Below are 118246 nucleotides of genomic sequence, written 5' to 3'. Positions count from 1 at the left end.
CTATGTACTCGTCCACCTTCGCAGCATTTCTTAGATCCTACTCCCACAATGAGGGGAGCAAGGGATGCACATATTGCGATTGATATCATAATTAGAAACATTGTTGTTAATAATGCCTCTAGAAAATCTTTTCATTATCAGTTGCGATAGTTGATGAATGTCTACACATCTAACATCCAAACTAAGTGGAAGCAAATATAGTTTTCTTTCAAATCTTTATTCAAAATTGAGATTTTTTTTCTTCAAAGAAACGTAAATTCTACTAATGCTTGAAAAGCCATACAACCAGCTTGCAAAAGGAGCTGTCGATGAAAACAAGAAAAAGAGAAGGCTATTGAGCTACAAGGCAGAACAACCACTTTTGGATCTCAAGGCACCTCGCCTATATAGGAACAACAACCAGAAGAAATAAGACAGAGCCAAAGGACATCTGTCTCACTGAATGGGAGAGCTGAAAGATCTCGCCTGTATGGCCTTCGATGATCATCTAGCTGGAGCTGCCTGCATATAGAGCTGAGACCCCTCTTATCGACCTCTCTAAAAAGCCAAGTCTCAGCATAGTCCCCTCCAAGAAGGACCACTCAACTCTGTCATAGGCCTTCTCAAAATGAAGGAGAAGGATAGCAAGAGGTTGTGCCTCCTCCCTGGCCCAATCAACTGCCTCCCATAAGGTGAAGATATTATCCACAGGATGTTGCGCTCTTGGACAAAGCTGGTTCGCATCTCGGGCATGATATCCAGGGGTCTCAAAAGTAGACTCAAGACCTTAGCCAAGATCTTGTAAGCTATGTCCAGAAGGGTGATCGGTCTCCACTGCCAAATATATGCTCTATCTCCCCCCTTTGGAATCAAACATATTCAACCTCTACTTAGGAAATGAGGAAGAAGTCTTGAGCCAAAGATCTCCTGATAGACTAACTCAAGTGGGGTGGAGATGTGCTCCCAAAAGCAGTGAAAGAAAGTCGGGGTGAAACTATCCTCTCTGGGCAGGCTGGAAGAGCCTGTAGGGCCTCCCATAACTCCTCATTCGTGAAAGGCTCCTCCAGGCGTCTGTCTAGGCTTTGTGAAACAATTGTGGAGACATGCTCCCAAACTGCCAGAAGAGTTGTGACTGAGGCCTCCTTCAATTGAGAAAGATGGCTATAGAAGGATGTAGTCATCTCAAGGATCTCCTGTGGGTCTGAGTGCATCTGTCCCTGGGAGTCCCTAAGACGCTGTAGCTAGATCCCTGTTGACCATGGTCCTGTGGTCTAGAAGAACTGGCGGGTCATCTTGTCCCCCTGTTGGACCCATCTGGCCCTAGAGGAATGGTAACAAAACTCTACTCTGCGGACCTCCAAGTATGGTAGCTTTGAACATGCACACTCCAGGCGGTTCGAAGCCACGGGGACCCTCGGTTCCTACTCCCTAAGTCTCTCAATGGATGCAAGATGTCGATGCACAGCTTGCTCCCGCTCTTAAAGAGTAGCTCGCCATCTTAGTGTTGGGATATCTCAAGGTGTATGCCTCAGGCACACCTTGGTTTCTATGTGTGAGTGCTAGAGGCACAGTTAGGTGCCCATAAGCACAGTTAGGTGCCCATAAGCACAGTTAGGTGGTAGTAAGCCACATAGGATGATTGAGAGAATGAGCAGATTGAGGAGATGATTGTGGAGCTCTGAAGTCATCAGTGATGTCAGTGAGCATGTAAGAGGTGCCTACATAAGGACCTCACTCTTCTTCATTCTATATGCAAGAATTCTCAGTTTGTGTTCACTCTACTCTTTCCTTTCAGTTTACCAACATGGTATCAGAGCCATTTGATCCCCCTTGATTCCATTTCTGCCACATCATCATCTTCTTCTCCATCTTCTTCTTCACCATCTCTTCCTCTTCTTCCCAAAACTTTCTTAAGCCTATTCTCCTTCGTTTCTCTGCCATTCTCCATGCCCTTCCTGCTGGAGATACATCTCGAAGGGGCAAACCCTTGGCTACAAGGAATTGACGAATCTTCGCCTCTGCTCGTCGCCATTTCACGCAGATCGTCGACTCTTCTTCCCGCGTTTTCTCTGAGACTGCTCCATGCTTCTCTAATTCCTTTCAGAGGGAGCTTCTCCATACCTTGAGCTATCCTGTGCTGAAATCTGAGCAGCAATGGCTGCATATTCAAGCTTAAAACAGAGAAAAACCAGTTGAAAATGGAGAGGCAAGCTATGGCGCCCTGACGCGAATTTGTGCCCCTTCTCCTCAGTGGACCTTCTGTGGTATATAAGCTTTCTTTTGCCTCAGAAACCCCTTTTTTTCTTTGCTCTGGAGAGTGAGATTCAAGCCCTCCAAGTTTAGTCTTTTGATTTTGACAGTTTTGACAAGTTTTTGAAAGTGATGCTACATAAGATGCTACTCTAGCATTTCTGAGTTTTTGAAGTTTTCAATAACATTAGTACAACTGTGGCTTTAGCTTTGCTTTGAGTTGCTATACCTGGTTTTGATTGGAAAGATTTCATTTAGCTACCTCTGTGAAGCATGTAAGAAAAAGCATCATTGATTGAAATTTGGTCACAAGACTTTGCTACATTAAATGCTTATATTTTGAAGCATTTCAGTTGTAAGAGAGAAGACACTGCCCAATACTTGGGTTAGACCCTCTCATGGCTTGCTTATGCAAAATATGTGAAAAAAACATAAAGCAATGTCTTGTTATGCTACAAAGGAAGAAAATGCCAACATGGCTTCCTTGTTGAAGATTGCCAAGACAATGGTTGCCAAAAAGGAAGCAACTTCAAAGACAGAAAATGCCAATCTACTTTCAGTTGATGTGTCTCCACAAGATGAGGCATTCTTTGAAGATTATGCATTTTAAATCATCTCTATGTATGCTCCAGATCTCTCTTTTTATGTTGAGTCAAGGTACTCATCCTGGATAGTCCTCTAAAATGAATGAAATAAACTATTGTGTTTTGTGTGTTTTGTAAACACCTCTGGTCACCTTATGATGTAGGCCATGTGTATGCGTTTTGCTCCATGGTACCTCCTGCAGACATTGTGTGCATGTACATGCAGGGGAGATAACCATTGGAAGGTCTTTTTGTATCCCTTTTGTTTACCTTACACCCATGGGAACCCTTGCTAGCTTGAGATCCTAGCCATTGATAGATCCATGACCACCATGAGATGGCATGAGACACCTTGTGCTAGCTGTATCCTTGACATAGCCTGAGGCATTCCCTTGAGGGGGGGCTTGTTGGGATATCTCAAGGTGTATGCCTCAGGCACACCTTGGTTTCTATGTGTGAGTGCTAGAGGCACAGTTAGGTGCCCATAAGCATAGTTAGGTGGTGGTAAGCCACATAGGATGATTGAGAGAATCTAGGAGCAGATTGAGGAGATGATTGTGGAGCTCTGAAGTCATCAGTGATGTCAGTGAGCATGTAAGAGGTGCCTACATAAGGACCTCACTCTTCTTCATTCTATATGCAAGAATTCTCAGTTTGTGTTCACTCTACTCTTTCCTTTCAGTTTACCGACACTTAGTGCCTGGCTCTGTAGCTCCTAACTGCTCTATTGTATCCACTCAGCCACCCATGCCAGCCACCCCGGACTGTCCACGGGCTAACTCCAGATCTCTACCAATACCTGTTGGACGTCCTCCTCCTGTAAGAGAGCATCGCGTATGCGGACCCCCTTTTGGGGGAGTCCATGACGGGGTTGCTCCATATGAAGAATTGCATCATGCTGTCTCTGGCCAAAGGAAAAGCGCAAGCTACCTAGAAGTCTAGTAAACTCTAGCTCACACCAAGGATCCTTGCCACTAATCGCAAAAATGAACTACTCCCAAGTACTCCTCTCCCTCGTTCGCATCTCTGCGAAAGACGCTCCTCTCTGCTTGTCCTCCATGAACTCAAGGTTATTGAGCTCTCCCAAAACAATCCATGAGTCCACCTCAAGGAGGCAATCTGTGAGCCACCTGCCAAAGAAAGTCGGATGGTGTTGCCTGCAACCAGGTGCGTACACATTCAGGATACCAATCCGGGCCTCTCTTGCCCCATCCAAATTGCATGGCTTGAGATGAGCTCACCTTGTGTGAAGATCTTTGGGGCCAGCACTTGAGATACGGAAATGCAAACCCCACCGCTCCTACCAACTATTGGGGACCAAATCTTCGGGGTCTCTCACAGGGAGGAGGCAGACTAGAGAGTGGTGCAATTCCTGGCATAAAATCAAGTACTATGGCTGGCTGTGCACACGGTCATGAAGCCCGTGCACATTCCAACTCACCACCATCAAACTCATAGAGATGGGACGGTAGTGAACAAGGCTTGCCTGTGTGTGGAAGCCTGCTCTAGGAAGACGGATTTTAGTGACTTTTCCGTGCGTTTAAAGTGTGATTAATTGGTATTTGTGCACCGACGAACCACTGTCGCCACTGGCTCAATCCCCACTCTCCGAGATCAATACTGTGTGAAAGAAATATCTACGTCAAATAGGTCAGCGCATTGCTGGAGCATCCAAATAGTGAAGATGTGAAAAAACTCTCTACAGGTAGGTGGATCACAGCTACAACCAAGCTTGATCTAGGCTTTACTGGGGAAAATCTAAGCTCAAAATATGTAAAGATACCATGGGCCAATGAAAGATTCATACCCTGAGGTCCCATCCACTCGTCCATCATCTGGTATACCTGATGTTCCATCATCACATCAAAAAGCTCTGGGGTCCACTTCTCTTTCTCTGTGGAGGCAAAACAGAGGATCCGAACTAGATGGCTAGGGGCACCCACCGTGCTAATGCCCCCTTTTAGGGGTTGCAGGGTCAAAATGGTCAGGGTACATAGGGTATGTATCTAGGATCTCCAAATAATTCCAAGGACCGAGTTGCCAAAACTCCCTCAACAACGGCCGATCCGCTTGCATGTGAAGGTCTGAGGGCACAGTCTCGAAGCCCCTCTCCCCAAACGTGTGAGAAGAAGCTGCATCCTTACTGGAGTGTAGCTTGGGAGAGGTCGGCATTGAAGCTGGCTCCTTCCCCTTACCCCCAAAAGAAGACTCCATCACCAAGCCTGGCGGGTTGCTCAAGGAGGAAGCCCTGGGTGAGGTTGCTGCTGTCTGTAGGGAGGGAGAGGGATAGACGGGGGAGGTCGGGTGATGAGGGTAACCACTAGAGGAGGGGCTGAAGGAGAAGGTTGAGGTGGGGAAGGCATAGAAGGGGTGGCGGAGAGGGGGCAGGTGGCTCTTGGGGGTGTGGGAAAGGCAGCTGGGTGGGGTCAGTTGCGGTCATAGTAGGAGGCTTAGAAGGTTGCTACAGTGGTGGTACTTGCAGCCCCTATGACATCCTCTCCAGTCTCTGAGGGGGGGCCAAGGGGGCTAGGAGTATTAGTGCTCTGGGGGTCTCTGATTCCCACTCTTGATGCTATTGTGGGTACTATGGCAGGCGAGGAGTCTCTCCTCCAAAGGGGCCCAAAGAATGTCTCTAAGTCGAATGCACTCTCTCTGGGTCACGTGATACTCCTGTTTGCAGGTCACCATCCTGATCTCTCTATGCCTATGCTCTCCTCTTGCAGTTGGCATGATGCCTTTGATTCTTTTTGGCCCATTTTCTCATCTTCCCTTTCCTTGCCTTGGTCCATCTTTCCTTTGAGGGCTCCACCCAAGGAGTTTGGGACTCCACCTACTGTCGCTCAAATCGTTGATGTGCCTGCCTGGGTGGACTGCGAGTCCCTCCCTCTCTCGTGTCACTATGCTAGCCCCATGTCTCCTGTGAGAAGGATGCACCCTGCTCAGTCCTCTCTTACAATCTATCCCTTCTATCTACACCGCAAACACTGCCCTCGTAGATCAGAGACCTCCACATGCTGATGAAGCGTATGTCCCTCCAAGTTCTCTAGAAGGATCACCTTTGGAAGTGTGTCCGAGCTCTCTACAACCAGCTTGAGTCAAGGGAATCCATCATCCGTCACCACTACCAACTCTATCTTTGAGGGGTACTCTAAAACTATGCCAAAGGCGTGCCCTATGGAAGGGAGGATGGACCTGTATTCCCTTGGAAGCCCTGGGAAGTGGAGCGTCATGGGAAAATGAGGGACATGGTCAGCCGAGTCCATGTCCTCCACCATGAATCCATGGTACCAAGGGACGAGGTACACCAAGTGAGGGCCCAGGAGAATAGCTCCTCTCCACGAGAGCCAGAGCAGTATTTGGGGAGCCAAGCTATAGGAGGAAAACTCCACATCCATAGATAGTGACCTCCTAAATGTGGTCACCATCTAGTGCCAGGCTGGTCTAGATCCAATCCTTGTTTTATCTCCTTGAAGGAGTGAGGCCAACGATCTTGCCTATATAGCACTGCCCTGTCCTGAAGAAGATTCACTGCTTGCTGTACTTGTTGCTTATCTGCCGCCAATGGTGAAAGAAGAGCTTTGATAGTTGTGGGGATTGAGGGTGCTACCATGGAGTCCCTCTAACTAGACCAAGGGTCGCTATCAAAGAGCTGTGTCACTAGGATAAGCAATAAACCGCACCTCCCGTTGGAAGATGGGCACTAGGAATGAGAGGGTGAAAGGAGGGGGCAAGAAGTGCCCATGAGGAAAGGAAGAAGGAGAGAAAAACTCGTGAGAAAAGCCCTCCAAGAGTGCCACAAATGCGTCACCACCCAAAAAGGGCCTCTAGCTGAACCTTTGGAGAGGAGAAGCTCGAAGCAGAGAAAGGAAGAAGGAGAGAAAAGCCCTCCAAGGAGGAAGAAGGAGAAAAGCGCGTGAGAAAAGCCCTCCAAGAGTGCCACAAACACGTCAACACCTAGAAAGGGCCTCTAGTTGAACCTTTGGATAGGAGAAGCTTGAAAGTGATTCACTTGAGGAAGAATGAATGGGAACCCAATCGAGGTGCTTGTACAAGCAAGCTCATAGTCAAGGATGGGAAAGGAGTATTGAAAGGAGCTGCTGATCCACTTGGGGAACTTACTTCAATAACTGAGCTAAGCTTGATGGGACTGGCATTGTGTTAAAAAAGGATTGGTTGGCTAGATGCTTCTCGCGCTGTCACAGCTATACTGGAACGAGTCACGAACAAGCAGGTGGCTAGAGCATGGCACTAAGTTGATTAGCGAGGATTAGGTGCTATCACGCGTCTACAACCCTCAAGTTGTGTTGAGTACAAGGGGTTTTTGGATACCAGGCCACAGCCCATGAGCTGTGGCACAACTAGTAGCACATCGAGCAGCAACAAAGGGCCGCGAGTTTTGCTGGCTCCCATGCAGGACAGACGTGTAACGAGTGGGCCTTCTTTCTAGTCATAGTGACATGCACAGATCAAAGGGGCTAGATAGGGAGGGGAGTGGGTGTAGTTCGCAGGGAGAGGCTTAAATTTGAGATATATCACGATAATTATTAGTTTACATATTTGTTTTAAAGGGTTTGTAGGAAACAACATTTAGAAAGTAAAAAGTTATTCATTGCTCAAGTAGAGGAGGAATTTGGAGTAGCCGTGTTACTCTTCTCTTGGAAATATAGTGACAAAATATGAAGAGGGGAGAGGAGAAGAGTGGAGATGAGGAGAGAGCGCACAGCTAGAGAGCACACCACAAATGACTAACTGTACACTAGAATTAGTTGAAAAAATAGAATATATACAAACCCTTTTAGGGTTAGGGTTAGGGGATCTAACCCTTTCCTTTATAGCACTCTATAAGGTTAGTGCTATGCACATATGATCACGTGATGGTGCTATGCACACATGATCACATGATGTTGAGCGTGAACTCTCAACACCTTCCCTCAAGATCAACAGCATGAAGTAGGCCTTCCCTCAAGATGATGATTCTGGGGAATCGAAGAAGGACTGAGCATTACATTCCATCACACCCTTTAATGGGAATGTCCTTCCTCTACATCAAACCAAGAGCTAGTCAGTGTTTCTCGAATAGCTCTTTACCGAGTGGTTTGGTAAAGATGTCTGCAACATTTTCTTTGCTATCACAATGCTGCAGTGTGATGTCACCAAGTAACACTCTTTCTCTGATGAAGTGCTCTCTGACATCAATGTGCTTTGTTCTGGAGTGATATACTGGATTTTTCGCCAATGCTTGAGCCGATTGATTATCACAGTATATTGTTGTTGGCTTTGACTCATCAAAGTAATCTGTTTCTGACAATAGTCTTCTGAGCCATATAGCCTCACATGCACCTGTAGTGAGTGCTCTATATTCTACTTCAGTCGAAGACAAAGAAACAGTTGGCTGTTTGTTTGACAACCATGATATAGCACCTTGACCAAGGAAAAATGCATATCCCTGTGTCGATCTCCTGGTCTCATGATCTCCAGCATAGTCACTGTCACAGTATCCATGCAACCGTGGATGACTTCCTCTGTATTCTATCCCAAATTGTCTTGTACCTCTGATGTATCTCAAGACTCTTTTGGCTGCATTCCAGTGAGACTGTTTTGGATTTGCCATAAACTGTGCTAGTGAGCTTACTGCATAACAAATATCTGGCCGTGTGATTGTCAGATATATAAGAGATCCAATGAGTTGCCTGTAGTATCTGTCATTGACTGTAGGCTTTTCTGAATCTTTAGTAAGTTTCAAACTCTGTTCCATGGGAGTGGCTGCAATCTTGCAATCTGCCATATGAAACTTCTTCAGGAGACTGTCAACATATTTGAGCTGACTCATGAATGTGCTATCTGAATCTCTCCAGAACTCAATTCCAAGACAATAGTGCATAAGTCCAAGATCTTTCATGTCGAACTCTGCAGATAAGTCTTGTTTTAATTTTCTGATGAAGCTATCCTTGCTTCCTGTCACAATCAGATCATCTACGTACAAAAGTGCAATACTAATATCTTCCCCTTGAACTTTGTAGTAGAGAGTATGATCTGCATTGGACTTCATGTATCCCAGATCAGCAAAATACTTGTCAATTCTGCTGTACCAACTTCTGGGTGCTTGTTTTAAGCCATAGAGACTTTTCTTGAGATGGCAAACCTTGTTTTCCTTTCCTGGTTCAACATAGCCGGCTGGTTGTTGCATGTAGACTTCCTCGTCTAGATAACCATTGAGAAATGCATTCTTGACATCGAGTTGATACACATTCCATTTACTGAGTGTCGCTAGTGATATCAAGAACCGTATGGAATCCATCTTTGCTACTGGAGCATAAGTCTCATCATAATCTTGGCCATATTGTTGTGCAAATCCTTTTGCAACTAATCTGGCTTTGTATCTCTGAATACTGCCATCTGGATTGTACTTCACTTTGTATACCCATTTGTTGGCTATGGCCTTCTTTCCTGGTGGAAGGTCGCATAACTCCCAAGTGTTATTTTTATACAAAGCTTCCATTTCTTCATTCATAGCAGTTTGCCATTCTGGCTTGTCTACTGTGTCTTCGAAGTACACTGGCTCTTCTGTAGCCATGATGGTAGTCATAAGAGCATAGTTGGTGGTTTCCACCTGAATTGCTTTGCCTTTCTGAGCATATGTCAATCTTGCTAGTGGTCTGCTTTCCCTAGTAGACCGTCTGAGCTGCTGTGGCGTTGCTTGGGGTGTTGCTGGCAATTCTTGCTCTTCTTCATCAACCTGTTCTGTAGATGACTGTGAAGTCGATGCTTCTATCTCCTGTGTAGGTGAGGTTTTCCATTCTGATTCCTCATCGAAGATTACATCTCTGGAGATAATGACTTTGCGGTTGATGGGATCATACAATTTGTATGCTTTGCTTTCTTCACTGTAGCCAACCATGATGCATTTGCGTGACTTCGCATCCAATTTCCTGCGATGATCATCATGTATGTGGGCATATGCTATGCAACCAAATATGCGGAGATGCCCAATGCGTGGCTTGTGTCCAGTGAATGCTTCATAAGGAGTCATTCCTTGTATCGGTTCGGTAGGAAGCCGATTAAGCAAATAGTTAGCTGTAGCTATTGCTTCTGCCCAATACTGATTCGGAAGATGCTTTTCACTAAGCATTGCTCTAGCACTGTCTGCTAAAGTCCCATTCTTCCTTTCAGCTCTTGCATTTTGCTGAGGAGTATCTGCACATGTGAATTGTCTTCGAATGCCGTGATTTTTGCAAAAGTTCATGAATGCTGAAGACATGTATTCACCTCCTCTGTCTGATCTCATGACCTTGATCTTTCTGCTTGTTTGGTTTTCTACCATGGCTTTGAATTCTTGAAATCTGGCAAACACTTCAGATTTCTCTTTCAGAAAGTAGACCCAACAATATCTACTATAGTCGTCGATGAAGGTCAAGTAATAAAGTGAACCATTGATGCTGCGGGTCTGGGCATAACCCCATACATCTGTATGAATCAAATCAAGAATACCTCGTGCACGAGAGGTACTTCTGACAAAGTTGGTTCGCTTTTGTTTGCCGAAGCAGCATGCTTCACAAACCTTTCCAAGAAACTGTAGCTTCGGAATCCCAATTGCCATATTCTGATTCCTTAGATCTAACAAGTACTTGAAGTTGACATGACCATATCTCTTGTGCCATTTTGCAGATAGTGGCATCTGTTGCATTTGAGCTGACATGGCATGCTTATCTGGTACTGTAGCTAGCATCCTGTATAAGCGTCCTTCCTTGACACCTTTTGCTACTAGCTGACCTCTTTTGGATTTGTCTCTGATAGTGCATTCATCACCGTCGAAGATGACTTTGTAGTTGTGTTCCGTCATTTGACCTACTGACAAAAGGTTCTTGCTGAGCTTCGGAACATAGAGCACATCTTTGACTAATCCTTTTGTACCAGTGAAATTGTTCATAGGGATAACACCTGTCCCTTGAATCGGATTCGGTGTATTGTCTGCTGAGTGTCTGCTGTGTAGATGACATTCTTTTGACCTTCTAATGGCTTCATTTCTGTGAACCATTCCTGATGATTTGTCATATGAGATGATGCACCGCTGTCGATATACCAAGGATCCTGTTCCACTTGGTCGACTTGATAGCTGAAATCCTCTTTGGGATTGAAATCAGTGTCTAGGTGCATTGTATCAGTCTGATGCAATTCCTCACTTGCAAGAAACATATTGCCATGTTCATTTGCAAAATGATTGTGACTAGAGTGTCCACCACGATGATTTCCTCTTCCTTGGGAATTCCCTCGATTACTGTTGGATTGACCGCCTTGGTCATACTGCTTCTTGCGGCAATCTCTTTCATAGTGTCCAAACTTGTGACAGTAGTTGCACTGGATGTTTGACACATTGGTGGATGCATTCCCTCGTCCTTGGAATCTTCCTCGGTTGGAATGATTTCCTCTTTGCTGATTTTGATGTTGCTGATGCTGATGCTGATTCTGACTTTGATTTTGTTGATGATGACCACTTTTCTGGTATGATCTACCTCTGTTTCTGCCTTTGCCTCTGCTTCTGTCTGAAGCTGTGAATGCCTGATCATTAGAATGACCTTTACGTGCTTGAATGGCCTGAGTCCTGAGTTCTTCACCAAGTAGAACTGACTGAAGTTCTTCCAGTGTTGGAATTTGCCGTTGGATGGCAATACTCTGGACTAGATTCTCATATCCTTCTCCTAGTCCATTCAGGATTACTTGAACCATTTCTGCGGGATTCATAGTCTCTCCTGCTGCTGCAAGTTGATTGTTGTAGTCTTTGATGCGGAGTACATAAGCATGACCGGTTTCATTGCTATTGCGAAAACTCTGGTTGATCTGGTTTCTCAGGGTGAGAATCCTGGTTGTGTTCTTGGACTCGTAGAGAGCTGCGAACATATCCCATGCTTCTTTTGATGTCTTGACTGTGTTGAGCTGTCCTAGCATGACATCTTGCACATTCTGCTTGATCAGGTGATAGGCATACTTGTCTTTCTTATCCCATTCTGCTTGAGCTCGGGCAATGGCAGGATCTGCTACTGGTGCGAAAACTGTTTGTGTAGATGTAGATCCCGATGTAGATCCCGTTGCTGGTGCTGTGACAACAGATGGAGTAGAGCTACTGGTGGCTGGATCGGCCAATGGTCTAGGTATAGATCCATCGACGTACTCCCATTTGTCCTGAAGCACAAGAATGGTCTCCATTCGGTATTTCCATGTACCGTAATTGGAGTTGTCTAACTTAGCAGATGCCTCCAGATTGAGGTTGCTAGTCGACATGGTGCAAACAATGTACTCAAAAGTGTCCTGAAAAAAAACTCTGTATGAATCAACTGCAAATACACTGAAGATGCCAAGTGAAATCTTTGTACCGTCGGTGAAGATAGAATTGCAGTATATAAGATCTGATCTGTATTACAAGGCTTGTGGTAATGATGCCGGGAATAGCCAAGAGGCTTTACAAGGCTGAAAAATGATGTGCACGATGCCGTGAGATAGCCAAATAGGCTTTACAATGGTGGCATGTGTGTGTGAAATCAAGTGTTATCTGCCCACTAAATCAATCTGCAATGCCTCTGAACTCTGAAGTCTGCTCACTGAACTGATGAACGTAAGGTTTCAGGTAATGTAATGATGTGAAATCGGATGTGAGCGTATGGACTGACTCCGAGTAGGTACTAGTCGGGAATTTCGGGCATGGCTTAGATTGGCAACTTGGGGAATTCAAAGCATCCCCTCTATGGCGATCTAGTCTACTCTGATCTAGATCTAAACCAACCGTCGATCGATGAAAGAGCAGCAAATAATTCCTTTTCTTTTGTTCTTTTTAAGTGCTGGGTTAGATGCGTCGATGTAGAGGCAAATGTGCGTGAAGGAAGTGGTTTTGTCGGCGAGGCTCAAATGTGAGTGTAACTTGTGCCAAAATGTGCGCATGATGTAACGAGCGCGTAGAGCACAAAAAATCGAGCGACTTTCCTTTTTGGAGCACCCTCAAATTCTTCCTGGATCAAGAGATATGACTTGATCTAGGTGGAGGGGCTAAAGGAGTGCAAATGGTGCTCAATGATGATGTGTCACTATGAGTCACATGCAGTGATGATGTGGCACTGTGCTTAGCAAGAGGTGTGCCAGTGAAGCTCTGTGCTGAGGTGGCAGGAGTGTGCACATGCAGTGTGTGCACAGTGTGCCTGGCAAGGGACTGTGCCTGCAGGGGTTAGTGCTGACTGGACTGCTGAGGTGGCAGTGCTGAGGTGGCACAGATGATGTCAGCAGGGTGATGTGGCAATGCTGACGTGGCACTAATGATGTGTCTTGGTGATGTGGCACTGATGATGTGGCCTGATGACGTGGCACTGATGACGTGGGCTGGTGACATGGCCTGGTGACGTGGCACTGATGATGTGGCACTGATGATGTGGGCTGGTGACGTGGCCTGGTGATGTGGCACTGATGATGTGTCAGGTGATGTGGCTGATGACATGTCACTGATGATGTGGCATTGTGGATAGGCTGATGACATGGCAGTCGGTGACGTGTCAGCTGACGTGGCAGATAAGATGACGTTGCCACGTGGCACAATTGTGATCAAACCACCTAACTAGGGGTTGACTGAACCTAACCCTGGTTAGGTCCTATCTGCCATGTGTCAAGCGACTGACCACTGGTGGCTAACCAAACCTAGGTTGCTAACCAACCCTATCTGCCACGTGTTGCTTCATGGGCAGTCGGAATCTTTTGAAGATTCTGACGGAATCTTCGGGATTCCGTCCGCCTGCAGATTTCCGTCGATGTCGTGTAGAAGGAGTCGTTGGCGGAGGTCGCTGTTGCTTTCGCTCGTTGTCGAGGGAGATCGTAGAAGATGGACCAAAGTCTCTGACTTTGGTCTCTCCAAGGAGCCGTTGACAGTGTGGCTGGGAGCTGTCGGTCGGGCTATGAGAGCTTCATCCAATTGGATGAGGCTATGGCGAGCTGGCTGTAGGAGGCGTTACCTCGTAGAAGCTTACAAGGGCGGTTGCAGCAAAAGAGCAGTGAGCGGCTTGCAGTCCGAGAAGGAGTCCGAGGAGGTGCCGTCAGCTTTTCTTACCTGCGATATTGTTTGAAGAGTAGATGGCAGCTGGCTGCCCGTGTCAAATCCGTTGATGGAGTTGTGGGTCATTGTTCGTTGTTGATGGAGCGCAGGCCAGCGATGGAGCCTTAGCTTTGATGTGGGTGGCGTTTGCCATGGAGCTAGAAGCTAGAGCCGCGAAAGAAGGTTGCCCATCCATTGTAGGCAGTGTAGAAGATGCTTTGCAGGAGGCTAGGTACGTCGGTTGGAGTCCCCTGTCGATAGCGCAGCTTGAGGAGACTAGCTTGAGGAGACTGCGGGTTCAGGGCACCGATTGCCATGAGCACGGAGGCGGCTCCCAACGGCTGACTGTTGAAGGCCTTGTGTAGAAGACCTTTGAGGCTGCCTTTGAAGCGGTCATTTGACGAGGAAGCTTGTGCATGGGCATTCGTTGGAGAGGTATTAGCTTGCAAAGAAGCAAGCTAACCTTCTCTCAAAACAAGAGGCTCTCCCTCAAAGGCTCAAAAGTACTCAGAGAAAGTACACATCTCTTTTTCGAAATTCTCTCAAAGAGATCTCTTTCTCTCAAGATTTTTCTTTCTCACAAATCTCAAAGCTCTCTCTCACTCAATGGACGGAAATTCCTCTCAAATGGACGGAAATTTCTCTCAACAGAAGTGAAGGGAAGGATCTCACAATCACTCAAGAGAACTCTCAATCTCACAATCTCTCTCACACTCTCAAGAAACTCAATGTCTCAGCGGAAGACAAGGAAGCTCTGATACCATGACAAAATATGAAGAGGGGAGAGGAGAAGAGTGGAGATGAGGAGAGAGGGCACAGCTAGAGAGCACACCACAAATGACTAACTGTACACTAGAATTAGTTGAAAAAATAGAATATATACAAACCCTTTTAGGGTTAGGGTTAGGGGATCTAACCCTTTCCTTTATAGCACTCTATAAGGTTAGTGCTATGCACATATGATCACGTGATGGTGCTATGCACACATGATCACATGATGTTGAGCGTGAACTCTCAACATATAGGAGTTCTTAAAGTAAAGGCATGGCAATGCTAACAATTTGTTAGATTTAATATATTTTTGGAGGAAAGTTGGTAACCCATTTCCAGGGTTAACATATTGGTCATCCATGTTAGATTCCAGCTAGGCATATGTGCACATTTTGCACTATATTTGTATTACCTTTAGGTGTCCATATATCATATGGTTTTCATCGTAGGGTAGGAGGATTGGATCCACCTCCACATCCTATTGGTTGCAATCCATTTAGCCTATACGTGACACAGGGGCTAGCCTCTTCTATCTATATATTGAGAGCATGGTGGGATGAGTCATCATCCTTTGGTCCTAGTTTGGAATCCACTCATGTGTGTTCCCCTTGAGTGCTTGTCTCCTTCTTCTTATGAGTCTTGTGTATGTGAGTTTCTTTGAGTGTGAGAGACTTGAGTTGCTTGCATGCATTAAGCTGTGGTTGAGGATCCTCTCGTGATGCAATACATTCTTGTGTGTGGGTTAGAGTAGAAGAGTGTCTTGTGATCACTAAAGTTCTTCTTATCTTAGAGGTTCTTCTTGTGTGGCACTGCACGTGGGTGGCATATTTCAATTTCCCCCTTCTCATCAAGAGACTTGATTTACCCCATTTTGTACATACTTGCATGGCTAGAGCTTTGTGTGGTTAGGATGGGAGAACCCCATGATGATGCCCATGCCTTGTGTGTGGTTAGAGTGAAAAATGATGTGCTCAAAATGGGAGGTTGAGTTGAGAGAAAGAGTTGTACTTTTCCTTCATTTCCTATTTGTTGTTTTTGTTATGTTAGGTTAGGTTAGGTCTTAGGCTGTTTTCCGTTATAGGATATATATATTTTTACTAGATTGGCTTGCTGCTTTTGGGTTTCTGGTTTTCAAGTTTAGTCTTGGCTTCCTACGTGACTTCCATCATCACACGGACACCCAAGAGTACTGGTGATTTCTAGGCTTCACATTTTTTGTTCCATTGTCGAGACTAGTTTGTAAGGAGCCAAGCAAGGACATTTTGCATTCTACACAATAGTGAAGAAAAGAGAACTAGTGTGTAGCGAGGAGGCTTGAAGCAACTGCTACAGGAATCATATTACAAGGAGGCTACCATGAGAGAAGACCCAGCTTGGAAGAAGGCAATCAGCTAACAAGTATTGACACTTCAGAAAGTCTCCAACTTTTGAATGTTGCTAAAGATCAATAGAAACTTTTCATAGTCTTTATGCAAGTTTTAAAAAGATCTTGCTTCATAAAAGCAGAAGATGTGGGAGTAATTTTTTGGTTAAAATAATTTTCTGCAAGAAGATTGACGTAGTAACAGTTTGAGATCTTGTGTAAGTGGGGGGTTTTGTAAAATCTCAGCAAAGTGTGTAAAGGAAAAGAGGAAAGATAGAAACAGATGAAAGAAAATTCCATTTGCTCACAACAAGCTCGATGTGGACTAGCAGTTCTATGATTTGTTGAAAATCAACATTCGAAAAGCACTAGTTGCTTAGGTTGCAAATGTTTCATGCATTAGTCAAATTTATTTAGCTTCTTGGCATTGAATGGTGTGAAAAGGAAAAAAATGCTCAACACTCCCACCCAGTGTCGACATAGCCTAACAAGATGAAGCAAGACGTCTAACTATCTACAGCGTGACACTCAATCACCGTGTAGTTACTTTGATGTCTACAAAGACAAAGGTGATGTCTGGTTTCATCTCTCAAGGTGGAGGTTTGACGTGGGATTTTGCTCGTTGTGTTCTTTAGCCTCAAGAGTCTAGTGAAGGACATACTTCAGAGAATTTTGTATGACATGCAAGTTGAGCATAGGAATTGAGATCCTATCATTCCTCTCAAAGGTTGCAATGGTTAAAGCCTCTACATCAACACGCAACTCAGCAACAACGAAGATAACGGATGACAGCCAAGCTCTTCAACTTGTTATCAGCTTGCCTCAAGTTGTGGTCAAGTAGGCTCAAAAGTAGTACATCATTTAGTCAAGCATCTCATATGACGTTGTGGCAGCTCTCAAAAATATGATTGTGCACAAAAAAGTTGTCAACCCCCAGTCAACCACAAGTGCATATGGGAACATCGCACATCACAAGTTGTCAAAATAGCACATGCCATGGTGAATTCAATAGTGTAGCCAGCCAAGTAAGTTCAACATATGCCACTACGAAGTGAAATAGAGAGCACACAACCAACAAAACACAAACATTACTAAAGAAGTCCACCCAACAACCAAACTACAACCTAGTTGTCACCCAAAGCTCTACTGCAGTGTGTTTTTGTTGTGTATTCAAAATCCTACAATAGTGTCATCCTTCAAACCAGGAAGTTGTGAGAGACTTGACAGAATAGAGAAAGATGACAAAATCGAGAGCAAAAGGCGAGAGTGGCTCATCAGGTGAGCAGCAACCAGCATGAAGCAAGTAATGAGAATGCAAAGGAGGGAGGAGGGAGGTGACACAAAGCTTACAAATTGAAGGCGAGTTTGTCAATGGAGGTGTTAAGGGAAGCTTTGAAGGCAACACGGGTACGAGGAGGGAGCATATCTTGGATTTAAACCCAACCTTTCCCCCCCTAAACCTAACCCTAATGACCTATCTCACATTATCCCCACACACTCCCCCATTTGCCACAACCCCACCTACCCCCCTCCTTGTACACCTTGCACCACCACCACACAGACCCTTATCCCTCCTTCCCTTTTTTTCTCTCACCCGTTCACCTTACAACCCCCCCACCCCCCCTTCCACCCCCTCCCCTTCCACCTTCCACCTCCCTCCCTTCTCTTACCCCCCCTTTTTTCATGCTTTGTCCTTACTCTATTCTTTCTTTCTCCTCTCTGTTTATCCCCCTCCCTTTTCCTTTTCTTTACTTCGTACTACACATATTCCTTGTACTTTTGAGCAATTGTATTGATCACATGAATCTCTATGCATGGAGATGTAGCACCTCATGCACGATATTCTTCATCTTCCCCCTCCCATCATTGATGTATGCATCTACATTCCACCTCCACCATGGGATAGTGGCATCATTAGCTACATGTTGATGGTTCTTGGTAGCTATAGGGATTTGTGGGACTCTATATCATTTCTTGAGTATGCATGGGATGAGATCTGTGACTCACTTCTAGGACCTTGGACTGCACATCATGATTGCATTTTTTGAAAGTAACTTACTTGTGCTAGCACTTCAAAGATTGCCACGCTTCTTGCCACTGTTACAAGATCATCTTGACTTTCTTTTTTCATCCAGAGCTTTAGTGGGTTGTCATGCAGTATGATCCTTCACTTATTCCACCTAGTGAGGCACCCCATGTTTTATCCTCATCATCGAGTACCCCTTCGAGCCTTCATGGTGCTTCCTTGATCGATACTCCATCATGTTGTAGAGAATTTTTCTCCTATGATTGCCACATCATATGAGGAGAAGTCTCTTCATTCATAAGCACTTCATTGACAGATCTAGCTCCCTCATCCCCACTTCTCGGCCTTGTGTCCTTTGAGCTATGCTTGTCATTGGCCATTGTGAGAGCATCTCTCTTAGCATTCTTTATGTGGGATTCAGGCATGTACCTGAGAGGTTCCACTTTTGCTTCATCGATGCCATCTACATTGACTTGTGCTTCATTGTCATCACCTTCAGTGACCTCTTAGAGTTGTGCACCTTCACTTGGGGAGCCATTAGACTTCCCTATTTTCATTTGGGACCTAGGTGGAGTAGTGTGTACTTTAGAGGTGGGGGAGCATTCCTTATCTCACTCATCATTAACATGGATTGTGCGCTTCATCAGCATATCCTCATCAGCTAACATTTCCCCCTTGAGTCATATTTTTCTATTCCCTGTATTTTTCACTTGCATTGATGTACTTTTCACCTCACATTTTGAGGACAGAATGTGGTTTAGAGGTGCGGGTAGGTTAATCCATTTTCAAGGTTAACATATTGGCCATCCCTACCAGATTCCAGCTAGGCATATGTGAACATTTTGAGCTTCAGGAGCATCTTCTAACCAATCAATGGTGTGCATTTAGTTGGCATGTTTTATAAGTCCGGGGGATACTTCTTACCTCTATTGGCCCTTTGCCAAGATTTTCTATCCTTCTCTCTTTTAGCTCTTTCTTCTCATACTGTTGAGCCATTTCTCCATTTCTTCACAATTGTAAAGACAAAAGGTGTTCACTTTTGGTTGCAAGGCAATACTTATTTTCTTCTGCTTTCCCTTCCCTTGTCCGATCTCTCCTACACGTGGGCCATTTCCATCTTCCCATAAGTTTGGTGTAATCATTTGTCCTCACTATCACTCACTAGGGAACTCTACACATGAGTTTTACTTTATACACTTGACAACCATAATGAGAACAATGGCATCTCAAAAGAGTGCTAAAAATGCAAGGGCAAAACTTCAAAAGAGTTTAGCATATCCAAAGATGATTTCAATTCCTCACATTTGAGAAGGATAGCATAACCAAAGTTGCAATGCAAAGACAAATTATTGAATCTAGATCATTGAAGCTATCATGTAGGATATAAGAAAAATGAATCAATGTTTCCAATTTGAGGAAAATTGGACAAAATCTCATAGAGGGGTTTGCATGATGAAAATCCGAGGGATTGCCAAGTTCAACCTACCTTCCTTTTGTGATATGTTGTATATGTGAAAACCCCTATCTAGAGGATTTCATATGATTTGAGACTCCATATTCTAAGAGTCAAAAACATAATGGAACCTCCCCCTCACTAAGAAGGGACATCCCCGATAGGTATATCACTGTTGATGTCTTAAGCATTAATTTTGTGAAGGAAACTCAAGAGACTAAGTCATTCTCATTTCATTGAGTCATATCTCTAGACACTGAACAATTCTCATGCTATTGAGCCTTATTCCTAGAGAAAAGCTCCCTATTGATCTCCTTACAAGTTCTCCATAACCGCCATAATGTCCATGCATTGATTATAAAGCTTCTCAATTCTTATTTGTATACATATAAGGTTAGATAAATAATACTGATGCTGCTAGCATCATGTATTTGCATTGATCTTGACAATATTCAAATGGCATTGTTTAGTAATGTAGGCTTCTTTTTTATAATTAAAAAACTCCCAAACTTAATGCCTTTCTAAGTGCTTTTATTATACTTCATCATGACAGGCATCGATGGAGACTTCACAAATAAATAATCAAGGAGACTCATAATTAGGTGCACAAATTAGGTGCCATTATAATCAAGATTAGTCTATTGAATTTTAGACACTAGATGGTTGAGGTAGGCTATCGCAATGGAGAATCTGGTGGAGGACCAACGACCATGGTTGAGGAACAACCAATGTAGTGGAGGGTACATCATGAATCAAGATTTAGACGACACAACATATGAGTTGGGCCATCAGGGTGGAGGATTTGGTGGAGGACCCCGACCAGGTGTTAGGGGATTTGGTGGTGGAGTAGTCATAGTGGAGGATTCAAGGACCACCGACCAGTATGGGGGAGGATGTGGACACCATGCTAATTTTAAATCATCATAATCAAACTCCGACTATATAGATTGGCATGGGAGATTGGTCAGAATTGAATTCCACCATCAACCTTTCAAAATTCATGGTGGAAACTCTTTAAGAGTACTCGATGAAATTTCTCACCATTTACCTCGATGATTTTTGTGTGCTCATCCTAGAGAAGCTGTAGGGCAACAAACAAAAGAGTGGTGATGTGGAAGCACACCTTTGCATGATTGCAAAAGCAATGAATGAATTTGAAATTATCAATCAATCAGTCAATCAATTTTTCCATCCATCCATTTATCCATCTATCTATCTATCTACCTACCTCGCTCCCTCTCTTTGTGTTGTGTGTGTGTGTGTGTGTGTGTGTGTGGGGTGTGTGTGTGTGCACGCGCACGTGCACATGCACACACATGCGTGCACACACAAAACACACATGAGAGAGAGAGAGGAGAGAGAGAGAGAGAGAGAGAGAGAGAGAGAGAGAGAGAGAGAGAGAGAGAGAGAGAGAGGCACACATACTTATTACTATATCTCCCCCTTCTTGCAATGCCTTTTCACACACATCGGTTTTACCTTCTCTCTTGTATAACCCCTTTCACCTCTTTTTCTCTCTCATTCATCCTATTAACCACCACAGTGAATAGTTATGCAAGTTTCCTTTTCCAGCATCATGGCACGCCATGGTTAACAGTTATGCAAGTTTTCATTTCTAGCATCATGGCATCAAGCTCTCCAAATAGTTCAAGGTTTTCAAGATATTTTACAAGATAAAGTGGAGAAGAGGGAAAGGATGAGAGGAACACAATGAAATTCCGCCTTGGAGCCATATGGGCCCAAGTGTAAAAAGAGAAAATAGAGAGAGTGGTAGGAGGGTTAGGGTTGGCCCTCCCTTCAAAAGGTGCTATGTATAAAAAGCTAAAAGTTTGGCTTTGGTCTTCCTAGTTGTGTGCACGAGCTTGGAGTACAAGCTCTCTTTCTCTCCAAGAGTGTTTCGAGTAATCTCTTTCTCTCCAAGAGTGTTTCGAGTGTTCTCTTGTTTCCTTTATAGCGCCTTTGTGTTTGCCACTCCATCCCCCTTCATTCCCTCCACTTCCCCCCTTCCTTCTCTTCCGCTCCCTTCTCCCCTCTCATGAAAACACATTGCAACAATATGGGAGTCTCAAGAGTGAAAATTGAGGATGCTTGCGTTACTCCCACAAGAAGTAGTTAGGAGGAGATGGCTCGTGCTTGCATTACTCCCACAAGAAGTAGCTAGGAGGAGAGGTTTCCTAGGCATTCCTTTAAGATCCCCACAATGCTTGAGTCACTGCAAGACTACACAATTTTGGCAATGCATAAGATTTCTCTCATTATCTTCCCATTGGTCAATGCATTCTAGCTTAACAAAGAGTGTTAGTTTTGGAGAATAGGAAGGGGTTGAGAGGAAGAGGAAAGAAGAAAAGATGTCTTTTCCTACTTTTCAAGCATTTGAAGTGGTTGGGAGTTATCTTTTGGTGTTTCTTGTTTTTAAATCTTATAAGAAGCTAGCTTACAGGATTGCTAAGGTGCTTCTACAATCAAATCCAAAGAACAATGCTATGAAATGGGTCAACGTTTGCTTGGGTGTAGCCAATCATGAAACTATTTTCGGGGCCATTTTAAGGCCGCGACCCGATGCGCTCCTGGGGGAATATTTGAATTTTGTGTGGACCCATGCTCTTGCCAAAAATTTTCCTGACGTCATGAAGGTACACTGGCATAATAATGAGATGCAATCTATTTGTTTAGAACACCACATAGCTCGACACATGGCATCTCTACACTACTTCACACAGCGCAATCTCTGGCCTATGCCGCTTGATCAGTTATCATCGTGCAACCTTTTGTTGTAGCTTTGCCACCTGTCACTGGGCACACACCCATGCAGATCATTAAAATTGAAGGTTGTCTTCGAGAGACCACCATGCTGGTTCTTGGCATGATAATTAGATGCAATCTATCATTCTGAACATTGCCACAGCATAATCTCTGGCCTGACCACCTATCATCATGCAGCCTTTTGCTGCATCTTTGCCCGTAGCCCATGCAAATCATAGGTTGGTTTGGAGAGACCACCACACTGGTTTTTGGTGCAATAATGAGATGCCATCTATCATTTTGAGCATCGTCACCTCAGCATAGTCTCTAGTGTGAGGACTTGTCATCGCCCATAATTCAAGGTTGTCTTGGAGAGACCACCGCACTGGTTCTTGGAGTTATAGCTCCGTTACCTATTTTTATGTATTATAGGAGGAGGTCTATGACGACCAACACGCTGGCAAATAGAAGGAGATCTATGAAAGCCACCGTGCTACTTCTTGGAGTTATATATTTGTGTACCAAGGAAAATGTATTCCGTTGTGCAACCAAGCAAAATGCAATTCATGATATGGCCCTTGAGGGGTCCCCTCTAGGGGCAAGGGCCATATCGACATGCCATTTCTGTCCAATGGCATCTTGGATATTGTATAATGCACGTCGATATGGCCCTTGCCCCTAGAGGGGACCCCTTAAGGGCCATATCGTCAATTGCATTTTCTAAAAGTTTAATTGTATTTTGCTAGATGTATCTCCATGCAACCACAACGGTGGGGTCGTTGGAGTTATTTTAGCGCTATTTTGGTCATAAACCAAGGAAATTGTAATCCTTCTTTCCTGGTATTTTAGTCCTTGTTGCAGTAAATATAAATGAGGGCAAAAGTACAATTTATCAAGTGAAAATGGAGCAAAAGAGATTACAATGTACATCTACATCCAATAATAGGTTATATAAAAATTATCAACTTATACCAAGCAAAAATTGAACAGAGGATCTTACATTTATAAAAACTCGGCAATTTCTGAGAGCCTTAAAGGTTAAAAGATTACAGGTAGCGGCCATAACCATTCAAATACAAATATAAAAGTTAACAACAGTGCATACTAAGAGCCTCAAATTGAACAAAAAGAGATTACATAAATGCCTTAGAGACCAAAACATTACATCCAGTGAGCCAAAAGATCATTGAGAGTGCAAAAGATTACATCTAGCCATTACTGATAGCCTCGTTTGAGCAAGAGGGAATTTGTACAACTCAATTTTCTGCCAGTCTAGCTGTTGCATTAAAATTTTTTAGGGAGCCAAAGGAGGATACGATGGAGAGGCTGAAGACCATGCACATTGCAAGGACTCAGATTACAGACCCCCCAGCAAGTCAAGAGTACTCTACTCTGAAAATACTGAGGCCTTTGTCGATACCTAGGGGGAACCCATACAGCACAGCCATGAAGAGGCCCTCTGTGAGCATGTCATCTAAGTTGATGACATTCAGATGTGTGGGGAATTGTCTATGGGAATGAAGGGTCTCCACTAGTGCTAGCATTTCTACTCCAGGTGAGGGCAATGCAATTACCTTATATGAGAAGGCAGATATTATTTGCGATCATAGAGCATCGAGGGGGGGTGGTAGTAGGCATGCTAAAGATGAGTAGGTGAGCAGTAGATGAGCAGGGAAGCAGATGTAGTGACGAGAGTTGGAGGAGGGAGTGTGGAGCAAAGTAAAGCAAGGGCGAAAAAGAGCTAGAGGAGGGGTGTGGAGCAAAGTAGCAGAGTATGGGTGGATTATTAGAGCAACGTAGTAAAATGCCAAATGCCACAAATCTTATATATATTATAAAGTTTGAGCCACTGCGGTGGCTAGAGCTCGGGGCTCCATCCATATTAATTGTAGGCCGAAATCCCCCAAACAAGCTAGTAATCATGAAGAAGATGCCATGTAGTGCCACTCCGGTGGTTGGTACCACCGGGCAGTAATTCCCACAAAGGTAAATCATGAAGCTCTAATCACTCATTACCATGTCTAATCACTCATTGCCATGCACTCTAGTTCTCTACTGAGCATGCAATCCTAGTGACTTGTAATTTTTACTGCACTCGTATTGATCATGCATGCTAAAGCGCGGTGGTGGGTGAGCAGTGGCACGGTGGAATCATAGCCATGTTAGATGTGGCTGATGACAACCACCACCATTGGGCAGTAATTTCCACAAAAATAAGTCATGAAGCCTAATCACCTCTAATCCCATTACCATGCACTCTAGGACTCTCTTGAGCATGCAAGCCCGGTGACTGGTAATTTACTGCACTCGTAGTAATCATGCATGCAAGCCCAATGGTGGTAACTAGAAGCTGAGTAATTGCGGGCCACTGTGGTGGCTGGTAATTAACTGTCAACCCGATAGCCACCACCATAGACGTGGCTGGGAATCTTAAATGCCACCACCTCTAATCATTTATTACCATGCAAGTCAGTACTGCCGCCTTGAATTATTCAAAATTTGGGCCAACCACCATGGTGGCTCTCACCTTGACAGCAGTTGGGTGACAACCACCGTGGTGGCTCTCACCTTGACAGTTTAGTCGGGCTACAAACCACTATTCCATTTCCTTCACTGCTTCATCTTCTATCCCTCTCAACCATTTGTTTCTCCCTTGCAATCAGACTTCACTATTCAATTTCCTTCACTGTTTCATCTTCTATCCCTCTTGACCATTTCTATCTCCCTTGCACTCTTCCTGCAACTTCTATCCCCTCTCATAATGGACCCTACACAGTCTGGGAGCTCCTCACACAATCTTTCCTCCCCCTCTGCAGCACAGTGCGAGAGCCCCTCCTCTCTTGATCTTGAAATCGTGACATATGGGAGCTCCTCTCTCGCTCTTCAAAAGCCTAATTTGGATGCTCTCCAAAACTTCACCAGGTTGGTATAGGAGGTGAACGTGAAGGAGGGGCAACTAGTTTGTCAAGGTCAGAAGATTACCATCAATGAAAGCGTGATTGAAAATGCTCTAGGAATTTCTGAAGGCAGTTTGCAAGCACAATTTTTTCGAGAAGAAATGGAAGAGAGAGGATATTCTAGATGTATACCCCAACGTTCAGATTAGTAAAGATGGTGGAGTCAAGATATCGAGCTTGCCAACATGGCAGGTTCAAGTAGCAGTAGAGCAACTGAAAGGACGTGATGTATCTTTCTCAAGGGCGACCTCCAAGAGCATGTTAACCAACCTGAAGAATTGCATGGATGGCAAATCCCAATTGTCATCTGATTACGCTGGAGTTGCAATGCACCTGATGGCATCTACCCTCAAAGGGATTTTTGAGTAATACGATAAGCAGATGTCTCAGAAGGTGACTTTTCTACAAGAGAAAGCCACCAATGCAGCAAAGGCAGTGCAAAGTCTCAGGGAAGGTGCAGAACCTGACAAAACATGCATGCCTCAGGATCTATGGAGCACTCTAAGGTGGATGGAACCTATGTGGAGACATGATGAAGAGAGTGATCATGACATGTACCTCAAGTCAATTAGGTTCCAAGATAGATTAGCTTGGACTCATAAAGAGAATCTTGAGATAGTGCAAAGTGCTTGATTGATATTACTTCAAATGAACCTCCCTTTTATAGGTGAGGGTACTTACATCCATTTGCTTGCTCACATGTGGGATATCTCCTCCATGCCATGTGGCAGCTTACCCTTTGCTCATACCTTTGCTCTACATGTGCTCATGGCACCACAACTCTCAACACCTCCCCTTGGTGCCATAATCCTTTGGCTACTGCAAGGTGGTCAGATGTGAGTTACATTCCATCACCTCCCCTTAGTGCTTGCATTGCTACTTAAGGTGGTCAAGTGTGGCTTTTACATGTCAATACCTCCCCTGGGTGCTTTCATAGCTACTCTCAGGTGGTCAGGTTTGATTACAAAATATAGGCAAGGTTGGCAAGGTTTTTACTTTTCAATACATTCCATTGATGTCACCTTTTGGCTCATGGCTTGATGACGATCTTGTTGTCTTCTTCGCTTGATGCATGATGCTTTGTTTTTCCATGTGCCTTGATGCTTTGTGTGTGGATGCCATGCTTTCTGCTATGGTCATCTCATGCACTTGTGCTTTTGGCATGCTTTCTGCATTCATGCGTTGCTTTTTCATTTGTTGCAAAGGTCTTACCAATTGATTTCTTTCAATATTGGCAGTGTCTAATTGCATACAATGATTCTGACTTGACAGATGCGTAGAGCTTGAAAAGACGATCATTTTTCCTTTTTGGAGCGTGTGCAAATTCTTCCTGGATTGCAAGTTACGCCTTGTTGAAGTTTTGATTTTAAAAAAGGGCTATTGATGATGTGGCACTGGGGTTCATATGCTGCACTCACACTGTGCTTAGCAAGGGGCTCTATGTGCTTAGTTGGCACTTATGATGATGTGGCATTTTTACCTAACCAAACTTAGCTAACTAAAGGCTAAACAAACTTAATCATGGTAGATTTTAATTTACCTTTGTTAGATTTTAATCTACCTTGGTTAAAAATCTAACCTAGGATTTAGAGCTTTGTAGGCTAAGGTTGCCGTGAGGCGGCATCGACAAAAATGGGGATGGAGATAACTTCGGGGCTTGCTTTCTGTCTGTGTGCATTTGCCTTCTTGCGATTTGGAGAGGTCGGTCCGTTGGCGTTTGAGAGGCCCATTAAGGAGGTTGCTCGTTGCTGCTATAAGCCGTCCATTGCGGCTGTTGATAGGCGTTCACAGGAGCTCATTGATGCTATTGCTTGTGCCATTTTGCTGTAGAAGAGCTGTAGTTTCTCTGCTTTCTCAGAGTCGATGTTGGAAGGCAGATTTTGACTGTGGCAAGGATGGAGCAAATGGTTCACTTATGATTTTGGTTTTTGCGTACTCAATCCTACACCATCGATGTCCTATCATCCTTCGCTTCTGTGTTGTCAATCTTTTGGGATTGTTGCTTCTCTAACTTGTTGAAACTTGCGCGATTGAGGTGAAGCAGTTGGAGTTTTGTTGGTGCCCTGCTGTGGTCGCTGGAGCAGCCAAGCGCTCGACTGGCTGTGTGGAGGACGGCGGGCCTTATTCGCCAACTACAATAGAGGCAGCTCGTGGCAACCGTTTAGATCTATAGCAGCAGCGAGATGAGGCGTTGTTGGCCAGCGTGCATGAAGGCTGAGGCTGCCTGGGCTTAGAGCCATGATAGAGTTATAGGAGCTTGTAGATCACAATTCGTCGTGGCCTTGGAGCTAGCCCGTAGCTAAGTGCAGTCCGTCATGGGAGGAGAGGCAAGGCTTGTTCTAGTGATTGCTGTTGTCGGTGGAGAGCCAGTTATAGCAAGGCGCTAGCATTAAGAGTCTCGATCATCTTGTGCTCTTGCTGCTCTCTCACCTTCCGTCCCCTTTCCATGCGCTCCTTCATAGCACCATTCAATTGCAAGACACACAATTCAGCTGCAAACTTACAGACATCCGCAATGGAGGGAAATTTCCATTGGCAGCCTGATGGTGCGAGTTCACACAAGCAGCCACTATGGTGGATGGAATCCGCATAGAAGTCACCAATCGATTGGAGTCCAAGCTTGTAGATGGAGAGCTTGATGCAAGGCTCTAAGGAGATTGCTCTTACTCAGAGGAGAAACTGAAATCCTCTGAAACTGAAAAACATGCACAGTATACCAAAGAGACTCGCCCTTGACTCTCTCTCTCTCAAAGAACAGAGTTAAGCAGCTATCAAACTCTCAATGAGTGGAACTTCCCCAAAACAAATTGAAATTATCCCCGCCATGGAAGATAACTCTCAATCTAAAACCAGAACTAACCTAGGAGAAAACATAAGCTTCCTAAGGTGTGCCTACAATGGATCTAGGAGACTAGACCTAAGCTCTGATACCATGACAAAACATGCGTGCCTCAGGATCTATGGAGCACTCTAAGGTGGATGGAACCTATGTGGAGACATGATGAAGAGAGTGCTCATGACATGTACCTCAAGTCAATTAGGTTCCAAGATAGATTAGCTTGGACTCATAAAGAGAATCTTGAGATAGTGCAAAGTGCTTGATTGATATTACTTCAAATGAACCTCCCTTTTATAGGTGAGGTTACTTACATCCATTTGCTTGCTCACATGTGGGATATCTCCTCCATGCCATGTGGCAGCTTACCCTTTGCTCATACCTTTGCTCTACATGTGCTCATGGCACCACAACTCTCAATAGAACCCAAGGTAGAGGAGGCACAAGCGAGGGTCTTGTAGGAACAAGAGCAAGCTGAGGCTGCTACAAAGTCGGTTGACATGGAAAGGCATAGAAGAGAAGAAGCAAAGAAGCACATGAAGGAGCTCCGAGATAGGCTTGAAGAAGTGAGAAATGACAGGGACATGGCGGACAAAGGCCTAGAAAAGATGCAAAAGGATCTTGAAGATCAGAGAGCCGAAAAGAAGAGTCTTTACAAATGGCTCTTCAACATGCAGAATGAACATTGAAAAACACGAGATGATGGAGGAGCTGAAAAGGGAGAATGCAAAAACCAGAAAGGTGATGCAGGAACTATAAGAGAGCTTCAAGGCCAGGAAGGATGGGGCAGAGAGCAACCGGGGTGGAGAAGACAACGAGATAGCTCCCCAGGCTAGGAAGTATGCAGAGAGCAGCCACAGTGGAGCAAGTTCCAGCCACCACGGTGGAGCAAGTTCTAGCCACCGCGGTGGAGCAAGTTCTAACCACCGCGGTGGAGCAATTTGCAGTATCCACGGTGACGGTAGTTTTTTCAAAACACTGTTGGAAGTCCAAAGAGCAAGCTACAAGACCCTGCAAGAAGATCATGATGGATGTTTGCACGAGCTTTCCGTGGCTTTCGTCCTGAGAGATTTCCAAACTAGAGTGGAAGTCTTGGAAATGGCCCATGCAGATGTTTTTCAGCAATTTAAGTAGCTTCAACAGATGCTAAGGGACTCAGATGAAGCTTTTGGACAGAGTGAGCAAAAAGTGGAGGAGATGAAGGAGAACATCTGCAGCCTTAGGATGAGGGAGGAAGGAATCAAGAAGCAACTTCGTCATGTACAGAGCAAGGCTGTGGTATTGACAACCGTAATAGTTAAATCAGATGCCTATCTTGCTATGCAGGAGGGTCTAAAATGCATGGTCTACCATACTGCATCATAGATGATTGCTGTATCCGATGGCTTGCATGCTACCACCCTATGCACGTTTTTTGCTTTTGAGTGTTTGTGCATATAAAATCTCTATGTAGAGAATGTCATTTGCCATTGCCCAGGTCATGGACAGATCAAATGTGCCTGCCTGCTACAGCTATCTACGATAAGAAAGTAGATGTTGTAGCTCAATTTGCCATTTGGGCAAAAGATCTTAAAGACAAGGAGCTCAAATTGAAGAAGGCCAAGCCTGACTACAAGAAAAAGGAGCCTGAAGGGAGGAACCAGGCCCCTTCAAGAAAGGAGCAAGAAGGGCCGAGCCTGCAACCAAGAAGCTCAAATCAAGGAAAGAGGAAGCGGCATGAAGGGAAGGGCCGGCTGCAGAAAGGAACCAACCCCATTCTGGAAAGGAGCAAGGAGGGCTGAGCCTGCAATCAGGTAGCTCAACAAGGAGACCTTGAGATGTAATCTAAAGTAAAGGAGTCTTTGAGATTGTAATCTATGTAATCTGTGTGTAATCTATTGAATTGTTGATCTTCTCTAGATTTTACTTAGGCAATGTTTTCTCAGCTATGTGACTAGATAGCATCCTTTGATCCATGCCAACACGGTGATAATAATGAGACGAAAGATTTCAATTTGACAAGTAATGTGAGACATTTAAGATTTCGATTAGATCACTAATGTGAGATTGAAAGATTTCGTTTAGTGAACTAATGTGAGACGAAGATGAAAGATTTCGATTAGACAACTAATTGCTACAACTCTCATCAAAATAAGCCCCCCTAGAGAGTTTGGACAAAGAGAGGGAAATTTTTCTTCTCTCTATGTTGAAATAGTAATTTTTAAACCACCTCACTATGATCTGGCCTCCATGGCCTTGGCCTCCTAATATGACAGTCTCTACAGATCAATTGGTTGATGTTGCGAAACTTACCTTGTTGCATTGCAGCCACGCATCAGTTTGTGGCCCTCCATGCCTTGCCGCATTGCAGCCATGCATCAATGTGTGGTCCTTCATGCAATGGATAAGCCTCAATGTCCATGTAGATCAATCACTATGCTACAGTGATTAAAGACAACTCTATGCCTTCGGTAAAGCTAGCCAACCAAAGCTCCAAGAACTTCAGCCAAGTAATTCCCCCCCATGAGGGCTTTAGCCAACAAGATCAAGCATAAGGAAACTGACAAGGATGCCTCACATGGCTATAATGACACTAAAAGAAAATAATATCTATTGAGACAAATTGCTCTCTTTGATTTTACTATTTCTATAATGAAGCATTCTATTTCAAGATAAAAATTAATATATGGTGACCAATCTCAAAAAAAATTGTGTTTGTTTATAGGATGAGAGCTCTAATGAGGAGGAGGAAAGTTTTCCAAATTATTCCAATGCAGAACCAAGTGTATATTTCTTTTTTTCTTATGTATTATGATTATGATGTGTTAAACCACATTCTGCCTACATTCTCCTCTGCATTCTCATTCTTTTTGAAGTTAATTTCTTTAATCTCACCTTATATTTGTCCACATCTTCTTTCTTCTTTTTCAAAATTGACATTTAATTCTCAATAATATCCCAAGTGGAGCAAGCGATCATAGGTATATTAGGGTGGGTTGCTGACCCATAAAGAGCTTGTGAAGAGTGCAAGCAAAAACATGAACCATTGACACAATATGGGAAAGAGATTTCTCCTCATAAGCACTAGGAAAGGGAAGAGCTCTAGAGAATAAAAGGTTGTCTTATAGAAGAGCTAAACATGTTGGCTGAAGTAGAATAGAGCGATAAACTTTTCTTAGTACAATTTTTGCTACTAGCACCTATTTTAGGCCGGCCATATCCTCATGATAACTAGAAACCATTATACAAAGAAAAATAATTTTACAAATAATATTCTCTTTTTCAATGATAAGACAATTTTGACCATACCAAGAACTCAAAATTCACCCAAGGGCATCATTTGGGTCATTGTTTGCTTCGGTATAGCCATTTTTGGTGAAGTTCAAGGACTTTTATGTATATAGCTACCTTGCATGACCCATAACTTATGCATTGCTTTATGGAATTTGGTAAACTTTGTCTTCAAGTTGTAGTACATATTTCAAACTTGAAAATGAGAGCAAAAAGTTATGGAATAAGGATTTGGAATGAGTTATTTTGCACTAATTCATGCAATTTTCAACTATATTTTACTTTGCACCAACCGATTTCTACTTTCCTTGCTTGCACTTGGTTTTAGATCCATGCATTTACATGCTTTATTGAGTCAGCTTCTATACTATTCTTTAAAGAGAGGAACCATGTGGAGGATTTATGGAGGTTCGGGATGTGCAAAAGCTAGCTTTGCGGGAGGTTCAGACGGGAGGTACCATGGAAGGAGGAGCGTGTTGTCGCGCCACGTGTCCCGCGTAGGTCTGAGACAAAACAGGTCTGCGCAGGTCTGTTTGCGTAAATCTGGAGTAGTAGGAGCAACTCAGCTAGCAGTCAGGTCCTATCAGAGCACAAGACGATACATGGTGTGCGTGCGAATTCTGACACATCTCTGTTTCAATGTTTAACACATGTCATGTTCTCCGTAAGGCCACGTAGCTCAGCGATCTTGCCACTTGTTGCATGCTAGACTTATAGCCATGAGAGAGCGAGCATGCTGACACATGGAGAGAGAGAGGGGGTAGAGAGAGGAAAGAGAGCAGAGGAAGGAGAGAGAGAGAGAGAGAGAGAGAGAGAGAGAGAGAGAGAGAGAGAGAGAGCGAGGAGAGGAGAGAGAGAGAGAGAGAGAGAGAGAGAGAGAGAGAGAGAGAGAGGAGGGGGGCAAGCGAGGGGGGGGAGAGAGAGAGAGAGAGAGAGAGAGAGAGAGAGAGAGAGAGAGGGGGGGGGGGGGGAGAGAGAGGGAGATGAACGGAGAGGGAGAGGGAGAGAGTGGAGAGAAGGTATGAGCGAAGAGTTGAGGGTGGCTGAGGGAGTGGAGATGTGAGTGGAGGGAGGGATGAGTGGAGGAGAGGTGTGAGTGGAGGCAAGGGAGAGGGGGAGGGGAGGGCTGAGGGAGGGAGGCTGAGATTAAATTAATGGGAATATACTTTAGGTTAATCGAATCGAGAGATGATGATGAATTGATTAATAGATTTTGGAGGAGAAGTAAATGGGGACCCCCACATCTTGCGAATAGACCCAAGATTTCCCTTTCCTTCTGGACAAGATCATGGATGTAAACATCAATAAGGTCATATTTAAAGAGCGAATAGACACTATTATGTATCAATTATATGTTATATTCAATCCCCACATCTTGCCAATAAGCCTAAGATTTCCCTTTCCTTGATACAAGTATGTCCCCCCATACATTGAAAATAAAAAATTCCCATTAATTAGTTGTGGAGAAGAGAAGAGGGGGTGAAAAGGAAAAGGGAAAGGGTATGATTAAACTAAGGATAAAGGGGGGAGGGAGGAGTTTCAATTAAGAGGGACCACTTAAGAAGGGGGCATTAAAGAAGAAGGCAAGTGCTAAAGGAGGAGCCGTACTAGGGACCATTTGAGGGGCTTTAAAGAAGAACTCACTTACTAAAGGGGGAGGGGCCATTTATAATATTTTAGTTAGCCCTAGGTATGCTCTTCCACTCTATAGCTTAGTGGTAGGGCTCACATGTGGGTAAGACAACATTGTGGGTTAGAATCCTACGCTCTTGATAATGTGCACTCCTATTAAGCATAGCTTAAATAAATAAATAAACCCAAATATATTAATTAATCCATGGACCAACATAACTTAATTAGTCTTCATGGTCCAAAGCATAAACATAGTAAGGTCATATTTAAAGAGCGAGAGCAAATCCTCTATATGTAATATTCATATCGTAGACTTTATTAAACAACAATTTAGACTCTAAGTAATCGGCGACTTCAAAGTAGGATGAAGAACAAGGTTCTACCTTTGAAAGGGTGTGAAAGCACGACTTAGAGTTGTTTTCTCTCTACATGATTCCAATACATTCTTTGTACTATCTGTCACTTTAGTCAAGCGAGTAGAACGTCTCTCAATTTGTTTTTGGCATTTCGTATACGGACCAAATATTTTTATCAGGTCGTGGCCACAGACTGTTGATGTACAGCTGTTTGTGTGAGGGATAGTCGCCTCGCTTTGAAATGGCTGAAGGAAAAGGGTAGCTCGCTGTGGATGTGTCTGTCAAGGATCACATAAGCTAGGATAGAGACGATACAGAAACTTGCTGCTAGAGAAAATAGGACGAGGAAGAGAGCGCAGGGTAAGAAGGAGTCGCTCACGGAGGTGCAGGCAGGAGCGTACAAGTGAATACCATCAGGCTTGTAGAAGGCCATCCTGTAGATGAGTATGATACCCGCTACATCCATCATCAAATGAGCCATAGCAGAGGAGACCAGTGCAACATGGAAGCTGCTTCGTCCCTGTCGTGATCTGAGATACGCATCCCTGGTCAAAGGGTACAACGGACCTAAAGAAAGGCTTACATGCCCAAACGCGCATGCGTGAAGAATCGTCTTCCAATGCCAGCAAGACTTTTCCGTCGTTGTACTAGCTGATCCAAGCTTGGTAGGCTTTGTAAAGGCCCAAAACAGAAGGAACGGGACCAGGTAGATGATGCACGCGTAGGTGATGTAGTATGAACGCGGAGTGCCCGTTACGAAGAAGCTGAACGTGAAGCTTCTTACCACCAACGCACACAACGTATACACCCCTGATAAATTCAAAAAAACATCGTAATCGTGTTAGCGCTTTTGATCTCGAACTCATATCTATAAACTTCCCGCAATCAGATACACAATATCCCCTAATTGTAATGCGCTTATCCGACTGTAGCTCCATTTGCATACCTGATGCGATGCCGATTCCTAATCTCGTTGAAAAGCCTGCCTGGCCTTCCATGGGTACGATAGCACCTCCTCCATTGTACGCTCCCGATATTAATGATCCGATTATGGAAATGAGAAGTGTTTTGGGTATCTTACAATTGGAGTCCGACCTGCAGTATGAAGTTGAACCCACTGCGTGCAAGACCGTGTATTGGATCATGAGTTGCGGGCCGGTTTCTAACGCAGCCGCTAGGATGCTGTAAAGGCTAGTGGATTCAGGGGACGTTACGTCCTTGAAACTGCGCACAAAACAAGAGTTTCAGCACATTCAGCGAAAAGAGGAGACTGAGAATTCACCCCAACCAAGACAAACCCCCAAAAAAGTTTCTTCTCCTGGCACAATCATCCAAAGCACAAGCCTTAATCGCAACTTTGTGAAAGGCGATCTGTTGTGGGCACACTGTATCAACCACAGAACAGAACCCCTGAACTGTTGCAAGAATAAACACGCCAAATTCGAAGAATTTCATCCGAGTGCATAGATGCAATGACGCTGACCACAAAAATATGTCATCGATCCTTTCCAGACTTATAAATGAAGTTTGGACCAACATTTCGCAAATCCGCAAACACCTGTGTATGATACCTAGCGGAGGGATGATCAAAGTATACCCATTAATGGAGCCAGTGCGACGAACTACTCCTACCAATCGCTTGAGATGGACCAAAGGCAGGAAATACGCAGATCTCACAGGGCGATCGTTGGGCTGGAGGGAGAGGTAGAAGATAACAGCGTTGGAGATATGCGCCACAACCATGAGAGCGATGATGATGATGAAGACTCGGAAGGTATTATGGATGGAGCTACCGATTTGATCAAGGGAATGAGAGCCTTTTTTTTTCTGTTTGGAGTAGTGGTAATACTGAAAAGCAGTGGCAGAGGTGCTGCCCACATCGAACAAGTAAGTGGCTGCAGAGAGGAGGACGTTGAGAGCAGTCCATGTATCACTGCTAATTCCCAATCGCTGCATAATTCCCATTGGCACTTCGCGTGGTGTACAAGGAGTGGCATTTGCCATGGTCTCTAACGGCGTTTAAACTTTAGCTAGCCTTCACGTTTTAAAGTCCACCTAGCCTTCAAGTTTTCCTCTAACTTTAGCGTACTACCCGCCCTCCACCTCGGACAACTCGTCCCCTCCCCTTTTACCAACCTCATGATGTTGAATATATAGTTTCCACAAGGGAGAATGTCCAAAAAGTCTTGTATGTCGCAGCCCAAGCTTGTTTTCAAATCATTCGCGTGAAAGATAAGGCCGCCCATGTCATAATAGATTACAGACTGGGCAGAAGCCCTGCCCAAACGCTCATTTTCTAATTCTGGACATTCATATGACAACACAATCACAACATTTCCTTCCCTGACCAGGTAAACACCTTAACTATATTACCTCTATGAATTCTTTGTGCTTTGCTGTTTTATTGTCCTTCTGGCCAAGCTTATTGCACTCATTTCACCTTTTTTGGAGACACATCACACTCCACAACATATGAGGTTGTGTGAATCCAACACATTCATTTTGACTTAACTTTTTTTTAAAACACAAAGGGGTCACATACTGCCATCCAAATGTGTGAAAAGGTTTTTGCATTCTTTATAAACAAGGTGGTACTATGTCGCTTTCTATCCGAAGACATCAACACAATGGAGGACTCATGGGAGTTCTTGCAATCAAGGGAGGTAGGGAAAGAGGAAGCAAGGTAAAGTGAATTAAAGTGCAAAGGGAAGTAAGGAAGGTATGAATAAGGTAACATGAATAAGGAGGAGACATAAAAATAGAAGGTAAGTAAATGAAGTGGGAAGTGGGGGCTTACCTTTACCACAAAATGAAAAATGCACTTTTAAAATAGAATGATCCCTTCAACCTTAGCAAAGTCAAAAAGTTTTTCTTTCGGTCAAAAATGGGAAGATAGGTAACATGAATAAAGGAGGAAATGTAAACATGTAAGTGGGGGCTTAACTTTCCCACCAAATGAAAAGTGCGCTTTGAAAATAATATGATCTCTTTAACCCTAGCAAGGTCAAAAAGTTTTTCTTTTGGTCAACATTGGGAAGATAGGTAACATGAACAAAGGAGGAAATGTCAAAAAGTTTTTCTTTTGGTGGTTTCTTTTGGTCAACAATGGGAAGATAGGTAACATAAATAAAGGAGGAAATGTAAAAATAGAAGGCAAGTAAATGAGGTGGGAAGTAGGGAATTTAACTTTAAAAAATGTGCTTTGAAAATAGAATGATCCCTTCAACTCCCACGAATGAAAAATGCGCTTTGAAAATAGAATGATCTCTTCAACCCTAGTAGGGTCAAAAAGCTGAAAAGCCCCTACTTCCCACCTCATTACTTGCCTTCTACTTTTACATTCCCTCCTTTATTCGTGTTACCTTCCTTCATTTAGGGAGTGATGGTAGCGAGGTGACATTTGTGCACAAGTGACATGCATTTATAGCATGGAGGGGGTGGTGAGGAGTGCTTGAAGCCATCTTGACGGGGCCATGACAATTCTTTGCTTCAAACTTCACACAGGGGAGGCTATGAGTGAGGGAGGTGATCAAGTAGAGGTTCCCTTGAAGGATGCTAGAGAGAATGGTGAGAATTATTCCAGGGACGAGGGGGGAAGATCAAGGATTCCTCGTCGTATGCGGATGTGCTGAAAAAAAAAACTGCAAAGCGAGCTTACCTCATTGCTAGAAGAAGAAGCTAAGAGTATCCTCCACCCGGAGTTTGCTAGACGAGCCAAGAAGGCAAAACAAAGATCTGGCACAAGATAAGTAGAAGGCATGTTGCAACCTGTGAGCTATAGGTAGAGGACGTCACGTTGGAGCTAGAAAAGGTGGCCAAGGGTGGCATATACCTATTCTTTATAGGCCGAGTTCCAATGTTGGAGGAACTCCAATAGTTTATGCTTTACGAGTGTGATCTAGCTTGAAACTACTACATAGCTAGATTCTTGTGGAAGGGCTTCTTCTTGGTCTAATGTCCTAGACTTTGTGGATATCAGGTTTTGTTGATGGTCTCTCTCTTTTAAATTTGGTCCATTTTTGGATTCATGTTATGTTTGCAAGAGGCTCAAGTATTTTGCTAGAAGCTGTCCTCACAAGGTGGTGAATACTGCCCTGGTGCTGGGGGAAAAGCCCAAAAACATGGTTGATTAGACAAGGCAAGGAACAAATGATACAACACATGAGTAGGATTTGCATGAGGTGAGCCATCCACTTGTCGCCTTGGTTGACAAACCTCAAAAGAGACTCAAGATGCCCCATAGCCATCATCCCCAAAAGGTCAATGGAAGGTGGTGCGAAAGAAGGGTAAGTTAGCTCTCGAGAAAGATGATGTGTTGAAGACCACCACACATGCTAAAGATTGTCTTACAAAGGATTTAGTTGGAGAGATCCAAATCAATGAGAGCTTACCCAAGAAGTGGTGGAATTGGAAGTTCTGCCATGCATGCAGGATGATGCTAAACTATTGCATGGCAAGAGCAAGGAAGAGTAGATGCCAGATGCAAACCACTGAAAGAGAGGCTTTGAGAGGAAGAATAAGGATAGAGCCTTGGCAGGAACGACAGTGGGCAAAGGTTCTATGTAGCATCTACATGCTTGTCCAAGCATATCATGGAAGTGGCACATAGAGTAGACTCCAACAAGGACAACAGATTCAACTTATTCAAAGATGCGTATAAGGCCCTTATGTACTGATCAGAGCCAAGGCTAGGGAAGGGGGAATTTGAGCATTTCGATGTTGTAATGGAACATTAGGGGGTTTGTAGTAAAGTCAAAATAGAGGATGTCTTTCAATAATCCGTATGCTAAAACCCTCTGTAGTCTTGCTTTAAGAGTTAAAATGTGGGTGTGAAGATGGTATTTGGTTTACCTTCTACCAATTGGGATATGAAGTGTATGCCAATTGCCCAAGTAGAGGTCGAGAAGGTATAGTTGTGTTGACTTTAGACACCCTAAAACCAAGGAATTTGTTTAATGATGAGGAGGCCTAGATTCTAGGTGCTACCACATGCAAGGAAGGTTTGGAGTTCAGGGTGGTTAGTGTTTAAGTGCCTAACTTAGATTAGGATAGGGGGACATGCTAGAGAAACTTGAAAGACATAATGGAAAGGGAGCACTAGATAGTGGAAAGAGATTGATCATTGGAATTTCACGGAGAGGGATAGCGATGGAACCCATCACGGAGTTTCACTATGGAGGGCTAAGTAGTTTGCATGGGAAGAGTTCTACCTTACATTGGGACTGGTTGACTCATTGCTCTTACATCTAGAAGTGGGGGGGGGGTTACTTGGTCTAATAGGAGAAAGGATAATGAAGTCTAGGTAGGGAGGCTCGACAGATTTTACATTTCATATGAGGGATGGTGGATGTAGGTCCCTATGAGTGGTGAGATGGTTGCTTCTAAGTGTATTTGAGATCATACACTGATTATCTAGCGGTTTTGTGTTCCTAGATGCATTAGCAAATCAATGGATGTGCCGTTCAAGTTTACCAAGCAGTTTTTTGAATCTTAAAGGTTTTGCAGTGGGATTAGGAAGGCCTGGTGGGAAGAAGGTATGGTATCCCAAGACCCCTGTTGGAGATGGGATGCCACAATCTGCAGGGTGATGACAAAAGTGGAGGCCGACCAAGTCTATAGACTGGATAGGAAGGCAAGGATGGAGGCACTGATGATGGTCTTTGCAACAAGCAGCGACAATTAATGCTCTAGTCAAACCCACATTGACTACATCGTCTAGTAGAGATTGAGGTGGTAATGCAAGACTTGCAAGTGGAAGAGGCGAAGGCTTCTTAGGCCAATAGTTGTCAGACTTGGTTGGCAGTGATTATAGAATTTTGGCATCCATCATAAGTTTTTGCCAAGAATTAATTGCTATTGTAGGGGAGGGTGCCATTCAAGACGTTGAATTGTATAATAATTACTGTTTAATGGTAACAGTAAATTACTGGCAAGTATTTGGAAGGTATGTAATTGATATTTTTTCCTTTATCTTTTTTTGTAGACCATTGCTTTTATAATTGTAAGTTTTGCACACTCAACAAAATATCGAGGAGTTTGTGGGTCTAGTCTTTGTTTTTTCAGAGTTTGTGGAATGGAGATTACTCTCCCACCTCTACTATAATTGCCTTTTGGTCATTTTGAATGGAATATGTTATTGTTTAATGGTAACAGTAGTGCACAAATACACTACAAAATGGGTGTTTTTGAACACCACATTTTCTTGATAAGGGACAACAGCTTGTTGGTGCACGTTCGAATAACACACGTTAGAGCGTGTTTTTTGACGTTTGTGTATAAGACTTAGTGAAAAACGAGGTTTGTGGTGACTTTGACCATCAAAGCATATCCGATGGGCATGCACTTGGCACACACCTATTTTACATGCATACAGAGTATCGTGGCCTTTGGGTATGTGCGCTTTCGAATAACACACCTCAGAGTATGTGTCTTTATGGCTGTGCATAACACCCAGTGAAAAACGGGGTTTATGGCGACTTCGACCATCCAAAGCATATCCGATGGGCATGCTACTTGGTACTTGACTCAACATAGATGGGATTCATTCATGTGCAATGTATCGTGTCTATCGGGTATGTGAGCTTTTGAATAACACACCTCAGAGTGTGTTTTAATGTTTGTGCATAACACTTGGTGAAAAATGGGGTTTGTGGCAACTTCAACCATCTAAAGCATATCCAATGGGCAAGATACTTGACACAATGAGCTAGAGGAAGCACTAGATGCTTTAGTAAAAGATAATCACTCCGGTTGGATGGATTAAATGATGAATTTTATTTGGTTTGCTGGGATGTCAGATGGGCAAGGACTTAATGGTGGTGATGCCTAACGAAGCAGTAGAAAGGGGTGCCCTCTCAAAAGATGTCAACATAGGACATGTTCCCTAAGAGGCCCAGCATGCTCAAGGTAAGTGATTGGTAGTTGACTACGATTGTAAACACATCATACAAAAGTATTACAAAGGCCCTAGCCTGGTGGATTAGACATGCGTGCATAGAGGGTTGATTGGGAGCAAAATGGCTTTGTGAAAGGCTGAGAATTTTTAATAACATTTTGAATATTGCCATAGTATTGGATCATGCAAATGCCACGGAGCAAAGAATTCTATTGTTCGGGTTAGACCTAGTAAAAGGCATAGGACATAATTAGGTGGACTATCTATTAGTAGTGATGAAAAATTTGGGGTTTGGGCAAGGATTCACAGCCAAGGTGGCGTGCTTATTTCATAATGCATCAGCGGTCTTGTGTATCAATGGGGGGACTATTGGGAGGTTTGATCTTAGGGGGTCCATACGCTAGTCCCCCTACTATTCAACTTAGGAACAATCCCTCTCAAACATGGGCTAAAGAAGACCATAGGAGTGGGAGCGTTCAAGGGTGTTGCACTACCGTTCGTAGAAGTGGTTAAGTTGTGGATGACATGGTAGCTTTCTCACAAGAACATAGGGAAAATGTTGAGTGTCTGCTCAAAGTGCTTAAGGGATTCTGCAATGTGTTGGGTTCAAAGTGCAGTTGGGAGAAGACCTCCCTCATAAGAACAAAATCTGGCCCATGAAGGTGCAAGTGATTCAAGAGGAGAAATAGTTTCCTATCTAGGCGCTCCCATCAGCCTAGGGATAACAATGCATCAATGTTTTGAGTGGTTCCAAAAAAAAATCTACTCAAAACTGAGAGCATGCAGTGGCATTAGTTTAGGATGGAATGCATCGCTTCTAGTCATCCAGCACATATTTTAACAACCATGACATATGTGGCATCTCTCTAGCACTTTGATAAAGTACAGTGGTAGAAAATTGAAGCTTTATTTCATGGATTTCTATTGGTGAAGGAGGGGGGCAGGAGGAAATGCATCACATACCATGGGAACTCCTGAAAGTGCAAAAAATGCAAGGAGGACTAGGGCAACTCGATATCAGGCTAAGAATTGTTGCATTGATGACCAAGTGGCTCCTAAGATTGTTTGAAGGGAATGCATCGTGGGTGGAGATAGTGCAAATTCTCATTGAGAAAGCCAAAGGCCATGGGGCTAGCTCGTGGAAGGGGCTATCGTGGAACCACATCATGTGTTCTGACTCCTCGGTGAAAGTACTAGGGTCCAAAATGGTAGCAGGGTTGATTTGGGTCTAGAAGGAATGCATTCCCCTAATGTCGTGGAAAGAGAGGGATGGTTGGTGATGAGCAGACACAAGCCTTCTAGAGGATATTTGGTGGATGCAATCCTTCTAGAGGATATTTGGAAAGGGAGGCCGAGGAGTTTGCAAGACACAACTAAGAAAGTGTGGGTAGACATTTGGGATACAAGACGCACGAATTGGTAGAAAATAGAGCAGCTGCGAGCTAGTCTCTTTGATTGAGGGCATAGAAGATCTTCTTCAGGCTATGTTGGAGTGGATCCTTGATTCATGGGCCAATGAATTGCATCGCTTCACTAGATTGGAGACCTAATCACTGGGTGATTGGGGAGGACTCCCTTGCATAAGCTCTCGGCAAGGGTTGTGTAGTATTGTAGGCTAGTGCATACGCAAGCCTTATTCATGGATCTTAATAGGAAGCGGTTCCTAAGGCACATCATAGCATGGTGGAAGGCCAGATTTTGGGGCATCTGGAATGGGTGTTCCATGGGAAAGGCTAATTTTTTTATGTGGAAAATGATCAATCAATGGCTTCCTATGAGGAATAAGCTGGCAAAACACATTTCAATCGACCTGGTTTGTCCACTATGTGGGGCGATGGAGATGCTTAGGCATTTGGTTTGGAACTGCATGGTTTTAGGTGAAGTGTGGCACCAACTGGAAGTAGCCATTAGAGGCTTCCAAGGCTGATGGCAAAATTTTACAGTAGATCACAATGGAAAATTCCAATCCTAGGTGATACCTTTGGTCTCCCGTCCACCCTGGTGGCGACTTGGCCATATCTTTGAGGAGCTATCTTGTTAGTGATATGGGAAATTCACAAATGGGTTGGCCTTTCAACATTCAATGAAGACAGGTTACAGAGAATCGGTCAGAATGGCTACTGTCAAAGTATATATATGAGATTTTAGTTGGATAGTGGATCCTTCTAATCTAGTAGTAAGTCATACCCTCATAGCTATAGGAGCCAATCTACCCTAGAGTAGGTCTTTTTTGTTGGTTTCTTGTAGCGTATGCCAAGGGTGGTGTGCCTCATGATTGGCCAATTTTTGTAATAGATCTGTTTTTTGGGGGACCGACCACCCACTAATACAGTTAGCATGTTTGACCCATTTTTGGTCTTAAGAACAATGGAATAATTTGGAAACTAGTAATGACTAACCACCTTGTTACTCTTGTTTAGGTGGAGAGAAAAAATTCAAACTCTACATCTTCCTCTTCATCCCAAGATTTGAATTGTTTAACATTTTACTTCTCCACACTTCCACATACCATATCCTAGAATACCTATGCCAATTATCGTACCACCTTTTCATCGAAAGTACACTTTTTTAGTCTCGACCTCTTTCACCTACTTCGTTATTATTGTTCTCACTAAAATAAAACAAGCAATATAATCCAGATTATGGGTCATGCAAGCACGATGCAAAACAGAAATTTAGGGTCGAGTGGGAGAGGAGAGACTAGGAGGAAATCCAGGGTTAAGAGGACCCTAACAGAGATGTGGAGAGGAGTAATTCAAGTAAAAGAAGAGAGTTCCATTAGTTAGGGAGAGTGGAAGTGGATTAATAAATGGAAGTTGGAACCCCTTATCATACGTTCAAATACCACTTGTCAAAAATTTTTTAAAAATGGCCCACCCAATAAGACAACTTTAGGAATTTTGAGATTGTTGTATGCGAGTCTCATTTTTTTTGTGCAATCATTGTTTTTTATATTTTGGTGACATTTGCATTCGTATTGCACTGAAAATCCATGGCTCTTTGTTAAGCATTGTTATGCTAATCTCTACTTCATGTGACAATATGTTCTCAATTGAATTGTTTTCTTTTGTAGTACTTCAAAAATTTTGGATGTATGTTTACAATTTACTTTTAATTTTCATTATAGCATTATGCTTTATCCCTTTTGACTTTATTACTGGTGCTAAGTTTGTTTGTCTCTTAACTACAAATTAGCAAGAAATACAATGACAAATAAAAAACCAACATTTGAAATTCACTCCCATGTTTTCTTTGAGAACACAATCATGTATAGATGATATTATCAAGCTTGTTTACTTAGAGACATGCCATACAATTTTGATTACTTTCAAAAAAGAAAAGCAATATATGTTCCACTATATTCACATCAAAATTGTAGTTAATTTTGGTACAAGAAGTAATTTTTGTAGCACTAGAGTCATACTCAAAATTAACGCATACTTGTATATTCAAAGTGGTCATGAAGATGCTCAAAGACATCTCCTTCCCTTTCCAAATATCAATCCTACATCTTGTTTAAGCCTCACATCTTGTTTAATTAGTCCCACGTATTTCAATCACTCCTATATCTTGTTTGATCAATCCAATGTGAGACCTTGCTCGACCAAACCAACTTCTTCTTCGATGACTCCTACATCTGGTTTGATTGGTGCAATATCTTGTTTGATCAATTTAAATGCACATTTGACCAATCCAACATCTTATTTAACCAATTGAACATGCTTGAACACTCCATTAGGGCCAAAAACGCTTAAAAAGGGCCCTTTCTTAATCTCTTTATTAAGGAACCAGCAAATAGCGAGATGCCACGTGCACACAGATATGACATTATTGTCTCCTGTATTTTAGAATTTTAGGTTGAAGTTTCTCCAATACCATTCATCTTTAACTAATTTGGCCAAGATACAATGACATCTATAACTAATTTGGCCAAGATACAATGAAAATGAGGTAAAATCTATCCAAAAATACGCTAAAAACAAGGTGTATTTATTATCGTTTTTGGGTTCAAAATTTTTTTGAACTGAACTTGCCTCTCTCTCAATCGCTTTTCCCTCCTTGCCTTGTTATCAATCCTCCTTGCCTCGGTATTCTTTCCTCATTCTCTCTCTTGCCTCTTGCAAATCTTCCTTATGTTATAATCCCTTGCTCTCAAGCACTATTTTTGCTATTCTTGTTTTTTGGTTCCTCTCTTACCTTTTGGAAATCTTCCCCGCCTTATAATCCCCTCGGTGGTCAAGCACTGTTTAGGTTATTCTTCTTTTTTTGTTAAGCGTCAATGTCTTCTTCCCATCACAATCCTCATAGCATTACTTCACATATTTCATACCACGGCCCCTACACCTGACTAGTGCATGGTTGACACTAGGTGAAAACTTTTAGTAAGGTGTATGGTGAGGCAATTCATGAGGTCATGGCTACTACAAAGTTTGTGAGTTGCATTGGTTTCAGTCTTTTTGTCCATCTCCTTGTTGTAATGAGAGTCGGTCTCACTAAAGCCAAATGAGGAGTTAGTGCTTAAGCAATGTTGGCACACTCATAGTCAGCAAAAAAACATGTTTCATAAGGTCGAAACTTGATGCAACGTGTCTATGATGCAAAACGTGGCACTTCTAGATGAAACGTCATTTTTTAATAATGGATTTTTGGGGGGGACTTTTTCCCCTTTTTTTTTAAATTAAAAAAAAAAAAAGGGTTGCCTTTGTTTTAAGAGGGGGGGGGGGGCTGGTTTTTTGTTTCTTGCATATGTGTGTGTATTTTTTGTATGTGTATGTGCTTTGGGTTTGTTTGTGTGTGTGTGTGTATGTGTGTGTGTGCGCGCGTGCACGCGCATGTGTGTGTGCACTGTGCACTATAGTCTATGTGTGTATTGTGTGTATGGTACTGTAGTCTGTTGTGTGTGTGTGTGTGTGTGAGTGAGAGAGAGAGAGAGAGAGAGAGAGAGAGGCCCCTTTGTCAAAGCTATTTTCTTAAAAAAAGAAAAAGAACAAAAGCAGATTTCTTAAATGTTGGTTTTGCGTACATCACACTTTTTGTATATGGGATCGACTTGTGCCATATGGTTTTGTGCCTCGTAGGCAAATCATGGAAAATATCGCAAATGCTTATATTGGATAGAATATGCCAAATGCCTGGGCTACAAAAGCTGTTCCACACGTTACATTATTGGAAGCTATCTACTTGGCCACTACATGTTCGCCTTCTAATTGTTCAGTCTGTTCTCATGGCTTGTGTAGTTTTATTTTCCCCTTTTTCTTAGTCTTCTTAGGATATTCAAAATTTTCTCACTAAGATTATGGAATGCTTTTGGCACACCAAGCATGATCGTAAGGCAGCTCGCCTTCTCAAAAGCAATTATGTATGTTCGCCCAGGGTCCATGGGGGTTTGAACATTCTTGATCTTTACACTCATTTGCTGGCCCACAAGGCTATGCTCATGCCCAACTTTTCGGGGCATCGTCAACCATGGACTCTTATGTTGTCTTGTTTACTCACCTCTTTACATACAGATGCTTTTGGCCATTGGGTCCTGGCTATTCTGATGCGATATTTGGTCACTTTTTTGTCGTATTTCGGGTTGTACTTTCTCTTCTCGATTGATTCAAGAATTGGCAACAACTTGTGGATTATCTCCACTGGTTTGGTAGACTCTAGATCCTACGAACACATTTTGATTGCACAATCTTCACTAGAGTTAGATCTTTCATTTTGCTTTAGCTCACTCACAACCTCGCAAGGTGTTTTTCTTGCATCGGTTGGGGGTTTCTGCAGTGGCAGATGTTGTGGATGATCAATATTACACACTTGCTAGAAGATAGTACTGCTTAGGGCTGCATCACAGATCTATTTGGCGTATTATTACTACCTTGTTGCAACCTCTTCAGCCTGTCCATCACCTATTTTATTGAAGGTTTGATCGTGAGACTCTAAGTTAACCACTCTTCCTTTTCAATTGCCTATCTTTCTGCCAAGAAGGCATATCAGTTATTGCTTCCACGGCCTTGGATTCCAGGACCATGGAAATCACTTTTGGCATTTGAATAAGTCTCTTTCTTGGTGGAGAACTCTTTGGCGCATTTGGAGCAATAAGCTACCTCTCAAGCAAAGGGTCTTCCTATGGCGTCGTTTGGTTGGGGCTTTACCAATGGGATCTTTCTTGGTTGCCTATCGCATTGCTTCTTCGTCCTGTCCCACTTGTTCTCATCCACGAGAGACACTCTTACATCTATTTTGGACTTGTCCTTTGGCCCTGGAGCAATTTCTATCAAACCTCCGAACCCCTAATCATATAATCATTGAATAGGGTGTGATTTCTTTTTCAAATTGATGCTTTGAGATCGTTTTCCCTCCACTTCATTTGGCAAGCAGTTTTGGTTGTTTGGGAGACATGCTCCCATCCCGGAGTACAATCAATTCTTCTCCTGGTGTCTCTATTGGACTAATTGGTCATTGTATCATGCTTTTACCATTGTGTGTGTGTGTGAGGAACGATGGCGAGCTCAGTCACTCCCTCTCCCTTGCCCGTCTCCGTACCTTGCCTGCAGCCTGCTGTTGCTGCTCCGCCTGCATCCGTACCCCTCTATCAACCTCTGTACACCCTCCGTCTGATCTGTACCAGGCCCGCTGCTGCCCATACCTTCTGCGCAGCAGCCTCTGCACAGGCCGCCTCCATCCGTACCATTCTTCTCTATCCCCTCAACGCTCTCGTTTGCTTCTGCTCCTTCCTTTGCCCCTGCGCAGGCCGTACCTGCTGTACAGTCGTCCATACAGGCCCCACCCTCTGTACAGCATTTTGCTCCTCTCATGCTAGGTTCTGTACAGTCTCTTCCTGTTGTCTCTTCCTCCCCTCTTCCTGCTCCTCCGACATATGGCTCTTTCGTTTTCTCTGCTCATGTGTGAGAGAGAGAGAGAGAGATTTCCTCTTCATGAAAGAGGGTGCGACTTGCTGTCACAACAGCCCATGTAATTCCAATTCCTGAATTCTCTTGGGGAGAATGACCATTTGAAGATGAACCATTCCATGGGCATTGGACAGGGCTAATCAAATTTGGTGTTTGCATCGTCCGGTCAAATGGTGGAGAAAAAGATTGAAATAGATTTGGCTTTCCAAGGTCCCTCTATGACAACAGGTCTTTCTATGGTGTGTTTTGTTGGGGCTGTTCCATCTGGACATCTTTTATCACGCAGACATATTGCTTCGCCTATTTGTTGTAGGTGTTTAGCTCCAAGAGAATCTGTATCTCATATTTTTTGGCACTCCCCCGAGACACGGAGCTTCTTGGGCATCCTTCGGCAGAGATTGAGATTGAGATTTCCTCACGCTTCTTTTGGCCTCACGCTTCTTTTGGCAAGCTTTTCTTGTTGTTTGGGATCTATCCTTGACGGTTGGATTTTGAGTTATTCTTTACTTGGGTTCACTACTAGGCACTCTAGACTCTCTGGAAAGATAGAAACCACAGAGTCTTTAGTGATCCAGTTCTTTCTACTTTTGATTTCTTCCATTGTTCTTTGCAGCAATCACTCTTCTATTGTCTGCAAACTCACTACACAAATCATGATGTATACTTGTCCTACATGGAAATTTTCTCTTGATGTAATCTTTTGGCTTACCAGTTTTTTTGGGATAGCTATCTTGTAATATAAAGCCTTCAAAGTTTTCACTATAAAAAAATAACATGTGTGTGTGTATTTTCACCACAAAAAAATGTGTGTGTGACTTCGAGGGGACCCTTGTCCCACGTTTTTTGGCACTGCTGACTTTTTACTCTTTCTTGAGCAGCGTCTCGAAGCACGACTTCCTACTGCTTGCTTTGGCAAGCATTATTGGGTATTCGGATCTGTCCATGTTGACATGGTTTCTACCTTCTCTTCACATGGGTTTGTTATTGGGGACTTTGAAGTCTTATATAAATAATCATAAAGACACTCCCTCTGTGTGTGTGTGTGTGTGTCTCTCTCTCTCTCTCTCTCACACACACACACACACACACACACACACATTTTTTGTATGAAAACCATGTATATTATATTACCTTTAACTGTCCCCTAAGAAAAGGAGGGGACCAAAAATTACAAAATCCATGTAACTTTATATTACAATAAGGAGTTCCTAGAAAAGGAACATGCAATTACATCGGAATGGCATAAGACAAGTAAGCAAGAGAATCTATCTGACGAGCGCATAGACAATCATAAAATGATTGTTGTTATCCCTTGCCCCACTGACTCTACACTCTTAATCACCTCCTAATTGAAGCAAGCCATTAAAAAGATTCATAATGGCAAAGCCAAGGATCATGAAAGACTTCAAGTAGAGCTCCTGATTCATGGTTGGGAAATACTTGCAGCTATTCCGGCTAAGCTTGCTTTCTGTAAAGGCTTCTCCATAGCCTGGAACTTCAACACTATATAAAAATTCACAAAGCAAGAGACCCCATGGATACTGAAAACTAATGGATGATCAAATGCTAGACTCATTTGATGGCCAAGTTATATGGTTCAGTTCTTGAGTACATATCAATGAGCACGTTGAGATGATAGATTAGTTTATGGCCATACCATCGACGAGCATGCTAAGCATATTTGGATCTGTCTTAGAGATATTTAGACGAGAGAAGCCATATGAACACCTTCAGGTCTCCCATTTTTCTTTGCACTGTCTATCTTTTGTCTACAAAATGAAATGACACAACGACAGCAAAGTAGTTCGTGTAAGTTGTAGAATGTTTTGCCTGCTCTTAGGCTTGATCAGGAACAAGATTGGAAAGACTATTGACATCCAGGGTTCCATCCTTTTCACCATTTACAATCTCAAAAGTGGCATTTGGAGTGCACTTTCCTGCTACACAGGCTATTGCTACAGTTGCTACGTCCTGCCTTGTAATCATCCCACTGCCTTTGTCACCTGTATTCAACAGACGGCATTGAGGAGTCATAGTAAACAGGTGTGCATAGTAAAAGGTTTCTCAAAAGATCCTTAAGAAGCTGTTCTTTTAACTTTCTCCCTCTATGCTTAAAATTGTCATCAGCCAGATTTTTGCAACTTTCAATAGAAGATATAAACACATCCCAAAGACGAAATCGAGGCTCATGCTGATTTCTACTTTCTACGTTAGTTCCACATTCCAAAGGATCATCAAACACAGATTTTAATCTTCTTTTTTGCACCATCTCAAAAAATTCAACAACTTTTTACCCTGCTCAATGATTATTTCACGTTTGCCCCCCTCTTTGTTTGTCAGACCACCAGGACGTACAATGTTGTAAGATATATCCTTTTGTTTGATATAAGCTTCTCGAAGACAATTCTCACCCTGTCACATAAAAGAAATAGTGCAGCACAATTCAGTACCTTTGCATGAAGGGAAAGACACCCATGAACTTAATATATTGCAAGGAGTCCATAGAACAGAACAATCCTGAATGGAAGTCTAGAAAAGAAGATCAAATATATAAAATTCCTGCTGAGCAACCTTCCACCTCTACATCCATATGACTGTATGCAGGTAATATCACGCTACTTAAATAGTACACTGCCTATACCAGAGTACAAAATAGAGAACAAGCAGATATGAAGCATGCCCATTAACATCTTCATGTGACATTCCTTCCACTGAAACTGAAACAATCCAGACTAACTACATAGCCTCCTTCCGACTGCAAGGGGTTGGCTTTGAGCAGGGTTCTCACAGCCTCTGGAGAATAAAAAACAACGTGGAAGAAACCACATCCCAACAAACGAACGTCTTTAAGATGAGGGGCGAGGTTCAAGGGTATAGCCGCAAGCATCCAAACTCTGGTCTGTATCTTGGAGGGGTGAGATCCAAAGATGCGTGTGAAAAGTGAGGTAGAGCTCTCAAGCTCTACGTCCTGCTGAAGCTGTTGCAACTCATCTTCTAGAAATTCTAGAGGCCGGTGGATTGACCAAATGAGGATCCATTCATCAATTGATGGTGAGAAGGCTGACTCGAAAACCAGTAAAATCTTTCCGCTAGTCTCCCTATTGCGTGAGGCTAAAAGAACTTTTCAAAAAGAAAATTTTAAAAAAATGGGGGGAGGGGGCTGAAACAGCCCGGGGAGGGAGCCAGGATCAAGCAAGAAGAAGGGGAGGAGGAGAGGAGGGCAGAGCGGGGGAGGGTGGAACGGGAGGAAGATGTAGAAGGGGAAGGGGAAGGGGAAGGAGAGACCGGGACTTAAGCTTATTCTTCTTTGGTGAATCTTACTGCCGTTATTATTATTCGTCTTCGGCTTGGACTTGGCCTGGAGGGGAAGGGGAGACCGGGACTTAAGCTTATTCTTCTTTGGTGAATCTTGCCTCATCATCACTGCTGTTATTATTATTTGTCTTCAGCTTGGACTTGGCCTCACCACTTCTCTCCAAGGCCACAGTACGATTAAGCAAGTCTTCATAAGTCTTAGTAGGATTAACAATTTCTAGGGACCGGATGTCTACCCAGGTATAGCAGGTCACAAGTCAGAACGAAATATTGACTGGAGTTGCCTTCCCTTTGCTTGAGTTCGCTCAATTTAGTGTGAACATCCTCTTCATTAATTTCCTGTAGGAAGCGCTTCAAAAATGCTTTGGTCTTGTGTTCCCAATCCCGAAAATAGCCAATCGGAAATTGGTTATACCACCTTTGAGCTGTTTTAACCATTGTGCAGGGAAAGTAGTTCATGTACTCCTCCTTGGTCTTGGCCCCATTAATGTGACAAACTAGCAGAAAACTTTGCAAGTGATTGTACGGGTCGGGTCCTTTATAATTCTGAAATTTCACCTTCATTGGGGGTCACCTTGGGCTTTACAACTGGTGGCTTCAGTTCTGGTTCTGGTTCCTCGGGAGGCTCTTTGTCCTCTTCTTGTTTGCTGAGTGGGTGAACCTCCATGCTGTGTATAAGCATGCCCTAGAACTGGTGGAGTCAAAATTTCTGGTCGAGCCCGCCTCCCATGCACAGGTACCTTTGGTGCAACTAGTTTCGGTCCTCCACGTACTGGCACTTTAGGTGCGAGTAGGCTTGGCCCTTGTAGTGGTCTTCCAGCTCAGACATGCACTTGAGGGGTAGTAGTTTTTGGAGTACTTTGCTTCAATGTGGTCAGGCATCCTAGTAAGACCGGGCTTGGAATACTTGTCTTCGATACCAAACCTTGGGATGGTACTCGGCTTGCTTGGCCTTGACCGCTCATTTCTTGGTCAGAAACCCGCCTATTGGTGCGACCACGTTCTTGTTGTGTCTCTGACTCACGGATAGAATCTTGTTGTCATACTTGATTGGAAGCATGTCTTGGCTTTGATCCGGATGCTCACCCAGTCCTTGGCCATTGACTCCGCTTGAGTATGGGGCTCGTTCTTCAACATGGAAACTTTCTGTGAATGACCGCTCAAAATCCTTCATCCACTGCCTAAAGGTTGTTTCCTGATTGAAGATTTCAGGTCATTATAGACAGCTTCCCCTAACCGGTTCACTATCGGTGTTGGTGCAGTAGTCGAATGCCACACCACTTGGACCACGACCCGTGGTTCTTCGAGATTGTTCATGCCATTGCTAGGGGTTTGTAGCGACATCATGTGGATTCACCAATCATCCGTACTCGGTTCGGAATTCATTGTAGCCTCTCTGTCTCCTAAATCTTGCCACCCTCTCTCCTAGCTTCATTCTGAACGTGAATGAGACATCTTCAATTGCCTAGATGATATGAAGGGTTGCCCTTAGTCTAGACAGTAGTCTTCGATCAGGCCTATAAGATTCCAAAATCAATAGCAGACACTTGGAGATATTTTTTGAAATATTACACTCGATCGAGTAACAATCGCAACTCGTCACTAGTCAGCATAAACTGTTGCTTGTTGATTCTATCTGTGCACTCGGAGCTAAGTCTCCTACTCTCAACCCACTTAATTTCCCCACTCAAACCTTTCAACACATATCCTTCCCCAGCACGATCGCCAAATGTTGACGCTTGGTTCCACTCACCTCTCAGGTCACACAATGCACAATGCCTGGTTGGAAGATGCCCTCTCTTGCACTCCTCAATAACTGGCTCAACGTTCATACTGGTGCTTGGTTGCAGAATAAGGGGGCTGTGTTGTGTGGAAGAAAAATGTATGAAGAGGGGTGGAGAGAGAAGCAACATAGGTACACAAGCGTAATGAATAAAAAATGACAGCTGAGTGCAATACTTGTATTAATCAAGAGGCTCTCGGCCAGTACAAACAACCAGGGGCCGCATAGACTCATGCCTCGAACCACTCCTTGCAACAGGACTCTAGACTCACTTAGACTTGCCTCTCATACAAGACGCCAAGAAACCTGTTTTACCATAACAATAAGACTCTTAAAGACTTGTTCCCATCTGTCAGGTGGTTCTAGCAACCGCAATGCTAAATTCCTAACCGGGACCCTTACTCGACTGCCGCTGACTATCATTGGACAGCTTTGGTGTCGACATGTTGCTTGTCACTTGCCGCTCGAGACTCCACCAATTGACATTTGGCTACTTGTTGGGTTAACCAGGTAGTCTGGTTGCTCGGCGCTTGATCTAGTTCTTGTCGTCCATGTACTTGATGCACCAGAGACCACCTCTAACTTGGATTTCAAAGGATGAGGTCCCCTCAATCCTTGTTCTTTCTTCAAGTTGTTAGATTTCTTCCAACAACTCGAGGTGATGTCATTTTGATGATCCCACCTCTCTTGGAAGCTTGGTGGTAGAGAGTTGTGGTTCTCTACCACCAAGCTTCCAAGAGAGGTGGGATCATAAGAATGGCATAACCTCAAGGAGTTTTCCAAGGGGGAAGTCTTCCAATGGGTAAGTCATTCTGACGATCTTTATGGCTTCACTCAGGAAGTCTTGCAAGAAGGCATGCTCCAGAAGTTTGTCAACAACTTTATTGCAATGGTGGGGGGTAATGCCTTCAAGAACCAACATCATTTAGGTGGGGCTGACACCTCGGCAGCCAGGACCCTTATACCAGTGTATAATTCAAAGATGATCTCTCTTGGCTTCATCGTGTCTATGGACAACTCTTGGATAATTATATGCTCAAACATTTCCAGCTTGAAACTCTGCGAAATTCCTCTTTGAGGTCTGACCAAGTTAGAAAATAATCAAGGGGAAATTGACTGTACCAGTGCCAGCTGCATCTTCAAGGATGACGGAAAGATGTGTAAAAAGGCATGCTCACTCTCCACACCTTTGGCTTTACGTGCTATGAGGAATTTTCTCACGCAAGGTTTTGCATCCTCACGTTGAACTTCTGAGTTTTCACATGAGCTTTGTTGAGTAATTCTAGAAATCTTCCTCTCTCTGTAGAACTGAGAAACGCCATGGCTGATGCAACACCTCTACCCACTCCAGGGCTTGAAGTAGTTGAAAAAGTGAAGGGCCTCTTGATTGAAACAGGAGTAATTGTAGGTGCCATGGGGGCATATGGTTGCGAGAGGCCATGGATGAGGCAAGGACCCCTAGGGAAGACCATAGTGTGAAGTCACAACTGCTGTAGCCATAGATAAGAGTACATAGAAGGTACGAAGCTAGAGGTATTGAAGGTGTTGAAATGCAAATGCAGATGGAGAAAACACATGAAATTCATTGCAGATGCAAGAGCATTGGGAAAGAGAGAGATGGAATAGAAGCATGTCTGATGGGTAAGCAGCAGGAAAGGACATAGATAGTGGGAAATGTAATGTAGATGAGAGAGGAGGTGGAACATTCATGGATGGTGCTAGGGACATGATCGAAGCAAAATACTGTAGTCAAATTCAACAAATTTTAATAACAAAACTTGACCAGATTAAACAGCGCCCTTGCCACAACGTTGAGACTTCCACTACAAGAAACAGCAGCCTCAACTTGAGGCATGAAACCAGATCTTAAAGAGATCCTTATGATCCTATTGCTGCTGGGGATAGATATTTGAATCCCGTGCTGCATGGTTACTGAAGGGCAGCTCCAAAGTATCATACCACATAAAGTTGAACAAAACACTACCAGAGTTGTTAGAGATAGAACAAGTCATGTGAGGTAAGGCCAACAGGGATATTATCAGCAAGAGTTCATCTTCCTTAAAAGGAGATCAATGATATCTTTACAGCCTGCACCATGAATCCTGGTCATGAAACGCCCTGCTCAACCAGCCAGAAGTTTAATACTCAATAGAGAATAGAGCAACATAAATATGAGGGGTACTAGGTCTCGAAGGAGTGTCAGCCTCAATGAAGGCAGCTAGCTAGGCCACTGAACAGGCACACAAAAATAGCCGAGCTGTTGCAAAGAGTTGTCCAGCAGCAGGAAAGAGGAAATACCTCGAAAATAGAAAGGAGGCAGCAAACAAGAGGGCAACAATAGCTTGAATGAGGATATCAGCCCACAGCATGAAGTCCATGGACCAACAAAAAATTGTCGCTCTAGATATGATCATCCATCTAAAGTGCATCACAGGAGACACCTTGGAAGTGTCTTCCTTCACATGCTTTGAGCAACATACTAACAGAGTTCAGAGGAAGAGAGCATAGGCCCCCCCCCCCCCAAAAAAAAAGAGGCTGTCATAATAAATCCCGAGAGTGGAAGTTCCATGAAGGCCCTGTGCGTATATATATGGAGAATAAACCACATGATCCCACTCTCTTCTGAAAAAAGATATGCAGCACGTGACGAGCCTTGAATCTTGCCCCAAGTGGCCATTAGGGTGTGTGTCATATCCTACCAGATTCTGAAAGCCACTGAAAGGAAAAGGCCTAAGTTCCATATAAGGCCTCTATGCATCTAGTCGCCAAATCTGCTACGTAGTAAGACTGGCAATGATCTCCCAAGTTGAGTCCATAGAAGGAGACTTAGGTTTATGCAAAGAATAGACACTGCACCTAGAGTGATAAGATCAGGGACTCTGACAATGACAATGGCCTCGTCTGAATCTTCTCCCTCATAGAAAAGCCAAGGACCTAACTATGTGAGCCGGGCCACATATCCCCAATTGATGTAACAAGTAACTCTCCTCATCAAGTGTGCAATCGACTCTTAATGCAATATTGAATGGACTCTGGGGCTGTGACAGAGTGTGGCCATTTGGGATCTGCACCGAAATTCTGTCTCCAGATATTGACCAGGAGCAAACCATGCTGGAAGAGCCATAAAAACAAATCAACCAAACGCATATACATATGATAATATCATGCCGATGTACAATTTTTTTACAATGCATGGAAAACATTGTAGAAAGAATAAAGCAAGTTTATTAGTGTCTATGAAAGACCAAAGGGTCTATGAGACTGAAAAAAACCCAGATACAATGAAACCTAGCGGTGGGGCGGCACCCCTACCCAACGCTGATGTTTGTGATGAGAAAAAAGTAATACGTCATGGTATCACTGTGAGAGAGACACCAAAAGCGGAAGCAAATGCCAAGGAGAATCCTTGGCCGTCTATCAATCGGTCAAACCGTCCATCTCAGCAGTGGCTGGACCTGTGTATGCTGTCTATGGGACCAAAACCACTAGGCGGCTAAGGAGTGACAAGAGGAGCTCGTCTGGCCGTGGCTCAGGATGGGGCGAGGGCTGGCGTCGCGGAAGAAAGCTGCTGTCTAACAAGTGCTATCGTCACTTTAGTGGTCTATCTACCCACGTTGAACAGAGAGGATATGTCTACAATCCTCATGAGAGTGTCCACCTAGGGTTGGGTTTGTCGAGTTGTGTCGTCTAGCTCAGGCTTTCCTATCACATTAGATGGATGAGGTGATTCGATCTATTGGAAGAGGTGATTCCACCTTTGCTTGGAGGCTCCTGTATGAGGGCAAGTCACCTATTTCCATCACAGATCCTAATGTGTGGCACACCTATGTGACATCCCTCTATGAGGCCCTGTCTCAGACACCACCTGATATGTCTGCCCTCTCCAGACCCACCACATGCAGGTTGTTCACAACATGGAATGTGCGAGCCGCATTACGCTAGCTCCGCAACCGGAGAGTCAATTTGCTTGGAGGCTCTTGTCTAAGGGGAAGTCACCTATTGCCATCAATGATCCTGATGTGTGGCACACTTATGCGACATCCCTCTATGAGGTCTTGTCTTAGACACCACCTGACATTTGCCTGGAGGCTCTTGTCTGAGGGGAAGTCACCTATTGCCATCAATGATCCTGATGTGTGGCACACTTATGCGACATCCCTCTATGAGGTCCTGTCTCACACACCACCTGACATGTCTGCCCTCTCCAGACGCACCACATGTAGGTTGTTCACAACACAAAATGCGCGAGCCGCATTATGCCGGCTCCGCAACCGGAGAGTCCAGGACCATGAGGGACTACACATTGAGCACTTCGCACATGGACATGCCCGTTCAATCATGCTGTGTGCCACGGTTTCCCCCCTGCTTGGAGTACCACTGCTATTGTGCCATGGATATTGGGGACTACCACACTCTCATGATTGGTCATACAGTGGCCAAGATATATAATGGGAATTTCAACACCCCCATGATTGGTCATACACTGGCTAAGATATATTGATTTGTACTAGAGAGAGATCATTTTCCTACACAAAAGCACAAGGGCAGCGGGCACTGGGGCAGGCTGAGTTTCAGAGATAGCATTCCACCCTTGATCACATCTTCACCTTGTAGGCAGTCATCGAGAAGGCGAGGTTGAGATCCCAAAAAGTCTATGCATGTTTTGTAGACTTTCGGAAGCCTTATGATACAGTCCCACGATTTTGCATGATCAAGTGACTTCAGGAGATGGAGATCCCAGCAGATGTGAAATGGGAAGTGATGAGCTTATACGAGTCAGTCAGAGGGAGAGTACACGCTCCTAGAGACCTGTCAGACTGAATCAAGAGCACGATAGGGATGAAGCATGCTTGCCCTCTCTGATTGACATTATTTGGGCTATACATTGATGAGATCACAACCTTCATTGACCGTCTAGGGGGTGAGGAATCATTGTTGACTGATCTGATGATACGGATATTTCTGTATGTAGATGACAAAGTCCTCCCATCTTCCTCAGTAGCAGGTCTATAGAGGCACCTAGAGACTGATCTGATGATGCAGATGTTGCTGTCCAGATGACATAATCCTCCTATCTTCCTGCAATCTCCCTGCTGTTTTTCTACCTTCCTTTACTCTCTCTCTCTCTAGCTCTCTCTTTCACTCTCTCACTCTACACAGTACTAGGGCCCAGGACAACAGTCGGGCTGGACCCCCCCGAAGGATTTTATTACTTGAGAGAAGAAGGAATACATAGTTCAGCGTAGAGCTATCTGTTCACTCTCTCTCTCTCTCTCTAGCTCTCTCTTTCACTCTCTCACTCTACTCAGTACTAGGGCCCACGACAACAGTCGGGCTGGACCCCCCCGAAGGATTTTATTACTTGAGAGAAGAAGGAATACGTAGTTCAGCGTAGAGCTATCTTTTACAAATTTAAATGTGAGTCCATTTTTACAAGAGCTTCAAGCTCATTTCAAAATGGCAACATGCCACTTGTCAAAAAACTAGACTAAATCCTATTACATGCCTCTAAGGGCAATTTCTGGGGTCTTCGTAGCACTTGGTCATGCGGGTGGCCTCCGAAATACTTGCTACGCTCCAAATTCCTTGGGTCTTTGGCTCTTCATACTACCTGCAATAATTAATTAAAGCGCACCACCATGGCACCCATCAATTGTTAACGCTTTGCATGCAAATAATAAATTGTGGACTAATCCTAGTCACAGGTGGGCGTCCCCACTGAACAAACATGTGAACAAAACATAGAACACAATTCTTGGTCGACCGAAGTCAACCCTCTTGGTCGTAATTAAATAGCTTTAACCAATGGTCATGGCGCCTTAATTATGGCCAAGTCTCTCCAACTGAAGCTGGCACATCTCTCCAACCGAAGTTGGCACAACTTGGTTAACTGTAGTTAACCCTCTTGGCGCATGCCAAGTCCCGTTGATCGAAGTCAACACTCTTTGACCGTAGTCAGCTCTGTGGTTCTCTGGTTAACTGCAGTTAACCCTCTTGGTGATAAACCAAGTCTCCCCGATCGAAGTCAGGCTTACTTGACCAAAGTCAAGTATCTTTGACCGTAGTCAATTCTTTGATCATTAAAAGAACTCTGTGACCATAATTAACACAAATGAAAACTCTTTAATTATGATCAGATAAATGGTCAATTGTACTTTGACTTAGGATATTTACATTGTGGTGACATCCCCTTGTCCGATCATCCACAGCTTTTGGATGTTTACAAGGAAGCTTTTCAGTTGAGGTCAACTAAATAGTCCATCCACTTGGCATCCAATGCCGTATAATTCTTGAATTTTACAAAATACCTGTAAAATTCCATGCCCTGAGGGCCTTTGCGTACAGTATAATACACAATCTGCTTTGGCTAAAGGACCTCCTCCAGCTCATCCACTTCTAGTGGATCCTCTGATATTGGCTATGTAGGCTTTGGCCCCTAGAATTTCTTTAGAAGACTCACATGGAAAGCATTGTGAATCCTCCAATGCTCTGGCAATGCTAACCTGTATGCAACCTCATTTATTCTTTCTATAACCCTGAAAGGGCCATAGTACCTGGAAGATAACTTTGCATACACTTTCTGTTTGCTTTCTCGAACTTCAAAAGTACCCAATCCCCTTCCGTGAGATCTAACTGTCTCCTATGCTTATCTGCAGCTCTTTTATGCTTTTCTTGAGACCTTTCAATTGCAGTCCGGACTTGTCTGAAAGCTGTCTGGAGGTCTCTCACAAACTGATCAGCTGCAAATATTTCATCTTTGGTCCTTAGGATAGGTGGCAAAATCACCTTCCCATAGATGACCTCAAAGGGGGCTTTTCCTATAGAGCTGTGTACTGTATTATTGTAAGCGAACTCTACCAATGGTAGGTACTTTTCCCAGTCTGAACCTTGGTCACCTGCGTAGCATTTCAGCATATCCAATGCTGTAGAATTTGCTACTTCACTTTGACCATCTGTCTAGGGATGGAAAGAAGAAGAAAAATTCAGATTCGTCCCCATATTATCAAATAAAGCTCTCCAGAATAGACTGGTCATTTTGGGATCTCGATCATTGACAATGGACTTAGGCATACCATGGTGCTTAAAGATCTGTGCCATGAAAAGCTTAGCCATATGATCTGCCTTTATGGTTTTGCGACCCGGAATGAAATGAGTTTGTTTGCTGAATCTATCAATGATAGTCCAAATCCCATCATTCCCTGACTTTGATCTTGGCAAATCAAAAATGAAATCCATTGCAATACTTTCCCATGGTGCCTGAGGCATGGGAAGAGGCATAAGTAGGCCAAGTGCCTTCCGTCTATACTTCACTTTCTGACATGTAAGGCATTCAGTAACAAACTGATGTATATCTTTCCGCATCCCTGGCCAAAAGAAATACCTCTAGTGCTTGAGTTGTTGCTATGATTCCTCTATGCCCAGCATAGGGAGGTGCATGGCATTCCTCCAAAATCTTTTTCCTCATCTCTTGAGTGATGCATAGGCATTCATCTTTCATTAGATACCCATCTTTCAAGGAATAGTGATTGGTGGACTGCCCCTCTTGCATTTGCTGTAAAATTTCACCAAAATCTGCATTAGTATATTGCTCTCTCATATCTTCTAGGCCCTGATGATGAGCAATAGTCACATTGTTGACCTGGGGTCTTCGGGACAAGGCATCTGCCACTCTGTTCCGAACTCACGTAGTATGGACAATCTGAAAATGATACATTGACAACATATTTGCCCATTTCATATGCAGGTGTATTGTGTTCCTTTCCCGGCAACCGCCATCCTGCTGTCGCTCCAACTGTACACACAATTGCATCCACACCCTTGCAAGCTGGAACTAGAGTTTCCATCTTGGTTATATCCCCACGAATGAAATTCACCCTGACAGCTTCCTCACCTACTCAACAATCAGTTTAAAAAAAGACAGAGGTCCATCACTGCTTCCACCTTTCATTCTGCTGGACAGTTAACCAGGACCTCAAAATTTTTTTAATCAAACGTAGCACAGTGCAAAGTATAGTCACCGATGGATATGGCTAGCTTTTCGCATCAACTTCAAACATATCTTCATCCAGAAAGAACAGGGTCCAGAAATATCCGATGATCCAATGAGTCCAGACCACATAAATAATATGGTAAAACAACAAAAGTGAAATAGCATAAGGTGATGCAACTACTGACTTAATCCTTCATTAGTTCCTGCGATACAGAGTGAATAAGAGAGTGAATGAGGTAGGCGAGATGATAAATGATACAAATTAGAGTGCTGATGAGAAAAAGCAGCATGATTATTCATTATAAAATTCTAATTCCGTGTAACACTTGTAAAATAAGACTTAATCCTGCAATGTCTTCGATAGAGAGGGCTGCCAAGACAGGATGGACAGCTTATCAGATCTTCTGACATGCACCTGGGCTCTGAACTATAACCAGGGATTTCATGTTATTTAACCACAAGATTTTTGATGTGATTATGAACACATACAAGATTTCTGCACATTCACAGACACAATAATGTATGTGCAGTATCCAATCACGCTAACTTTGATACCAGCATATACGGCAGGTAATTGGCATAACATTTTGCTAGTACTATGCCTATTCTTTTTTTAAAACTGAGAAAGGAACTCTCTATTAATGCTCAGAAAAATCAACCATGCAAGTCAGCTGTCCCTAAGGTGCTGAAAATGTATGCAGGCCAAGACTTGCAGAAACGCTCCTGCCTTTCGGCGGTCGCTCTAGAATTTGACATCCATGCACCCAAGTGGCACGTAGGGTGTAGATGATATCCTGCCAGATGGTGACCAAAGTGGTAGTGGGTAGAACTTGGTGCTCGCCCATAACTAGGCTGCATCGTGCAACATAGATGTTCCACACCGTGACGCTGGCTATTGTCTCCCACACTCCATCCTCTGGAGAGGAAAGAGGACGATGCTGGGTAGGAGAGGTCGCCTCATGAAGATCAATCTTGTGAATGCTTTTTCCAAGTATCCTACAGGCTGGGGAGACCTCATCAATGTGGAAGGTGTAGCCCCCCTCTGTCAGCCATGTAGCCATGCCCCAAGTGAAGCCCCCACAATCCAAAGGGATCACAGCCAGATCCTCTAAGAGCTGAGACAGCTCCATAAGCAGTGCGGGATCATCTCCAGAACTCTGTCCATGCAGCGGTGGCATCGCCCGTCCACCCGCTTCTACTCCAGCCACAGGCCTATGGAAAACCCCCCGTGTATCAGGTTAAAGGCCAAAGTGCCCCTCCCAAAAAATCCTTATTCAAACTTCAAACTGTACAGAAATAGGTCATTGAAAGTTGGAACATGGCCTTTTTCTCTACAGATTCTTGCTCTCAGGGATGGCAAAATGTTGTGTTAAGTGTGCAAACAATTTTAAAAGAAGCCAAAAAAAGCATAGCTGCCATTAGGGCTAGGAGAATGGAAGCCCTCGCTTTAAGGATGAGAAACAAGATGAATAATTGGATTCTTCAGGAACAGAAAGGGCTTATCAAAGACAGGCATCTGTTAGAGGCAATTATAAATCTTTGGGAGGGGTGCACACATGTAGAAGAAACCAAGCAAGATGTATGCTTTATAAAAATTGATTTTGATAAGGTTTATGACAGGATGAACTGGGATTTTCTCTTGCAATCCCTCAGGAATTTGGGGCTAGGGGAAAAGTTTACTTCTTATGTTGCTTTGCTGCTTTCCAATGCCTCAGCAAAAGTCTGTGTAAATGAAGCGATGAGTCAAAATTTCTCCTTGAAGAGATCAATAAGACAAGGGTGCCCTTTGGTCCCTTTGTTATTTGCTATTGCAGCTGATGCTTTGGGGTGGTTAATAAAAGATCAAGTGCCCATGAACTTAGTTAGAGGAATTGAGCTTCCCTCGGGAAAACATTTAGTTAATCAACAATTTGCAAATGATACAACATTAACTATTAGAAACACAGATGTAGACATTCAAGGAGCAATGGAGTGTATGGATCTATTTTGCTTGGCATCAGGATCTAGTTAAATCATACCAAAATAGGTTATGCCCTGCTCTCAGGTGGCTCTCAGATACTTTTGGACCAGATGGGATGCAAAAAAATCCAACATAGACAAATTTCAGATTGCTGGGCATTCCTATGGGATTCAAATTTAAAATGAAGGACAGATGGGAGTGGTTTTAGACAGGTTCACGAAGAGAATAAATAGACTCAGAGGGCTCCAGGCCAACCGAGCAGGGAGAAGAGTTGTCTTAAATCATTGTATCTACCCAATTTCCATTTTATACCTCTCTTGTTGGTGTCCTTCTAAAACAGGATTAGAAAAATTCATCAGAATCTGCAGGTCTTTCCTTTGGGGGGGGAATTGATACAAAAAGGAGAATTTCAAAGGTCAGATGGTTCTTTTGCACCAGACCTAGAAAGGAACGAGCTTTGGGAGTAGTCAATATTCAACTGGCTGCTTACAAACTTGCTGCCACTTGGATTATAAAAGCTATCACCTCTCCAGACAATGATTGGGCCAACCTTTTGCTTAGAATTTTAAATTTGTTAGACCTTACACGGTCCCCAGGTGGAAAAATTTCCCTCTTCTCTCTGCTATTGGCAATCTTGAGCCTTGTATGACTAAGGGAAGCCAACTTTGGAAAACTTTGTGGGGTGCTTTTGAGCAGATCAAGAGCCACATAGTCCTTTCTAGCAAAGGGAGCTTCATGGCTTTGGACTCAATCAGGGTGTCTGTATTTTTCACTAAGCATCAGTTATGTGATGAGGATTTCCTAAGAGCCTCGCACTTATCAAAGAAAGGATTAAACAATTGGGGGGATCTGTGGGACAAGAACAACTTTAAATGGAAGTCATGGTTGGATATTTGAAGGGAATTCAGGCTAAATAATGCTGATCAAGAGCTGGTTATGAATAGAATTCAACTGTGGGATGGTGACACTACTTGGAAAGGGGGCAGTGTTTTAATCAACACCATGGAATTTAGTTGGGTTGGTAGCTCTTCCTTCTTACCCATACCCACTCCATCTCAGGGCATAGAGGAGGTGGCATCCATTCCCAACTCTAGATGGAAACTCTTTGATAATGAGAAGAAATGGGATGTAAGGTTCTCTTTGATCTGGGAAAGAAAGATTCAAGAAAAAATGTCCACTCTCTTGTGGTTAATCCTCCATACAGCTGTCTGGACCAACTGTAGGAGGTTGAGTATTGGTAAGGGAGATGAAACTTGCAAAGCTTGTCTTGGGATAAAAGAAGACATTTTTCACTTATTTATTTCTTGCCCTAGAGCTAGGAAAGTTTGGAAAGTGATCTAGTTAGTACTAGGGGAACCGATCAATTGGAAATCACTTTTACTGGGAGATGCACTCAAGTTACCTTATGCCACATGGGTCAGCATCAGAGCACATGCACTTTGGTTCATTTGGATTGCCATAAATGCCTTTCAGTTTAATGATGAGTACATATATGTGCTGAACAGTTATTCATAAATTGATACGGAAAGAACGCAATTGTACTTGCCAACTGATTCTCATCTTCTATGGACCAGGCCAAATACTTGTTGGATCAAGACATCCATAACTTTAATGACCAGATTTCTCCGTTACATGTTGAACTGAAAGAGCACATCAAAGCTGTTGGGAGATGTACTAACTCCAGCCAGAACCTGCAAACCCAGATCATACCTTCTCTCTTTCCAGTTAAGGACGAACCAGAAAACTAACTGTTGTACACTGAGCCTTTCTCTATCTATCCAGGAGATGCAAGAAACCTTTCTTGTCAACAAATGGAGCAGAGCATGCTATTAAAGCACTACTGATCATATCAGTGAATCTGATTTTTTGTTTCTGTCCTCTGAGCTTGGAGTTTTTGTCTTCATACTAGATCTTCCTCTTTAGAGGAGAACATTTTGTTTAGTTGGGACTTCATTGTACAAATCATATGATTATAATATAATCAAATATTTCTTTGCCCAAAAAATAAATAAATCATCCATGTACATTCCTTTCACCAAACAAGATGCTTAGAAAATCTTGCATAGTTGGTACATTTTGTATTGGTCTTGCTAGGCGAGCCAATTCCAACTAGGTACCTTTTCAACAAGTTACGTATCACATGAGTGTAGGTTTCTAAAAGTGTTGATGATGACAACTCCCATCTATTGACTCCCATAAGCATGGCCATAAAAAATAAAGTGGTCTATTGGAGCTATGAACCATTTCCTTGTCAAGCAAGAGAGAGAAGACGGCAAGCATACTCAACCACATCCTTATACCCGAGCTATCTAAGTAATCAACTAGACCTACGAGTGCATGAGCACTAGCCCTTCAACACTTGGTTCCACGATGATCTTCTTCTCACCTTTCTCGTTGGGGTTCGGCCTAGTGGAGGACAAACGAATCAATTCAATGTTATCATGTTCTTCAAACTTCCATGGGTCTACCATCGGCCTTGGTCATGATTGGAGCCTTTTTTGGTTTGGTCACAAAGGTCACACCTCTCCTTGGTATGCCTTCTTCCGCAAGAGATGCAGCTAGGGATGACAAGGACTTAAGAGTCAGGATCATTGTTGCAAACCCTAATGTCTCCAATGATCACATCATGCTTCAACGATCGGATGGCTCTCTTTCTCGGCGGATAGTTGAGATTGCAAGTTGACAAAGATTAGTGTCAGATTTGTAGGCTCTTCAGACATTTTTTCTAGATATTGCCTAAGAAGAAGACACAGCATAAGAATTCTTCAGTTCCTCATCCACAACATGCTCCAATAGGCCCTAGCACTCGGTGACACATTGCTCCAAAGGTCCCCCCTTGCCCCTTGATAGAGATAGGTTATGGTCAGAGATAGCCATTTTTCATATTCAATTATTGCAGATTAGGAGGCTCCTTGGATCTTGCCCCCCCATCTCGTACCGAGCAGCTCCTCTCTCTCTTAGCTCAGTATGTCCTCCCTCTTAGTGGGGCACCCAGTGTGAATCCCTATGCGCTACAAGTGGGGCTCCCCCATATGGACACCCCCTCTAGGAATCGCTCCTTTGAGCTATGTTACCACCCCCTTGTTTGCAAGCAAGGATTTTGCGGACTTCCGCTCTGTTTCAGCTCGTTCAAAGTAATGTTAAAGTTAGCATTTTTACAGAGTCGACTTCCACTAGTGTGGGGACCCTTTCCCCATACCATTTTCCTCCTCCACTATTCCAGAAACATTCTTTGCAAGGGGGAGTTGCTTCCGCTACTCGGTTGGGGAAGTAGTTTCAGCCTACTTCCTCCCGTCAATGAGGATCATACTCGGAACATATTTGGTGGTGTTCCTCATCACCACTAAATGAATCTGATTCGTAATCAGCTTCGTCCAAGTGTTACTTGGGATTGTATTGAATTATTTTATCCAGGAACACAAGTTGGATTGTAGAGATTCATGCCACACTTTTTGGTCTCTTGCTACGGTAATAGGCAAGGGACTTGTGTTTCAGCTTTAGATTCTACTCTCCCCCTAGAGATTGGATAGGGCATCATCACTCTTTATAGAGAACAATGGATTTTACTTTTGATTGGCGGATGTAAGGTTGGTCTTCTCAACATATACGCCCCTAATAATCAATGGAGCTTGTCTTGTTTTGGAAGAACTGCTAACCTGGGCCCCCATTGCTAACTCTTTGAAACCTCTCAGTGCTCTCTTAAAGGGAAAGGAGAAAGATTGCATTGTTTAACATTGTGTAATATTTCTTTACTTTAGAGATTTAAATGAACATAAATTGAAATGTACAATCTTGCTCGAGTAAAAATGAGCATGAGATTAAGGGGCCAAGATGCCTGCTCCCCCTCCCCTTTTTCCCAAATCCTTGTCCAGGCTCTTTATTACAATGAGATACAAGATCAAGGTGTTGAAGTAAATCTTATCAACACGTTCCAAACATGAGACCAACTGAGAAGGACTCAGACTATAGCATGAACTATGTACAAGACATGAAATGAAGCTCATGAGTGAGCAGCAAGGCTATATACATAAATAGTGGCTCAAAAGATCGCCTAGCTGGGAGCACTCAATTTTCCAAGGACACTACAATATTGAGGGAAGATGCCTATACAATTGCCACTGCTTCCACATCAGTAAGGAGATTTTGATTTGTGCTTCTAGTTACCTGATTCAACTTCAATAGATATGCAGAAAACAATGTAAAATTTGTACAAATTGCCTCAAAATTTGAGTATATCTGTTGAGAGAGGGTTAGGAGCTGTATAAGCGACTCCATGAAGAAGAAGCTGCAGGGGGGGCTGCTTCAGTATGAAGGGCTGCTGCAGGAGAAGCTGCTGTAAGAAGAGAGGCTGCTGCAGGAGGGCTATTGCATGAAGAGCTGCTGCAAGAGGAGAGTGTGCACCAACAAGAGGGAGAGAGTCTGCACAATGAAGAGAGTGGGTCTCCTTTTATAGATGAAAGAGGAGGGGCAGCATGAGCACAGGATTTTGGGCCCAAAAGGGCATGGATCGGATGGAAAAGCCTTAGATAGAATGAGACCTTTCCTCCCCCTTAGAAGTGGTGGTGGTCCCTTCGAACATGATGGGTTTACATGGAGACTGAGTCCATGCTGTGACAAGTGGTGCCATGGGTGGCTCTGTCATATGTCCTATGCCATCTCACAGGCTGCTGTCCTATGCCTCCTCAAAAGCTGCCAAGCATGCCACGTCCATGTGCCACATGTCATATGCTATAATTATGGACTAAGGTTGTTTCAACCACACTTATTTGCCTGACTATTAAATTCAGTTTGGGTGGTTGATTCTGTCCAATTTTACTTTGGTTTTCATCCTTAGGTTTTTTGGCAGTTAGTTCTATTCAAAGGGCTAGTCTAGGATTAGTTGAATTTTGGTTGGCCTTCTCACATAACCTTTTAGGCCTATTTACTTTGTTGTCATGTCTTTGATGTCTTTGACTCTTTCACGTTCATAGGCCCACACCAAGGCTACTGCAAACATTCTCTTCTCCACTAATTTCTCCATTGATTTCTCAATCAGCATCTCTCAATTACACCACACTCCTAGATTCACTCCATCACAACCTACTAGCTGACACATCATCAGTCACACCTAACTTAGGCACACCTACACACACACGTGTTCACACACTCACTCATGTGATCACACTCACAACCACAGACCTTGTAATCCTTGGTAATGACCCCAATACATCAACTTGTCCCATCATACCCCCCCACAAATTGATGACCTCAACCCTAGTAGTAGTCCATGGGAAACTTCATGGCTTGCCCGCCTCTAGTGACAACACTCATGATCCCAACCTGGCACTCACTCTAGTTGCATCAACAGAGACTCATTTGGGCATCTTCACCCCAACGTGATCTCACTCTGACTTTGGTCTCTTGGTTTACAATTATAAGAATCAACAATGACTCATGGGTTTAACAAGGTAATACTCAAACATAAGACTAACAATCATTTAAGGGGGACATCGTAGGGCAGAGAACCCTTATTGACTACACAAAAAATTATAAGTTGAAGATGTGGGGAAATTCTCCCCCTTGATGGTAATCTTTTTCTGGCGTCATTTCCAAGCCACCATTGTACCAGACTCATAAACTTGCTTGTACATTGCATTGTACTTGTGTCGATGAAGCAAAGCTTTCCTTCTAGGCAAGCTTTTACCACATGGGTAGTGTCTAATGCCTTACAAGGTTTGACAAATAGACTCAAGCAAGTGATACTTGAGAACATACTCTTCGAGAGCACTTCATCACCATATAGATGCAAAGAAGTTGCATACATCATTAAGTGATCTTCACAAATGCAAAGTACAATGACAGCTATGAGTTCCATAACTGAGTACTAAACCTCAAGAAGAGTCAATATATTGAAAAATTTAGTCAAGGTCAAAAACCCCAATTTTTAGCTGACTTGGTCAACCATAAGACCAAACTGTCAAAGTCCAAAGATATGAAGGAAAGGCTTACAGACTGAAGCTAGAGGATGAAATTCGACCAGTAGCAAGCAGCTTTGAGAGGGCTTTCTAGGGCCAATGAAAGCCTAATTTGTGGGCAAGATCCAATAGCAAAGAAGGTGAAATAGATGCGCAGGTCGACAAAGAGAACGGCAGCAATCTAGCCGAAAATTCATCAAATGTGCATTGAATACTGAAGCATATGAGCTTATATTTGAATTGGAGGTAGCTCTAGGTGTCGCCCAGCCTCCCCCCTGAGAGGAATCGGAGAGATTTGTCTCCAGCAGGTTGCATTTGGTGAAATGGCGTGGACTGAGTATTGTGTCGGCACAGAAAGATGAAGAGAGCATTTGTTGATTCCTCCTAGCCAGAGATTTGCCCTACCATGGAGATGGTTGAGCTCAAAGGGCATCAACAATGGCTTACACACAGAAGAGAACAAGCTTAAGGGAAAAACGTGGGAAGAGAGGGAAGAAATCCTTCATTTGGGAAGAAGATGATGACATAGCTCTGAAAATAAGGCTCAAGAAGGGTGAAGTGGCTTTGATACCACATGTTGGATCATGGCCAAGCAGCAAGATGGGAGTGGAGCAACCAAAATAACTCTTGTTCTTTATTCATGAGAGAAGGCCAATATATAAGCACTTGATACATACATGTGAGCCAAGCTCCACTAATTTCTCCATTAATTTCTCAATCAGCATCTCTCAATCACACCACACTCCTAGATTTACTCAATCACAACCTATTGACTAACACATCATCAGTCACTCCTAACTTAGACACACCTACACAACTTTGCAGGAGCCAAGAGGGGATTGGAACCACAGTCGCCAAGCTGCCAAAAAGCCGTTCAAACTGCCTAGTGCCTTTGCAAATGCCATGCATAGCCAGCCAGCTGAACACGAACAAAGGCTTCACGTGTCCTTTTCATGTGACCTATCTCCTGCCATAGCTCCACCATCGACGAGCCAATCTTCACCCCCATGCATACATCAAATGGACCAATAGGCTCTAAGCAATTTCAACGTTTCTGAACCATTCATAAGTTCCCCCCCATAAAGGTGTATCACAACTTAAATTCTGCCTTTGCATAAAGGTGGTTCGAAATCCCAAAAGACCTAGCTGGGTGCCCAAGCGATGTGTGTCCGCTGCCCGGTCCCAAACCTCTAGATGCCAAATGAGTGGCTCCCTCTCAAACTCTTCTGAGCAGGTGGGAGAGGCCTAAATGAGTATCTCCTATGCAGGGGGCGTTTCTGAGAAGCCCTCGCTGAAGCAAGCACTTATAGGGCTCAAAGACATGTACCACTAGCTTACCCAAAAGCGTTTTGCCCTGCATTGCAAGATCAATAATGCCAAGTCCTCCCTGGCATGACCACCGTCTGCCAAGCAACCTTGGCTCTATTGTTCTTTATATCGTTCGAACCTGCACAAGAGAAGTTGCACACTAGGTGCCTAAGATGACCCATGCAGCTTTTGTGAGAGCACTAGCAAAAGGCTATATACCAAGCCATCGCCAGAAGGACTTGACTGGCCATTAGGGCCTTGCTTGCTAGAGAGAGTTTGGCCGAAGTCCAATACAAAAGCTTGCCTCACACTCTCATCGTGGCCCCTTAGGCCAAATAGTAGGTCTCTAGGGGCCCTCTAAGATTTCTACGGTGCTCTCCACAAAAAGCTCCATGTCGTGTCTGGCTCAAGGAAGGAGCTGTTGCTGCTCCCTGCCTACGGTGCTTCCCTCTGCCTCCCTTCCTCGCCCCTCTCTTGCCTCCCTCAGCCCCCTCCCTGCCTCTCTATCCCCGCCCCTTTCGTGGCCTTCACCCTCGCCTATCCCCGCCCCTACCCCCGCCTTTCCCCGCTCCTACCCCACCTCTACTCTGCCCTCCACAGCCCCCTCTCTCAGCACCTACCCCCGCCTACCCTATCCTCTACCCTCAGCCCCTTCTCCTCTCCCCTATCTCCGCCCCCTTCAGCCCCTCTTCCACTTCCTTTTCCCCGCCCCTATCCTCACCCCTCCACGCCTCCTTCAGCCCCTCTCCTCCCCTCAGCCTCTCCTTGCCTACCTTAGCTCCCTTCCCTCGCCCCTCTCTAGCCTCTCTCCTCCTCTCCCCTCTCCTCTCTCTCTTAGCCTCTCCCCCCCTCCTCCTCTCTTTTTCAATCCTAGTCTCCCTCCCCTCAGCCTTCTCCCTCTCCTTCCTAGCAGCATTTTAGTTGGACGGAGTTCAACTGTGTTCGTGTCGGCATTTCCACCTCGATTGATGATGGCTCAGCCTTCAGCCAATCCTCGCCCGCTCCCATCGGCCGCGAAAACCATCACATTCTCAAAGATGAGTTGCAGCAGCTTAGAAAAAATACAGAGCAGGAGAGCTCGACATCGCTCTTTGCTCGCATTCATGGGTCCCACCCTTCCAAATTACAGGCCAAGGAATGGATACTCGCCACTTTATCTGGAGACCTTGCAGGGCGACTCACATATGTTCGTCAGCTTGGTCAAGGTTTCTTTCAGGTTGTTTTTGATTCCCCGGATGCAGTAGGTACAGTGCTTTAGGCCAGTTCTTTGGCACTGAGCTCCAGGAGGATCTTCTTGACACCTTTCTCATTGGGCTTTGACCCTGTGGAGGAGGATAACCGGACATTTAAACTCTTTCTAAGATTCCTTGGCCTCCCTTAGGTGTACCATCGACACTTATCTTCCATTGGAGCCGCTTTCGGGATGGTCACCGAGATTCCCCCCCCTTCCTAGGATGCCTTCTTCGACAGCAGAGGCAGTCAGATCAGACGGGGTACCACGTGTTAGGGTCGTTGTCTTTGACTCTAACCTTACGGATGACCACATCATGCTCCAGCGTCCAGATGGCTCCTTCTTCAAGCAGAGAGTCGAGATCACTGGGAGATAGGATCAATGTAGGATTTGCAAGACCCCTGAGCACTTTGCCAGAGGATGAAAACCGATCCGCTAGAGAATTTAAGGAAGGAGAAAAGTTTTTCTCAGAGTTCCTTTGCACTCGTCTTTGACTGCAGGAGAGTGTGCTAAGTTATCACCTCGATATTGTGGGCCATGGTTAATTCTAAAAAGAATAGGCAAGGTAGCCTATAAATTAGAATTACCACCGGGGTGTAAGGTGCACCCAGTGTTTCATGTTTCTCGTTTAAAGAAATTTTTGCACACTGGTAACTCACTAATCGAAGGTGTTGTTTTGTTTCAGGAGATAGAGGATAATGCAAGACACAAACCAACAAGAATCCTGGACCGAGGAACAATGCAAGTGCGCAATCGGAAGATACCCACGGTGTTGGTTGCATGGCATGGTCTACCTCTATCGGAAGCTACCTGGGAATCCGTATACCAATTACGGAGAGTGTTACCAGATTTCATCATCGAGGACGCTGTTGCTTGAAGAGGAAAGGAATGTTATGCTCTAGCCGTGTTTTGTTTCAGGAGATAGAGGATAATGCAAGACACAAACCAACAAGAATCCTGGACCGAGGAACAATGCAAGTGCACAATCGGAAGATACCCACGGTGTTGGTTGCATGGCATGGTCTACCTCTATCGGAAGCTACCTGGGAATCCGTATACCAATTACGGAGAGTGTTACCAGATTTCATCATCGAGGACGCTGTTGCTTGAAGAGGAAAGGAATGTTATGCTCTAGCCGAGATAGCATGACCTCGGAAAGATCGGTGGGCATTTTCTCTTAGATGACCGACTTCTGTAATATTTCGTGTGTGTAAATTAAATGGTCAAGGGAAGTAACTGCCAAGGTCCTAGGTGAGGGTGTATTGGCATCGACTAGGTGATTCTGAGTGCTCAGGCCTAGGTGCACCTAAATGTGTAAGAATGCCAAGGGGCAAATGTTTTAATTGTGCCCCAAGAGAGGGGTAAATGGTGTGCCAAGCTAAAGGTCTAAAATGATGACATGTGGCAGGGGGAACCATCTAGGGAATTGAGGGCTTGTGGATAGGCATGAAGAAAATGAAATTACGTATCTTTTGTATGCGTGCCATCCATGAGATAGGTTGGGAGGCAAAATACGATGCCAGCGCCTGTGAATTTGCCTTGCCTGTGAATTGATGAAAAACCAAGAGAGAGAATTAGAAAGAGAACATTTCATCATACTTCCTTCTAGGGCTCAGTGGGTCATTCTTCTTATTGGAGGACGTAAGGTTGGCTTCTTAAACCTTTATGCCCCAAATTCAAGAGGGGATCGTGTCCTTTTCTGGAAGGAGCTGCTTTCTTGCTCATGCAATGCAGAGTGGGGGTGATTTCAACATGGTTGAAATGCCCACAGACAAAAGAGGTGGTAGGAAAGGTGGCTTACATTCCTAGAGAGAGCAGCCTGGGATGCCTTTCTTTTTCAATACAGTGGCAGAGATGCTTGGCATGATGATGTTTTTCACACTCAGGCACAATCAATCCTGTTTTCTTGGTCGAACAGGAGATTGCAAATGCATATCCATGCACGGATTGACATATTTTATGTGGATGATTGGGCTCTATACAGAGGTGGGACAGTATGCATTACACATGGAGTGTCCACTTCAGATCACTTTCCAGTTGTTCTGTATGTTTCAGATCCTCATGTGAGGAGCCGCTTTGCCAGTATCAGGATTCCAGATGCATTCTACGCAGAGGAGGGTTTCACAGAGGCAGTGTTGCAGACTTGGGTATCTCACATGCACAATGGGCTGCTTTACCCATCAGATATAGCAGCAGCCCTCTCAGATATTAGCTACTTTTATCACTCAGTTGCTTGGTTCAGGAGAGGTGAGATCCTTAGGCGAGAGATAGGTATCTGCCAACAGTTGGCTACTCTTCAGAGGGAAGAGCAAAAGAGGCCTACATATGCTTGGGTTCAGAAGCGCCTTGCTGCAACAGCAAGGGCTTAGCAGCAGTCATTGTTGGATCAAAGAGCAGAGTATGCCTTTCATGCTAGGGAGTCAACAAGCAATTCTTCTCTACTCTTGGCCCCAGACATAGTAGGGAGAGCATTTCATAGCTTGTTGACTCAGACTGAGTTTTAGAAACACATCCAGATACCGTCTTGGAGGTAGCTATAGATTTCTATGCCTCCCTTCTTACATCAGATCTTGACACTCAGGCCAGAGATGATGCTCGATTTATTATTTGGCAGCACTTACCTATGTTGGTGAGTGGAGATATGATAGGCTCACTGGATGCACCATTCACCAACATAGAGTTCAAGACTGCCCTTCACAAGGGCAAGTGCCTTGGTTCATATGGCCTTACACCCTCTGTCTTTATTTCATTTTGGGATCAGATTGAGGATCACATTACCTTAGCTTGCAGGGCGTTTGGGACTCGGGTGAGATGCCAGACTCACTTATTGAGGGCCTCATTCATCTTATCCCTAAAGGGGGTTGCAGGAATTTAGTATCGTAATGAAGACCGATCACTTTGTTGGGCACTTTGTACAAAATCCTAGCAAAAGCAATCAGCCTACGTAGCAGCCCTTTCTTCCAGATCTTATACATGATACGCAAAGGGGTTTTGTGCATGGCATGTATGTAGACCAACATGTGGGATTTATGTTGTCTTGGTAATATTCCAGCTTTACCTTCTTTTCACTTGTCAGCCAGTGAGTTTGCAAAGTGCTCAGTAAAGACAGTTGAAACTCTTGCATGGTGACCTTTTCAGGCGGCATGGTCAAATATGCTTCCACTTTCCATCTGCTGAACCATTTTCTTATGTCGGTTGCCCATTCTATACAGATGATCTTACTTTTGTGGTTCTTTTGAAGCTTTGTGCTAGCATTCCATGCTTTATGAGGCAACCTATCAGATTGCATTTGCTGCACCTCTATTAGGTATTGCATAACTCTGATCAGTGCATGAAATTCAATCGGCCTCCTTCTGGAGTAGTGGGTTTGACACCAAGGTGTCGCCGTAAGAAAGCCTTTTGCATTTTCTCAATATCATTCCATGTAGAGGCTGAAATACTGCCTCCCCATACTTCCACTCCATATAATACTGTCTGTACTACATATGCATCAAACAATACATTTCAAATTTTCCCATTCCTAGTGTCAGTGTGCCTGCAATCATTCTCAAACTGGTAGTACTTCCCCCAGCTAGTGTCCATCCTTCTATGTATACATTGCCACCATCTGTGATCTGCCGGGATATCAACCCCTAAGTATTTGAAGGTATCTGTCCATCAAAGGTGATCTCAGGGGGATGTTTTGGCTGATTGGTACAGACTGCCATCATCTTTGTTTTTCCGACATTCACTTGCAGCCCACTTTCCCTACAGAAAGTCTTGAGCACTTGTAAAAGTTTGTGCATAGAGTCCGGATCATACGCAAAAAGAACTACATCATCTGCGTATAGCAACAATAGCATTGTCCATAGTCCCAATTGCGGTCCTTGCAACCCTTCCTCTGTTGCAAATTCATTGATGAGTTCCTCCAGTTGATCAATGCATATTCCAAATAAGGTAGGTGATAGAGGGAAGCCTTGCTTCACTCCCATATTACTCTCAAATACATCTGACATACCCTGTGCTTGTTTGAGTCGGCATAATAACTTTTCATAGATACGAGAGATGCCCACTCTCAAGGCCACAAAGCAACAAAATAAAGTACATCCTCTCAATCTGCACTCATCCATGAGAACTCTCAAGGTAATAAGGTGGTCGTGTAAGAGATTACAAAGATATGGTGTTGTAGGCATAAAGTCAACCCTATGGTTGACCATTAGTACTTGGGTACTATATATACCAAGTACTTGTATTGTTTCATTTTGAACATTTCTATTGGAGCTTTCTTGTGTGTGCACTCTTGCTCACTTGTGTTCACAACCTGTCTCCACTTTGTTCCAACATTTGGTATCAGAGCGCTTCCGTCTCTAGAGCCCATTCCCGCGCTTGCTTCCAAACTCCCGTAAGCTTGGTGCTCTAGTCCGCGTTCCTGGTTCTCACATTTAGCTCTCCAGCTTTCGTTTGAGGTAGCTCCAACAGTCCAACGGCTGTTTTTTGACCTTTTGAGGTCTGATTTCGACATTTTTCGAAATTTTTGAGCTGCTCGCATACAAACAAATCTGTCCCGCACCATTTCAGGCAATTTTTTTCCCATCCGTACAGTCCGTATGGATCTGTCCGTACAGTTGCACAACGGTGCCGCGAGTCCGTATGACTTGTCAAAACCTGATTTCGAGCCCGTACAACTTGTTAGAAGGTGATTCGAGCAAATTTTTGACTGTTTTTCGGCGTTTTTGCTCAGATTTGGACCTTTTTAAGCTCCAACCTCTCCCACGTGTGTTCCAACAGCTCCATGTGTCTCTATACTTCTCCAAGCTCTTCTCTACACGTGCATTGTGTTCAAAAGTACTCCCGACAGCTTCATTCAGCTCCAAACAGCTCACTTTAGCTCCTTTGTCATCTCCAACTTGCCCACACAGTCAGTGGACTGTTTTGCAGGTGTTTCGGGCCAAGGTGCACTTTCAGTAAGTGTTTTGAGCTGTGTATTTTGCTTCGGGACTGTTTTTGCAGCCCATACTCTTGCACTCATAGGTGCATTTGCAGATACTCTGCATTGTTGGGCGCATTTACAGTTACTTTACAGTTGTGGATGCTTTTGAGTTCCATTGGATGCATTTGAGCACTCGTGGGTGCGCTCTTTCAGATTTGGGTTGTGCATTTTCAGTTTGGGATTGCACTTCAGATTGCAGCAGAGTGTAGTGATTGGTTGATGCCATTTTTGCAGTGATTGCATTGTGCAGTCAGTGGCATTTCAAAGCAAGCAGTCGAACTTTGCATTTGCAGCCAGTATTAGTTTGGGATTTGCAGGCACATTTGCAGCCAGTTGCACTTTTGGGACTTGTAGTTCTTTTTGCAGGTACATTTGCAGCTTGTGGGTATCCCATTTTGCATCATGTCGACTCTTTCAGACAGTTTTGGTAATTTGTCCAAGGGTGACAAGCTGGATGGACCAAACTATGCCTTGTGGTCATTCATGCTTAAGAACATCTTGGTTGGTAAGGGCTTGTGGGATATTGTTGGTGGGGATGAGGTGAGGCCAGTCGGCTCATCTACATCCAGCACAGCTTTTTTTGGTCAGACTACAGGCAGACAACAGACTGCTACAGCCCCTCTTGCTAGTCCTATAGCATTGACGAAGGAGCAAAAGAAGTTTGACTGCAGCAGTGCCCAAGCGATGTTTTTGATTGCCACAAATGTGAAGAGGCACATTATGACGACTATCAAGTTGTGCAAGGATGCAAAGGCAGCATGGGAGAGATTGGCAAACATGTATCATGTTCAGAATGAGGCAAGGGCCATTGCCTTGACAAATCAGCTCAAGGATCTCGAGATGCAGGAAGGCCAGACCATCACTGATCATATTTTTAGGATCATTGATCTACGTGATCAGCTCACAAGTATTGATGAGGAAATAGAAGACAAGACTCTCGTCTCTATTACTCTCAATAGCTTGACGCCCTCATATGGCACATCGTCACTTCATTGACCATTGTTCTCAGGGCAGCCCTACTCTCGTTCGATGAGTTAGTTGGGCTTTTGTTGCAAGAAGAGGAGAGATGCTCAAATTTTGCCAAAGCCTCTCGTCAAGGTGAGCAAGCGCGGGTGGAAAAGGTAAATTTCAGAAAAAGTTTGAGCCAAAACACAGCCATACAACTCAGCCTAAGGAGGGGAATGCAAGCAGTTCAAGCAAAAATAAGAAAAAGGGCAAATGCAATTATTGCAAGAAGCCAGGACATTACATCGCAGAGTGTCAGAAAAGGATTGCCAATGAAAAGAAAAGGCAAAGGGACAGCTGTAGCAGTAATTTTGTTGCCCCCACTGAAACTCATGCTTTAGATGCACATGGTGAAGCTCATCTTGCCCAAGGTGATAGAGATTTTGTGTTTGCTGCATTTAATGAGAAGATGGATGCCAGGGGGGATTTCAATGCTGAAAATCAATCAGGGGATGCTTCCCTTGTTGCAAGTGATACATGGTATATCGGTAGTGGTGCTACTAAGCACATGACTCCTCGCCAGGAGTGGTTTGAGAGCATCACACTTGTTCATGGCAGACAGGTTACGTGTGCCAATGATGCTTCTCAAGACATCATGGGAGTTGGGCACATTCCCATTCAGCTTGATAATGGGAAAGTTAAGTATATCCGAGATGTTTGGTATGTTCCAGATTTGAGGCAAAATCTGATTTCAGTTTCAAACATTGCCCATGATCAACATATGTTGGTCGAATTTCGGGATAACCAATGCAGGATCAAGGATCCAAAGAAAGGGTATGAGGTTGTAGCAACAGGCACATATGACAGAGGCTTATACAAGCTTGATGCTCAGCCTTATGATCAGAAGGTATTGGCTGTAGCAAACACTTCCCAGGCTGATTTATGGCAAGCCAGGTTTGGACATGTCCATCACAGGGCATTATCCTACTTGTACAACAATAATATGACTCAGGGAATGCCAAAATTACAGCAACTAGCAAATGAAGTGTGTGAGGGGTGTACACTTGGCAAATTGCATCGCTTGCCATTCAGTGAACAAGGCAAGAATTGGGTTAAGGCAATTGCAGATAGTGCACAGTGATGTATGTGGCCCCAATGCCCATGACTATTCCCACGCATAGAGGAGTAAGGTACTTTGTGACCTTTATAGATGACTTCTCCAAGTTCACATGGCTTTTTCTCATGAAGGAAAAATCTGAGGTGTTCTATTGGTTTCAGGAGTTCAAAGCTATGGCTGAGAACCAAACCAATTCTAGAATTGGAACACTCAACTTGGATAGAGGGGGAGAGTACATGTCACATGCATTCACATGCATTCCAGAGATTTTTGAAGCAGCATGGGATTAAACATCACTTGACATGCCCTTACACACCACAACAGAATCCACTCCCTGAGAGGAAGAATCGTACTCTCATGGAAATGACGAGATGCATGCTGAAATTCAAGAGAGTCTCAAAGGCTTTTTGGGGAGAAGCAGTTGTGACAGCCACTTATATTCAGAACAGATGCCCTACCAAAGCTTTGGTTGATGTGATTCCATTTGAGGCTTTGTATGGCTTTAAGCCAAAGGTTAGTCATTTCAGAATTTTTGGCTCAGTGACATATGCTTTGGTTCCAAATGCATATCGGACAAAGCTTGATGACAAGAGTGTCAAATGCATTTTCGTGGGATATAGCACTGAAAGCAGGGGATTTAGGCTTTATAATCCCGCTACCAGGAAGGTAATAATCAGCAAAGATGTTCTCTTTGCTGAGAATGAGTGCATGCAGCCCGCTAGTGCAGACTTGCCACCATACGATGACACCTCTTTGGACATCATCCAGATTGAGGATGATGAGACGGAGTCTCCTGATGCTTCCCCTTCTACTTCTCATAGTTCAGATGGTTTGCCACATGTTGAGGATGGCTCTCCCTCAAATGTTTCAGATTTGCAGCCAATTAATGAGAATAGACAGCCTCATGTTTGGAGGCATTATCAACGTCGTGAGGCCACTAAAGATGTTGATGCAGCCCCGAGTGGTACAGTAGAGAAATCTATTCCATGTTGGGTAAGGTTGACCATTCAAGATGCTAAGGATCAGCCTACTTTGGGGAAAACCAGGGCCAGCACTCAGAAAAATAAGAAAAAGGTCAATTTTGCTTTGATGACCTCAGTGATGGAAGCTGAAAATGAGCCTCAGAGCTTCAAGGATGCTCAGCATAATCCAGCATGGCAGAAAGCTATGGAAGCTGAGATTAAATCCATTGAGAAGAATGCCACATGGGACTTGGTTGATGCACCCATTGGGAAAAATGTGGTTGGCAAGAAATGGATTTATAAGGTGAAATACCATTCAGATGGCACAGTTGAGAAATACAAAGCCCGTTTGGTTGCCAAGGGGTATGCACAAGAGGAGGGGATAGATTATGAGGAGACATTTGCTCCAGTGGCCAAGATGACCACCATTCGTTCTGTCATCTCTCTTGCTGCGTTTTATGGTTGCTCAATGTACCAGATGGATGTCAAGACCGCTTTCGTCAATGGAGATCTTAAAGAGGTCTATGTACATCAGCCCCGAGGTTTTGAGGTGAAGGGACAAGAGCATAAGGTATGCAAGCTCAGGAAGGCTCTATATGGGCTGAAGCAAGCACCTCGTGCGTGGTATCAGAAGATACATCAGTTTTTGCTGTTCTAGGGATTCGTAAACACTCATACAGAGCCAAATCTGTATGTTCTCCAGCAAAAATCAGAATTGGTCACGTTGGTACTATATGTGGATGACATTATACTCATTGGTAGTGATTTGCAGCAAATTACAGCAGTGCAGTCCGCTTTATGTCACAACTTTGACATGACAGATTTGGGCATATTGCACTATTGTCTTTGCAGACCCATGATGGGATTTCTTTGTCACAGACAAAGTATTCGAAGGGGTTGTTGCAGAAATTTAAAATGGAGAATTGTAAGCCTATGGCTACTCCATTGGAAAAGGGACTCAAGCTGAGTAAGCATGATACTGCTGAAAAGTTTGATGGCACTTTGTATAGGCAGTTGGTTGGCAGTTTGATATATCTATGCTCCACACGGCCTGATATTGCCTACGCCACAGGGCTTTTGAGCTAGTTCATGCATTGTCCCACGATCACACATTGAAATGCAGCAAAGAGGGTTCTCAGATATGTCCATGGCACTCTCTCTCTTGGCTTGCATTATGCTTCAGATTGTGATCTAAAGCTGAGTGGTTTCACCGACTCAGATTGGTCAGGGGACATTGACGACAGACGGTCCACTACTAGCTATCGCTTCTCATTGGGTTCAACCTGTATCTCATGGCTCAATAAGAAGCAAGAGCGAGTCTCTCTTTCCTCCAGTGAAGCAGAGTACAAAGCTGCAAATTCAGCCACTACGGAGTTAATGTGGTTAAGGAAGCTTTTGCATGACTTGCATCATGTACAGGATGGCGAAGTAAACTCTATCTTCTGTGACAACCGGAGTTGCATTGCCATAGCCAACAATCCTGTCTTTCACGCTCACATGAAACACATTGAAAATCATTATCACTATGTACAGGATTGTATTTATGATGGCTTCACCGATCTCATCTATTGTCCATCTGAGGACAATGTGGCGGATATCTTCACCAAAGCCCTGTCAACATATCTTTTCTTACAACATCGACATGGCTTGGGGATCAGAGACATTCTCACAATGTCAAGGGGGGTTGTGAAGTGATTCACAATGACATTGTTTTCATGTACTCCCATAGGTTGCATATCCATCTGGATGAATTTGTGCAACCATGGTACTTTAGGTACTGTAGGGTACGCCTGAGATATTTCCAGGGCATATCTTTGAGGGGGGATTTGTAATAGATTACAAAGATGTGGTGTTGTAGACATAAAGTCAACCCTATGGTTGACCAGTAGTACTTGGGTACTATATATACCAAGTATTTGAATTGTTTCATTTTGAACATTTCTATTGGAGCTTTCTTGTGTGTGCACTCTTGCTCACTTGTGTTCACAACCTGTCTCCACTTTGTTTCTACAGGTCGACTGTCCTGTGCTCCTTGCGAAAGCATGCTTGTCTAGTGGCCCTTTTCTGGGCCTCTTCTGCCCATGAGCTGATTTTCATTTCAAGCACCGTATTGAAGAGCTTGGCCAATGTAGAGTTGACCATTATAGTTCTGTAATTTGTGACTGAATTTTTGTCTCCACCCTTGTGTAAAGGCTGGACCCAATTTTCTTGCCATTCCTCAGGAAAACCATGGTGTAGAGCATGTGTTAGGATGTGTGAGAGCCATGTTCTTGCTCGGTCTCCTGTCCATTTCACAAATTCAGCCTGTATCTTCATGTGATCTGAGGCTTTGCCATTAGCCATCTTCTTTAGTCCAGCTTCAATGTCTTCAAAAGCAAAAAGGACTAGTACATGTGACCGACAGATCCTCCTTCCCCATTTCAGTGGCATGTGCATGATTGTACAACTTGGTAACATAATCAAGCATGGTTGCATCTGATATATCCCTTGTTACCTGTTTCTGTCTGCCTTTCACTTGTTTCCAGCCCTTTCTTGGATTTTATATGAAAGTAATCAAATCAGATTTCTCTCTTTCTAGAATATATTTTCTTTTCTTTTTCCTTGTGAGGGCATTGTATGTCTTCTCCAATTGTTTATGCCTGTTTGCATCCAGTATGTATTTCAGCTCTTTGCGCAGTTGTTTACATTCCTTGGCATACCATTTCTTGTGTGGTAACCCTTTGACCTGTTTCTTTTTTCTTGTAGATGCTGCTCCAAATGTTTGTGTCTGAGGCAAGTATTGCTTCCTGCAAGGCTGTCCATCTAGGGTTGGTCATTGTTCTCAGCTTTGCATCCAAAGTGTTTGCATAATCTTGGTGTTTGTCTGGGTCTACTTTGAAACCTCCTGCATGTGCTGAAAATTTCTGCTTCCTATGTTCAATGTGTATGCCAAGATCCAACCATATTGGGAGATGGTCCGATTCTGGATATTTCATCCCTATGTTGAAGCTTTTGATAACAGGTATAGTGTCCACATGTACCAAGGTATAATCTAGCACACTTTGTCCTCTGCTAGCTGAGATACACGTCATCTTGTGGGTGTTGGGGAATAATTGCATTCCATTTAAGACTGGCATGTGCAGCCCATTAATCATGCATCTGAGTGCTCTGCCTTGTGTGTTGATGGTGTCATCCTCAGATGTTCTCTGCCACATGGTGTCCACTTCTATGACTGATTCTTTATCCATTTCATCATGTGTGATGGGCTGAAACTGTAGGTGACCAATTCTTGCATTAAGGTCTCCCATCACTATGACTTGACCCTTTTCTCTGAGTTCAGCCACATCAAGACATAGTGCTTCAAACGCATCACTAGGGTCCACTCCGTGTCTGCTGTAAAAGGGTTACTCATGGTGAGGTATGTAGCAGCCTGCAAGAAAGATAGGGCATTTACCAAGCTCTATTTTCAGCCTCATGTACGGAGGCGATGGAGGGTTTACAGGTCCACCCTTCCCATTCCATGGCCAGTATATGGACTAATACTATACACATGCTGATGGCCATCTGGGTGAGCATGCAAGGATCCTCCAAAGTAGCTACAGCCAGGAAAGAGATTTTTTTCAGAGTTTGGAGAAGATCTCCGTTCTTCTCTGAGTCTTCTTCAGGGTTGAGATGGCATTTTCAGCCTCCACCTTGGATTTTTGTTAGCTCTTTTTGAGCTGTTTTTTCTTTCATGCATGACATGATGTACTCCCGCATTTGAGCTTGCTCTGCAGCTTTCATTCATACTTGATGAAGTAATCTTTTTGCAAAAAGAAAAAACTTTGCATTGCAAAAAATGAAGGGGAGGAAATTTTGGGAAGAAGAGGGTAAAGAGGATGCAGATCCTCACAAAAAAACCAGCCAAAAAACCCGGACAAATGGCACCACTATAGCTACCCCACAGGATGTGGAACATGTAGCAACAGAATTTTATAGATCGTTGCTTGGCACTCTCCACAATCCCATGGATACTTGGTGGCCAACAATGAAAAGCGTATCCGATGGACACAATACTTTTCACACGCCTCAACCTAGGTGGTTATTGAGAGCAGTTTTGAGAGAGAGAGAGAGGAAAATGGGTATTCATGCCATTAGGATGCCTATTGTAGTTTGCGTTTGTAGATGATATGGCAATATATCTTGGTGGAGGGATAGACAACTTCAAAGCATTTGTTTCAGCCATGGAGATGTTTTGCCCCTTCACGAGCTGTTATCCAATGGCACAAGTCCTATTGGATTTGGGTCAGTGACATACCACACCCAGACTAGAGAGCACATGGACATTTTACTTCTAGAGAGACTGCACTGCGATGCGATACTTTGGGGGGCTCAACATCATGTCAAGGCAATAGTTGGCATTACTACTTCTAAGCATTTAGATGCTGGTTTGGGACGTCACTATTCAGACATAGTCTAGAGGAGGGCTAGGCATTGTGGACCCTGAATAACAAAATAGAGCCAAAATAGAGCATTGCTCATTAAGTTCGTTGTCAGAGGCATGCTGCCTGGTAGTGAGCCATGGAAGGAACTACTCCTTCCCGGACTTCATGAAATCTGGCCAGAGTTGGGACGCCCTTGGGAACCTCGTACTAGAAGGACTTTTTCTAGGATGAGGGCTACTCACTTGGATAGGAGCATAGAGATGAGATGCAACAGCTATTCTTAGGGTTACTCATAGGGCTTGGGATGCAGTGCCACTATCATCCTAGGACTGACCTGAGGTGCCCACCACCAAAAGTCAGATCTCATGTCTCAAGAAATACCCAAGCCATGAATGAGCCTATGCAACACGTGGCTCTTGATCTGCTATGTAGTCCTCAGAGACTGCACTCTCAATCTCCTCTTTCATAATCTAGGATGCTCCAAGTCCCTAAGCTCTCTGTCTCTAACCAAGTGGGGGATACTCCGTGAAAGAAAACCATTCTCCCACTGTGTTGTCCACTATCCGAGTAAAACCCCCTAGGAAAGGTTGGGTCTCTGCCCAATGGCGTGTCTGGTTGCCAAGTTGATCAGGTCATTGAAAAGGAGGCGCTAATGCCTCCACTCTTCAAGTGACATGGGATGTCGCTTACAAAGTGTCTCTAGGATGTAGAGATAGGAGGTTAGGATGGAGGAGTTTGGAGGATGCATGTCTCAGAGAGTCAGGATAGTAGCTCAATATCAAAGGAGGTGGTACATTGATCCAAATTCATGCACAGCAAAGGAGGAAGCTTGGAGTTTTGGGTGTTGAAGGGGAGACCCTTGTAGGGGCTTCAGTGGGACCTAGGAGAGTGGTTTTGGAGAGACCCTTTCATTCAGGATGCCCCCAACATTAGGCAGGAGGATCCACATGGGGAGGATTGACAGCACACCAGTTGCAGTAAAGCATTGGCACAAACAGGGACTTTCTGAGATGTTCGTTGAGGGTTTTTGGCACAGGCTCTAGGACAGCTACAGGCCAAGGACAATCTCCCACTTCCTTTGGCTGTTGGCACACAAAGCCCTTGCAGTGGGCACCTGGCTTGGTCGTTTTCCAGTTACATGGTTTCATTGAGGAGTCTTAGAGGCATTGCATTTTGAATTGCCCATTGGCACACGAGGTTTGAAGGATAGCTTTGAGGGTAGTCTTTGCTGGGATTCAGAATGAGATGAGCAATGGATTGGGTTATAGACAGAGGACCTGCTTCAGGGGAGTTTGTCCTTCAGATTAGTAGGGCAGGAGTTGACCTTCATCCATACTCCGGACTTCATAAAGACAGTGTGAACACCTGGACATTCGTCATAGATGGGATCTGATAGTGCAACGTTGCGAGGTACATATGGACAACTAGGTGCGGGCAGGCCATAGAACAGAAAACCACATCAGCCTCAGAGAAAAGGCCAGCATTTGGCTAGATATAGTTCATACTCTTAGAGGTAGATGGGATAGACTCCAGGGAGATTTAGATCGCGATACGTGCAGGAGGGAGGCTTTTATCAATATATGGGAGCCAGGCCCATTCCTTCATTTCACAAATGGTGGTATACAACTGGAGTGGCTGTTTATTCAGCCCTTTGGATGAGGTATCTCCATAGAGTGGCCAGCTAGAAGGATATCCTTGTGTTTTTATATTGTACCCTTCATTAGGGAGTAGAATTTTCCTTGGTGTCCATGTCACTAAGAAGTTTATAAATAGAAGTTTCTCTTCTCTGAAAAAAATAGTATATGCACAATAAACAAATGAGATAAAATGGAAATGGATGTCCCTGGGAAATGAAGATTTGTTATTTTCCAAGTTCCAAACTTTCTCTACAGCTCCCTAAAAATTGAGTGACAATAGACAAAATAGATTCAAAACATAAAATAACACATTTGCTTAAGCATTGCAAAAGGTTACTGCTCGAGATTGGGACCATTAAGATGGCACAGCTCATCTATCATAGGGTTTGCAATGCCTTTCTTGGAAATATTTAGTAGAGGAGACCTTCATACGACATATGCAGTGCCAAGTTTGTTCCATCCCCAACCCATGAGTTATAATGAGAAGAATCTGAATCCCATTTTAGGTATGATGGAGATCATAGATTAGAAAAGACCATAACATCCTATATGGATCACGCTAAGTCCCAACAGAAAAAACTATACTTAGGTCTCTTTCTCCTGTGCCCTTTCACATATCATCCTCTGCAAGAGAAATAGCTCATCAACAAACTGTAGGTTGGCTATACTATGTCACAGAAAATGACAGATTACAATACCAATAGCATTTGCTGCTTTTTCTTGGCTTCTTACGAGGCAAGATACCTCATATCCTTCACGCTCTTTTAATAGTAATTTCACAACCTGCAAACCCACCATGAAACTCTTTTACCTCTAACCTTGCAAAGTATTTCAGATTCTGCTGAATTCAGACCCAAAAGAGAGTGCTCCAATGACTGAAGCCACAAACATATTAACAGCCATTAGAATTCAGAATTTCAGGCATGGAAATTCGTAGCAGTCATCGATGGCCATAAATGATAATACATATCATACAATTTCACATGACAGATTGCAGTTTGCAGATAATATTGCTGCAAATAGCAATAGGCATCGTGCTAAGTGCTCACTGTTTTGTGCAATGTGCTGTCAATATGGGCACCAATAATCACTTCAGACTTGATCCAGGAATAGTTAATTTGAATTTATGACAACAGATTATACTCGCACGAATTTATCAAGACATAACAAGGATGTTCTTCATCACTCTCAATCCTCAAGAACATCCTTCATTTGTCGAGTAAAATGTCACCAAAATTTTGTGTAACATGAGTTGTAGGAAAAGGCTAAAACATGAAAAAGGGATGAAGCATTTTGAGAAACTTGGTGCCACAACAAACTATGCTATAGAGAAAATTTCCATTCCAAAACAGGATAGATCTCATCATTTCTTGAGTATAATATTTTGCTATAGCATATAAACAATGTATTTCAGCTACCACCACCAAATGAACCCTTGCTAGGGTCGCCCGGCCCTCTAGCCTTCTGGTCCTCTTGAGTTGTTATCTGTTGATTCTCTATGTGGTGGAGCACATGCATGGCCTCCAACATTTGCTTAAGCACAGATTGAAGAGCCTAATCTGTGCTTTAAAAGTGTACAGATATGCTACCAAGCTCACAGACCAGGTAGTGGAGCTCACGCTGCCAGAAATTGCTTAATTTATGAAAGTTAAAATGCAGAAACCATAAGACCTTTCATGTTAGTCTTCCTGAGCATTATAAGGATCCCACTTTAGCAGCTCCCATTGATGAGGAATAGCCTAAGATAGTGGATGACAAGACCGTTCTAGTCCTTTACCAAATTTTTTGGTATTAGGATATTTATAGCAGAAGAGAATGCAACACATCAAACACTTTCATACTATTTTACAAAGGATATAAAAGGGTGGATACGACTGCTCTTGTAGATTACCCTCATCTTACCCACTTGTATGACGAAGCTTACTAAAGGCACATGGTGGTAAGGGAGAGAGAGAGTGTAGGCTAGGGAGAGAGGAAGTGATACTCAAAGCGAGACATAATGAAATGGAAATGAAATGACTAGAGCAATGAACCAAAATGAAAGTAGACCAAAGAGCTTGTGGCTTCATACTTGATTGATCTGACACTAGAAAAGTACAACTCTTATATAGAAAACACACACACATATGAACACCAATGTATATGGGATAACTCCCAATGTGACACTTGGCATCCATAGGACACACTAGACTAGAGCTCACACTAGAACACACCAAATCGACTCATCTTTACTCCATTTCCTAACACCCCCCCATGGAGGAAAGGTGAGTGACTACTGGAATGGAACCAAGAACAGAACATGGCAATGATGGCAGTCATCAAACTGTGCAATGACAGTCTGGAACCAGACATGGATCCCATGCTAACTCAGAGGCAAGCGAGCATGGCTCAGAGGCTGGTGAGCATGGTATAGACTCAGAGGCTCAACTAGCATGGCTCAGAGGCTCATCATGCATGGATGCATGGCCAACTCAAAGGTCTAGGAGACTAATGCACCAGCATCCTGGAACTCACATGCTAGGCCTGATAAATAGGCCATATCAATGCCAAATACATGGTTCCCACACTACATCCCCCTCTTAACTCCAAGGACTAACTAGGAACATGGAGTCACACACCAACAATATAAAATAAAATACATCATTTTAGGAGGACTATCCAAGGCAGAGGACCTTTATTGACTCCTCAAACATTCATTTTAGAGGGACTACTCAAGGCAGAGAACCTTTAACTCAAATATATAAAAAAGATAAAAGATTTCATTCATTTTATGCATAGCAAGGTCAGAGAACCCATGAGCCCGAAGTAGCTACCGCACGAAGGCCATAGGAGCAGCTACCAAGGGAGATCACGTCATGACTCTTAATGTGCCGATCAAAGAGTCACCAAATGCAAAGAAGAAGCTCAAATTTGAGCAATTATGCCCAAAGAAAGCAAAATGCCTAAGTACAAAGTTAGAACGAGGTTACATGAATTTGAAGAAAGCCCCAAAGAAATTTACATGTCAGAAGCTTCAACAATGCTCAAGGAAGATGCCTGGTTGGAGAAGCAAATCATGGGCAGCTCAAATAAACTTCGTGACCACCAATGGGAGCCCAAATGAAGATGGTAGAAGAGGTAATCTATGGCGGAATCAGGTGCATATTTTTGGCATGAATCCCGAGGTAGACACAGGCTGGTATGGATGCAGTAGCGAGGGCAGTTTGGACTGCAGTTGGGCAGTCCATACAACAGGTTGTACAGCAGATCGTACGACATGTTGTATGGCATGTTGTACGGCTGATCGTACGTAGGTTGTACGGCAGCTCGTATGTACGACAGGTTGTACGGCAGGTTTTGCAGCTGCTGAAGGAGCAGCCGAATGCGAGGCATAGATCCGGGCTGAAGGTCAATGTAGATCCCTCCTCCAAAAGCTCCGAACAATGGTGAGGCTAAAGATTGGAAGGGAGCTCTACCTTTGAGGAGAGGGAAGCTTCCATTTGCGGGCTTCTCTCATCCTCTAGGTAGAGTGAGAAGAAGGGAAAAGTGGAAAAGAGGCTCTGATACCACATGAAGGTACATGGTAGAAAGGAAGAGAGAGAGGGTAGGCTAGGGAGAGAGGAAGTGATACTCAAAGAGAGACATAATGAAATGGAAATGAAATGACTAAAGCAATGAACCAAAATGACAGTACTTCACATGTAGACCGAAGAGCTTGTAGCTTGATACTTGATTGATCTGACACTAGACAAGTAAAACTCTTATATAGAGCACGCACACACATATGAACACCAATGTATATGGGATACTCCCAATGTGACACTGGCATCCATAGGACACACTAGACTAGAACTCACACTAGAACACACTAAACTGACTCATCTTGACTCCATTTCCTAACACTTACAGCTTTGTACCTTCGACTTTGACTCTAGGATCCAAGTTTGGCCTTGATTGCATCATCTTTGTCTTCAACCTTGGCTTCATTTGCAGCCTTGGTCCCAACCTCCAAGTCCTGCTTCGACTTCAGCCTTGATGTGATGGAATTTAACTTGAAATTGGGGCTTTGGTTTGGTCGGCAAACCTATTTCTCACAATGGAAGAAGGAACCGAATAACCAACAAGGCACCACTTGACATAATTAGGCCATAGGAGAAGCCAACTGATGACCTAAACTGCACAACTTGGAAGCATTGACACACCTACCAAGAGCAACGCAAAGTGACAAGAATTTCACAAAGCCAGCACGGCTAGCATTGGTGTCAGACTAGAGAGTTGCCTCTTACACACAGGGTGAGATGGACTCTAATGCCAATACCCTCAGTCACCCCTATGTCACGCCTTGTTCACCCTTGGTTCATCCATTTTTCACCCTTGTTCACCCCTATGTCACCCCTTGTTCACCCCTATGTCACTCCCTATTCACCTCTTGTTCACCCATATGTCACTCCCTATTCACCCGTATGTCACTCTCTTGTTCATCCCTCTGTCACCCCTTGTTCACCCTTGGTTCATCCTTTGTTCACCCCTACGTCACCCCTCTTTCACCCCTATGTCACCCCTTGTTCACCCTTGGTTCATCCCTTGTTCACCCCTACGTTACCCCTTGTTCATCATTGGTTCATCGCTTATTCACCCTTGTTCACCTCTATGTCACCCCTTGTTCACCCCTTTGTCACCCCTTGTTCACCCTTGGTTCATTCCTTGTTCACCCCTATGTCACCCCTTCTTCACCCCTAGGTCACTCCCCATGTCACCCCTATGTCACTCTCTTGCTCATCCCTCTGTCACCCCTCTGTTACCCCTTGTTCACACCCTTGGTTCATCCCTTGTTCACCCCTATGTTGCCCCTTGTTCACCCCTCTGTCACCCCTATAGCTTCGAAAACACACAATGGATCAATATAAACAACATAGGAGAGAGGTAGACGACTTACCTCCCAGCCATAGGCTATGTACATTGAGCTGCCCATGAGCCTCAAGTCATGACCATCCTAGAGCAAGAGAACCTACTAATTTGATCTTGTGTCCCATACCACATGATCTCATCCATGAAGGTCACAATATCACGTTCCTTGCTCTGAGGCCTTTTTGCCTGAAGGTGTGGCATCCAGGTAATGCACATACATTAACCATCTATAATCCGAAGTTTACTTAGGCTCATGTGGAATACGAGATGTCGATTCTTCAAAGTGGGTCAATTCATCTACTGATACTAATTTATCCTCTCCTCCTAGATTTTCTTTTATACTAAACTAGCATGAAAGACCAGTGAATTTTAACCACCTGAGAAGATTCCATCTTGTATGCAACCTCTTTGATCTTTTTTATCACTCTGAGGGCCAAGAGAACCAAACTTTTCATGTTCCGTAGGTACTTTGTCAAGTTTAATAACTACCTGGCACTTGATGCCAAGTGGGTGGATGAGGACTTTTTCTCCCAATATCCCCAAATTCTATAGTTGTACCAAGAAGCGTTTCAATTGAGAGCAATTGATTTAGAGCCAAGGGATGTCACAAATTTGTAACTTCTCCCAAGGAATAAAGCAAAATCTTCTATATTGACTCCGTTCAAAGAAAGTTAACTTCGGTTAACTAGAACAAGTTTTATTTTCCCATTGCGTTGCATTGGTTAAAGAACAGTGTGGGGATGCCCACAAGGGACAAAGATTAGTCCAAGGACTAGAATGCATGCATTTGGCTAACCTGTAATGGGTTAAAGCATTGGATATTGTTTGTGCAAGGTGCATGGCTTTGGAGAGTGCTTAGTTCCCCCACTCTTTAAGGGGAAAAGCAGAAGACAAGTGGCACCACATTTGATGAAGGGCCTACTTGAGCTAAAAGCATTGAAGGTGCCTCACTTAATGAAGAAAGAGACTGTTTTTTAGGAAGCCCAGCTTTCTAGGGAAAATCACCTATTCTAGGCTAGAAAAGAAGGCCTAGCTTTAAGAAAGCTCATGCTTTCTAGCTGGCTGGACTAGTCTATAAATTAAGGGCCTCCTGGCTCTCAGTTGTATTGAGAATTGTACTCAGACTCTACTCCCTTGGGAGCTGCCTTGTACAAACAGATTTCTATTGCAATAAAAACCTTCTTGAGGGGGGGGGCAGCCCTTATTTCTGGCCCCTACTGCTGTGTTCCTCTTCTTTCTCCCTTGCTCCTACATCCACTCCCTACGACAAATAACTTCTCAGCCCCTTCCTTGAGCTTCTTCCTCGCCGCTCGGAGTTTTCATCTTCCAATCGAAGTCTTTTCCCTTATACAATCTACCCCAGCATGTTGCGATTGAACTACCTTGCTGTGATTTGAGTTCTAGACACTTCTAAGGCATGTTTTCCAAGTACGAATTAACCAAGGAGCTGAGTTTGACGCTTGGTCAAGGTTTCATGTGCTCCAAATGTGCACAAAATCAACAGATTTGGTCATTGTGAGTTTTTGGTACTGCCATTCAAGCTTACCATACTATACTACATTCGTCATGTTGATGAATGATTTAGTATGCTCATAGTACATTCTATGTCGATATATTGGTTTACAGCAAAAGTATTGCTGAGCATAGGGAACATTTGAAAAAAGTTATTACCTTGAGACAAGCTAGTCTTTACGTGAATAAGAAGGTGGCTGCCATTGTAGTGTGGCCAGTGTCTAAGAATGTGGCAGCTTTGCGGTCATTCTTAGGTTTGCTCAGTTTTATTTTAGACATACCGAAGCATATTATGGTGTCGTCTCACCATTGACGGAGTTAACCTCAAATAAAGTATCAACAACAAAGTTTTGATGTGGTAAACAGAGCAGTTCCTCAAGGACCCATGTTAAAAGCTGTTGATCCCCAAAAACTATTTTTCCTAGAAACCGATGTAAGTACGAGCAATTCTATTACAAAAGGGGAGGCCAATTGCCTTTGAAAGCAAGAAGCTTCCTCCCTTTCAAAAGAATCGGCCAACTCAAAAGCAAGAGTTGTATGCCGCAATTAGTGCTTTTAAAGCGTGCAGACATTCCTTGTATGGAGCAAAGTTTTATGTTGATATTGATCATGATATTTGGAAGTATTTTTATAAAAAGCCTAATCTGACTGGCTCCAAGCTAGGTGGGTAGAACTCACAGGAATTCGATTTGGAAATTCAGTATCGAAAAGGGAAGGATAATAAAGTTGTTGACACGTTGTCTTGCATTATGCAGAATATAAGTTTCATAGTATTAGTAATGACTAAGACTAGAGAAACTCAGAAAGTGGATGAGTATGTCCAGAGCCTTTGGCCTAACATTGTTGTAAAAACTGGGGTTATAGATGACCTGGCATCTAGGGAAGGCCATACACATGCAAGACATACCATAGATGATGGTATGCTTAAGAGAAATCGCAAGGTAGTAGTACCTAATCGGAATGACCTCTCAATAAGATCATCCATCAATGCCATGACAGCCCGTGTGTGGGACATCTAGGTGGTGAGACAACATATAAGCTTGTAAAACATGATTTTATTTGCCAGAGATGAAAAGGCATATTCATGAATATGTTACACAATGTTCCTTGTGTCATGTGAGTAAGGCAAACTGGATGAACTTACCTAGCCTTTTACAACCATTGGAAATACCATCAGGTAGATGCGAGAGTATTCCCATGGATTTTATAGATGATTTGCCACAAACACAAGGATAGGATAATATCCTTGTGGTAGTTGACCGTCTTACTACGATGGCTCATTTCATTCCAACAAGAGTCAATAAATGCCCCATAGGTAGCAGATTTGTTTTTCACTAACATATTTTGTCCGATGGATTACCGAGATCCATAATATGAGACAAGGATACAAGGTTCACCACTCATTTTTAAGCCGTTGCATTCGATGCACTTAGGACTAATCTACAACATAAGAAAATTGTGAGCATCATAGGCCCGTAACAAGAACACATTTATTATTTGCAGCAGGAGATTCGTGAGCTCATGCTTAGAATTGCAGCTCTAGAAAGGGGGGAAAATGATAAGGAAGGGAAGGAAAAGCAGGAAATTATCCAAGAAGTATTGCACAAATGTACTTCGTCTCCACTGGCACCTCAACTAGTATCCACACTAAAAGAAATGATAATTACTTAGGTATGTTCCATCAAGTAGGAGATGGCTTCAACTGTTAGCAATGAAGTGAACAAAGTCAACCTTTACACAGAAGTCAAGGAGCAAGAAAGCCGACCTTTACACCAAAGTCAAGGAGCAGAGTAAAGAACAACATGATTTTGCACATCGGTGGACTGTAGGATGACTGCCTTGGAGATGAGGAGGTATACATAGAGAATAAATTCATATGCCTCTAGAAAGAGATACAACAAATTGAATGGGATGAAAATGCCATAGATGTTATTACTCAAAAGGGAACATGCATTAAGTAATATCTATGACTTGCCTCACCCTTCCACTCGGTTTTTGCTCCTCGTTGGAGATGAAAATAGAGAGATCTAAAGATAACCCAAAAGAACATATCTTATGCTTAGAGACTCTCCACTAGTGATAGTCGAGTTGGCCTTCATCTAAAGGACTACTCTTTTTCATATGCTAGAGGAAATGCCTTCTATAGAGCTAAAATCTATTCATCCATAATTGGATAATACACCAATTAACTATCCTTCAAGCTGCTTGGATCGTCCTCAAACATAGAAGGCCATGAAGATCCACATAGTAACTATTGGGCTAAGGCCTCTTGGCCTCTAGAAAGACAAACCTCCCATGCAGACAAGCACAATGGCAAACATCAATGCCAATGGGAGCCAACTACTTGAAAGCACATGAACCCTCTTCATGGGCTCCATAATGATGAGCTACTACATCTTGCTTAGGAGGGCTTAGGACAACAACTAGATGGTCTTAAATTGCAATTGCATTAGGATAATAGTGGGTTTTGAGGTGAACATGTTGGAGCAAATGGTAAAGAAAATGCCTTTGGAGAGAGGAGTTGTAGTCAAATTCAAAGTCCATCTTCTAAAGATCTCGAGACAACAAGGACAACTTCAACAAGCACGATATCTCTAGAAGCACAATCACAACTTAAACAAAGAAGAATCAGCTCTAGAAAGCAGTTTCTAAACTTTTTTCGCCCCCTGAAAAAAGGACTTATATTAAGTATAAACAAAACCCGCGAGAGCAATCTCAAGGTGGAAATACATCATGCAAGCATGAAAATGAACACAGGCAAGCTTTCCATTCTAGGTTAGAATTAGGGTTGACGTAGGATTTTACGTGTTTTGTATCATAAGTTGATATGTCGCACTTCTTTATTGAGACTTTAGGTTTTCATGTTCTTTTAGTTTATTTGTCCTAAACACTAGGGTTTTAATTAACTAAAGGTTCACATACTAGGATCATGAACCAATTTGACCTACACTACATCTGAACAAACTCTATTTGATGTGAAGACATCCAGAATTTGTTGCATAATGCCCTTCCACCTAGCCTAAGGTTCCATTTAGATTTGTCATCTCATCCTTTATATCTTTGAAAATTTAAAAAGTACATTTCCACATTCAAGGTATTCCGAATGATTTTGTCAAGTTTGTTGCATGGGTACACAATTTGTGTGCATGCACATGCGTGCACATACATGCGACTCAAGTGGGGTGTTGTTAGCTTCCCAATAAAGGTATTATCCAAACTCTCTTCCCGAGAGAGTATAGCTGAGATTCCCTTGAAAGGGATACTATTAACTAACCTTCTCAAAGCATATTTACTGGGCACTATCTAGACCCAACCTAGCTGAAGTGTAAGTAAAATCTTCAATCAAATCTCAGTATGATAAACACGCAGCACAAGCATACTAAAACTGTAAAGTGCCATGACACTCCCTAGAGATAACTTGATGTAGATCTGTTTTTGTCATGCTTTCATTTTAACCCTGCCTTTCAGACCTACGAAGAACCCACCGTCCTTTCAATGAAGTCCATTTGTGGCTTATCTGTGGTTTCCTGTTTTTCCTAGGACTTCTGAATGGCTACCTTCACTTTTTCATACGTGGAATATATTATCCCGCTCATTGGTCCCCCTCCAATTTCATCCCAAAGCCGTTGCATTCCTCCTCGGCTGAGGTCTTACCATAGAAAATCTCAAACGAAGCTTTTCTTTTAGGGATCAAGTCCCTGGTGATCCATTTGGATGTCATTTTCCTTTGGCCGTTGACCATAACACTAGGTCTTGAAGGACGCGACGTATGCAAAGATTTCACAATCTGCTGAAGTGGCTTGATTCGAGGATACCTTGAAGGACACGCTTTTTAAATTCAAGCAGAGAAATTCAGTCTAATGTTTTCCTGTCCAGCGCTTGATAGTCCCCCGGTGTTGACGGAAGCGTTCATTGGCGTATGACGTAAAACGTTAATTGGTTGAACATTTAAAAGGTTCCGCAAGCTCAGCTTCAAATGTCCAACTGAAAATTGGTGTTTGCGCTTGCAATATCCAAGGGATAGACATGAAGGAAAAAGAATCAATGACGAAATAGACTTCAATTCTGTGATCTTCAATGAGAGAGAGTCAAATTGGCTCGGATTGTGGCAAGCAGCGATGAACAAATCTAATCATCATACCTGTAAACCCACACCGCTGCTACAACCGACTACTAACACTTTGGAGGGACGATCCATGGCTTCAGTTTGTGGAAGGCGCAATCAGCCTCTCAGATGCTGTATACATAAGGAGCCAACTGTCTGCACATCCGACGTGGAAAGGACTCCGGTTTATGTGCTTAACTAAGGACTTTAATATTTAGTCCCACATGAGATGTAATGGGGCACAAGTAACCTCACACCTCTATAACGGGCTATGGACCCCGCTAGACCCGCCCCGCTTGGTCTCAAAGTTGCGATCATAGATTGCCTTAATAAAATTTAAGGTTTCATTTACAAATCTCAAACTTTGAGCAATTTTAAGAAAATTTGTGAAAAACATGTACATACATACCAACAAACACACACAAATATTCAAGAATTTTTAGCTATCTTTCATTAAACGAAACTTCTAAACACACACACACACACAACACTAAAATAAATAAATATCTTATAAACTCTCTCTCTCTCTCTCATAAATATAAATGAACTAAAACATATTTTATATATATATATATACATGTATATATATATATATGCATATGCATACACACACACACACACACTCTTTTTTTTTTTTTTGGTGGGAACACACACACACACACACACATATATGCATACATGTATATGTATATGTATATATACATATATATGTACATATATACATACATGTATACGTACATGTACATACACATGTATATGTATGTACATGTACATGTATATGTAATGTACATATACATGTACATTATATATATATACACACACACACACATATATATACATACACATGTATATGTATATGTATATATACATGTGTATATATACATATACATATACATGTGTATGTATATATATGTGTGTGTGTGTGTATATATTATGTATATGTACATGTACGTATACATGTATGTGTATATGTACATTACATATACATGTACATGTACATACATATACATGTGTATGTACATGTACGTATACATGTATGTATATATGTACATATACATGTATATATACATATACATATACATGTATGCATATATGTGTGTGTGTGTGTGTGTGTGTATATATATACACATACATAAATAAATATTAATTTACTTCTCTCTCTCTCTCTCTCTCTTCACTTTGCCACATGGTCATAATTTGAGCTCTACCACCCCCGCGAACCTCAGTCCTCGCAGGTATGGGATTAGTCTCCGTAAAGAATATATATAATATAATATAATACATAATATATTATGCTTCTCTCTCTCTCTCTCTATCTACCTATATTCATAAATAAATAAATATTTATTTATATTTATATAAATATAAATAATATACAAGATATATATTATAAAATAATATATTCTCTCTCTCTCTCTCTCTCTCTCTCTCTCTATGTGCGTTTGTGTGTGTGCATGTGTGTGTGTGTGTGTGTGTGTGCAAACATGACGTCCCATGCATATGGGCGTTGGATTACAGATCACTAGGAAGCAGTCATGACCACATTTCAGGGAAAAATTCCTAGTTGTCCTGTTTCTACTGCTTTTATTCATGATTGGAAGAGAATTCTCTCTTATGCTAAATGGTCAGGTGCTTCTTCCCATCATGGTAATTCTCTTCGCTTGGAAAGCATCCATTGGAGCAAGGTGTTTGACTCACCCCTTGCCTTACAGGCTCCTATTAAAGCATATAATCTTATGAAATTGGGCATAAGATTTGTCGGAGATGTTGTGGATCAACACGGTTATGTGCTTTCATTTCCACAAGCTTGCAGGACATTCCCCTTGGGTCTGCATCATAGGCCCATTTGGAGAATACTTACAACTATGTTGCAGCCATTTGTTCCTGTTCCTCCACTGTTTGTACAGGACAGATTACTGGATTGGAATCTAACTTCCTTATCTCCTACTACCTGTTCACTTTCAATGCATAATCTGGCCTCCTCGATGGTTTACAGCTTTCTTCTTCCACCGCCATGGATTGATAAGCATGCCAACACTATTTGGAATTTGGATAGGCCTTTATCTTGGTGGCAATCACAACTCAAAAAATTTTGGAAAGCTAAATTGCCATTGAAATAGAGGCTTTTCTTTTTGGAGATGTATAGTGGGAGCTTTTTCCATTGGGGTGAAATTGGTAGCACGTCGCATTGCTTCCCCTTCCTGCCCCCGTTGCTCTCATCACCGAGAGACAATTCCCCATTTGTTATGGTCTTGCCTGCACTCTCAGATATTGATCACTCATGTCTCTCATTTGCTGCGGCTTCGGTTTCCCTCTATCAGATTCGGGAAACTCTTCTGGATGTTTGGATGCTTCTCATCTCAAATGTCTCCATTCCTCCTTTTCTTTCACTGGGCTCGTTTTTGGGTTCTATGGACTATTTGGACACGGAGATTGCATTCTAGGATGGGACAACAGTTTCCTCAGGCATATGCTTTCTTCATAATGTCCCTCAAGCAATCTTTATATGACAGTTATGCTGCGAAAGACTTGGATGCTACTAGCCTTGAAGTGTTTTCTGACTGTTTTTGAGTTCTTCCATTAGGCTCTCTTTTGGAGTCTAATGTCATGTACATTGATTTCATGTTAATAATATAGTTACTGGTTTCACAAAAAAAAAAAAAAAAGTTTGTGTGTGTGTGTGTGTGCCCCTTGTCCTTTCTCCCTATATATTATACAAATACAATATATGTATATAATATATAATATATATAATGGATATTGTATATATATAATATATAATATAATCTATTATATAATATGAGTTATTATACAATATATATTAAATAACAAATACGATATAATACTCTCTCTTTCTCTCTCTATCTATCTCTCTATGTAGAGATATATTATATAATAATATATTATATTATTTAAAATATACAATATAATAATATTTTATTTATTATGTAATAAAATTAAAAATATTATACTATATATATTATATTATATAATATTATTATACTCTCTCTCTCTCTCTCCATATATATATATAGTATAATAAATATTTCATCTAATAATATAATATATAATATATTATGTCTCTCTCTATACATACATACATATACATACATACATACACATAGATATACACACTTTTTTTTTTGTGAGAATACATAGACACACACACACATATGTATATACATATATAATGTATATATATGTGGATTGGCGTGTGTGTGTGTGTGTGTGTGTGTATGCGCGCGTGCAACTAAATGTTTGGGCATTCAATTAGATGCCTTACCAATATCTTGTTCTTGTATGCATGCTAATACTAGCATTTCGACTCTGTTCTCCGCAAAGATATTCTAGCTCTTGCTCTGAGATATATACAGCTTATGTAGTGTTATGGTGATCTTCTTCTTCTTTCTTGTTCTCTGTGTTTTTTGTAGATGATGCGCTATGTGTTCATCTTGTATACCCTGTAGCATTTGTGCAGTATAGTGACACTACACATTGGCGATCACAATGTGCATTCTTACTACGCACGCAAGGAAAGTTGCAGTGTGGCGAATGGCTCATCTACGGTAGGGTGTTTTCGCTCTCATGTCATCCTCTCCCTATTGTAATTGTGGAGGAACGTTGCATGGTCAGTTGCCAAGACGTGCTCCATCTGATGCGGACGGAACCACAACACTCTGTAGCATTTGTGCAGTATAGTGACGCTACACATTGGCGATCACAATGTGCATTCTTACTACGCACGCAAGGAAAGTTGCAGTGTGGCGAATGGCTCATCTACGGTAGGGTGTTTTCGCTCTCATGTCATCCTCTCCCTATTGTAATTGTGGAGGAACGTTGCATGGTCAGTTGCCAAGACGTGCTCCATCTGATGCGGACGGAACCACAACACCCTGCTTATGGTAAGGCAAACGTGGAGATTGCCATGACCAACCTCATTCGATGGTGTTCGGAGCAGATTCTGCACTTGCTGTTCTCACAATAAGCATGCATGAAAACACATTCGCAGGGTCTTTTTGATCCCTTGACACCAACGACACAGATACGTCGGAGGAGGAGTGACCCTAGTCATGAAGACGAGCACTCCTCGAGTCCTCCTGGTGGATCCGATCATAGCCAGGGGACACTCTCGCATTCACACTCACCACCTTACATGCTCAGGTCTGTGTGTGCGGGTCTCGTTGGATGCATGCAGGGTGCTGAGTGCATCCTCCTCTCCGACAGTGGTTTCAACAGCCTTGCGCAATCCGATTTGGATGGGGAGGGCCATCAGGAGTAGGCAAACCAGTTGTTCAACCCGCAAGAGGGAGATGGATGGTGGCCCAAGTTAAGTACACCAAGTTTTTGGGGAAGAAAAGCTATGACCCCAATGCTCATGTCAGGCAATTTGAGAAGGTGTATGTGGTCAACGACCCGCACCCGTGGTGGCACTCCAATAGGAGGTAGTGTTCGAATCAACCTTGGTGGGCAAGGCGTTAAGGTGGCTTGTAGAGTATGCAATGGACCATTTCACCACATATGCTCTCATCCACATCGCGTTCTTGAGACGGTTTCGTAAACAAAAAACGTACCACAAACTCTGGAAGGACTGCGGCAGTGGTTGGATCAGGGAGATCAAGATGTGGAGGATTATGTGGCCCAATTTCGTCTACTTCTGCAACGTATGCCTGTGGCGGATTGGCCTACCGAGGAAGTGCTGAATGACTATTTCATTTTAGGTTGTCCTGCGATTTGTGAATGGCATTGATTGGGTCCAAACGGGGCTCACAACAGCGGTGCAAGCGAGAGAGGCTCTGCACGGCAGAGGGGCCAAGAATTGCAAGTCCTCGAAAACCAAAGACAAGAAGAAATCAGCGAAAGCCAAGAAGTCAGATGACAATGATCAAGATTCGGAGGATGACAGCTCCGAAGAGAGCTCTGAAGAAACTAGCAGTGAGGAGTCCAACTTGAAAGCGGAGAAGAAGACCCCTGAATCCTCTAAGGAGGAAAGGTTGCTCGAGGGACTTCTGGTGACGGCTCGATTGACAATGCATTGAAAGGATAATGGTGCAAGCACTATCGTAATCTGAGGCATTCAGCAATCGAGTGCATGCTCAACGAGAAATGGTGTGTGATATGCATGACCAACACCCACAACACATCAGACTGCTATTATAACAGTCGTGGGCAATGCACAAGGTGTACAGAGCAACAACTCATATATCTCTGCGGAAAACAGAGTCATAATGCTAGTAGTAAGAGCATGCGTACAAGAACAAGATATCGGTTAGGAACCATTGGAGAACCAAACCATCAGCTGTTGCGACTAACCTACCCGTGCACACCCCGCGTAGTCACTACTACTGCTAACTCGCATAGTGTTGCTAGCCTGCATGGTTATGCAGTAACACATGGCACTCACGATGGACTATGCAAATCCACAATAGATACCCATCCCCTATGATAGACGTTAGCATGTGCTTGTGTATCTGTGCAACAATCATTGTGGGCAGAGCCTTGGCAGAGAACCAGGTGCAACTTAGGAATATCACAACCAAATCACTAAGGATACATGAAACAAGCATCTCTTTCTAAATCTATCTTTACTGAATAAGTCAGAATCATGCTGTTGTCGCCTACTTGCACAATAGCACACAACGCTCCAGGTGCTCTTCAAACTACAAGGCTACCCAAAAGCCACCATTGTGAACTCTTACTCTTCATCCAAACTTGAACTGGACTGCAAGTGTGCACCAGGAACCCCAACTTTGCTCGGTCTCGCATCACTCTGGTCGTAACTGCTTTGCAGGCTCACAGCTCCACCTGAACTTGCATCAACCATCTCATGTTTCCTCTTCCACAACCACATCTTCAACCGTTGATCCTTTTCCACTCTCTATGCCTCTACATGGATTCTCTCTTTAAAAATTCATGCCGGGGTCTTTGCTCCACTACCGTGATCATCCCACGAGACTTGGAAGTAATCGTATAGGTCTTTGTTTGCAAACAGACTCCAGAATCCATCGATAGAGATCACAAACTTGGACATCCTTGCAAGTGCTAAGCTTATACTAACCTTGAGATGGGTTGCCAAACTTTGCCACCATCTCCTCAGCCAAACACGACAATTGCAACAGCAGCTCCATAGGCAAGAACAACTATTGATAGATCAATTGCATTGTGAGCAACCGATTTTCACCCAAAAACTCCACAATTGATTTGATTGCCAGCTGCTGTTGTTGACAAAGTGCCAAAGCCACCGGGTGAATGTTCACCTTCATCCAATCAATGTTGGTGAAGCTTTTAATCCTCAACCTTTGCAAACGTGCATCGATGGACTGAGAATCTATCCTAAATCTATATACACTAGTGGTATGAAAGGATGAAACTGTGCATGCACCATCACCATAGCGATGAGGAGTTGGGAGCAAAGGGAGCAAGGAAGGCAAAGGAAGTTGAAGAACTAATAGTGTGACAAAGAAGACGTGGAATGCTACATGTACATGCTGAAAAGTGACAAAAGATGGCATTTGTGATTGCCAATACCTCTCCTTGATGACATGGTGTTGCATGGTGGCTGGTGGGACAAGACCTCACCAAACAATTCTGTCATCATGCATCTTACCACACTGTCACATGTCCTCTTGTGATTGCTCCACCATCTCCACCTCAACTTGGGGAATCTATGCCTCATTAGATACCAGAAATGGGCACTGAAGACTGCCATCATGATGATAAGGATGCAATTGAAAGCCATTAACTGGATGTGGGAGAACGCACCCTTGCAGATCTGCAAGATAGAACGCAGTAGACCTGCACTCATGAAATATCCAAAAAGGTCTCGACCACCATAGCTTCAACTTTCTCGTCATCCACCCTAGACATATGTTGAACTGCAATACCAATTGTCCGCATTTGATTAGCTTTTTTTTGAAGCCAAATCCAACATCCACTTTCGCCCTGCTTGAACCTCTAGGGTAAGATAATAGCTTTCCATCCTTATATCATCCAACTAATCTAGCACATCAAGATGGAACACCATAGACTCTTGTGGAAGAAGCCTATCCTCCACAAGCTCAAAACTACGTGCTCGATCAGTGTGATTGCTTCCATCCCAAATGCCAGCTTGAAGGGAATTAGCCCAGTTGCCACCTTGAAGGACGAGCGGTAGGCCCATAATGTGGCCAACAACTTTTCGTCCCAATCTGTGCGGTGCTCATTAACTAGCAACAATGAGATGATCCACTTGAATGTATGATTGGTTGATTCAGCTAATCCATTGGTTTGCGGTGGGTAATAGCAAGAAAACTTCTTGTGAATCACCATGTAAAAGGAATTCATCGGCTTAATGACGCTGTTGATGAAGTGTGTACCCCTGTCATCACTGACCAGCCCAATCGGACAACCAAACCGCGTGAACACATCTCAATAGAGGCATTTTACGATAGAATTTGTGGTGTTATCTCGCACGGCTCATGCCTCCACCCATTTAGTACAATTAATCGGTTGCCACAAGCATATAACAATTTTGTGTGTGCGGGCTACAATTGGCCGGAATGGACCCATGATGTCTAGGTCCCATTTTTGAAATGGTGCAAGTGGTAAAATGGAGTTTAGTGGCATCCAATTGTGATCTGGGGGTTGACCCAACCGCTGACATACGTCACAACTCTTTGCTAACCATCGGGCATCTTTCTGCATAGTTGGCCACCAGGGTTGCTTGTAGAATCTTCTTTGCGGTGATTGGTCTTGTAAAGTGCCCACCCAAAACCCCGCAATGTGCCTCCATCAGAACCACTTGTTGCTTTTAGTTGACATGCATCTGATTGGATACTTCTTTGGCAATTCGTGGTGTTGAACATCACCTTGAACATCACCTTGAGGCCTCTCAAGGCTGGCACCACTTGGTTAAGGGGACCATTCATGGCTAAGATTGATGCCACACTACCATAAATGATCACATATTGGACAGGGAAATCCCTTGAATCTTTTTGCACGCAAATCTTACATAAGGAAGTTCAATATATGTCTAGCTAAATGACGGAACTAACCAGAAGCATGCATGCGAACATGATCATAGGGACCTATGGGTCCCCTAGTTTTGACAACGAGGCTGCCTTGGTGGCCTAGTCAATCCATTTCCACTAGCAGAGATGCCCTGGAGTAGGGAGAGGTCCATTTTCCCTAGTCAGTCCATTTTTGCTTGGCATCCTCTGGGAACAATGAACTTTACTCATGATTTATGTTTGTAGGTTGATGATTGTTACTCCCCATGAAGAAGGGCATGATCCTCATTTCCAACTTGTAGATGCTCCACTATCTAGCACAATCATATTGTCCCCAATTCTTTTGATTGACACGTCTTTGATTGAATACTTATTTGGCAATTTGGAGACCTCTCAAGGCTAGCACCACTTGATTCAAGAGACCATTCATGTCTGAGATTGAGGCCTCAAATTTTATAGAAGGCATATGGAGAGGTCGAGGTTGAGGACTGAACCTCTCATTGATACTCTCTTGGAAAAGCCATTCATGTAGGTAGTGTCTCTTCCATTCATTCGTTTTGGAGTTATCAACACATAAGACTGATGGACACATTAAAAAAGACCTTGGAGAGGTCCCTGAGGGTGCAGAACCATAGCCTTCTCATGAACATGATGTTGTTGTAGGGTCCAATATACTCGCCCATAGCAAAGGCACGAGAATTTATGGAAAACTTGTAAGGCCAAGAAATAAAAAATTTAGGTTCTTCAGTAGGGATTCTATCACATGTAATATCAGTTGAAAGATAGAGGAGGCCTATAAAGATTGTCAATCCCATCTCCATTGGCTCTTCATGCTATACTTGGCAAAATCTACAATATTTCCAATCTCCCTCGCTTGTTGCCCATCATGAATCTATTATTGTGTTCTCTACAATGTCCACCACCTATGTAAAACCCTTGCAAATATTGCTTGCGATGTTGCATGGAAAAAGTAAGGGATGATTCTAAACAATAATTACATGAAACTATTGTAATGCATCTCAAAACAAACAAAAACTCAACGATTATCACTATACAATCTATAGGAAACGTCACAAAATTAACACCTAGAATCACACAGTACAACCCAAACTTAATGGAACTCAAGTTTTTAAAACCACATCATCCACAACCTAGTTTTTCTCATGTAATAGGCATGGAAAGATTAGTGCATGCGTGGTCCAATTCTTTGAGTAACATATTAATTACTTTTGTTCACAATTGTGATGATGAAAAGGCTTGTTTGATTTTATAGAGAGAAGGATGAAACCACCTTGTCTCTATCTAGAGCATACTCACTTGCAATATATTGAGATCTAAACTACATGTGATGTTTGAGATCCAGGCATTGATCTTGGCTCATGTGTGTAGTTTGTTGATATTGTGCTATGTAACCTAGCCACAGTTTTTTCCACATTAGCAACTCGGCTCTTAAACACTTCTTCAACGAATCTCTCTCTCTCTCTCTCTCTCTCTCTCTCTCTCTCTTTGTCTTTGTCTCTCTCTCTGTCTCTGTATCTCTCTCTTATTCTTCGGTGAATCTTGATAGCGGAAGTGAGACATGGAGAGAGAGAGGACTGCACATGATATAGCTACCTATACTTTAAGTGTATTGAGCATGAAGATATACATGTGAAACCCTTAGGGTTAGGGTTAGGGTTTGCCCCTAATGCCCTAGAGGTTTGGTGTAATTCACACCATCCTCAACACCCCTCTTAAATTGCACTGGATATGTAGAGGGTGCATGTACAAGACCTTTTGTGGATTTCGTTTGGTTTGTATGCTAGCATCCAAAACTGAAAAAGAAATCAGAGTAGTATGTGCATATGTGAGCACAGTGACTACGTAGCAAAAGCCTGTACACTAAGTGCAACTTATGATCCTGTACATATCGTGGATTTCCCCCTCTTAAGTTGTGGGTAATCCTTCTCCTTTGGGAAAGAAACCAAGAAAATAGGCTGAAGGGAAGAGGAAGGAAATATGCAGAAAGGAAAGTCCACTTGGATTAAAGACTGGTCGATCGAAAGATGACTGCATCAAGAACTATGTGTATGGCTACATGCTAAACATGTCATAAGTCACCGTGGACTATGCAGCTGCATTGAAGAAGAGGCATCTAGATGTGAGGCTAGTCAATGTAGCTATGATAACATGATCCAGTAGGTTGTGACAAACAAGGGTGTCACCAACCCAAAAGAGTTGACAACAATTTACGAGGTATGCTATGATAGAGCTATGATCTCTGTCGAATAATGCGGGGTTGAAGAAGACCACATAGTCAGTACGGACAGAGTGATCCAGGGGTTGAAAATCTGGGGCCGAAGGTGTAGGTATGATACATTGCTCTGTTGAAGAAGAGACCTGTACAAATGACAAGGTATGGCAACCTGTCAAACTTGTATGCTCAACTATCATGAGTTGAAGGTTGTTTAATGAATGCATGGATAAACATCCATTAGCATTGGATGTAGCATTTGTTATAGGCTCTTTGAGAAGGAGCTGATAGTATAAAGGCCTAGAAGCTTGGAATATAACTAAAAATACATATGACGTCCCTGAGGCATATGAGGTGCTGAATTCTAGGTAGGGAAATTCTAGGTAGGGACTGATCTGTAGTCCTAGATCCAAGCAATAATCTACATCAAGTATGGACTGAATACGATAGCCATAAGTGCATGATGAAACATTGAGTCTCCCTAGGTTGCACTATGGCTGAACCTGATGATGTCCACTACATTGGGGTAGGATCACACTAATGCATAGGTATCCTCATGCTGAGGAATGATCTATTGATCAAAAGAGGTGGTGATAACTGGATCCAAGGGTGGTGCAATGTGGCATGACTGAGTTGATGCTAGAGTGTCCTAAAGATTGATGTGTTGATCTGTATTGCTCATGGAAACTGTGTCCATAGAGATGATGTGCTCTGTATCAGAGGTGAAAGCATCAGTGATATATGCTGGAATGGAATCACTTGAAGAGCTAGATGCACTGTGGCATAAATCTCTGCATGTAGCTAGAGATGTGAGTGCCTCGTATTGAGGACTTACTTGCTGAATAATTGCATGATCAATGGTAAACTCGCGCTGAGTATCTGCATCTGGTGTGATCATAAATGGAGTCAGATCCATGCATGAATATGATGGTTGTACATCATAAGAACTAGACTGTGCTAATATGAGTGGGAATGAGAAATTGCCATGAAATTGGTCTCATGCTAAGGGCTTACTATCAAATATGACTCGTTGTAGCGTCATAACTACGCGTAGATGCCATGAGAAATAGAGATAAAATGATACGCACAACGTCTACAAAAAAGGAATATAGAGAATGTGAGTAGAGACACAACAAGGAAGATCTTTGTATTCTGGAGCAAGAGCTCTCACAACAACTATGTAAAGAACAACATCAGAATGCTAGTAATAGCATGTGTACAAGAACAATTTGACAGTTAGAGAAAAGACCGTTGAAGACTCAACCACTTGGAGGATTGAACCGCCAATTGTTGCACGGCTAACCTACCCTTGCACACCCCCAGAGTCATTGCTACTAACCTGGATGATTATGCAATAACACATGGCACTCATGGTGGACTGTGCATATCCACAACAAATACCCATCCCCTATGATAGATACAAGTAGTGCATGTGCATTAGTGCAACAATCATTTTGGGCATAGCCTCGGTAGAGAACTAGGTGTAGTAAGTTAATATCGATACTTCACTCAACACACATGAATAAGAAGCATCTCATTTCCGAATCCATCCAAAAAAACATCAACTATCATCAGTTATAAATGCATGTTTGAATGTCCTTTGTTGTCATCACGCTTGTGCAATAGCACACAGCACTCCGATTATCCTTTATCCTACCTGTGCAATAGCACATAGCACTCTGGGTACTTTCTATCTTTTCCTGTCCAAAAGCATCTCGCACTCTGGGTGCTTTTTATCCTGTGAGGCCACCCAAAAGCCACCGCTAGATCTCTACTCTTCATCTGAACTGGAAATACATTGAACAAGTGCATCAATTACTCCCACCTTGCTCAGTCCCGCATCACTGCATTCTTGACACTCCTTTCGCAACTGCTTCAACGGTTCCACTCCACTCAAACTAGCACCAACAGTCTCTAGCTGCCTCTTCCGCAACCAAAGCTTCAGCCTGCAATCCTGCTCCATATTCATCAACCACCATTGCAAAGGATGCAGCTTGACCAATCCACCACTTGTTGTTCAAGCCACTGCTCAATGGGCAATACCTCCTCAATCCATGTACCCGCTGGCAACTGTTGTTTCCAGCACTCTTGTTCTTGGCTGGCCACTGAATTACCATAGGCTCATAGGAAGGAGGATCAGGTAATCTAGGAAAGGAAGTGTGCTTATTATAAAACTTCTCTAAAAAACGATCTGCTTCTTTCCACCAAGGAGGACGAGGAGGCAATGACAAACTAAAAGAATGGGCACACAATTCTAACCACAAACATAGAGAATGCCTTTGCCACTTCAACACCTCCACTCTTTTGCTAGATCGAGCAACTGCGTCCACAATGCCATCAGCCAACTCTTCATACTTTGCATGCCAATCCTCCCCAATCAGCACGGACTCTGCGACCACTCCTTTACCCTTATCCACACTACTAGTACCGCCTACATAATTATTGGAACCCATCGGTCTAGATACTGTCTGCACTTGCGGACCACTTTGTAGTTCGGACCCCACAACAGCACCCGCATCCCCATCTATTCTGGGTCAATGTTGTTACGGAACCAGCTCCCGACATGTTTACAGAACCACAGCTGCATGCCAACGTGCCAATTTTCTGTCCCATTTTGCATGAACATCCCCTTATAGAGCCTCAAGGAGCATACCCATTTGCTCCATATTGACACTGACATTACCCAAAAAAGCTCGTAAGTACGATGGTATAGCAATTCATCCTGAATGCCAGAAATATACTCTGAATGTAACTGCTAAGTGGCCTTCGAGTGTGCTTCTACCACTTGCACCTGTGCTTCAAGAACCACAACTCTGTCCTCCAATTGTTGCATTCGTGCTTGCTAACTCCACATGGATTCATTCTCATTCTGCAATTGAGTGACCTCCACTTTCAAATTGGTCACCCTTGATGAATCGCTCCCAATAGAACAATGCGTTGCCATGTGAGCGAGCAACTGCCCACAGAACTGTAGCTGCATATTCATAGACTATGATAAAAAAGAAAATATAGCTGAGGACGTCAAAGAGACCATCGTAGGCTCAAAGACCATTGCTAATTTCTCTATTGGAGACACCCGCACTGGCTGCTCAGACATTGCCACCACCATCGTTTGGTACAATAGTCAGTTGCTACTAGAGTGTAATAGTTCCGTGTGCAGGTAGTCACAGGATTGAATGGGTCCATGAAGTCTAGACCCCACTTTTGAAATGGCTCTAGTGGCAAAATGGGGTTAAGCAGCATTCGATCACGATCTGTGGGTTGGCCCAACTACTGTTAGAGATTATAACTCTTTGCAAACCATCTGGCATCCTTCTGCATGGTTGGCCACCATAAGCTTGCTTGCAGAATTTTCTTTGCGAGTTATTTCCCCCACAAAATGACCACCCAATACCTTGCAATGGGCTTCCATAAGCACTGCCTCCTACTCATGAGGCTGAACACACCGTAGCAGGGCCTCTGTCAGATGTCACTGGTAGAGTTGGCCCAAGACTACTTCAAAGGATCGGCTCCACAATGACAATCCTTTCCTCTGGTCTCTATTCATGTACTTGGGAATGATGCCGGTAGACAAGAATGAGAGCATCTCATCATACCATGACCATGGACCTTCTAGAATGACTTCGGCCTCCACCTTGTTCGGATCTTGCTGGAAAATAGCCACTAGCTCTGCATCAAGAAACTCATCTTCCACTCCCGTTGGAAGCTTTCCAGACTCCAGTCGAGATAAGTAATTTGCTACCGCATGATGCAAGCCTGCCGAACGATGAATAACATCAAAATCATATTCATGCAGTAACAACACCCATCGTGCCAATCAACATGTAAGACTTTGTTGTTTCACCAAATACATCAATGCATAATAATCAACATGGAATACAAAAGGTCAGCCCAACAAAGAATGCCGAAATTTGTTGACTAAGAAGTGCCCAGTCCTTCTATTTCCATGACAGAGGAATTCTTTTCGGCCATTGAGAGCCATCAGCTTGCATAGTAGAATGGGCGATACCATTTGTTCGCATTTTCCTGCATTAGGACACTACCAATAGCTCTATTCGAGGCATCCACAAATACATGAAAATTCTTCTCCCAATCCGGAGACATCAGCACCAGTGCTCTGGAAAGCTAGATCTTGAGTTGCTGGTAAGCTTGGTCACACTCTGCAGTCCACACAAATGCCCTTGGTTCCACATGAGCAAGTGCATTCAAGGGAATCACCATATGAGTCGGGAACCACAGATGTCTACCATGCCATCGAATTTGACCCAAAAAGCACAAGCACTCCTTAGGTGTTGTTGGAGCAGGTGCTTGCATAATCATTGCCACTTTGTCCGAATCCACCGCAATTCCTTCCGTCGAAATCACATGCCCCAAGAGTCGACTGCTACGGACTGCAAATGCACATTTCATAGGATTCAAGGCTGAAGAGACCTGCCTGCATCATTGGAAGCACTTCCGCAAATGCTCCACAGGTGCTCGATGAATGTTCCCAACACACTGAGATAATCCAGGAAAATCCGCATGAAATCTGTCAAGTAAGAGCTAAAAATCTCCTGCATCGCTCGCTAAAAAGTTGAGGGAGCATTCCGCAATCCAAACTAGTCACATGACTGTACAGACATAGGCCCCCCATGATGTGATGAACACTCTTTTGTGCTGGTCTTTTGGAGCCATCTTGATTTGATTGTACCCACTGTACCCATCCAGGAAGGAGTATACCTCATGCCTTGCCACTCTGTCCAGCATAGAATCCATGTACGAAAAAGGAAATGGATCGGGTACAGTGGCCGCATTCAGCTTGCAGTAATCGACACAAATCCACAATTTCTTATTCTTCTTTGGCACAATGACAATCAGGGGGAAATCGGTGCGATAAATCCCACCCGCAACAAGCGCTTTAGCTCTTCTCACACTTGCTTGGCCACATGCGGATTCATGCGATAGCACTGTATCTTTGTCCGAGTCACATCTGGTTTGAGGTTCACCCAATGTTGGCAGAATTTTAGATCCAGACCTTTCATATCTACATAATCCCATGCGAACACATCGGAAAATTCCCTCAAGAGGGCTATCAGTTCGTTGCAAAGCTCAGCCATCAACAATGTACTAATTTTGACTAGCTTAGATTCCCCATCATCCCCTAGATATACCGTATCTAGAGCATCTTCTTGCACTCGTGTGACTCTGCTCATGCATTCCTTGAACTCTCTCTCCTGCTGCAAGAGATCCTACAGATCCATATCCACTACTGCTTGCTGAGGCTTAGTCACCTTCTCTAGTAGAACTGTGCTGGTTGAACCAGCCAGAAGATTTTGATGCACGTAACTTTCCATAATGCCCTCCACATCAATGGTGAAAATCGAAACTAATTATGGATTTACTTTGAGAAAGGCTTCCTCCTCCTCATCCTCTAGTCCATTTGCCATGTTCACCGTCTCGGCCAACACAGGTCGTGCCGCATCCACCAAAGGTGCCGCCACTCCCATTGTGACCCACACTTTCTTCTTGCCTCTTCGCACAAAAATGACGTTATGCTCCCAATTTTGTTTGACATTGCATGCCATAGCCAGGGCCTGCCCAAAAGAATGCTATACTATGGTGTCGCGGCTTTCATGTTGAGCACCACGAACAAGATGCCTGCCACCTCCAAAACAACAGCCCTTAAGATTCTGAGTGGCCAAACGTGGTGGCGTTGATGAGCCATGTGGACTAAGAATGGCACTGGTTCCCAGAACATCCATCCCATTTCTTGGCAGGTCTTCAACTTGATGATGTTGACCCCCGAACCTCCATCTACCAACACCTAAGCAAAAGTCTGCGCTTGTGCTGTCTATCAACTTGATGATGTTGACCCCCGAACCTCCATCTACCAACACCTAAGCAAAAGTCTGTGCTTGTGCTTTTGCGAATATCACCGAAATTCTCATGTTCATCAGAGGGCTTGTTGATACTAGAGAGGAATCCAATTGGCATAGATCCACCTCTTCTAGCTTTTACTTTGAGTGAAGGGAATGCAACAATTGCCGGTGGAATCTAGGAACCAAGTTGAGTAATATGATTGTTGCAGTTGAAACGATTGTTGTGGTTGCTTTTCTTGCACAAAAGATGCACTTGGATCCTACTGCTGATCAATCGCTCTCTAGCCATGCCCATTATAGTGGCATCCCACTGTGTTGTGGGTATTAGTCAAGAAAATCGCGCACCAATTTGCATTAAGGGCACACTCGACTGCGGAATGACCAGGGTTGCGGTAGTGAGTGCACCAGATACCTTTCAAACCTTCCTTCTACAGAAGCCAATGGAGCGCCCTTGCCTCCTTTAGAGGCTTGCTGGGTCTTCGTCTCTGCTTTCAAGTCGGATTCCTCTGAACGGGCATCTTCAGAGCTTTCATAAGAGCTAGCCACGTCTGAATCTTCATCATTATCATCCGACTTCTTAGATTTTGAGAGTTTCTTCTTGGTTTTACTTTTTGAGGATTTGCGGTTCTTGGCTAAAATATGAAGAGGGGAGAGGAGAAGAGTGGAGATGAGGAGAGAGGGCAGAGCTAGAGAGCACACCACAAATGACTAATTGTACACTAGATTTAGTTGAAAATGTAGAATATACAAAAACCCATTTAAGGTTAGGGTTAGCTCATCTAACCCCTTCCTTTATAGCACTGTATTGGGTTATTGCTATGCACATATGATCACATGATGTTGAGTGTGATCTCTCAACACCTTCCCTCAAGATCAACATCATGAAGTAGGCCTTCCCTCAAGATGATGATTTGGGGAATCGAAGAAGGACTGAGCATTACATTCCATCACACCCCTTTAATGGGAATCTCCTTCCTCTCTGTCAAACCAAGAGCTTGTCGGTGTTTCTCAGAAAGCTCTTTACCAATTGGTTTGGTAAAGATGTCTACAACATTCTCTTTGCTATCACAATGTTGTAGTGTGATGTCACCAAGTAACATTCTTTCTCTGATGAAGTACTCTCTCACATCAATGTGCTTTGTCCTGGAGTGATATACTAGATTCTTGTTGAGTCGATTGGTTATCACAGTATATTGTTGTTGGCTTTGACTCATCAAAGTAATCTATTTCTAACAATAGTCTTTTGAGCTAGATAGCCTCACATGCACCTGTTAGTGAGTGCCCTATATTTTGCTTCAGTTAAAGACAAAGAAAGAGTTGGCTATCTGTTTGACAACCATGATATAGCACCTTGACCAAGGAAAAATGCATATCCCTATGTCGATCTCCTGGTCTCATGATCTCTGGCATAGTCATTGTCACAATATCCATGTATAATCGTGGATGACTTCCTCTATATTCTATCCCAAACTGTCTTGTACCTCTGATGTATCTCAAGACTCTTTTGGCTGCATTCCAATGAGACAGTTTTGGATTTGCCATAAACTATGCTAATGAGCTTACTGCATAATAGATATCTGGTAGTGTGATAGTCAGATATATATAAGAGATCCAATGAGTTGCTTGTAGTACCTGTCATTGACTATAGGCTTTTCTGAATCTTTAGTAAGTTTCACACTCTATTCCATGGGAGTGGCTACAATCTTACAATTTGTCATATGAAACTTCTTCAAAGATTGTCAACATATTTGAATTGACTCATAAAGGTGTCTGAATCTCTCCAAAACTCTATTCCAAGACAATAGTGCATAAGTCTAAGATCTTTCATGTCAAACTCTGCAGATAAGTCTTGTTTTTGCTTTTTGATAAAGCTATCCTTGCTTCTTGTCACAATCAATCATCTACATACAAAAGTGCAATAGTAATGTCTTCCCCTTGAACTTTGTAGTAGAGTGTGTGATCTGCATTGGATTTCATGTATCCCACATCAGCAAAATACTTGTCGATTTTGCCGTACCATTTTCTGGGTGGTTGCTTTAATAAGCCATAGAGACTTTTCTTAAGATGGAAAACCTTATTTTCCTTTCCTTGTTCAACATAACCTACTAGTTGTTGCATGTAGACTTCCTCGTCTAGGTAACCATTGAGAAATGCATTCTTGACATCGAGATGATACACATTCCATCTGTTGAGTGTTGCTAGTGATATCAAGAACCATATGGAATCCATCTTTGCTACTGGAGAATAAGTCTCATAATAATCCTGACCATATTGTTGTGGAAATCCTTTTGCAACTAGTTTGGCTTGGTATCTTTGAATACTGCCATTTGGATTGTACTTAACTTTGTATACCCATTTCTTTGCTATCACCTTCTTCCTGGTGGAAGGTCACATAATTCCCAAGTATTATTCTTATACAAAGCATCCATTTCTTCATTCATAGCAGTTTACCATTCTGGCTTGTCTACTGCATCTTCGAAGTACACTAGCTCTTGTGTAGCCATGATGGTAGTCATAAGAGCATAGTTGGTGGTTTCAACCTGAATTGCTTTACCTTTCTCAGCATATGTCAATCTAGTTGGTGGTCTACTTTCCCTAGTGGACGGCTACTGTGGCTTTGGGGTGTTACTAGCAATTCTTGCTTTTCTTCAATCAACCTTTTTTGAAGATGACTGAGTAGTCGGTGCATCTATCTCTTGTGTGTTTGAGGTTTTCCATTTTGATTCATCATCAAAGATTACATCTATAGTGATAATGACCTTGCAGTTGATGGGATCATACAACTTGTATGCTTTGCTTTCTTCACTGTAACCAACCATGATGCATATTTGTGACTTTGCATCCAATTTCTTGTGATGATCATCATGTATGTGGGCATATGCTATGAAACCAAATATGCGGAGATGCCCAATGTGTGGCTTATGCCCAGTGAATGCTTCATAAGGTGTCATACCATGTATCGGTTTGGTAGGAAGCCGATTAAGCAAGTAGTTTGTAGTGGCTATTGCTTCTGCCCAAGCAAGTAGTTTGTAGTGGCTATTGCTTCCGCCCAATACCGATTCAAAAGATGCTTCTCACTAAGCATTGCTCTAGCATTGTCTGCTAAAGTACCATTCTTCCTTTTAGCTCTTGCATTCTGCTAAGGAGTATCTGCACATGTGAATTGTCTTCGAATGCCATGACTTCTACAAAAGTTCATGAATGCTAAAGACATGTATTCACCTCCTCTATTTGATCTCATGACTTCGATCTCTTTGCCTATTTGGTTTTCTACCATGGCTTTGAATTCTTGAAATATGAAAAACACTTCAGATTTCTCTTTCAGAAAGTAGACGCAACAATATCTGTTGTAGTCATCGATGAAAGTCACGTAGTAAAGTGAACCATTGATACTGCGGGTTTGGGCATAACCCCATACATCTATATGTATCAAATCAAGAATACCTCGTGCTTGAGAGGTACTTCTGCCAAAATTGGTCCTCTTTTGTTTGCTGAAGCAGCATGCTTCGCAAACTTTTCCAAGAAACTGTAGCTTTGGAATCCCTATTGCCATATTCTAATTCCTAAGATCTAGCAAGCTCTTGAAATTGATATGACCATATCTCTTGTGCCATTTTCTGGATAGTGGCATCTATTGCGTTGACATGGCAAGCTAGCATTCTATACAAGCGTCCTTCCTTGACACCTTTTCCGACTAGCTGAAATCTTTTGGATTTGTCTCTCATAGTGCATTCATCTCTATCAAAGATGACTCGATAGTTGTGTTCTGTCATTTGACCTACTGACAAGAGGTTTTTGCTGAGCTTCAGAACGTAGAGTACATCTTTCACCAATCCTTTCATACCAGTGAAATTGTTCATAGGGATAATGCCGTCTCTTGAATTGGATTCTGTGTATTATATGCTGTGTAGATGACATTTTTTTGACCTTCTAATGGTTTCATCTGTGTGAACCATTCCTAATGATTTGTCATGTGAGATGATGCAGTGCTATCGATGTACCAAGGATCCTATTTTGCTTGGTCGACTTGATAGATGCAATTAGTGTCTAGGTACACTGTATCAGCAGTTTGCTGCATTTCCTTATTTGTAAGAAACATATTTTCATGTTCATTTGCAAATGAGTATGACTAGAATGTCCACCATGATGATTTCCTCTTCTGCAAAAATTCCCTCGATTGCTACTGGATTGACCGCCTTGGTCGTACTGCTTCTTGTGGCAATCTCTTTCATAGTTCCCAAACTTATGACAGTAGTTGCATGGAATGTTTGACAAGTTGGTGGATGCATTCTCTCATCCTTGGAATATTCCTCGATTGGAATGATTTCCTCTTTGCTGATTTTGATGTTGCTGATGCTGAATTTGATGATGACTTTGTTGCTGATGATGACCAGTTATCTAGAATGATCTACCTCTGCCTCTGCCTCTGCTTCTATCTGAAGTTGTGAATAGGCACCTGATCATTAGAATGACCTTTGTGTGCATGAATGGCCTAAGTTCTGAGTTCTTCACTAAGTAATATTGATTGGAGTTCTTCTAGTGTTGGAATTTGTCGTTGGATGGCAATACTTTGGACTAGATTCTTGTATCCCTCTCCTAGTCCATTCAGGATGACTTGAACCATTTCTATTGGATTCATAGTCTCTCCTGCTGCTACAAGTTGATTGTTATAGTCTTCGATCCGAAGTATGTAAGCATGAACGGTTTCGCTGTTGTTGCACAAACTTTGGTTGATTTGGTTTCTTAGTGTGAGAATCTTGGAAGTGTTCTTGGACTTGTAGAGAGCTACGAACATATCCCATGCTTCTTTTGATGTCTTGATGATGTTGAGCTATCCTAGCATGACATCTTGCACATTCTGCTTGGTCAAATGATATGCATACTTATCTTTCTTATCCTATTCTGCATGTGCTCGGGCAATGGCAGGATTTGCTAAAGGTGCAAAAATTGTTTATGTAGCTAGAGATCCTGTTGTAGATCCCGCTGCTACTAGTGTTGTGACAATAGGTGGAGTAGAGTTGCCATTGGCTGGATCGTCCAATGGTCTAGGTGTGGATCCATCGTCATACTCCCATTTGTTTTGAAATACAAGAATGGTCTCCATTCGGTATTTCCATTTGCAGTAATTGGAGTTGTCTAGCTTAGTAGATGCCTCTAGATTGAGGTAGCTAGTTGTAGACATGGTGCAAGAAATGTTCTCAAAGTGTTGTGAAAATCAATGTCTGAACCAATTGCAAAACACTGACTGTAGCAAGTGAAATATGAACTATCGATGAAGATAGAAGTACAATATATAATTCAATATGAATTACAAGGCTTGTGGCAAATGATGTCGGGAATAGCCAAGAGGCTTTACAAGGCTGGAATAAAGTGCACAATGCTATGAAGTATGTTGAGAGTTGTTGTGCCATGAGCACATGTAGAGCAAAGGTATGAGTAAAGGGTAAGCTGCCACATGGCATGGAGGAGATATCCCACACGTGAGCAAGCAAATGGATGTAAGTACCCTCACCTATAAAAGGGAGGTTCATTTGAAGTAATATCAATCAAGCACTTTGCACTATCTCAAGATTCTCTTTATGAGTCCAAGCTAATCTATCTTGGAACCTAATTGACTTGAGGTACATGTCATGAGCACTCCCTTCATCATGTTTGCACTTAGGTTGCATCCTCCTTAGATTAGTGTTTTATTAGGATGTTGTCTCATGACTAGAGAGCTCGATCCCCCGATTTGTCATGGTATCAGAGCTTAGGTCCTAGCTCTCCTAGATTAGATGTAGATTCTAGATGGAGAGTTCCTTATTGGTTTCTTGATGTTTTTGTAAAGGAGAGTTCTTATGAAATTTCTGTCTCCCCATTCTGAAAGGGAGTGATTCCTTCATAATCTTCAGAGAGAGAGAGAGAGAGATTCATTGAGAAATAGGAAGAGACGGCGTCCAATTTCTTGCATTAGCCTTCACAATTCTGAGGGAGACATCTTAGATCTTGTTCTTTGGGAGCTTCTCTATCTAAGCTAAGCCTCCACAAACAAAGCCTCCAGTAGCCTCTTACAAGCAAAGCTCCACACCCAGCAAACTTGAGTCCATCTTAAATGACTCCAGTGAACCACACAATCTATAGTAGCATGCTTTGTCTCCACTGCTGTCATGTATCCTCTTGAGGTTGCTCGCAAGCAGATCAGCTTGAGCGCCCTCCTGCGGGGTACTGTGAGTATCGGTGGTGCCATAGCCTACAACAATGTGCCTCAAGCTTTTGTAGGCATTATCCAACGTGAGGGCTTCTTGGGTCTCTATGCCACATTGACAGCAGCTCCTTTGCTGCCCACAACACACAAGCTCTGCCATCACTCACCAGCTCCTTACACACGGTTCTTCCACTCCATAGTCATGCTCCAGGAGTCGCATCAAACGGCTCTCCATCAAGTGACTTCCTCTACAAGGTGGCCTCATTATCTACGACACAGTAGTCAGACGACAACAGCACCTCAGTCCCAACATTCAGTCACTCCATCACAGCAAGGCTTCCAACAATAGGAACAAAGCCTCTGTTGTCATCATCGACTCCTACAGTGCCTCCATAGTGCTCAGCCTCCATCAACACAACCCGCATTCAACAACCGACTCCAGCACTCCCTGCGCCATCAATGGTTGTAGCTGCCAACGCCAATGACATAGTACAAGCAGGCTTCTCCATCGACAAAGAGACGTCGCCATTGACAACATAGCCTGGAGCGCAGTCAATGAAAATCTCCATCAGAAATTCCAAAGTCTTCTTTCCATTGATTGACACGTGTCAAGATAGGATTTAACTGTGGCTAGGTTCAACTGCTTGGTTTAGTTGAACCATGGTAAAATTTGTGTAACCTTGGGTTAACTAAGCTAGGTTAAAAAGTCACCATAGTGCCACCTAAGCACAGAGTCCCTTGCTAAGCACAGTATGGAATTCAGCATGTGAATCCCTATGCCACATCATCAAAGGCCCTCTTCTTCAAAAAAACTTCGACAAGGCATA

The 118246-nt window shown here is 43.3% G+C and overlaps 2 protein-coding genes across 2 annotated transcripts; both read right to left on the bottom strand.

Moving 5' to 3' along the window:
* Nucleotides 1-33281: 33281 nt before the first annotated feature.
* Nucleotides 33282-35266, bottom strand: LOC147897892 (uncharacterized). Its single transcript, XM_087380752.1, has 3 exons — nt 34882-35266; nt 34231-34508; nt 33282-34094 (listed from the first exon to the last, which is right to left on the bottom strand). Exons 1-3 carry the CDS (start codon nt 35247-35249, stop codon nt 33460-33462), a joined length of 1281 nt encoding a protein of 426 aa, XP_087236878.1. The 5' UTR covers nt 35250-35266; the 3' UTR covers nt 33282-33459.
* A 12933-nt stretch (nt 35267-48199) lies between these two features.
* On the bottom strand, nt 48200-95370 carry LOC147897891 (uncharacterized). Its single transcript, XM_087380142.1, has 7 exons — nt 95196-95370; nt 85354-85438; nt 59909-60070; nt 50495-50628; nt 49660-49716; nt 49376-49493; nt 48200-49084 (listed from the first exon to the last, which is right to left on the bottom strand). The coding sequence occupies exons 1-7, from the start codon at nt 95250-95252 to the stop codon at nt 48918-48920; spliced, it is 780 nt and encodes a 259-aa protein (XP_087236268.1). The 5' UTR covers nt 95253-95370; the 3' UTR covers nt 48200-48917.
* Between the last annotated feature and the right edge of the window lie 22876 nt (nt 95371-118246).

This window comes from Dipteris shenzhenensis, chromosome 10 (assembly GCF_047967505.1).
Source record: "Dipteris shenzhenensis isolate YYH24624 ecotype China chromosome 10, Dip_SZ_1.0, whole genome shotgun sequence".
NCBI lineage: Eukaryota > Viridiplantae > Streptophyta > Polypodiopsida > Gleicheniales > Dipteridaceae > Dipteris > Dipteris shenzhenensis.
The sequence above is the reverse complement of the archived record's forward strand: the minus strand, read 5'-3'. Positions and strand labels throughout refer to the sequence as shown.

What these genes read in the sequence shown, in the direction of transcription:
- LOC147897892 (XM_087380752.1), bottom strand. Translation starts at nt 35,249, where the DNA reads ATGGGAATTATGCAGCGATTGGGAATTAGCAGTGATACATGGACTGCT. An exon ending in CGCACTGGCTCCATTAATGG is followed by an intron (nt 34,509 to 34,881) that starts GTATACTTTGAT and finishes TTTTGTGCGCAG; the next exon opens with TTTCAAGGACGTAACGTCCC. An exon ending in AGGAATCGGCATCGCATCAG is followed by an intron (nt 34,095 to 34,230) that starts GTATGCAAATGG and finishes TGAATTTATCAG; the next exon opens with GGGTGTATACGTTGTGTGCG.
- LOC147897891 (XM_087380142.1), bottom strand. Translation starts at nt 95,252, where the DNA reads ATGGATCGTCCCTCCAAAGTGTTAGTAGTCGGTTGTAGCAGCGGTGTG. An exon ending in GCAGCGGTGTGGGTTTACAG is followed by an intron (nt 85,439 to 95,195) that starts GTATGATGATTA and finishes GTGGGTTTGCAG; the next exon opens with GTTGTGAAATTACTATTAAA. An exon ending in TACACCTGCATATGAAATGG is followed by an intron (nt 50,629 to 59,908) that starts GCAAATATGTTG and finishes ATACCTGGGTAG; the next exon opens with ACATCCGGTCCCTAGAAATT.